This window comes from Mytilus californianus, unplaced genomic scaffold (genome assembly GCF_021869535.1).
Source record: "Mytilus californianus isolate M0D057914Y unplaced genomic scaffold, xbMytCali1.0.p SCAF_3, whole genome shotgun sequence".
Classification (NCBI taxonomy): Eukaryota; Metazoa; Mollusca; class Bivalvia; order Mytilida; family Mytilidae; genus Mytilus; species Mytilus californianus.
The window spans coordinates 62,387,634-62,531,812 of NW_026262679.1; the positions used below are offsets into that span (position 1 = coordinate 62,387,634).

The 144,179-nt window shown below is 31.3% G+C and overlaps 2 protein-coding genes and 1 long non-coding RNA gene across 10 annotated transcripts in view; 1 reads left to right on the plus strand and 2 right to left on the minus strand.

Annotated features, from left to right (window-relative positions):
* LOC127734973 (sperm-associated antigen 8-like) overlaps window positions 1-1,532 on the plus strand; it is a 6,501-nt gene extending 4,969 nt beyond the window's left edge. The window contains exons 5-6 of the mRNA XM_052245027.1: window positions 224-286; window positions 773-1,532. Coding sequence (XP_052100987.1) covers window positions 224-286; window positions 773-895 — 186 coding nt within the window. The 3' untranslated portion in view covers window positions 896-1,532. The remainder of the gene's footprint in view (window positions 1-223; window positions 287-772) is intronic.
* Window positions 1,533-8,179: 6,647 nt separating this feature from the next.
* On the minus strand, window positions 8,180-105,951 carry LOC127733148 (GRAM domain-containing protein 2B-like). 8 transcript variants are annotated; one of them, XM_052242482.1, is made up of 16 exons: window positions 105,885-105,951; window positions 104,107-104,215; window positions 91,435-91,578; window positions 89,273-89,312; window positions 46,434-46,477; window positions 41,659-41,746; window positions 39,689-39,792; window positions 30,490-30,585; window positions 28,617-28,694; window positions 26,499-26,543; window positions 25,506-25,857; window positions 24,707-24,764; window positions 21,914-21,955; window positions 21,495-21,605; window positions 19,174-19,279; window positions 8,180-15,791 (listed from the first exon to the last, which is right to left on the minus strand). In XM_052242482.1, exons 5-16 carry the CDS (start codon window positions 46,455-46,457, stop codon window positions 15,711-15,713), a joined length of 1,185 nt encoding a protein of 394 aa, XP_052098442.1. In that variant the 5' UTR covers window positions 46,458-46,477; window positions 89,273-89,312; window positions 91,435-91,578; window positions 104,107-104,215; window positions 105,885-105,951; the 3' UTR covers window positions 8,180-15,710. The 8 variants fall into 8 exon arrangements, with proteins under 8 accessions (XP_052098442.1, XP_052098440.1, XP_052098441.1 ...); XM_052242480.1 differs by having other exon boundaries at window positions 105,864-105,949; XM_052242481.1 differs by lacking the exon at window positions 104,107-104,215 and having other exon boundaries at window positions 105,864-105,949.
* Window positions 53,118-55,256, minus strand: LOC127733228 (uncharacterized). The gene is made up of 2 exons (XR_007996929.1): window positions 54,704-55,256; window positions 53,118-54,556 (listed from the first exon to the last, which is right to left on the minus strand). It is a non-coding gene; the product is annotated as an uncharacterized LOC127733228 (long non-coding RNA).
* Window positions 105,952-144,179: the final 38,228 nt, after the last annotated feature.

Consider the following 144,179-nt stretch of genomic DNA (forward strand, 5'->3'; position numbering starts at 1 on the left):
TGGGATCGGAAAAAAATCTCCGTCTTGCTCAAAAATATTTTTAGAAACTCTGGACTGGCATAATTCTGACACAATAAGAAGAACTCTTTTTAAGGAAAAGCTTGTCAGCAATGTCTTAAGTAACTACTTCCACTTAGTTATAAACATGTATCATTACATTAAATTTGCAATAGATATGCCATTAGTTCATCTTGTTTTATGTTTTTTTATAAATTTCTTTCAGAATCACAATTACAAAAAAGATCAGCCTGTCACATTTTGGTCAGAACACAAAAAAAATGTACATGTAAGTATAATTATTTTAGATTTATTCTAATGTGACATTACGTAACGTAAAATTTTCAAATCATTTTCAATAAGTTGATAGATTTTAAATTGTACAGGTCAAATCCTAGTATTGTCATTTGATAACAATCAACAGTAACAATTTTCCTGCACCAGATGCACATTTGGACAATTTATGTGTTGTGTGAGGCCAAAATATTTATGTAAATGTTAAAGAGCTGATATAATACAAAACAACTGATAAAAAAATAAGGAGATGTGGTATGATTGCCAATGAGAAAACCAATACCACATAGTCGGCTATAAAAGGCCCCTTCATGAAAAATATGACTCAATTATCCTGACAACATAAGTTAATTACATTCATTAGAAAAAGTTATCACCATTTTTATTAAATGTAGGTTATAATAAGGTTTCAATAACAAAAGTATGTTCCAGTCTTAGCTGTCACAAACTATAATGCATGCATCTTCATTTACTTTTTCAGGGGGTTAGTTCAGAAAAAACAGGTGACACACCATTCAGGAAAAATGATGCCTTCAGCAAACCTATAGGAGAATACTGGGATGAAACACAGCCTTATGAACTTGAAAATTATCCTAAAATGTGAACATATATACATTGGATATTGGATATTGAATATTAAAATGACAGTTATGAAACTATTAAGGAAGCAATTGAATTTTAAGACTGAGGTGCAAGCATTGTCAACTGCCATGTCAAAGATTTGTTTTTAACAATCAAATAAATTTTATAAAATAAGACAGAAGAAAGAGTTTACCTTAATAACCCTCTGCAGTTCATGACAGATAATGAAAAAAATGTAAATTAATTACTTAGTTTTGGGGAATGGGATACAAATAACTAAAATACTATTTGTATTATTTTGCAGAATATATATATAATATATAATAATGTTTTCTCATTACTTCTAATTTTTTAAACCTAGGTACAATTTGACATTTTTCGTATATATAATAAAACAAAAAGCTATGATAGTATTAGATCAAAGTTAACATTAACAGTGCTTACTTTGATCTAATACTATCATAGTTTTTTGTTTTATTATATATACAAAAAAACAATGTCAAATTGTACCTAGGTTTAAAAAATTAGACGTAATGAGAAAAAATGCTATTTATCGTTTTAACTTATTTATATATCATGTTTTAAATCATGTGACAGAATTTATATTTAAAAAATGACTGAAATAGATAATACAAGAAAAATAAAATATATATGCCACATGTGACGTTTTATTTTTGCAACAAGATCTTCATAATCTTTTGGGCCAGGTGAGCTTTTCTCATCACTGGCGTTTATCTTTGTCGTCTGTTAACTTTTACAAAAATCTTCTATGAAACTACTGGACCAAATTTAACCAAACCTTGGCCACAATCATTATTGGGGTATATAGCTTAAAACATGTGTCAGATGACCCTGTCTGCCAACCAAGATGGCCAACATGGCTAAAAATAGAACCTAGGGGTAAAATGCAAGTTTTTATCTATTATTTTGAAAACCGTTATAGAGAAAATCTGACATGAGCAGAAATGTTCAGAATGTTGAGCTCTACCAATTGTTCATATTCGTCAAAACTGTCAGTCGACGTCTTACAGGAGTTATTGCACTTAAATGACAAATTTTACCATTTTTTTTTCATTTTTGTCTCGCCTTGAAGTAGTCAAAAAGCGAGATATAGGTATGCTGTTTCCGGCGGCGGCATTAACAATGTATTAGTTTGTGATTAGGTCTAGATTATGGTGAACCACAAGTGCTAGGTCAATGATATTTGGTATGCAGTTGTATTAGCATTGGCACATCTCATTTTCATGGAGATTATTTGGCCCTGCCCCCTCAGTCATGGTCTATTGACTTTGATACTTTTGCTTAGTTTACATGTATTAGTTTGTGATTAGGTCAGTTTATGGAGAACCACTAGTGGTAGGTCAATTATATTTGGTATGCAGTTGTATAAGCATTGGCATATCTCATTTCCATGGAGATTATTTTCGGCTCTGCCCCCTTAGTCATGGTCTATTGACTTTGAAAATTTTGCTTAGTTTACATGTATTAGTTTGTGATTAGGTCAGTTCAAGCGGAACCAGTAGTGGTAGGCCAATGTTAATTGGTACTCAGTTGTATAAGCATTAGCACATCTCATTTCCATGGAGAATATTTGGCCCCGCCCCCTCAGTCATGGTCTATTGACTTTGAAACTTTTGCTTAGTTTACATATTAGTTTGTGATTAGATCAGTTTAAGATGAACTGCTTATGTTAAGTCAATGATATTTGGTATGCAAATTTATTGGCATTTGCAAGTATGGTTTCCATGGAGATTATATAGCCCCACCCCCTCATCATGGTTTACATAGTTTACAAGTTAATGTTTGTGTTTAGGTTTGTTTACAGGGAAGGACTTATGATAAGTTAATGGTATTTGGTATGCAGTTGTATTAATTAGCATTGGCACATCTCATTTCCATGGAGATTGTTTAGCCATGTACCTTCAGTCATGGTTCATCGACTTTGAATATTTGCATAACTTCATGTTAAAGTATTGCTATTTCAATTTCAACATTTGCATTATCAAAATTACAAAAAGGTGAGAAATATCTCTGTGATAATAGTTTATTTGCTTATTATCTTGAAAACTATAATAGATAAATAGAAACTTAAATAAACAAAAATGATCAGCAAGACAAGATCTTCAATTAAGACAATGTGGCGGAAATTGTCCCATGACTCCTTATTGGTGTTATTGCCCTTTAATGACGATTTTTACCATTTTTTTTGCGTTTTGCCTTATATGATAAAATTTATAATAGATATATAGATTGCGCTTGATTTTCATATGATGAAGACATAATCTTTCAATCAGTTTAATTAAGGTCTGGAGCTGGCATGTCAGTAATATCTAGTTGTCCATTGTTAAATTATGTTGATGATGTTAATGATCAGCAATACAAGATCAACAAAACAGAGATTTTTGTTGGAGAGTGTCCTTTGTTGAATATGCACATAGACCAAGGCGAGCAACACATGCTCATAAGAGATTCTAGTTTAGTTTCCCAGCGATTATCTGTTCTAAATTTGACAGTAAATATGATGTAACTGTATGGGTTATAGAAAAGAAAATTTTACAACAATCCATTGGCTGGCTAGCCAGCTAGCCTGGATATTCTCAATGATCCATTGTATGGCTAGCTGCAAGCCTGCATATTTTTTAAAGTGATTATTTTGAAAGATTTTATATGTATATATATTTTAAAAGTTCTAACTCTTCACACTTGGAATGTAGGTTTTGTACGTAAAATTTCCCTCACTTCCAAATATTTGGGATGAAATTGTAGAGTTACTTCCCATTTTCCATATTTTGAAATAAATACTAGTATAAAACAAATTTAACACTTATGATGGGTAGATGTATATAAGATAATAACCTTGTATAGTACAAGGAAATCTCTATGCATATCAACAAAGCACCATTTTCATTGCTTTTGAATGAAAGGAAATGTTACGTATATTCCAATTATACCGAAATGTATCTAGAGGTCAATATACAGTCTTCAACAATTGACCTTAGTCTAAGAATAGTTGTGATTCAATTTACAAGAGAACTGTGAACTTGAATTAAATCATTGCACAATCATACAAAAAATAGCAAAACTGTACACTTGAATTTAAAAAAAAATCATTAAAATTTGGTATGGGAGACTCTACACAAAATACATGCTAATTGAAAGTCTCAGAATCTGTGTGAGATTTCTTATGCCACCAGAAATTCTTAATTCTTTGAACAAAAACTAGTCATTTTCCTGAAATGTTCATTTAGATGCTCAGCAAGTTTTTAACTTTATTTTTGAAGAGTATAACCGTACATTAAAAAGCATATATCTGGTGTCGCTAATAGTGCAAAATGGGAAACAGTTAAGAAGAATTACGATACTCTTGAAAAATTGACACAAAACATTAATGGTTTACTTGTGTCACAGGTTTTTATTCTGTGTGTTTTGTAACTAGTCATTTTTCGGATCTATGTATCCGGGATCGAATAATCCATGTTTTGCCCGTTAGCATAGGGAACCAGCTATAATGTTAAGTTTCTCCATAAGCTCACTAATGTCTTTAACTAAGTCTATTTAATGTTCCTAGGGTTGGAACCCTCTTTTTTGAATAATCAATGCTTTTGAATGGGGACATATGGTTGGAACCCCCCTTTTAGAAATGGCTAGATCCTCCCCTGCACTTGTATGACAGTTATTTATAGTTCCGTTTTATTGACAAAATTGGGTAAACAACCTAAACAGACATAATAGGTTAATGTAACAATAATTGGGATCCAGCAGTCAAAACTGTGTAAACATACATCACAGACATACAGCACAACTGACTTAAAAATCCAAACAAACATAAAAGTAATCTAACAAAAACGCCAATAGAAAAGGTATAGTAAATAGTAATAAATCATCCTAGATGCCACACCAGACATCCAATGTCCAAAATATAATTCCACAGATAAACTTATAGACTCTTATTTACCACAAGAGTGCACACGCTGAAATGTCTCGCCTTCTTTACTAACCATTGATTTTATGTTGATAGTCCTAAATATAAAGCTTTACTACAAGTAACACATAATCTTACCAAGAAAATGAGGTCAAGGTCAGATAAACCAAACGAGAAATACATGTACACCTTACAATGTAATCATTCAATAAACCAAACATAGTTGACCTATTGCTTATAGTCTCTAGACATGTACACCTTACAATCAATGTATGCATTAAATATAGTTGACCTATTGCTTATAGTATCTAAGAAACAAACTTAACATTGACCAATGAACAATGAAAATGAGGTAAAGGTCAGATGATACCTGCCAGACAGACATACACACCTTACAATCCTTCCATACAACAATTAAAGAACCTTAGTGAGCGCGCTCACATACCCCACGTCCCCACATTGTCATTGGAGAAATAAAATATGTGTAAGAAAAAAAAATTGTATAAGAAAAAAAATTGAATCATAATTTCCTGTCAATATGCACATCTACATAGTATGTCCTTATTATCTACAAAGTTTCATGAAATTATGTTTTGTGGTTTCAGAGGAGTTGCGATGACAAACTGTTGCAGAAGTACATTGAAGCAAATAAGTTCAAAGGGGCGTAACTCCTAGAAAAAAAATTGAATCATAATTTCCTGTCGATATGCACATCTACATAGTATGTCCTTATTATCTACTAAGTTTCATGAAATTCTGTTGTGTGATTTCAGAGGAGTTGTGATGACAAACTGTTGCAGTAGTACATTGAAGCAAATAAGTTCAAAGGGGCATAACTCCTAGAAAAAAATTGAACCGTAATTTCCTGTCGATATGCACATCTACATAGTATGTCCTTATTATCTAAAAAGGTTTCATGAAATTCTGTTGTGTGGTATCAGAGGAGTTGCGATGACAAACTGTTGCAGTAGTACATTGAAGCAAATAAGTTCAAAGGGGCGTAACTCCTAGAAAAAAAATTGAATCGCAATTTCCTGTCGATATGCACAAATAAATAGTATGTCCTTATTATCTAAAAAGGCTTTGTGAAATTCTGTTGTGTGGTTTGAGAGGAGTTGCGATGACAAGAAACAGGACTGACGGACTGATGGACTGACGGACGGACAGACGGACAGACAGACGGACGGGTCAAAAACATTATACCCTCCGCAACCCATTGCATGGGGTATAAATATAGTTGATGTATTGCTTATAGTTGAAGAAAAACAGACCAAAACACAATAAAATGCTGGGCGCAGCTTGATACGACCGCAGAGGTCGAACCCTGAACAGTTGGGGCAAGTATGGACACAACATTCAAGCTTGATACAGCACTGAATTTCGATTGTGATTAAATATTTGACACAGCATAGGTTTTTGACACAGAATGAATGTGGTCTAAGAACTTAAAAAATTTTAATTTACCTATTCAAACCATATCATTATTATTTGCTTTTATATATAAATCAGAAAAAAACAATTTAAAATGGAAAATTTTAAAGAAAAAAAATGAAAAAAAAATCCCCCCTCAAATTTTTTGAACCCCCTTATGATTCATCACCCCAAACTCAATCCCAGCCTTCCCTTTGTGGTATGGTACCTTGCAGTACAATTTCAGAGAGATCCGTACACTTGAACACAAGTTATTGTCTGGAAACTAGAAAAAAACTTGTTTTTTGGCCCCAAATTCCTAAACGTTTAGGGCAATTACCCCCAAACTCAAACCCAGCTTTCCCTTTGTGATATGGAACCTTGTAGTACAATTTCATAAAGATCCATACACTTACACACAAGTTATTGTCCTGAAACTAGAAAAATGCTTGTTTTTTTGCCCCTTTTTGGCCACCCAATTCCTAAAATTTTCAGGCAATTACCCCCGAAATCAATCCCAGCCTTCCCTTTGTGGTATGTTACCTTGCAGTACAATTTCAGAGAGATCCATACACTTGAACACAAGTTATTGTCTGGAAACTAGAAAAATGCTTATTTTTGGCCCCTTTTTGGCCCCTTATTCCTAAACGTTTTGGGCAATTACCCCCAAACTCAATTCAAGCTTTCCCTTTGTGATATGGAACCTTGTAGTACAATTTCAGAAAGATCCATACACTTACACACAAGTTATTGTCATGAAACTAGAAAAATGCTTGTTTTTTGCCCCTGTTTTGGCCCCCAATTCCTAAAATTTTGAGGCAATTACCCCCAAAATCAATCCTAGCATTCCCTTTGTGATATGGAACCTTGTGGTACAATGTCAGAGAGATCCGTACACTAACACACAAGTTATGTCTGGAAGTTACAAAAATGCTTATTTTTGGCCCCTAATTCCTTAACTGTTGGTACCATAACCTGCCAGACAGACATATACACCTTACAATCATTCCATACATCAAATATAGTTGATCTATTGCTTATAGTTGAAGTAAAAACAGACCAAAACACAAAAACTTAACACTGAGAAATGAACTGTGAAAATGAGGTCAAGGTCAAATAAAACCTGCGAGACTGACATGTACATCATAAAATATTTCCATACACCAAATATAGTTGACCTTTTGCCTATAGTATTAGAAAAAAAGACCAAAACTCAAAAACTTAACTTTGACCACTGAACCATGAAAATGAGGTCACGGTCAGATGACACCTACCAGTTGGACATGTACATCTTACAATCATTCCATATACCAAATATAGTAGACCTACTGCTTATAGTATCTGATATATGGACTTGACCACGAAAACTTAACCTTGTTCACTGATCCATGAAATGAGGTCGAGGTCAAATGAAAATTGTCTGACAGGCATGAGGACCTTGCAAGGTATGCACATACTAAATATAGTTATCCTATTACTCATAACAAGAAAGAAATAAACATTACAAAAAATGTTGACTTTTTTTTCAAGTAGTCACTGAACCATGAAAATGAGGTCAAGGACAATGGACATATGACAGACGGAAACTTCATAACATAAGGCATCTATATAGAAAGTATGAAGCATCCAGGTCTTCTAGCTTCTAAAATATAAAGCTTTTAAGAAGTTAGCTAACGCCGCCGCCGCCGTCGGATCACTTTCCCTATGTCAAGCTTTCTGCGACAAAAGTCACAGGCTCGACAATATCACAACATATAATCATTCTATTGTAAACCGATCAAGTCCTCTCTTACTATATATATAGGATGTCTTCTTTAAATCAATTAATCTATCTCGGAAGAAAGTTGGCATGATCATTACTATAATTGGCAAAGCAAAATATTTATATTGTATGAAGGTGCTTTCATTTCTAAGCACATGGGGTATCTTCTAATTTATTTGTAGGAAGAAAAAAAAAAACATAAATGTGTCAAATATTTTAAAAACTTTTATTTACTGTGAAGCTTCCACCCATTGCTTCGTGAAAAATAAATAATTTTCAATAATATAATTCAAATACATCATAACAACAAACAATAAAAAATGTAGATTGTGATCAAATAAAAATATCTGATTAGTTAATATACCCACATCAAATGAGTTTTTGTTTCTCACACCAAAGTATTTTTTTAAACTATGAATATATGAAATTTGCAAATTGAATAACTCTTGAATTCTAGGTAACACTCCAAATTACATCGTTATTGATTGATATTACTCTGTTCATAAAAAAATGGTTATACTTGATATTCATTTTAGTACATAAATAAACTAATTACCAATTAAGATTCTGAAACAGATATTACATTTTTACTCTATCTTTAATATGGAAATAAAAAAAGTTCCTAATCAGTGAAATCAAGGATTTGTATAGTGAGAGTCTCACTATACAAATCCTTGGTGAAATATTATTTGTAGAGTTTTGAAAACTTACCATTTTATTACTTTTTATATTAAAAAAAATACCTGGTTTATAGATATGAACAGAAATTTAATTGGATTTGTTCAAAGAAATTATATTACATCATTAATATACTTTTTGCTAGTGTTTTTACTTTTACAATAATCAATAAAACACTTCAATGACTAAATAATTAATTGCATCATTCATTTAAAAAATTGTTTCTATGATTTGAATATTTTGATCAAAAGATTGCATGCATGTCCAAAGTTGGTCATAATAATGGGACATATGATTAGTGGTCAAATACAATGTAACAAATACTAAAAATATTCTGTTTTTCACAGATACATGGTTAGTCACCTGGAAAAATTCAGGCATGATAATAAAAAGATGATATTCAAAAAGAATCATAAATAAATAAAAGGCCTTTTTAGAACCATCTTATGTTTAATTTTTTTTTACAAAAAACATGTTTGTCAACTGTTTCGCATAAAGGGTGCAATAAATATACCTGTACTTTTCCAAAGATTTTCACACTGCCATTTTTTTTTCTACTTCTAAAGTGTAAAATTTATTACACTGTCAAAAAAGTTATGTTTGTCCACCACCCAATCCTTTTCTAAAATAAAAGCGTAAAATAATGATCTTTCTGAAATTATTCATGAAACTAAAATTGCTCTAAATCTAATGAATGAAAATCATATTAGAAATAAACATATCTACGTCATTTATTAATCTTAAATGATGTCCTCATTATTTCTTATAGTACATATATAACTAATATCCATATTTGCATATAAAAAAAATAAAACAACGTGTGAACAAACAACACATGGATTAAACAAATTAGCAGCACAAGTTTAATCTATAGTGGCATTTGGTTACAAATGGTCTTATTTTTTATATTCAATACGGTGATAAGTTATACTTTTTATTATACAGAAATATATAACAAAACTCTTTTCTGTGTTACTAGTGTATGTTGGACAAATGTGTATTGCACACTGTTGTCAAAATGGCAAATCGTCACTTCAAAAAGATTAATGCAGGTTTTGCAATTATTGTGAAGCAAGAAGTTGTTTTAAATGCATCCTGCCTATTACTTTTTGATATGTGACACACTTAATCAATTAGTTTAAAGTATCAAGGCTCAACTACTTAGTTAGAAGTATCAAGTGAGAGTCTGGTAAAAGGTGGGGACAGGCTAGAGACTGAAAATAAACCAGCTATTTCACATGCGAGATTATTGAAATTTATCACAATGGGGATACCTATAAATCACCATCATCTATATGATAAAAAAAAATAAAAAATAGCACACATTAAATTGCCAGTTGAAATACTAAAATAATGTGTGCTTAGAATATTTCTTAATTTAAAACAGTAAACAATTTAATATTTTCATGGAATATTTTATTAACACTTTAGGATGATAATTAAGTGTTCATCTTACAGTTAAATGTACATTTACTTTTTATAATTGCTGGAATGTGCAACAGTAAATTTGACATAGTGTCATTTTTTTTTCTTTTTTTCTTTTTTCAGAAACAACAAAATTAAGAACATACATGTATCTACTTGCATAGATATAATATACAAATTGAAATGTGTTTCCTGGTTAAAATGAGGCAAGTTACAAACAAATAATAAATAAGATTTAAGAAATGTACATACAATACGATCAGTTTAGGCCAGTCAAAATAAATATTTACGTTTCTGAGACTATTCTATATTAAAACTGGGATGACACAAGTTTTCAATTCATAACTATCAACTTTGAAGACGACCATGTGGTGTCTTCTAGATATTTTTTGTAATGTTGGATTGCTGTCTCAGTTGATCTCACTTAAAATTTCTATTTAAAAAAAGTACCTTTAAGCATGGATCCCTTCATTTTGGCAAGGTTTTATAATAAATTGTTTTAGAACATTTCAATTTAAGAACAATATTTTTAGATTTAAAACTTTAATTTTGTATTTACAAATGAAAACAAAATTAAAATGTTTGATACAAACATAAAAAAATCATTGGGATGACCAGCAAACAAGAATATTCTTTATGACAGCCTTGATGATCTATTGATATTTTATAGAAAATCAATATGTAGCAAAATACCAAGACTATCCCATAAAGGTTTCATTAAGTACTTTTTGGTTACAATGTTATAATAACAAAATCATAAAACTGCATAACCATACACCAGTAGCTTACACATACTCAACATAGAACTGAAATGTAAAGCAAGCTTAATATCACAGATGAAAAGATAGCACTGTTACATAGTCATAAATTCCCTTTATAAAACACATCAAATTATCCAGTTCATACATCTTTTTCATGTTCGGTTTTTATCAATGGTATTTTCACATGCAATGTAATTTATGGGGTACCAATTTTTGTGAACATTTTGGTACACTAAAACCAGGAAATTAACTATTTATCAAAAGAAAGATTTAAAATGGTAATTTCTAAAATCCAAGAATGAATTTGTTTTTCTTAAATCATTTCCCACTCACATTTTTTGTCAAATTCCGTAGGATAATTTAATACATGCTTTCTTTTCAAAGATCTTACAGTTTAAACTTTGCACAAATTTATCAATTATCTGTATGCATAAATCATCTTATTTTGTAATACTTTTTTTAGGCCAAAGGGGTTCTTAGTGCACCTACTCTTTTCTGACACGAATAAATGCTGAACTGATGCATTGGATTAACTGGTGTATGTAGATATGTGAAATTTAAGTACAAGTCATTAGCTTACAAACACAACTTAGGGCTGTTCCAGATTTAAATGCAGGTGAGGGGGATTGGGAGGCACTATTTTTTTTAAGACCCAACCACACATAATATAAATTTTTCATTTTAATTCTAATTCTTTCAAAATTCTAAAGAAAATGCAATCACCCCCAATTTATTACATTGTAATTTGAGTACCTCCCATGTCCAAACCCACCCACCCACCCATGCGTTTAATTCTGGATCGGATCAGCCCTAATTATAAACAGTAAATCAACAGAAACACATACCATTTGAACCGTATTTAACTTCCACAAAAATTTTAATCATGTACAAACAATGAACAGATTTTACAAAATCTATGCATGTACATATAAACAAAAATTTTACTTTTCAAACTTAACAACAGACTTGTTAACAATTTTAAATACTTAACATTATCTTTAGAAAGTACAATACTTTTACAGAAAACTTAGTTTTTTAAAAAGGAAAAGAGCTTCTTTAAGCTTATTTAATATACATTAAATAAATTTCACTTTCAATGCTTTAACACCATTTTACGAAAAAAGGTCTATATACTGTAAATTCAGAAATTATTGTGTGGTTCTTATCAATGCGAATAATGCAACAGGGTGAGTATTGCAATGATAAGAACTCACATTCTGATTTTTGTTACATATATCTACACGAAGCTAGTTCTGAAATCGCAAAAATAAATCTCACATTTTTTATCAGAAAAATCACAATAATAAATGCACGCAATAATTTCTGAATTTACTGTAGTGCTTTTGACGCAATTCACAATCTTTTTAAGTTGATGACAGGGTTATAGCATTATCACGCTATTCTTCTTAAAAGATATTTATGATATAGCAACATGCTCTTAATTTGATAAAACCTGAACAACAGTTTATATCTGTAGCATTCCTTATTATATCTTGCCTATTATTTTCTTTCTGACAAACTATGTATGTAAAATAATGATTTAAAATGGAATGAATAAAACAATAAATAAAGATTAACAAGTGTACAATAAAAACGAATTGTCCTGATTTTATGTTGGTCCTTTACTCTACATATTGAAAAGATGGTTTTTCAAATGCCTCACTGAACAATACTCCCGATTTCTAGATCAAACATCGTAAATCAATCAAATAATCAGATAAAGGTTTCAAAGGATTATCAAAAAGTTGTTTGAGATCATCATTATTGTCTACACTATGAAATAAAAACAAATTGTCACAAGTAAGTCTTTGATTGTCATGATGTCCTGAGAGTTAAAATTTTATTTATTTTAACTATCTTTCATTCAGCAGATCAAGCTATATCACATTTTCATTCATAACCACAGGTTCAAGATGAAATGTAACATACTTGAGTATTTTTGTGGAAATACATCAGATGCAATGGAAAAAAAATCAATTTCCCATAAAAACTATATTAATAATTCAAGATACTTTGACAACAGAAAGAAAATTCATTAAAAACTTTGACAAACTATCTCCCTTTTTAACACCTGCAGAAAAATGTTTCTTTCAAAATAGAAAAAAAAGGTTTTTTTTTTAAATTTCTATCCTTATCAAAATTAATTCACAAAATTTTAATTCTTGTTACACATCTCTTGTATTTGATCTGCAATTAAAAAGAAAATATATATAATCAAATTTCAGTCAACCTCTTCGAGTCACTAAAAGAAAAAGGCAAAAATTAGGCAGTTGACATTATAAGCCTAACTAACTCCACTACAAGTGAACCAAAATGAAAAGTTTTAATTCAACAGAGAATATAAATGCAAATTTTTTTTTTACACGATTCACAAAATTTATCTCAAATACAAAATACATTAAATAATTTTAATAATACACTAAGCCCCATCCTCGGTAAATGTAAAGTGAGAAAAAGTTCTCTTAATTGAACATGCATTTAAAAAAGCAAAAAACTTTATAACAGCTGTTTAAAATAAATATTTCATTTGGTCAGCTTTAAGATATAAGCTTACTGATCTTATTACAAGTCAAACAACGAGGAATACACTTGGTTTTGTTTTAAAGTGATGTAACAAAATTGATATAACTTAAAAAACATTTAAAAATCAAGAAAATTTACAGAAATTAGGAAAATCTATACAGATTTATAAAATGCATAGTAATTGTGAACTGGCTAACTTAAAATGGAATTGCTTTTCTTTTTTTTTTTAACACAATGTAAGAATGATTCACTGATTTAGGTGGTTTGGGAATACAGCAATTGGGTTTTATAAATGATTGTCATGTTAGTACATGTAATAAAATGAAGCAACAACAGTTTTTCTATTTCATTTCTTATCAACGTTCGTAGGTAATGAATTATGAAAGCTGTACTACATGTATAAATAAAAGACCTAATTAATAACAAATCATTTTTACATGCTAATGTTTGGTACATTGTCAAAAAATTATAAATATCTTACAAAGTTCACTTTTTTCCATAAAAACTGAACCAAGTTTTCTGGTTTTCAATAATAATAAAATTTCATACATTATCATTTTATATCATTATCATCAATTGAAATAGAATGAAATCTTACAGTTAAACAATCTAAGTAGATAATATCACTACTATATGTTATCAACATCTGATATCACTTAATACCAATATCAATAAGAAATTCAAAAAAACAAGATTATGTAATTTGAATTACAATTGTTATAATGGTTTTTCCAAGACTTTGGCATAAATCTTGTGGTGTATAGTAAGGTCAGAATTGTTTCATCATGTAGATTTCCAGTGAACTGTTGAACAGAAAGCTTACATGCTACTACTTCCTAAACATATTCAAATTGGGGCATTTATGTGATACCTGTAAATGTCTTGTAAACTATGGCTGTTATTTGAATTAAATTACTTGGTTTTGGCTAGCAAAAATGAAAATGTTATCACAATTATAACCTTTAAAATTAAAACTAACGTGATTAATGTTAGTAATGCTTGAACATATAAGGAAAACATTAATCTTGGTACAAGATAAAATTTACATTTCTGTAAAAATCTTGAATTTTATGTATATTATATATACTATATTTGATTGGCATTAAAAGTAAAAATTCAAATATTTTGATAAACCTATACAATGGCTATGTCAGACAGACATATCTATATATAAAATGAGAAGTATATCTACTTCTCCTCTGCTTAATTGGTAAATTTTGCAGACATTTGGAAACTTTAAGTTGAGAAAATAAAAATAATTCTGAAAATTCAAGCTTTCCAACTTTGCTAACAATTATAAAACTGGATCATAGCAAAGTATCTTCAGTGATTTTCTAGACCTTTTCACAAAAATCTTACAACTAGTACTGACCACAAGTTGTATTGATATCTTCATTACTTATTACAAACAAATGTAGAAGTTTTAATCATATTTTATTTTCATGAAAATGCCTACTGAACTTCTGCACACAAAAACTATTTATATTTAACATCAATCAATTTCTTAAGGTTTCAATTTTAATAGAAAATTGCTTGCTAGACTATTTTATTCAGTCAAAACTAATCTTATGCTTTCAAATAATACTTAATTAACATGCACCAAAGTAGCTTACAAAAATATATAATAGATAACAAATTTAATGAAAGGGAAAACTTTATCACATTGGACGGCAGTAAAGTCACTCTTCAAAATGACAATTTAAAAGTCATTAAACATAATGTCCTCATTCTTAGGCCTCTTCATTATATATCCAATAAAAGTAAAAAACTTGCATTTTTAAGGGGTTAAATCTTTACAATTCTAAACACATTCAAAGCAGCCTTCTAGAAAGAGACTAGCTAATATTATTCATATCTCTTTTATTTTTGTCTGTGTTTAAATTCATCTTTTTAATTTTTGTATATTGAAGATTTCCAAAATGTAGGAAATTTGAATAGAAATGTTTGCTGTTTTTTCTTCCAACAGAAAAAAAGGTCTTGACCTAAGAAACAGAACAATATCTTTTAATGGCCTAAACTAACTATTTTCTACCTGCCTACAGATATGCATAAACTACCAAACACTTAACTGATTGCATAAAGCAAGATCATAGTTCATTGATTGTTTTCAACCAGTGCAATAAGAAAAGCAACATAAAATATTGACATGTATTCTTTCATAAAATATTGCACAAAAATTGATCATAACAAAACATTTCACAATTTGTAAAAATGTTGCATCACAGATATAAAATACAGATAATGTGCCCTACTTCAACAGTCCTGATACAGTTTATATCCACACTATAAATAAACAATGGAATGTTCTGTCTTTTGATTTGGACTAGTCTATACACTTGAACAGGAATGTTATGTATCAGCTGCACTCAGTCTCTTCCTTTTCACAATGAGTTCTTTCAGGTTCCCAAGATTTTATTCTTTTCAAATCTTCACTTAACTATAAAAGAAAAAACTTCATTTTACTTAAAATATTGACATTGACTACATCTAATTATTTCTGAAAACAGGAACAAAATCAAAACAAAATAAAATGCGCCGCTGGACGCTGCTTGATACGAACGCAGAGGTCGAACCAAGAACAGTTGGGGCAAGTATGGACACTACATTCAAGTTTGATACAGCTCTGGTTTTGGATTGTGATTAAATATTTGACATAGCATAGGGTTCTGACAAGGAATAAATGTAGTCAAAGAACTGGAAAATTTGAAATTGGACTTTTACCTATCATGGCCCAATTTCAAAAATCTAAATACATGGTTAGATTCAGGTTATCATAGAACCCTAAGAGAAATCAAACAAATTTTAATTTTGGACATCACTGTGGTCCAATTTGATAACAGGGCAGTGAAAATCCAAAATCTAAATACAAGGTTAGATTTAGCACATTAAAGAACGTCATATAGTTAAATTTTGGACTTATATTTGGACAGATTCAGCATATTCAAGTACCGTATTTACCTCAATTAGGTATAATGGTAAAAAATAGTGTGATATATTTTTAAGATATGTTATATTTAACATGATTTTCTTTTGTTTATTTTATAAAAATAAAATATGCATAGAAGATAAAGACCGATATTTGAGCATATTTTTCACTTTATTTTTTTTTCATTCGTTTTAATAATCCACATTGTATAGAGAAAAAATATAATATACAGTAATAGAAGATCCAAACAAGAGTGCACACGCTGAAATGTCTCGCCTTCTTTACTAACCATTGATTTTATGTTGATAGTCCTAAATACAAAGCTTTACTACAAGTAACACATAAACTTAACATGATCCAAGAAAATGAGGTCAAGGTCAGATAAACCAAACGAGAAATACATGTACACCTTACAATCATTCAATAAACCAAACATAGTTGACCTATTGCTTATTGTTTCTAAGAAACAGTCTTAAACAAGAAAACTTAACATTGACCAATGAACCATGAAAATGAGGTCAAGGTCAGATGAACCATGCCAGACAGACATGTACACCTTACAATCAATTTAGGCATTAAATATAGTTGACCTATTGCTTATAGTACCTAAGAAACAAACTTAACCATGAAAACTTAACATTGACCAATGAACCATGAAAATGAGGTCAAGGTCAGATGATACCTGCCAGACAGACATATACACCTTACAATCATTCCATACATCAAATATAGTTGATCTATTGCTTATAGTTGAAGTAAAAACAGACCAAAACACAAAAACTAAACACTGAGAAATGAACTGTGAAAATGAGGTCAAGGTCAAATAAAACCTGTGAGACTGACATGTACATCATAAAATATTTCCATACACCATTTATAGTTGACCTATTGCATATAGTATTAGAAAAAAAGACCAAAACTCAAAAACTTAACTTTGACTACTGAACCATGAAAATGAGGTCAAGGTCAGATGACACCTACCAGTTGGACGTACACCTTCCAATCATTCCATATACCAAATATAGTAGACCTACTGCTTATAGTATCTGATATATGGACTTGACCACGAAAACTTAACCTTGTTCACTGATCCATGAAATGAGGTCGAGGTCAAATGAAAATTGACTGACAGGCATGAGGACCTTGCAAAGTACGCACATACTAAATATAGTTATCATATTACTCATAATAAGAAAGAAATTAACATTACAAAAAATGTTGACTTTTTTTTCAAGTAGTCACTGAACCATGAAAATGAGGTCAAGGACAATGGACATATGACAGACGGAAACTTCGTGATATAAGGCATCTATATACAAAGTATGAAGCATCCAGGTTTAGCTTCTAAAATATAAAGCTTGTAAGAAGTTAGCTAATGCCTCTGCTGCCGGATCACTATCCCTATGTCGAGCTTTCTGCGACAAAAGTCATTGTTAAAAAAACATTGTTTTCTCAAATGTTGTAGAAAACAATAATTTAAAGGCTATTCTAAAATGATGCCCAATATTTAGAATTTTTAAGAGAAAACAATTGGACGATCTCACTTGTTCCAATGAAAATTATTTTATATCATGCGTTAGTTTTCAACCCAAGCCAAGATTTGTAATAAAATTGCCTGCAAACCAGAAAAATAGTTGTTTTCTGCCCCTTTTTGACCCCTTTTTATGGGCCATAACCCTCCAAAAATCAATCAAAACTTTCCTTTTGAAGTAAAGAACCTTGTGGTAAAATTTAATAGAAATCTATGCTCTAATACACCAATTATTGTCCTGAAACATGAAAAATGCTTGTTTTTGGCCCCTTTTTACTAAACAGCTACGACAATAACCCCCAAAATAAATCCCAACCTTCCTATTGTGGAATGGAACTTTGTGCTAAAATTTAATAGAGATCCATACACTTATACTCAAGTTATTGTCTGTGAACCTGACAAAAAATTGTTTTTGTTAGACCCTTTTTGGCACCTAATTCCTAAACAGCTATGACAATAACCTCCAAAATTAATCCCAACCTTCCTATTGTGGTATGGAACCTTGTGCTAAAATTTTGACCAGAGAACTATCTCTTACTCAAGTCATTGTCTTAAAACCAGACACATAATTGTTTTGGCCCCTTTCTGGCCACTTATTACAAAACAGCTAAGACAATAACCCCCAAAATCAATCCCAAACCCTCCTATTGTGATATGGAACCTTGTGCTTAAATTTCTTACACATCCATTATTGTCTGTGAACCAATTAATTTTCCATGAACCAGTAAAACTGACCTTTTTTGGCCCCTAATTACAAAACTGCTAGGACAATAGCCCCCAAAAACAATCCCAACCATCCTTTAGTGGTATGGAACCTTGTGCTAAAATTTCATAGAGATCCATGAACTTATATTCAAGTTATTGTCTGTGAACAAAATGTCTTCAGACGCAGATGCAGACAACACCTTAACATAATACAAACGCAAATAAATTTGCGGTTGTATAAAAACATAATAAGAAAATATGTGTTCAATCTTTAACTATTCTTTATTTTCAAAGCATGCAGACCCTATTTTTTTTTAAAGTATTTCATCTAAGGCTAAAGTTGAAACTACTTTTGTGTTTGAGTTTTTTTCGGGTACTTGGCCACAAAGTGGGATGAGGTTTACAACTTGTTTTATTTATTAAAATGTCAATGCAGCAGTTAACATAAAAATATAAAAGTAAATTTAAGGCAGTTACATTTAAAACAGACATGCAAGGATATACCTTAAATTTGTACCTTCACTATTAATGTGAAATTGTTAGAGAAATAGATAACTGGTTTTACTGGATTGTACTATACAGTAATTATTTCTAGTGTTGCATGTTTTTCAGCATTGATCAGGACCAACCATTAAAGTTTTGAGTTTTCAGTCTTACCTCTTCTAACACCTGCAGGTTTGATTTCAGTATCTCATTCATTTGTTTCACAACACTGAAATGGTTCTGATTTTGTAGACCATATATTGATGAGTACATTTTCTCTCTGAAAAATAAGTGAATAAAAGAAGAAAGTATTATACAAATTGTTTTTTTTTTTACCTTAAAATTGCAAACATTCCTGAATTATACAATCTCTTCAAAATGAAGCTTATTCTATTACAAAGGTATCAACTTTTCAAATCTCAAAAATGGATATCTCCTTTAATGGAAAATTTTAGTTGAAGATTTGCTTGAAACTTTGTCCTGTTTTTTCTTATATATTTTATCTTACTTTCTGCAGTTCAATGACTAACGTTGGGTTTAAAAATTCAAAAATTATCATTCATATGAAGTCATTAATGAATTTATTACCTAAAACAACATGCAAGTTCTATAAGTCAATACTAATGTTTTGACAAAGAGGAAAACAATTTACCTCCCTATTAAGAGGTGGTCCTCAGTGGCAGATTTCCATTTTGTTCAAGAGTTAAATGCTTTTCCTGTACTAATCACTTAACAAGATTAAAAAAAGGGGTAGGATTGAGATCTGAAAAACTAGTTTAACTATGCCATATGTGCTGCATCAGTAGTTGACATGTCATATTGAAATTTTTTTGTCATCAGTTGATCGTCTGTTAAGTTTATTGACTTTTTTTTTATTCACAGTGATTTAGAGATTGACATATTATATAGACACCTGTCTATTGTTGGGGACTATATGTTTTGGCTTTTTTGTTGGGTTCATGGTTGATGTCTGATTAAAATATACCCTTCATCTATTATTCATAAATAACAATATATGACCAGGTGAGTATAGAAATGTCAATTATGAAGAGTGATTGTTGTCTGCTTTCAGTCCAGAGGCAAATAGTTAATTAATATTTAGGATTGGCCAACTATCATGTCACAGTGATATCAGTAAATTCATTTAAAAAGTCAAGTGTTTCTTGTATTTTATATAAATTAGACCGTTGGTTTTCCTGTTTGAATTGTTTTACACCAGTCTTTTTGGGGCCCTTTATACCTTGCTGTTTGGTGTGAGCCAAGGCTCTGTGTTGAAGGCTGTACTTTGACCTATAATTGTTTACTTTTTACACATTGTGACTTGGATGGATAGTTGTCTCATTGGTACTCATACCACATCTTCTTTTTCTAGATAAGTTGCGACTAAATTCAACAGGCACTTTTAATCATCTGTGCACATTAATTATATATACTGAAGAAATTTTGTTGAAAAAAAAAAATTCCAACCAGTAACTTTTCAACTCAAGTCCTATATATGGTACCCGTTTATAAACATTACCCCCAACCCCCATTTTTAGACAACTGAATTCAACTCACAATATAATAAACTTTTTTTTTTCAGTTATGATCATTTAAAGGACCTATTACTTTTTGTTTTATTCATGAGATAACATTTTAATTATAATAAATTGAGATTGGTAAAAATCAATATTTCACTGGTAAACACAACTGTCTCATGAGTCATCTGACATTTTAAATATTAAACATGCCAAGGGAGATAATTTAGATTAGAAATGATAACCCAATCAGATCAATTTAGAAATTTCTAAATCCAACTATCCATGAAAAAAACTGAAATAGCATTTGCTATCCCTAGAGATATGATATTGACAGTATTGAGTAAGCACATGTTAACTGTCTAGTATTTCTCGACAACACATTACAGTCTTGTAAGAAATGTGAAAAAGTGGTCTCAACGATTGATGATAAAATAAACTTGAATTAATATCATGCATATATACAAAAGTAAATAATTTAGATGGGTTTTGTTGGAAGTAAAATTTTGGAAGGTATTGTAACCAACTTATAAATATATTTTTTCTTGGGTTAAAGATACATTTTTTCTTGGTGCAAGTAGGTGACACATTAACATAGTCTACATATAAATGTTTTATATTTTCATTGTATACCATTTTCTTGCTAGGAGATAAAGTTCTGTTATCTTTGTTGAGAGATTGCAACATTTACCAGAAGTTTCTGAGAAAAGTGTGACAAATATTTATTAGTTTATTCCACTTATTGAAAAATTCATAATATCAGCAAACAGGAAGTACCGGTAGTTATCTGATTAATCCCAAAAGTTCTCATAACTAATATCTCAACACTATCAAGCTGCTAACCAAATTTCAGTAGTTTTGGAGAAAAGTATGATGAAAATATTTGTTGGACACACAGACAAACAAGGGGATTTCTATATAGCCCCTACTTCTAGAAAGGTGGTACAATGAATATAAGACACGCATATGCGAACCTACCTCCACTGAGCTTTAGAAGATGGTGACCAGATATCTTTGGAATCAATCCTGACTTGCAACAAAAGGATTTTGTAGGTTAATGCCATAGCTGATACAATTAAAAATAATGTCCTGAAATTAATAATCTCACCATTAAAGTTGGGATATACTGTATGTACTTTTCTTCATTGAACTAATTTTAATAATCTATTTTTTAATTTTTTAAGTGTATCAAGTTCAGGATCACAAAATAAGTTTTGATACTTTATGAGAATATTGTTAATTATCATTTGACCATCGAAGCAGCAAATATCACTTTGATGAATTTGAAGTATGAGTTTTTTCGTTAATAAATTTTACTATTCATAAAACTAAACACTTTTGAACAATATAAATTAAACCCTCCCACATTAGTCATTGATGAGACAATGTATACTTACATGATAATGCATATTGCGAGGATTATATTGGTCCTTGGAATTCTGTATAATAAAATAAATACATTTTAAATTAAAAACCAATTGTTCAGAGAACAATTGAAGTTCTTTCCACATTACATTTCTAAAAAATTGATAAGATGCTACTTCTGATTTACTCAAAGTTACTATTGGCATCCAATCATAGGTTTCTTCATACTGCTTCAAAAAATATATGGATTCTATATACTTTTGACTTAAATATGGGAGATATTTTGCTACTTCCGTTTAAGAAAATGTCATTTCCTGTTTAATAAGATAGCTTACTTTCCACTGATTCCGAAAATACATGGTTTCTATATACTTTTCTTTCAAATAAGGGAGATAATTAGCTACTTCCAGTTTACAGAAGACTAAATCTGAATGTTAACTATAAGAATTAGAGGCTCTAAAGAGCCTGTGTCACTCATCTTGGTCTATGTGCATATTCAACAAAGGACACTCTCCAACATAGACGAGAATAGAATTCGTGACAAAAATCTCAGTTTAGTTGATCTTGTATTACTGATCATTTAGTCTCTTAGTTTCTCTCTATCTTCTTTAGTTTTTGCACAGAACACAAAAGAGGTAAAAAAAATTCCTCATTTAAGTGCAATCACTCCTATAAAGAGTGACAGTCTACTAACTATATCTGCAAAATTTGACTTGTTAGTAGATCTTGCCTAGCTGATCATTGTTGTGATTTAAAGTGTATTTATCTATTATAATTTTTATCATATAAGCTATAAAGAGTGACAGTCTACTAACTATATCTGCAAAATTTGACTTGTTAGTAGATCTTGCCTAGCTGATAATTTTTGTGATTTAAAGTGTCTATTTATCTATTATAGGAGATGTTGGACAATTTCCGGTTAAAAATGGTAAAATTTGCCATTTAATTGCAATGTTGTCTGACAGTTTTGACGTGTTAAACAATTAGTAGAGCTCAACATTCTGAACATTTTTGATCTGTCAGATTTTCTCTTTTCATAGCGGTTTTCAAAATAATAGGCAAAACTTGCATTTTACCCCTATGTTCTAATTTTAGCCTTGTCTTGGTTGACTGGCGGGGTCATCAGACACATCTTGTAAATTAGATACTCCAATGATGATTGTGGCCCAGTTTGGTTAAATTGGGGCCAGCAGTTTCAGAGGAGAAGATTTTTGTAAAAGTTAACAGACCAAGAAGGACCACAATGATGGACGAGGGAATCCGGACGCCAAGTGATGAGAAAAGCTCACTTGGCCTTTCATGCCAGGTGAGCTAAATAACGAAAAAGACATCAAAAAGATAACATATGGTCTTCAATTATATACCGCCTCAGTGCACTCTTTGTAGCGTGCTAATCTGAATTAACCTAGGTCACAGGTCTGGGTCAAATCAAAGACTTCAAGAAATCAAGCAGGCAGCATTTAGCAGTAAGATCAAAGACTGGTTAGCATAGAGTCAGAATAATGTGTCTGGGTATGGTGACTATCTACTTTCTGACTGTTACCTTGTGAATAAGTCTAGTGTCTAGCTTGTACAAAGCAGGATTCATATTCATATCTCATTAACATATTCTTGTTCATGAAATATTTGTCACTGGAAGATAAACCCAAAGTCATCATCATCATCTTCAAATATCAACCAAAATCAATGTCTCATGTCATGTCAATTGCCCAAAGTCTATGAAAGTTCTGAATGAAATCAACAGAGACTACAAAAGATCTGCCATCAGTATCAAAGGAGAAAAGCATTCAAAAAGATTGTCCAATTACACAATCTACAATGTCATGACTTTGGACAGGTCCATTAACTTGTGGGCATTGCTAGCTAGTTTGTGAGTACTCAACCATCCCTTATAATATCTCTAAATGGCATGGCTAAAAGCATAGAGAAAAATCATAAAAAAAATCAATCCAGAAAAATTATTTAACTCCATAATATCCTTATTACATTATCATACCCCGAAATTTTCAATTTTCAAATGAACTCTTAAGAAATCCTATTAGTGGTTTTTATTTGCATGCAACTCTATAACACTGTATGTCGGAACTTAATCATGAGTTTGATGAAAATATAATCAAATGTTCATTATGACTCTTTTCATAGGCTTCAATTTCTGACATAAAAATGATCCTATTACTTTAATCATCTAAAAACAACATTATTTCTCAGCAAAAGATATCTTGGTATTACATTTACTTTAAAATATAATCTAACACATGTTAAGGGGTCAAGATAATAATGGTTTTCTCTTGGTATCAGTATGATTAATAAGAGATGTGACATCAAAATTAAAAAAAAAAACTTTTACTTCTGTCCTGATTTTTTTACTGCATCACTTGATTTTGAAAAAGATTTTAAAAAAAAGATTTTTTTTTTTGTACTTTCCAAAAAAACCACTACATGTAGTAAAATTGCAAGCATTTCATTGTCTTTTTTGAAATCACAACTCCACATGCAGCCAGTATTTCTTCCTGTATTGTACAGTCGATACTTGAAGGCTTTTTTAAAAGCATTATAGAACTGAAGGAGGATATGGTTATGGTTTTTGGGTGTCTTGAGACATTTTTTGCATGCAATTTTAACTGATTGTTCTGTATTCAAACCAAAATTTTCTAACCACCTATAACATTCCTTTCTAAAATACCTCCAGACAAATAGTTTTGAAATTAATGCTGGAGCATTCATGTCTTTCTGTATTGTTTTCTGCTTTCATTCCTTTAAATTTGATTTTTTTTTAAACAAGACAGCACTTGAGAGTAAATATTAATGCCAATTAATATAATTACCTTTGGAATTTGAGAGACAGCTGTGAAAAGGCTTCATACATTTTCTCACAGTCAAAACCTGTCAAAATTATACGATTCATATAAAAGCAGAAATTGCAGTTCAAAACATTTAACTTATTTTATCTATACATCTGGGTAAATAATCAAATCTATTGGCTTTTACAACTGTACATCCCAAATTTACCCTAAAATATAATTTCAGAAACTGGATTTGAAAACTTAAAGCATAACAGAACAATACCCACTTGAAATCTAATAAATATTGATCATTTCTAATCACCTGTAGAAGTAATAGACACACACTATGCTAGTTTTCAATGATCTTTCAGCCAACATTTTACTGTAATCATATTTTTAGTCAAAGTGTGGCAAATCTCTTTTGTGTTGTACCTTAATTGACAAATTACCCATTGCAACATTAAGCTACAACTAAAAGTAACAAATTCTTAAGATATATTTTTTCAAATGTTTAAAATAAAAAGTGACAAAAAAGGTACAAATGTATAACATATATTTTTTTTAATATCTGTGAATTTATGGAATCAACCAAGCTTTAAAATATTTGTGCTCCTTTGTTTATTTTGTTGCACACTAAAAAGAACAATTCTATATAAATGCATAACTCACTTAGAATTCTATACATTAAATGCAAAATACAACCTATATTTGTATTTTCTACATCATTTGGTCTCGAGTGGTAGCTGTCTCATTGGGATTCATACCACATCTTCTTATTTTTATATTTAACATAGGATCATCCTGGACTGTTTGCACAGTACAATACAATTTATGTACTTACTTTGAAAGAAATAAGGAACAAACTTTCCACCGCCAATAAAAAATCGAGGTTTCACAGGTTTTGGTTTTTCATGTACAACAGTTGAGGTTTGAGAAATAAGAACATGGTTCTGATGTGACTTATTAACATTGTTTGATATGTCATTTTTCACATTTTCATCACTTGCATCCCTTGACCCACACGCAAGGCACACACCAGCATCTGATTCCTCCGTGTCTGGCCGGGATATTAGATGTCCATTTATCACATTGTTATTGTCCACATCATTGTTTTGTGACTCATCGAACATTTTTGTTATGTCTGAATTGTCCATTGGTGTGTCTGGACTTTGGTCCCTTAATGAATATGGCACCTGCAATAAAAAAAATGTAAAGCCATCTGATATGGAAGAATCAAAACAATCCTACATACTAAATGGAAAAAAAATCTCTATTAATAAGACAAGACATTAATATACTTTAAAATCAGAAATTAATGTTTGCATTTATTATTGCGAATCCTTGACCACTGACAAAAATACGAAATCTAAAAAAAGCGATTGCAAAAATTTTATGAAGGAAACCAGTTAATGAAAATAGAAATGCAATTTTTTATTATTGTGAATGTAATACTGCCGTATTAACAAAAACATTGCAATAATTTCTGAATTAATAATAAGCATGCTATCAAATTTCTATCAGGTGGTTTTGACACATTAATCCTCTTTCTAATTATCTGTATTTTCCCCTTACCTTACTATATAAACTTTAAAAAAAAAAGCCAAATTCTCAAAACTTGGCGGCAACAAACTTGTATGGAGGTACACAAAATATACAAATATGGAGCCTTACTAATGTTATACACAAAATTTATAACACACAATGCTAATGCAAAATTATTGACATGAAATTTGTGTTAACATAGAACTAATGGTTAAAAAGTTAAAAACCAAGGCATTATACATATATGTAACCAGCATATGATCTATATTGAATTCTCAAATATAGAACTTACATCTGATTCTGTTCCACTTGATTGATTTTGTAACAAGTTCTTGCTCTAAAAACAAAACCAAAATGAGAATCAAGTTTTAATTTGAGGAGAGACATCATTAAATACCGGTAATCTTAAAGTGAAAAAAGCCTTAAAATTAACTATAGTTTACTTGACATGTTATGGGTTTTCCCCATGTTATTTATACAACTACTGGTAAGATGTTCACTTATGTGGACCAATATATGGCTGTAGATGGTAGGTATGGAGCTAAAAAAGTAGAATTGATCTACCACAGTGTTTTAAAGTGCATGTGTACTGACAGAAATATTTTGGCTGCTTTTCTATTCACTATTTCAGTATGTAGGGCATTTTGGGTAATTTTATCTGAATCAAAATTATTTCTAATCTGTTCTCAAAATGTTTCTTCTATGATTTATATTAAAAAGTGCAGTTAAAAGACTAGCCATACTTACTGATAAAAGACAATTAAGAAATTAGTGATTAAATAACTCTGATAAATGTTTTTCATAGTATGAACCCCAAAATGAATAGTTGTATGCCACAGGTAAAATATCCTTTGTGTAGAACATTATGTTGCACACTATTGTAAATATTACCCAAAATAACCTATTTTTCCAAAATCTGATATAAGAATTTTTATTGATGAATCAATTCAAATCATGTGATCAGGATTTATTTACCTTTTCTCATCATGGTCACAATTGTTATGCCTTAAAACATACTAGACCTCAAAAATACAGGATATTTACTTTATCAAGTTGATACATTATACCAGAATATTTTTTACAGAACTGTTTTGATATGGAATGAATAGTTTTTCTAAAGTATATAATAATACCAGAATGCAAATTTAAAATCCCAGAACATAAAAATTTGACCTTTCTAAATCAAATATCATTTCAATTCAGTCCAAATCAATCTGACATGTATATACTCTTTAATAATTCTATCAACTGTTATTATTACATGTATATGGTATAAATTTCCAAATACATCAATCAATTAAACTCCTACATATTTCTCCAGTGAACGATTTTCTACAGTAGACTAATTTGACAGTAATGTAATACCCTGTCAGCACTTATGGGGTTTTTCTTGGCATACTTTTCTCATTTGAAATAAAACAATACAAAATGCAATATTTATATACTTGTTAAATGATTATTTTCAATATGTTAATTTTTTTAAAGAGACTTACTTATAAGCCCAAAAGGCCAGGTGTTGGTATATGTAATTTCAATAACTTTTTGCTATTGTTTCATATTGTAAAACCCATGCCAATATAATAAACAATTTGGTAATGGTATTGTATCATATTGTATTGTATTGTCGCATTATTTGTTTTGCTAAAATAGCAATGAACAAAACTTGAGAACAATGTAATTGTGAAAAGGACTGCAAAAAATTCTTGTGTTGAATATCGATCTACATTTAACTTATGACAAAACAAAAATGTAGGTACAAGGAATTTGCCTTTATATTTTTCGCAAGAAACTTCTTTTCATGGAATGTTGGATACATAGCAAGGCATATAAGGTCACTGAAATCCTATCCTGAGGTCATAGCTTGAATTTTTTATTTAAACATAGTGAATATTCTGCCTAAATTTAAACTGTGTGAACATCACACCTGTCTAATATGACAAATTGGTTAGTCCTGAATTGATTCAATTAGAAATTTAACTGATACTATGAATTCATTTTTTTTTTCAAAGGTGCAAATTTTCGTGGATTGAAGAAAAATTATATTTTCGTTGATACTTGATTTTATGGTTTTTCCAGAGTTTGCATACAATCTTATGAGAAAACTCCCTCAAGCAAAGTTGGCCTTAGAAGGATTTGGCTTTTATATTAGGTCATTTTTTATTATGTAGCTCTTCAACTGTTTCGGTTTTATACATCCTTGGCTTTCAAATATTTGGCTTTGAGCGTCCCTGATGGAAGGTAAATCCAGAAAAGCACTTTGGACGCAATAAATTTATATGTGTTGTTTTCATTTTTTATACTTCATTGAACATTTAAATTTGTGGTTCGTCTATAACCAACGAATAATAATGAATCCACAGTATTTCAAAATGTGGCAATATAAGATCGTATGTAGATAAGCAATACTAACCATTTCTTGGCATTTTTTCCAATGACCAATAACAAACTTGTATGTACTGTCTCTTGTGAGGAATGAACCAAATGTGTACTGAAATAATACAAATACATACACCTAGTTTACTATATCTAAAGACGTGGAAGAACTGTTTTAAATAAAAATTCAACCTCAAAAGAAATAACTAGTGTTGTTGATTTCACTGAAGCATGGAAATAAGTACTTTTAAAATGCTAGAAACATAATAAAATATATAAAACTCTACAAAACTACAAAAATTAATACTTTAAACACTTGATTTGACAAAAAAAAAACTTAAACATCAATATGTTTACAGGATATAGACTTAGTAATCAATTTAAAAGTTCAGAAGTTGATGTGTTTTGTTGTATTCACTATCATCCTTTTTCAATTGATAAACTATTCTAAAGACGTGGAAGAACTGTTTTAAATAAAAATTCAACCTCAAAAGAAATAACTAGTGTTGTTGATTTCACTGAAGCATGGAAATAAGTACTTTTAAAATGCTAGAAACATAATAAAATATATAAAACTCTACAAAACTACAAAAATTAATACTTTAAACACTTGATTTGACAAAAAAAAAACTTAAACATCAATATGTTTACAGGATATAGACTTAGTAATCAATTTAAAAGTTCAGAAGTTGATGTGTTTTGTTGTATTCACTATCATCCTTTTTCAATTGATAAACTATTCTAAAGACGTGGAAGAACTGTTTTAAATAAAAATTCAACCTCAAAAGAAATAACTAGTGTTGTTGATTTCACTGAAGCATGGAAATAAGTACTTTTAAAATGCTAGAAACATAATAAAATATATAAAACTCTACAAAACTACAAAAATTAATACTTTAAACACTTGATTTAACAAAAAAAAAACTTAAACATCAATATGTTTACAGGATATAGACTTAGTAATCAATTTAAAAGTTCAGAAGTTGATGTGTTTTGTTGTATTCACTATCATCCTTTTTCAATTGATAAACTATTCTAAAGACGTGGAAGAACTGTTTTAAATAAAAATTCAACCTCAAAAGAAATAACTAGTGTTGTTGATTTCACTGAAGCATGGAAATAAGTACTTTTAAAATGCTAGAAACATAATAAAATATATAAAACTCTACAAAACTACAAAAATTAATACTTTAAACACTTGATTTGACAAAAAAAAAACTTAAACATCAATATGTTTACAGGATATAGACTTAGTAATCAATTTAAAAGTTCAGAAGTTGATGTGTTTTGTTGTATTCACTATCATCCTTTTTCAATTGATAAACTATTCTATGACCTTATAAAAAGAGATGGTTTCATCATCCTTTTTCAATTGATAAATTATTCTTTGACCTTATAAAATGAGATGGTTTCATCCTTCCTTTTTATGTCCTTCCTCCCAAAGTCCTATATGCATTTGCCCTTTCAAATGTTTTGTTCCCAACATACCTAGTTATAACAGAATCGTGCTGAATTCATAAGCAAATTATCTTGAGAGATGTTAATTTTGAGCTTGATACAATATGACACTTGTCCATCAGTGATAAGTGTATTTTGATCTTTTCAAGTTTTTTAGGGGGTTTTTGCTTGTCTCAATGACCTTGCATTCATAACTTAAACCTCTTAATGGATAACAGAACTCTACAACCTATATGCAATTCTTAAACATGGATTGATTGCTGAATTGTGACACATTCTTCCTGAATATGGTAAAAACAAGCATTTGCTTAATGTCTCTTTTTAAATTTCTTGTCTTTGAATTATTTTTGGGTTATCCAAGAAGAAATATGTACATGTATATATATATAAATGTACATTTTTTAGATACCTAAGCCTTATGGGGGATATCACATACTGGATCTCTGTCTTACCTTTTTACCAGCTGTCTGGAAACCAATGGCATTTGGAATTATAAGTGCTGTCTTCTCCCTGGTAATGCTGATCACTCGGCTCATTGGAATTTCCAACTGAAAGAGAAAAGAAAAAAACTTTTAACTTTTTGTTCACTTTCTTTTATCATTGCTGAAGATTCAAATATGACATTCAAAAGGGGACTTGAAGGTTAGCAGAAAGGAATGAATATGTAAGGAATGTACATGAGAAAATAATCCACATTCAATGAAAGAAAGAAAGTATCTCATATATCAAAGCTACAGCGCCTTTGTTGTTGTCTTTTATCTTCCAGTCACTTCAGATCCTATATATTAATGTGATATCGAGACATTCCATAGGGTGGATTTAAGATTTCCCCTTAATATTCATCCCTCGAGTGGCTTCTTTTCCATACAAAATAACAGCTACTATGTATGTCTATGAAAGAACATATGCAACAGTCTATGAAAGAACATATGCAACAGTCTATGAAAGAACATATGCAACAGTCTATGAAAGAACATATGCAACAGTCTATGAATTGCATATCAAATGACGAAGGCTATTCACAAATGCTTTCATCAATTGCCTAACAAATAGACATATAATCAAAACAACTAAGAACTAGCAGTCAATCATTGTAGAATGAAAAATAAAAGTACTGATGAAAAGGAAATAGTTTTTAGACTTAAATTTAAAATTTAATATTTGAATGAAACTTGGTAGACACAATACACATAAACATAAGAAAATTGTTTGATCTTGTGTTTCTTGGGGTGTTTTTTTTTAGAATTTTTTATGGGTCCCAGAGTGTTGATATTTGCTTCATAAATGTACATTAACTGTTTGATTTTAAAGTAACAACCACAATATTTTGTGAGTTTCATAGTGATGAAACTACCTAACGGGTAACCTTCAACTATTTGTACCTACATTTTTAGAAAAACGCAATTCTTATAATTGTTTATGGCCTTATTGGATTATAATGTCTATATTATCATGAATAATTATCGAGTCCTATATAAAATTACAGAACATATCAATTACATATAAACATTTAATTTCTCAATACTGTATGAATGCTAAATCGACAAAATTCGTTTAAGGAAAGTGTTTACGATGATAGAATAAATATTTAAGGTGGCTCACCCCATTAATGACCCCCGGTAGAATTTTTTTATTTTCACATATTTTGAAGATTTTTTTATGCTGAATCCAAAAATGCAAAGAAAAAAGGGGGTCACCAGGCTCGTTTTCTCCTCAAATGGAAGCGAAATGTGCGATTTTGACCCTATTTCCAAACCTTTACACCCTTTCAACAATAACGACTACATCAAATTCAAAGACTTTTAGAACCATGTCAGTATGATTATAATGTGAAAAAACAATTAAATTTGAAATGTAAACGTTCCCCTTGGTTGTTTTAGACTTAAAAATCCTTTTATTTTCAGATTTATGTCTAAATTTGGCATTTTTTAATTTCAGTTTAAGGCTAAAAATATTGGTTAAATCGATTTTTCATAAAATTTCCCCGGTAGATTTTTTTTAAAAACGGATATGTCAAAGCTATGAACTTTTCAAGCATTTTAAGGTAAAATAAAATGGGGGTCACCAGGCTTTTAAAAAAGTTACGAGCTTTTGTTTAACCCCTCTACCCCATGAGGTCTGATTTCAATGCACTCCATTAATTACTTTATTGTGACTTTTTTATTGGTGTCTTTAAATAAATAATGTTTGTAATTATATCAATGGACGAAAGCTGAATATAAATGTGATGAACATTTTACTGTTTGTTATAAAAAAGCGAAATTTTTATTATTTTGGTGAAATAAGGTAATTTTGTCTGGCGCGTGTTGCTTCCCTCTAATCTGGCGCCATAATCGGACAACAGAAATTTCAGGGTCGCCATTGCTGAGCAGCACACTGCACTGATAAATACGGCCATGTGCATGAATAACAGACATAGTGGCGAATAGACAACGTTGAAGGTAGAGTCATTACATAAGAAAACATAGATTTTAATTTATTAGACAGCCAAATGTTATCAGTATCACGAAAAATACAAAGTGGGGGGTTATCTCAAAATACTCGCTACTGTAGAAAATCACTGCGACTGAAACCTTGCATGGGCTAAATTTCTGTTCTATGTATAATCATTATGGCTGGTATCTTATTTATGTGTTTACTTGACCCTTAACCTGTTAACTGGCAAGTTGTGAACATGTATAGCCTGTTTTGAAAAAATATCCGTGTCAAACAGTCAAAGAGGAGGGGATGGTCATTTTCAGCATCTCATGATCTGCGCTACCGTTAGCGTCAAATGAGTCTTGATTTTATATCGTCATTCGTAAAATCTAATTTCGTAGCCACGTTAGGGTCAAATGAAGTTAAATATTTATCGTTAGCGTCTATAATGACTAGTAAAACAGGTTGGGAACAAACCCTCTATATGGTGTTTATACCTGTATAGAGGGATAATCCTTCTATAGAGGGATAAAATGTTTAGACTGGATTTAAAGCAAAATAGGGCAGAATGGCATTTTCTAGTTATATTTGCTATAATCTATAGCACTATATATGCATCAATTATTGCACTTTACTGTATTCTGTATTTCTTTTACTAAAAAATGGCCTGTGATGCCCAGTTTTCTGCTGAAGTGACAGAACTTGCAATCTACTGTATACCTATCTGAACACCTGATCAACAACAAAAGGGACATGCAGTTGACCTTTAAATTTTATGTTAAATCTAACAATAGAAATTCTGTTCAGTGAGGCATAACTGAGTGGAATTTACCTGATCATCACAGCTTTCAATTATGGTGTACAATAGATTGTATATTCAGTCAGTTTAGCAGTAAACTGGGCATGTGAAATGAAATTAAGTACATCAATTGGTGCATCAAATGTAGCAGGTTACTGCCATAATAAGTAGAAAATGTCATTCTGCCCTATTTTGCTTTAAATCCAGTCTAAACAAAAATACCCCTCTATAGCTGATTGTTTTGTTTGTTTTCTTGAGAATATTAATGGCCTGATATGTAAATTATAACTACTACAGTACGAGGCAATACATTTTATTGATGGATTCGTCTTGATCACAAATTGTTTACAATTAAACACCCCCCCCCCCCCCCCATTCTGTCTCTCTTTTGTATAAAAAATTTCATAATGTCAAGTATCAGGTTTAAACATACACGAAGGGCTTATCTTGTTTACCAAATAACACATACATTTGAGTTGAAAAATTCATTATTGTTTTGTGCTTAGTATTTTTAAACACAAAATTTGTATATCCCATATATTCCAAACAGGTTACAAGACACCTCAGCATAATTTGGTTGACGAGGAGTACAAATGTAGCTCAGCTGCATTTTGGAATTTTTAGGCATAGAAATAACTTGTCCCTGGCATCGAAACAGCATGCCCCGAGAAGTCTGTATTCAACATATATATAAAAACAAAATCACTATTTACACTTGCTGTGCATGTAATTTTATTTTGTTTGCTCATTATTGTTGCCACAAATTCTTCATTTTAATTTACCTATTCAAACCATATCATTATTATTTGCTTTTATATATAAATCAGAAATCAGAAATAACCAATTTAAAATGGAAAATTTTAAAGAAAAAAAGGAAAAAAAAATCCCCCCCCCCCAAATTTTTTTAACCCCCTTATGATTCATCACCTCCAAACTCAATCCCAGCCTTCCCTTTGTGGTATGGTACCTTGCAGTACAATTTCAGAGAGATCTATACACTTGAACACAAGTTATTGTCTGGAAACTAGAAAAATGCAAGTTTTTTGGCCCCTTTTTGGCCCCAAATTCCTAAACGTTTAAATTCCCCTACCCCCCTGCTCATTAGAGCTTATGTTGACTCTGTTTGTATACTTTGCCGACTCTAAATAAAGCTTATTTATTATTTTTTATTTATTTATTATTTATAGCGTGCAGATGAACCCCGATGCCTTTATACTATAGCATACTATATGGGTTTTACTTGTTTTTGAAAGCCGAAAGGTGACATGCAGTTGTTTACATCGCTATCCTTTGTTTACGGTTAAACATTGCGTCATTGGCAAAATATTTTCATATATATACTAATACATCTAAAAGACATTTTTTGATATATTCAACCAGTATTTAAATGAAAATAGGGTGCGAACGCATCCAAGGGGCGAACGTGTAGGGTGAGAATGTGTTTTTGGAGCGAAAGCACCAGATACCGTCGTACAAGTCAATATTTATATTTTCTTTTTTTTAATGTTATGCTTTAATATATCATGTATAATTCTTTCCTTTTTATGTGAAAAATGAACAAACCACTCTGTAGTCCTGACCGTACGTATTTCCTGTTTTGTGGCTTTTGTAGAACGTTTTGCATGGTTTGTTGACATCGGGAAAGGGTGCTTTCATACACGCCCGCGTTCCAATGTCGTCAAAACTATTTTTGAGAAAACCCCTCAAAGCGACCGTTTCCAAGGCGCTCATCGTTAGTAACATGCGTTAAAATATGCGCACTGTTAAAGGGCCGAGCCACCTTAAAGAACTGAAAATGATATCATATAAAATTTACATAGTCATTCAAATATGCATGCTACCAAGTACTGAACAAAAGATAAACTATATTTAAAGACATTTTCTACCCTGGATGTAAATTTACTCAACCATAGGAAAATCAGCTGTTTCCGATAGTAAAATGATATTTATTTTCATAGTATTTGTTTGGTAAACAAAGCAGAATCTGATATACCTTATAATTAATGATACTGAACATGTACTTTTACTTTTCTTGGTTAATGATGTTGAAACTCAGGTTCCTGTTGTTATAAATGTATAGGTTCATTTGCACTATGTACAAAAAAATTGATTTGTTTGTAGCAATTAAGGTAAAAACATCAACTGAATCTGCTGTTATTATAGAGTGGCAAATAAATACATATTTGTTTTGTTAAATTATTTATTGATTTATGAAAAAAAAAGTCATCGTTGAATTGGAACATTTATATAACTAACTTGCTATTCATCAGTCCGGAAATAAATATTTTCATTCTAATTTTCTATTATGTTCATGTTTATGTAAGATTGATACTTGTAAGGAATCCAAAAGAATCAAACTGGATTTGTAAAAATTCAGAAAATTACCTGAATTTTGACTCAAAACTTATTCAACCTTGTCAAAAACTTATATTTTATAAATTTCAATATTTCTTGGTTAACCAAAAATCCTACAATTTTATTTCTTTTAATTTCTATTGATAAAACTCAAACTTATGGTATCTTGAAGTATACTGCCAAAGAATAAACCAAATCAACCTACATGACCTAAGCACATATTAACAAATATTCGAAAAAAATTTAAAGACCAGATGAAAATTAACAAATAAAATCTTGTCAATGATGCCACAGACCAAAATATATGGGAATCTTATACATAAAAAGAAACATTCAAGAGCTGAAACAACTGAAACGAACAAAAGTAAAGCCAAACCCAGGTAAGGATTAGATGAGGGATATGGTTCTTATCTAATATTAACAAATCTCTTTCCTTATTTTCATGCAAACACCACAGTACTTCAAAATTTTAGATAACAATATAAACACCCAGACTGATATGAGAGAAACTGGATATTAAAATACTAATCAATCCTCAATCAAGCCTTGTTCTTCTTTGCCAAGGATCAAGAATAAAGTGACTTCAGACACTGCAGTCATCAATGCCAAGAAATTGGATACAGAATAAAGTGCCCACAGACACTGCAGTCATCAATGCCAAGAAATGCACTACTGAATAAAGTGCCCACAGACACTGCAGTCATCAATGCCAAGAAATGGAATACAGAATAAAGTGCCCATAGACACTGCAGTCATCAATGCCAAGAAATGGAACACAGAATAAAGTGCCCACAGACACTGCAGTCATCAATGCCAAGAAATGGAATACAGAATAAAGTGCCCACAGACACTGCAGTCATCAATGCCAAGAAATGGAACACAGAATAAAGTTCCTACAGATACTGCTGTTATTGAACATGTTGAAGGTAACTGACAGCTTAACCTACTCATTCTTTAACAAGCAGCTATTTTTCATTATATCAGGTGCTCAAGAAATTCTGTTTTGTCACCCATTATGCACTCACATTAATAAATGCAAGCAAACAATCAAATCCAGAAGTAATGGTTATTTATGATAACATTTTATCCCCAACAGTTATATTATATATTTTTTTTTACTACATGTATTCATTTACATTTTACAACAGTTATATAATATATTTTTTTACTATTCATTTACATTTTATGCAATGTAAATGATATTGAATGGATCTAGATGACTGATCATAAATACAACCACTGAACTATCAATAAAACTTGAGGTTAAAAACTAACTGCACTACATGATATGAATTTTTTAAAGTGACATTTAAAATATGAAAATATTTGCACCAATTATGAAATACACTGTCCTTATTCAACTAATTCAAAATAGCAGACTTTTACTGAACCAAATGCGTAGAAAATTCATTCATTGAAGTAATGTAACTGAAACATTATTTTCCTTTGTCTTAGGTGATGTTTAAAGATTCTGCGACTCATTTCACAAAATATATTGTACGATTAAAATTGATCGTAAGTTATACTGAAATGTGTTTAACTTACGAGTATTTTTACTCATAAGATTTTTTGTGAAAAGAGCTGCTGAAGCTTTTAGTTGTAGAGGTATTTTAAAATCAAAGCAGTCACTTATACATGAGATAATTTTCAAAATGACCTAATTTTTGGTATATAATTCCCCTATGACTTTGACTTACATATATTTTACAGTTCTCAAGATAACTTAATAAATTACTCCATCATGCTTAAAATGCAGGCCACTGTGACCCAAGTTTTGAATAAATATTCCTTATTATCAATAAACTGTTGACACAGATATACCGTATAGCGGGTTATTTTCGCGGGTTGTTTATTTTCGCTTATTTTGGCGGATAAACGAAAATCACGAAAATAAATTCCGCGAAAATTTATCCATACGTTTGGTAGTTTCGAAGTTAACATGGTTAAAGGATTTTGTAAACGATCTATCTTTCTTTCCCTGTTGGCTGGTCAATAACGGTATATGTTAGTTTTAACCAGATAAATGCCATAATAATTAATTAACCATAACAATAGACACTTGTTTGTCAAGTTTTACAACTTTTTAACTGCAACAATTTCAGTACCCACCAAAATATTTAATTGGGATTTAAGAATCCACCAAAATAAAAACCGCTAAAATTTTTCGTATACTTTGTTGCCCCTAAATCGCGAAATTTTACACCCGCGAAAATAACCCTCTATACGGTATGTCTCGCCTATCAGCATAAAATTAAAAAAAGACAATCTGATGGACAACAACATTGCTAATCAATTCAAAGTCACCGGAACCAACAAGTGGGTAGGGCCTCGAAATAGGTTGACAAACTGAGATGTACAAACAGCAATGTAACTTTATAGAAAATATTGTCTATTGTTAGTAGTTCCTATCAAACTAACTTAATCATAAAACTTAACATTGAAAATTGTTAATTGATTGAAAGTAACTGGACCATGACCTAGAGGGCAGGGCCTTAAAATAGTCATCAAACTGATATGTACTGATAGTAATGCATCTTCATACAAAGTATCAATGATCTGTCACAAGTAATTTCTATCAAACTAACTTAAGCAGAAAACTTAACAATTGTTGACGCCGTCATCGCAGCAGTCGCTGGAAAAGCAATCCCTATGTCTTGCTTTCAACGACGAAAGCGAGACAAATATTAGATATTGAAGCATCACTTCGCTTTGGCTAAGAATAATTCAGAACTAACTACATGGACATTAATGCAAAAGGTAAACAAGATGAATTAGATTTATTCAGCAACTATAGGTCACAGTACCACCTTCAAAAATGAGCAAAAACTCATACCATATAGTCAGTTATGAAAGTCACCAACATGACTAAATGTGAAACAATTTAAACAAGAAATACAAACAGGCCCTTTAATGTCAAAACTATTTACGAAAAGCAAATATGACAGACAGCAACCAATGACAACCTTGAATGACAGGCTCCTGACTAGGGACAGGCAAATAAAGAACATGGCTTGGTTAAACATGTTATAGGACCATTTTGGTCTGGCAATAGGATTGAAATCTTTTGTTTACCCTTGAAGACATTTTACTAATTCTCATTACTAAGAATAGCACTAAAAAACTTTTCCTTTACATTTGATGCAGTTTTTAATATTATTTCTTAATTTTTCAAACCTCATTCTATCTCCAAGAGGTCAACACAGCTGATAAATCACATTTTGAGGACTTCTTCAAAGTTAATTTTTGAAGACTTTCAAATAATAGGTCACATCTGGTGAGTTGTCTGACCAATTTCAGTTTTGCAATGGTAAATTATCATTATATACAGATTTGACTGTTTTTTTTCTTTCTACAAAATGTTATCTTAGCTTAACACAGCATTCCAGGCCAAGATTTGCAATAAATAAATTAAAAACTTCATTTAGTTAAACTGTATTATGTAATGTTTATAAAGATTATTGTAAATAAATACAGAGGGTAACATTTAAACCGCTTGTATATAATAATAGATGCTTAATTATAATATCTTTTAAGTAATTAAATTTGCATTGTTATAAAATCTCCTCATTTCATAATCTGTAGTATAAATATTGGTGATAAACAATGTCAAGATCATATAATGTTTTCATGATTTAACTGAAATAAAATCATATACATGTATCATGAAATCAAAATAAACAAGACCACAAAATATCTACAAATAAACTATTGAATCTCTCCAAAGTTTTGATTTCCTATTTTTATTTTTTTTGCCTACTGCACCTTTGCAAAATTTAATGTTAGTATCCACATTTTCAGACAGCTCTGACACAAGTTAAGATTATCTGTGTACTTTTAATACACAGTGTCATTAAAGGGAAACCTCACAAAGCTCAAAATGGTACTAGACAAAACTGGTTTGCTATAATGTGGTCTTCAATTGAGTCCTTATATATAGAATAAACATAGTTTACAACTTCATTTCAAGCAGTGCTTTTGTGACCTTGGCGTCCATGTCTTTGTGACCTTGGTGTTTACAGTTATATCAAAATGCAGAAGATTTACAAATGTATAAACAATATGATTGTGTTGTAACTTACCAATCTTCCCCGCCCCCTGATCTTGGAGTGAAAGCAGAAGAAATTCTGGGAGATATATAGATGTCCCTGGAGTAGTATGTCTCCAATAAAGGCACAGGAAAAATCTGCCAAAATATAAATGTTAGTAATTGTTAACAATGAACAATTTTATATCTTCTTAGACAATTGTATTAAAGGCTTTGATGTTAAGGTTAAAACTCTTTAAAATGTTTTTGTTTACTTTACATGTCACTTGGATCTACATGTATTTTCTTTAATGTTTGATAAGAATGTGGAACGGTATATTGCCATGTCTTCCTAAAGACAGTTGAAAGCCTTTTAAATATATAATTCTAGTAAAACATTGCATATTCATACTACAGTTAGATATGCTTGTATCTCCACTGAAATAAATGCCTATCAAAAATATATCAATAATTATTCCATGAGTTCATTGAAATTTTTTAAGGCACCATATGTCAGCATTTGATAGTTCCAAAGTCTGAACTATTTTTGTTGAAAATTAAGAACTTTGGCATATATTTGGATATTTTTAAAAGAGTTCAAATCAATATATCCCCTCTGACTGTTTGGTATGTATATATTTTCACTAGAAATACAAATCAATTGAAAATTTCAATAAATATTGAACATTTTTATGTCTATGATTGATCAACAACAATTTGAACTTGTAATTATATTTTAAACTAAACCAAACCCTCTATAAACTATATAGATGCTTTCTTACAATATTGACATTTCATGTCTCTTTATATCTTTTGAACTTGGTTTTTGATTGTGTCAAATTTCAGAACCTAATTCATTTTGCCATTTAAATCATTTTTAAAAACCCATTAATCTATAAAATAAAAAGTGTGAGATGATTTAATGGCCATTTCATTTCAAACAATTCAAGAAAAATCTTTTATGGTCTTTAATTATAGAAAAGTACAATGATATCACAAGAAATAATGCCACCAAATTCAATCACTTATTTACTAAGTTGAAAAATCAATGAAATATATCTTAACAATGAATTTACACATTACAAGGCCATGAATCAATTAAACCTAAAAACAACATGTAGAAATTGACTTGATTAACTGATAGGGCTTAATGGCTCTTAAAACATTTTAATTGGGGTAATTTTCAATAATTGTCACAGATCATGTCAGGAACTTGCAGCTGGTTGCATGCAAGGATGTTTATTATTAAAGAAAGATGAGCATTAAATGCAAATTAACCTTTGCTATTTTCTTACACTGTCACTTGAATGAATAATTTTTATGTCCATGAATTCAAAAATATCTAGACCCAGTGTGGTTCAAATTGGAGTAATGATTTCAGAGAATTACAAAAACTTGAACAGATAAACAGAAATCTAACTTCCAGTCTTGGAAATGGCTCAAACTGGCTTTTCAGGCCAAGTCAGCTCAACTTTTAGCAGAAATGAGTGGGAAATGCAGAATTTTTGCATAAAATTAAAAGGATAGCAATAAAAAACAAAAATGTGTCCATAGTACACGGATGCCCCACTTGCACTATCATTTTCTATGTTCAGTGGACCGTGAAATTTGGGTTAAAACTCTAATTTGGCTTTAAAATTAAAAAGGTCATATCATAGTGAACATGTATACTAAGTTTCAATTTGATTCGACTTCAACTTCATCAAAAACTACCTTGACCAAAAACTTTAACCTGAAGCGGGACAGACAGATGGACGGACAGACGAACGGACGCACAAACCAAAAAACATAATGACCCTAGGTGGGGCATAAAAATGATTTCATAAAGTTGTAAGTTACCACAATGACACATGAGACAAACAGTTTGACTACCCTTCTTTCTTTCTAAAATGGGTACAAGTCTAAAATTATTCTTGGGTTATGATATTTCTGTGACATTTATTCCACAAGTCCTTTTTTTCACATTTATTTTTTCCTACGAAGTACATTAATCAAGATTCAAAAATAACACACCAATCTACTTACAATCAATGGGGGATTCCTCTGGTGGGACAGACTTGAACAACTTGTGAAACTTTTCATATCTTGAGTTCCTGCGAGTTGGTGAAGTTTCCTGGAATATAAACAAAGATCAATAAATTGAAAACTATCTAAAGTTTTAAAACGAGTACTTGTAATGGTCAACTGTAATGAAATAAGTTAATAATATCCATATCCCTATCAACCCCCCCATACATAGAAAAAAATGAAAAAATAAAGATAAAAAAAACATTCAACAAGCACAAAGATACCAAAAACAAAAAGGGAATTAGGTGCCACAGGGAAATAATTACAGCTTGTTACTACAAGACTATTCAATTTTCAGTTGCTATCTAAAATTGGCCATTTAGAATTAATTTTAGGTAAGTACTACAGGGTAAGTTAATAACAATGTTAGTATTTATTTTTATCACAAATGGGAGTGTAATGTAACAATCAAACAAAAATCAAAAGGAGTCAAACCAGATGGCCAAAAGTGTAAGCATTTAGGAAAAATATTCAGTAAAATTATAGTAAATAATCACTCTCTGAAACTCAAAAATACCATGAGAGGCCTAAGGCTGAAAATTGTACTTTTAAAATTTGTCAAAAGAAAGGTCAGTCATGGTAAGTGTTAGTCTTCAATTCTTGTGGCTGATTTATTTTCTCTTCTAGTCCTTAAATTTAATATTATCAATGGTCTTAAGTTTTCTTTTTTTCTTGGTTTAAAGTTCCAAATTGACTTGTTAAGGATTTTAAGTTTGCTTTAACTTTGTTAATCTGAACATAGATGTATAATGGGTTTATACATCTATGATCTTAACTTTTAAATTCATATAGATACTTATGGATCTAATATTATCTACCGGTATCCTTCTTGATTTTAGGTTTTCTAGTCTTGTGCCTCTTATGTCACTTAAGCTGGTTCTTATGTTTTTTTTCCCTTGACCTAACATGTTTTTAGTTTCATTATAGTACAAATTAGATCAGCAGAACTCAATTATAAAATTTTACTTGTAAACTAACCGATCCTATTACAACTTGAAAAACTACAATCAATCAAACATGACAAAAGTTTCTAAAATTAACTTTAATATAAAAAAAACTTCAATTAAAATTCCAATACAAGACTTCTTAATGCTAAAAAAAATCTGATAAAGCTGGACTGCACAATTATTATGTACATATAACACTCCAAAAGCATTTAGTGTTGTCAAATAAAAACCTTGGGCCAAATAATGTCAGTTTTTGAAAAGTCAATCTGTCTACAAAAAAAACATGACAAAGACCGAATAAACAGACTGATATAGTTAGCTCAATTTAGCTGACTTTTAAATGAAAGAGAATAGTGTATATCTAATCTATGGGATTCCTAAAATAAGATAAATACAATCTTTTTCTGAAGGTCTCGATTTTTTTACAATGATCTCATTCAATACAACTGTTGAAAGAAAGAAAGACCAACTATTTTTTCACCCCATCCCAAAAGTGTCAATGCTGTTTGATTGATACATTGATTGCTTTCTGTCAGCAGCCTGTCAGTCATATTTAGGACTACTGCATATTATTGGGAACACTACTTTGAACTTGACCCACATTGCTATCTTAATCATCAACCAAAAAACTAAATCAGCAGACACATCATCTCACAGTGACACATAACAGTTGGAAATCTAGTAAAAAAGAACAAAAGAAAATTACCTCTTCTTATGATAGAGTCGAGAAAATCAATAATAAAACAATGCCGGTGACAACACTGATCAAAAGTTATTTCTAAATAACAATTGAACATTTTAAGGAAATTATTTGTTAAACTGAGTAATTAGAAATAAACATGCAAATACACTATGTTTTATGTTCAGTATTTATCGAGATAATTGCATTAGAAGCTTGTGAAACTGAAATCTAAAAAATGCCAATCTTTAATGCTGCATATTGATAAAAAAAAAATGGAAAAAAATCATGTACATACAAAATCTAAAGATCTTTCGGGTCACCAATTTTTGGAGTGTTCCACAAAGTCCTTAACATGTTACAATTTCCCAAATTTTCCTTATTTTCACATTCTAAGTTTTTCGAGTACACCGGTCTGCTCTTGTCACATAGAAATTCAATATAAAAATATTGTCTTTTCATGAATATAACAATATAAAAGTCTGTCTATGCAGGCTAAAAAATTAAAGATAAATATTCTTACAAAGTAGGCATCTTTCTACTATTTTTTTACAATTTTAAGAAAAGGTCATCTCGATTTTTGTACATGTATTTGCGGTCTTCTCTATCTATTCACATTCAATGTTTACATTGGGAGAAGGTCGGTTTGAATTTGTTTAGTAACTTAATTTCAAAAGTGCCAATCTTTGCTGCATATCAATCGATTCCCTTGGAATTTTTTCCCTGATCTAGCTGCATATATATATGGATAATTAGCATGTTCCAGAGAGGTATACAGCAGGTAAAAAAATAAATTGAAGTTGGTACTCCAGGAATTCATTTGCATAGCAACATTTTAAACCAATTTTACACCAAGCTCCTTTAGTCTGCTGTACTCGTCGTTTTCTATCTAAGGAGGGAAATGATAACATTAAATGGAAGTTTTGTTATTATTTCAACTTATTTCTATTTTTATTATTTACCAGAATGTTTTCCTGTGAATTTATAATTGATAGCGTCCTTGCTAAAGTGGGACAAACATTGAAAAGATCTAGTTTTCAGTGTTTACAGGAGAGGTAATTTTTGGCACTAGATTTCCCACTGATAATTCTGACTCTGAGCTTACCAGACTTTGCTCTTTCTACAAACTTTTAAGTGCTTAATGACTTTAATTTGACTCGCCAGGCAAGATCTTATCTGCACATGAAATTGACTCACTATCATAAGACACACTTCAATGCCGATTGAAGAATCTCTCACAGGTGAGGTTCCATCAGTTTTATTTAATAATAACAGTCCTTTAATATCTTTGTATATATTTAATTGAACAATAAAAGTGAAATTCAAATAATAACAAAGAACTTTTCTCCTGATGAGGTAGGCAGTCCTTTGCACAAATAATACATAATAGCTGCTTTGCTTTTAGAGAAAGTGCGCCTCCTCTGGTGCATACTAAAAATCATAAAACAAATCTTTATTCACTATTTTTTTCATTTAATGCCATGACATTGTCAGTTTGTTTTCGACTTATAAGTTTGAAAGTCCTTTTAGTATCTTTCGCCTCTCTTATACAAATGACATTCTAAAATGATCATTTTAACCAACACTTGATATTAAAACCGTTCATGCTCTATTCACAAAACGACTATATAAAATTGATATTCTAAAAGCTGTTAACTTTTAATGTCAAATTTTCTAGATTTCATTAACACAACTATGTTCAACGATAGAAAAGTCGGCCACAAATATATTGTTATAATATCAGCAGATTATTGGAAGATTAAGGACCCATGATGAAATAGGAAGTGAAATATAATACAAATGGTTTAATATCAAAACAATGAAAGCTGGTCCTCTGAGCAACATAAACAACTGCCCCCACAGTAACATTTATATAACATGACTTTTATTTCGTTTTTTGCCATGGCATTGTCAGTTTGTTTTCGTCTTATGAGTTTGAATGTCCCTTTGGTATCTTTTGTCTCTCTTTTTATTTTTCTCAATGTCTGATATCACAAATTATGTAAAAAGATCTATCTACCACGCCAATTTTACAAGTGACATACTTTTATACTAGTGAGTGCCATAAAGATGGAAAAAATGTATGTCCTCAGCTTTTCAGACAGTATTAAATTATAAATTTTAAGAAATTATCAATATGTTTCCAGCTCCTCATCAGTTTGTGCGACTTTTAAAATAATAATATCATCTCTGCAGACTTCTCTTTAAATGTCAATAATATTGTTATCTCCTTTGAGACTTCTGCTCACCATTAGACTCTCAGTTTTCCCCATCTACATGTTAATATTGACAACTCAACAAGGAATAAAATTCATCGTTTGAAATTGCAGATAAGTATCTGTCACGTTTTTCAAACAATGAATAATTCTCACTTACATTTCATGACACACAAACAAAAAGCTTGATATCTAACAGCATCATCAACAATGAACACTATTTAAAAGAAATATCATATGACTAACAGAATGACTAGTTCTTATAAAAAACAATCGATTGTTAATCTAATAGAATGTGGATAGTTTATTTACCTACAATGTGCCAATTATTGCAATATTCTATCATAAGCAGACTGCTTCCTTTTATGAAAAGTAGAACACATTAAAAATTTGAATTGATTGATTGTTGTCTGCTCAATATCCAGGGTTAAATATTTCATGCAAAATCAGGGTAAGAACAAATTAAAGATGAATGCAATAAGTAAGTTTGCAAAGTAGGTAAACCAAGGGATTCAAACAAGTCTTCTAAAACACCAGCCATTAATCACATTTAAAAATGATTGCAATAGATCAATATTTTTTTCTCTCAATCTCATTTGACTCAATCTAATTTGATTCTGATCAACTTGGTAGATCTCATTACAGACTGAATAAATTGCTCCCAATTAGTTTGGTTTATCTTATTGAGGCATCCCTGCTATAATGAGTGGTTTTTAAAGTCCAGTGGCAAATATTACATGTATATCAGGGAGAGAACATGTTAATGTGATATGACGTTGAACCCTGTTTTTGTCTACTAAAATGCTGAGCCTGATTTTTTAACATGCTAGCTCACAAAATAGCGAGTAACAGTCTGCAGAAAATCTATCTTAACTATATAAAAAAAAATACCTTGTGTGTATCTTTCTTGCTCATCACTGTCCACCAAGATCTACCTGTAAAAATAATAAAAATCATGAGGTCAATATTGTCTCCTATACATCCTTTCTTTTGTCTTCGGCATAAAAGTTCACATCCATGTCATTATGAAATAAGTTTTTTTTAATTATTTTTGTTTATAATAATTCCTTCAGACTCTCTCTTGTTATTAAAAAGATTCTAAAATTAACCATCTTTCCTTTCTGTAGAAAAAGTTTGTGCTAATTCTAATCAACAAGATTTCTAAAAATGGTCAGATATGACATATAGCTGGGGAAAAAATCCCAACTCCATTCATTTACCATTCTTCTATCAAATAACAGAGGTCATTCTTATCACTTTCTTTACAGTGTTATAAATAACAATTTCAAAAAGTATTTTCTACAATAGAGGTTTAGTTGTCAAAAGTGGTATTTTGTACAAAAGAAGTACCTTTATAAAAAGTTAACAAGTGGTATTTTAACCACTTGACAAAATATACAGTAAGATTTTGTTTGGGCTTGTTATTTCCGTATCAATATTTCTTTTTTTATCAGGAGTGGGGCTTACTTGATAAGTAAGTTGAAGCTAATCTATTCAACAAATTACAAAAAATAAACTATTTTGTCTCAAAAACAACAAGCAAATTAAATAAGATTCCAGAATTAAAAAATAATTTGTTTGAAAAGCAGACTCGAACAAAACAACATTTTCTGATATATTTTTTTTAAAAGGAGGCAGATAAAAAAATAAATAAATGGAGAATGTGTCTATGGGCCACAGATGCCCCCGCTTGTAAAAATGCATGAGTCAACTTCCACATACAGATACAGGATTCATGTAGTTAAGACTGTTTTGTGATTATAAGCATTGTGAATAAGTTTCATAACATTTGGTTGAGGCAAACTAAAGTTAGAGAACGGAAACCAATTTTGGGACGTACAGACGGACAGGACGAACAAGGGTAACACTTAATGCCCCCTCTGCTATGGTGGAGGCAAAAAAAAAAAGTAGTACATCTAGTAGATTTCTTATGTTCAAATGAAACTAGCTGTTATTAGGACTGCGTGAAGTAGTGCATAAATTTAACTTTATACTGCAACTATTTTCAGTCAAAATGCATACTGTATATATTTTTGCTTCATTATCTGTCACTGACTGTATAAAAACCTAATTGTTTTTGATGTTGAAAATTTAAATTTGATGACTTTACCTAAAATATTTTATTTTGAAAAGTTTAAAGAGTTGTAGTATAAAGAGAACAATCACTTTTTCTCAAAACATATATTTTATTTGTACTCGGCTCAGACAAAACAATATAGAAATGCATAGCCTCATATTTTACTTGTTTCTAAACCTTGTACAAATAAATGTTATATTTTTGAGATAATGAAAAGTTATTCTATATTCATTTTAATTTTTATATCTTTTGGACTTCAACTTTTCAATTCCTAAATTTTGAGCCCCAAAATGCATGTTTTTCCTTTTAAGGACAAAAATCAACTTGTACATGAATGTTAAGCAAATTTTGATGCAACATGAGTTTTAATTTTGATCTCATGCTGTAAATGTGATTTCTGATTTTGAAAGCACACAAATTGATATTAAATGTTTTTTCCTAGACTTGCTGAAAAGTTCAACAAATCTTTTAACACCATGATTTTTAAATTGATGGACAGTTTACAAAATATGGTACATTGCTTTTCTAATGATGTTCAGTGAGTATTAACATGTACAAAATATAAGATTTAAAATGAAAAACATGTAATGAAAAGTTGAATTATAGAGATTCTCCTTCAATTATACTAAATTCTTCAACCTTTACATTTCAGTAATATAAAAGACTTTATATGGCTTGTCAATTTTGTAGTGCTTCTTCTTCCGACTTTCTCATGCATACTGCCTGCCATCTTTTGTATTTGCATTCAATTTCCAAACCTAATTATACTCCATTCGATAGGATTTCAAACAAATATTAAAGTAAATTCATGATAGTTTGTAACCTTTAAAAACTTGCTAAATAAGTCAAACAAACCATTAATATAAAGAACTTCAAATAGCTTTCAGTTCAGTTATTATTTTTCGAGGTTTTACAATAGTATTTTCCAACTAAAGTTCCTTGACAGTAAATGCTGATGTTTGTTTTTTTTCTATTTTTGCTAAGATGAACATGTTAGTCCAACCATGAGTAAAAAAATTGTCAAGTACAAAAAATTTGAAAGCATATATATAATATTACTTACATAAATAAGTTAAAATCCAATACAGAAAAATGAATGGAATTTAAACATTAATGGTATGCCATTTTAAACAAACCATTTGAAAACTTGGTCAATTGCTTTGTTTTTTTTATTGCTAACCAATACAAAAGACCAATATGAAGTTGAAAATCTAGTACTATCAATAGGTTTTCACAAATCAATTCAAAAACTTGCAATTTTAACTGAGATATAATGACATTGTTATCAAATAGGAAATGAAATAACATATTATAGTATTTATACAACAATGACCAGTAATTATAATATCAATAGTTTGTAACATGTTACCACTTGAGTTACCTGTCCATTTACACTCACCTGGTCAATGGACACATTTGTACTATATTTCAATCAGATTACCTTTTTAATTATATCATATAAAGTATGATATTATGGTTATAAGGGTATCCATCAATGAGACAGCCAACCAAACACAACAATAAAACCAGTAAAGACAAAAGACCTCAACATATGATCTTCAACACTAATAGACAAGTGTCTAATACATAATTTGAGAAGCTCTTAACTACAGAATGGAATATAGATAAATCGCAAATAAATTTTAACAGATGTTACCAAAAAATCTGCCATCAACATTAAAAGTCTGAAAGGATTATTAAAAACACTGATTAAGAATTTAAGATATCCACAAAGATGGGTAAATTGACAAGTGTTCAAATAAAGGTACTAATTACTATATATATATAAAAATATTAATTTTCGCGAACCATTTAGGTCACGGAAATTCCATTTTTTGCCATCAGTAAGGAGAGTTGTACAAATAATGTGAATACACAAAACCCCGATCCAATTCATCTTTTGCTAAAAATATTTATCATTTTCTGTTTTATATCTCCTAACATCATTCCATTTTTCTCTAATTTCGATTAAAATATGCCAAAACCTGCAGTAAAAATAGATGTATGCCCCAAATAAACATTCCCCGATTGGTTGAACTACTATGGCGTCAATGTAAAGCAACGCAAGCCTCGATGTAAAGCACACGCTTCCCAAGAGTAAGGAGAGTTGTACAAATAATGTGAATTCACAGACCCCCGATCCAATTTATCTTTTGCTAAAAGTGTTCATCATTTTCTGTTTTGTATCAACCAACAACATTCCATTTTTCTATAATCCCGATTTAAACATGTCAAAACCTGCAGTAAAAATAGATGTATGTCCCAAGTAAACATTCCCCGATTGGTTGAAAAGCTGTGGCCTTGATCTAAAGCAACGCAATCACACGCAAAAATTTCCGTTGATATGTTGAACTTCGACCCCGGGATTTAGCCGATTCACATAGAGATTTTCTTGCGCTCAAATGTAATTCTAAGTGAAGTATACTGGTAAAGTAAAATTATATTCTTTTACAGAAATATTTACACATTTTATCATTAATGTATTGTCATGCTTCTGCATATTTACGCTGAGCTTTAGTAAAATATAATTCTATACAAATTTTGTTACGTCAAGCATTAAGAGTAAGAATATATTTCGCGCCATAACAAGAAAATAATCTGTCACCAAATAAGTTTATCAGCATCTTTCTCAAATTTTCCAACAGAAAATAGCGTTAATTATAGAGAAATTTTGGTGAGTATTACTAATTAATGTTAAGGTTCTCCAGAGGTGGTTCTCTACACCTTCTTGGCGGTCAATTTAATCCCATTTATCAATTATCCCCGATGGTGATGACACCCAGTCAATTTGTGTCATGAGTGAAAATCTTATCTATTTGATAAAATAACTTCTTCATTAACTGTACATGCAAAGTTTTGAAGTTTTTGATTACCGTGTACATTCCCATTACATGTCCGCAAGATAAATGGGTTATGCATTTGTGAATTGTGCAAGTACAGTAATATTGTGTAATAATAATGGTGGAGGATAAAAATTGTGACGGTCAGTGCGTGATCACGTGACATTATTATTTGTAAACAAACGGGCTCCCCATGTAACACGTGTCGGAACTATCCATACAAGGTGCAATCAATCTTATATTTCACTATTTGATGATATTTCTGTGTCTGTTTGTAGGGTTTGCAGATCAGATGTCATAGTGTAGTTTCATAGACAAAAATGTACCATGATTGTTCCTGTTCAGTAGTTGTGAATTTTTTTATAGAATTAGAAGGTAAGTCTACATAAGTCGTTATTTAAATTAAGTCTGAAAAAAATGACAACTCTCTGTGTAATTTTTCCCCAATTTTTGAAACATGCATAATTTAAAGAGCATTTGCTTCCCTTGAACCCTCTCCCCTACAAATTGCCTAAAACTCATACTCATAGTCCGAGATTACTCTGATGTCCAACATCTGTTTTTGCGATTCCGGCATTTTAACTCTTTATTTTCAAATTGAACACACTCAGCCATTCAGCTTATTTGCATCATAAATGAACGAGGTGTTAGATTATGTTTTTTTTTGCTATTGAATAAGGGTCATTTTCATAAATCAGCTCTCATAATGCATTGTAAATTACTTTTTCTGTTGGTCATGTCACAATCTTTTAAAGTTAAAGTAAAAATGCCAGTATTGATGTGTCAATGTGAAAACTGTCCAAATATGAGAAAATAGCAGGTGGCAGGTCGATTAAAGATGAAGAGAAAAATAACTAATTGAGGCTTGATTTATAAAGATTATGTTTTCCTATTGAATAAGGGTCATTTGCATAAATCAGTTCCCATAATGTTGGTCATGTGACATTCTTATAAAGTGAAAGTTAAAATGAGGGTGGTAATGGGAGTACCTTCATGACAAATAACGGTAAAAAATCTTGCCAAATGATGTTAACGGTAATTTTTGGTGCATGACGATAAAATGAAGACTTTCTTCAAGACGATAAAAACGGTAATTTTTGGTGCATGACGATAAAATGAAGACTTTCTTCAAGACGATAAAAAAACACGACAGATTTTGACGAATCACGTTAATTTTTTGCCAAAAATAACGGTAACGATAATTATTTGAGACCTCTGACGAATTAAGATAAGGATATGTTGACGAATCACGGTAAAATGTTAACATATTTGACGCTAACGGTAGCCAAAAATGACCGTTAGACGCCTGACGGTAAAGGGCATTCATACCCTCTAAAATGTCCGTATTGATGGCAGAGGCGGATTTAGGGGGGGGGCCAGGGGGCCAGGCCCCCACTTTTGTGGGAAAAATTTGGTTGATTATATAGGGAATCACTGAAGCATGACTGGAGCAGGCCCCCTCTTAGGCAGTCAGTGGGCCCCCTCTTATGAAAATTTCTGGATCCGCCACTGGATGGGTCAATGTGAAAACTGTCCAAATATGAGAAGATAACGGGTGGCAGGTTGATCAAACTTACTTAAATGAAGAAAAAAATTGAATAAATTGAGGCTTAATTTATATGGATCCAGTCGCCTACAGAAGCAATGAAGCAGCACATCCACTTTGGACGGGCAAATATCATCTATCTGATATGGGACCTGCTGAAGTCCCACTGCCCTAGCTGATGTCGCAAAACAGTCGTTGGAGGTTAGAGTAATCTCCCGACTACAAAACTCAATTCCAATGACAAAAATGCCCTAATCTTAAATTGAAAGCATTGGAAAAGTAAACTGTAAATTATAATTTTGACAATGACCACAATTTGTTTTAGTTCAATGTACATGTAATAATATGCGGGATAATGAAACTTTGGTTAATTGTTTATATATATCTATTGATGCAAGCTCCCTTTCAATTTAATAAATTGTGGAATTTTATTCATATAAAAGGATGGCTTTCCCAGTTTGCAGATCAAATTCAAAAGTTTGTACTTGCACTTCTCTGGCATGTTTCAGTAAATGTGTAAATTATAACTGACATAACTAACTTTGACAATGACCACATATTTTTAAGTTCAATGTACATGAAATATACAAGGTAATGCATGTAGACTCGATACTGCTGCAAGGTTATACAGGGTTGTCAATGATAAAAAAAAAAAATTTGTTTGCCAACTTAGTGTTTCCTTCAGAAGGTTTTGGTGTGGTATGACACCCTGTCATTTTTATACGCCCGTTTACGGGACGTACTATTGTATACTGTTGTCCGTCTGTCTGTCCATCGTCAACATGTCGGACATTAACTCAAAACCGCTTTAACTAATTTGCTATACTTAAACTATGTTAATAAAGTTCATGTCCTTTTCAGGACTTCTGATCCAACCATGTAGTATGGCATGTTTGTGAGATATGGTTTTGACCAGTAGGATGTTCATGAAGGACCTGTAGTACAAAGTATATAACTGGATTGAGCTCATTGTCTAAGTGTATTATTAAAGTGCTTTGCTTTGAGCTCAGTTCATTGTTATGCAATTCATTCTTTGTGAAATAAAGATTTGACAGACAACTCTCATGTACAAGGAATTGTCAAAGTAGTATCTATTCTATGTACAATGTAAGTAATAGGGAGATAAAAGCATTTTATTTAGATTTGAACCAAACATTTTTTGTCCATTAGCCAAACTGAAAAAAAAAAAGCACAAATTCACCAAACAATGCTACTGGCGCTATTAGCAATATGATGCTAGGTTCTTTTGTTACACTTTATTTTTATGCCCCCGCCGTAGCGGAGGGGGCATAACGTACGTATGTCCCAAAATTGGTTTCCGTTCTCTGACTTTAGTTTGCCTCAACCAAATGTTATGAAACTTATACACAATGCTTATTACCACAAAACACAGATCAATTTTGAATTTTGGTAGCGTCACTTTTACCGTTCTAGAGTTATGCCCCTTTACAAATGGAAAAATTGTTGAATTTTTCGTTTCTGTTCTCTAATTTGAGTATGCCTCAACCAAATGTTATGAAACTTATACACAATGCTTATTACCACAAAACACAGATCAAGTTTGAATTTTGGTGGCGTCACTTAAACCGTTCTTGAGTTATGCCCCTTTATAAATGGAAAAATTGCTAAATTTTTATTTTCTTCTAAATATCAAGTAATTTTAAAATTGGAGTTATCTTCCTTTGTCCATGATTATAGTTGAATCAACTACAATCAATGCTTTATACAATGCAATGTTTAATTTTGACTTCCACTGATAAAATACAGATCAAGTTGAATTTGGGTAGGGTCACTTTAACCATTATTGAGTTACGCCCCTTTATAAATCGAAAGATTGCTAAATTTTTAGTTTCCATTCTGTAACTTAAGTTTGCCCCAACCAAACATTATGAAACCTATACACAATATTCATTACCACAAAACTAAGATCAAGTACAAATTTTTTGTTTCCATTTTCTAACTTTAGTTTGCCACAACCAAATGTTATGAAACTTATACACAATGCTTATTACTACATAATACAGATTAAGTACGAAATTTGGTGGCGACACTTTTACCATTCTTGAGTTATGTCCCTTTATAAACATAACAAGAGTGCACACGCTGAAATGTCTCGCCTTCTTTACTAATCATTGATATTATGTTGATAGTCCTAAATATAAAGCTTTATTACAACTGTCACATAAACTTAACATTAACCAAGTTAACTAAACATTGACCAATGAACCATGAAAATGAGGTCAAGGTCAGATGAACCATGCTAGGCAGGCATGTACAGCTAACAATTCTTCCATACAACAAATATAGTTGACCTATTGCTTATAGTTTAAGAAAAACAGACGAAAACACAAAAACTTAACACTGAGCAATGAACCTTGAAAATGAGGTCAAGGTCAAATAAAACCTGCGTGACTGACATATAGATCATAAAATATTTCCATACACCAAATATAGTTGAACTATTGCATATAGTATTAGAAAAAAAGACCCAAACTCAAAAACTTAACTTTGACCACTGAACCATGAAAATGAGGTCAAGGTAAGATGACACCTGCCAGCTAGACATGTACACCTTACAATCATTCCATACACCAAATATAGCTGACCTATTGCATGCAGTATTAGAAAAAAAGACCAAAACTCAAAAACTTAACTTTGACCACTGAACCATGAAAATGAGGTCAAGGTCAGATGACACCTGCCAGCTAGACATGTACACCTTACAATCATTCCATACACCAAATATAGTAGACCTATTGCATACAGTATAAGAAAAACAGACCAAAACACAAAAACTTAACTATAACCACTGAACCATGAAAATGAGGTCAAGGTCAGATGACACCTGCCAGTTGGACATGTACACCTTACAGTCCTTCCATACACCGAATATACTAGACCTATTGCTTATAGTATCTGAGATATGGACTTGACCACGAAAACTTAACCTAGTTCACTGATCCATGAAATGAGGTTGAGGTCAAGTGAAAACTGTCTGACGGGCATGAGGACCTTGCAAGGTACGCACATACCAAATATTGTTATCCTATTACTTATAATAAGAGAGAATTTAACATTACAAAAAATCTGAACTTTTTTTTCAAGTAGTCACTGAACCATGAAAATGAGGTCAAGGACATTGGACATGTGACTGACGGAAACTTCGTAACATGAGGCATCCATATACAAAGTATGAAGCATCCAGGTCTTCCATCTTCTAAAATATAAAGCTTTTAAGAAGTTAGCTAACGCTGCCGCCGCCAGATCGCTATCCCTATGTCGAGCTTTCTGTGACAAAAGTCGCAGGCTCGACAAAAATTGCTGAATTTTTTCGTTTCCGTTCTCCATCTTTAGTTTGTTTCAACCAAATGTTATAAAACTTATACACAACCGTTCTAGAGTTATGCGTGTTTACAAATAGAAAAATTGCTGAATTTTGAGTTTCTGTTCTCTACTTAAGTTAGCCTCAACCAAATGTTATGAGACTTACACACAATGCTTATTACCACAAAACTCAGATCAAGTTCAAATTTGGGTAGCGTCACTTTTACCGTTCTTCAGTTATGTCCCTTTATAACTATATGATATGCAAGCGGGGGCATCATCTGTGTCCACATGTGGACACTATCCACATTGTTTTACATCTGTACTGCCTACTGGCGACTCAGTCCTGAGAGTAAATGGTCATTCAGTATGTTAAAAAAAAGACCAAAATTTATAAGGCCTATCTGGCCTAATTGATTTCTAAAATATATTTCATTGTACATGTTCAACATTTATCATTCATTTGTTTATTTCTTAATTTGTGTGAATTAACAGTAAATGCTAATTACTACACTTTCATACCATAACAAAACTGCCTTACTGTATTGGTATCACTTATATTTGTATCCATATAACAAAAAAAACTGAAAAGAGAATACTTTTGCAATAGCTTTTTCATATTGAATACTAAAACTTTTTAGATATTTAGACATATTAAGTAGATGTTTATAATATCCACCTGACATTTTATCATATGACTTCTGTAGTTAGTTATGAGTCTTTGAAGCATGCTCACAAAGGTTCTTTTGTTGATATCATTTTCATACTGGTCAAAACTTCTTTTTGCTTTGACCAGCTTTGGAGGATATATTTTCAAAGAATTATTAAAAAATAACACAGAAATTCACTTTCTAGCTCATCTAGCCCCAATCATCATGTCAGGCATTGTCATTACTAAAAAACATTAAATGTCTTCTAAACTGAGAAACAATTTCCACATTTAACCGAAATCTTTTACTAATGATACTGTCAAACATCCAATCATACTATCCACACTGATCTGTGTCCACACTTGTTAATCTTATAAAATTATAAAAACAAATATCTAATATGATTCCTAGGCCTTCCAAACTTGCAGCTGTAGAAATGGTCTTACACATGTTGCTTGCATCCAAATAAGAGACCTTCTACATTTTTTTATGGTTTCTTCCAGCAACATAGTGAAATTGTTGCTGTTGCTTTATACAAAATAAATTACTTTTCCACCCTTTGATTTTCTGATTATATATGAATAATCTAATCTTTAAGGCTACATATTTCTATTAAATTTTCAAGGAATAAAATGCTGGTAATAGAAATATCTTACACAAGATCTAACAGTGCTGTACCGTGGACATGATATACTACTCCTTTAACTTAAATAACTTGAACTAAATAAACTGTTAACACAGAGACATGTCTCGCCTATTTGTTATTTTGATAATGCAAATGTTGAAATTAAAATAGCAATACTTTAACATGAAAGTTATGCAATATTCAAAGTCAACGAACCATGACTGAAGGTACAGGGCTAAACAATTTCCATGGAAATGAAATGTGCCAATGCTAATACAACTGCATACCAAACACCATTGACTTATCATAAGTCGTTGTAAACTATATAAAAGTTTCAAAGTCAATGAACCATGATGAGGGGGTGGGGCTATATAATCTCCATGGAAACAAGACTTGCAAATGCCAATAAATTTGCATACCAAATATCATTGACTTAACATTAGTGGTTCATCTTAAAACTGATCTAATCACAAACTAATACATGTACACTAAGCAAAAGTTTCAAAGTTAATAGAACATGACTAAGGGGGCAGGACCAAATAATCTCCATGGAAATGAGATGTGCTAATGCTTATACAACTGCATACCAATTAACATTGGCCTACCACTAATGCTTCCCCTTGAACTGACCTAATCACAAACTAATACATGTAAACTAAGCAAAAGTTTTAAAGTCAATAGACCATGACTGAGGGGGCGGAGCCAAATAATCTCCATGGAAATGAGATGTGCCAATGTTTATACAACTGCATACCAAATATCATACTAGACCTAATCACAAACTAAAACATTATTGACATCGCCGCCTCCGGAAAAAGCATACCTATGTCATGCTTTTTACAACGGATTACCGTGAGGGCATTCCGGTGTATTGCTGTCGCCTAGAATTCCATTACGTAACTTTCATGTTGGGATTGTAACCGATCTATAAACATGATAAATACGCGGACATTATCGAGTGCAAAATAACATTCCTTATCGCTTGTTATAAATTCATATTTTCAATGGATACTCCTAAAAATATTTTTTTTAGAACATAAATTAATAATATGAAAATGATTTGTCGTTAGAAATATATATGTAAGTAAAAAATCTTTAATATCTATGCACACATACAGAAAATGTGTGTTAACGCATGCGGAAGAATATCTCAAGAACGTTTGCAATCTCCCATGCAGAGTTATCGGTCCTCGCTCTCTCTCAAGGACCAATAACTCTGCATGGGAGGTTGGAAGTTTGGCGGGAAAATATGAATGCCTACTCAAATCCAATCTATTAGAAATATCGAATTATTACAGAAGAGTGTCCACCATGCACTTGCACTGCACTATTATTAATATAGTAGAATAGAATGATATACAAATGGATGAAAATTATATATACATGTAACTGTAATATACAAATATTAATATAATATAGAACAACAAACCAGAGTATACTGATTTGTATCACTTCAATATCATATTTATTACGGTGAGGTTTAATTCCCTGTCATTTATTTATCATCCACGCACGAACTTGTCTAAGAAAAAAAAATTATATCTGTACATTAACCTCACTTTTAGGTATAGAGATGTGATTTTTTTTTCTGAGACAAGTGCTTGTGACCATCCACAAGAACTTGCAGTCATCCAATGTTCAGTAATTCAGTACTTTGATTAACTCTGTCAAGGCGAGACAAAAATCATTCCATAAACTAACCTACTGCAACTAATCAAGCATATGACTATCGGTAATACAATCATTCTTATTATTTTAACAAAGGTTTTTTAAAATAACTCATAATCTTAAAATCTGCTTATATATATATTATGAAATTGCATGTCAGTCTGAAATAACAAGGGATAATTTCTTTGCAGATTTCATAACCCAGTACATGTACTTATTACCAGTGCATTGCCTAATACAAACTAACCTGGAACAATTTCCCATTTCCACCCATATAAGTCATATCCTACTGTAAATTCAGAAATTATTGCGTGCATTTATTATTGCGATTTTGTCATTTTAGACTAAAATGCGATTTTAGTTTTTGCCATATTGAGAAAAATCCTGTTTAACTCATATAGAAAATTTCAAAATGCGAGTTTTAATTATTGCAATTATAACCTGGTTGCATTTTTCGCAATAATAAAAACATCGCAATAATTTCTGAATATACAGTATGTATATTCTTAAACATTTTTCAGTGTATACAGAGTATCTTGTTTCACACTCTACAATTTCTTCATATAAACAGGATATATTTACAAACAAAACATGTCAACGAGAAAGCAAACAAACAAACAAAAAAAAACAAAGACAACAAAAGGTCAAGTTCTTCAACAATAGAAAACTGTCTATAGATGCAATACATGTATGTCAAACTCTAATTAATTCAAAATTTTCTCATTATTTCACATTATCTTTTGTGATGAAAATCACATCTTCACATCCCTAATGTTTTAGTATTTAAGCTAATGATATTTCACTGTTAGGTTTAATATACACTATGTTTTATATTTGGATACAAATGTTTTATGTTATACAAGTGGTGAGACTTTAATAAATATTGAATCTGAATTTGAATCCCCCTTTTTTCCATCTGTTTAAAGGCATGTGTTTTTAAATATTCCAAATTCTATCAGTATGCATTGACAATTATGTCATATTGTAAACTCAATAAGCAAGAATAGTATGCACTTTAGTCAAAACACCTACCCTCAAGGCTGGTAAGATCGCTCATCCATTAAATCTGTTAATTTTTGGTACAGTAACATAACATTAAATTAACTGACTTACAAGACAAGTAAATTTCTGGCCAGCGTTATTTGTGCACAACATATAAATTCACTAGTTTCCATTTCAAACAGCTTACATATGTAATAAGCCCTAAGATGACCCCTTCATAGGTACCATGTGATTGGCACTGTTTTGATATTTGACATCCAAAAAAACTTTTCATTAAATATGTATCATTTAAATCAGATATGTTATATTTTTGCAACTAGTGTTTATCTGATTTAACAAATTCAGTGAAATTGGATTTATGTAGTTCCATGCACATTACAAATATAAATGCAAAAGATCAATATCGAAATCTGTCAGATTGAAGTAAAGCTTGTCTTGTTATGTTGTTCACAACTATAAAGAGTCTGCTTAGTATGTTGACATGATATAAAGTTTATCATATAATGTGTGGTTATCATGCAATGGCAGAAGTGTCATCTGCCTAACCTTAAAAGTATCCATCTATTTTATTAATATTGCAACAATTTTCATTTCTGTAGATTATCAATTACATCAGTTGTAATTGTATTTCTATTTTTGGACAATTGCAGATAATTTCCTTCTGTTATACTTAATTTATTTTTATTTACTTCTCATTTAAATAATCACTTCCTATAATCGAGTTATGTCCATGAATGAATGAGGAAACAGGATAGGATTTCTATATTTTTTCCTAAGATACTAAGAGGAAACAGTTTCTCACCAATTAACTTGCCTAATTTTTCTTGTAACAAATTATTATGATTTAAATATTTAAGTTCAGTTATTTTTGTGGATACAAATTTAGGTAGATCAAAAAATCATTGTATTTTTTGTGGAATCTTGATTTCATTGTTTTCATCAATTTTATATACATGCAGTCTTAAGATAATTGGTATTTTGAAAACCTCAATCTATTGGTTCAAAAAACATATAGCCTCTTTCTTTTAATTGTTACATGTGTAACATGGCTAACAATACTAGACTAAAGTGTTTCCGAAAAAAATGTCAATTAGATGGCATCAATTGTAAAAAAAATTAAAAAAAACCACCATGAAATATTTGCCACTGGATGTTAAGCAACCAACAATCAATCAATCAATTGTAAAAAGAAAAAAGCCTTAAAAAAATACACCTACCAAAGCCTTTTAAAATTGACTATCGAAATATACTATCATTCATGATCATTCCATTGAAATTTCTTTGCTTTTTATATATTTTCTTAAAATGATTGTTAAAGCAGTTCTCTTACAGCCAAACCTTGTTCCATGAATATGCCTTGTCATCTAACTTTGGTCATTGCAGGAAACATTGTTAACTTCTTTCAATATTTCAAGGTAGCTAGACTTTATATATTAAATCAACATTCATTCAAAATCTGATAGCCACTTGAAATAAATTTATGTTTTTAAAGGAACAGGTCCTTTTTTACATTCAAAAACAAAATTATAAATAAATACTTTATACAATACTTTTATGTCTTTTTAACCTGACTGTGAGAGGATTGTAAACAATACCATAAACATGGTAAATTGATTTATTAACACTTAACAGTCTATCTGATGTAATTCTTTTTACTCCATATACATTTTTTTGTAGTCAAACACGGAAGCCATAATTATTTGTGATTATAATTTTACAACACACAGGATTACTTAAGTTAAGCCGATCAGGAACAAAACAGTTTTCAATATGGAAGATTAAGTTAAGAAAAGCATGTTTCTGACATGCCAATTTCATCTGTTTACATTGTAATGGATTCATTTTTTTTTTTTTTTTTTTGGTACACATTTTTCATGTTTGGACAAAAAATGCTATTTTCAGGGTACCTAATAATTCATAGTCCTATCAGAGTAATTTAAATTTTATATTCCGTAGAGTATTTAAGTTCATTAATTATCTTAACCGCAAAAATTAGTACCCAACTAATATTAATGAATCAGCAGTAAGTGAAAAAAATGTCTGATAATTTTTTTTCTGTATATTTTCTTGATTTATGCAGCATTTGTCAACTTCATGTTATTAAAAGATACTGATGAGTCAAATTTCTAACCTTAACCACATTTTAAAAGGAACTCAATTCCAGTAAAAGCTTGTGTCACATATATCAATATCATAAGCAGAAAAGCAATAAAAATATGATGGAGAAAGACTTGTTGGATTCACAAGGCATACTAAACATAACATAAACATGAACTAATAAGAGAGGTATCTGCTATAATTCACTTCATTAAATAAAATTAAGAATGGAAATAGGGAATGTGTCAAAGAAACAACAACCCGACCAAAGAGCAGAAAACAGCTGAAGGCCACCAATGGGTTGACAACACATTGAGAAAAATGTTTTTAGGAGATCTCAACCCTCCCCCTATACCTCTAGCCAATGTAGAATAAACAAACACACAGCAATACACACAGTAAAACTCAGTTTAAAAGAAGTCCGAGTCGGATGTCAGAATAGGTAACAAAAGAGACTAAGCAAAATGACAATGATACATAAATTAAGGACTACTAGCAGTTACTGACATACCAGCTCCACACCTCAATTAAACTGATTGAAAGATTATGTCTTCATCATATGAAAATCAAGCACAATCCTTCCCGTTAGGTGTTTAGTATCATACCATCATAAAACATATGAGAAGAACATAACCCGTAACAAAGTTTGTTTATAAAAAATGGATGTGCACTTGAAAACAGACAACAAATGTGAGCTTACATATGGATGCAGCTACTGCTACAGTACAAAATACCTTAAGTAAAACATTTAGATTCCTACCTGCAAAACATTTGACATTCAATAACATACAGTCATATGACAACAATTTCTGATTAGATTCAATCATTGACTATCTGGAAATAATTCAGAATTCAATTTTTTGTAAGAAATTAGGTCAACAAATATACATAATGTTTAAAAGTATGCAAGCTGTCTATTAATATTTTAAAACAGGATCTTTACTGGTTAGATTTAGAAAAAAATCCAATAAAACTGCTGCTATAGAAATGGATTAAAAGTTTTATATTTTCTTTAATTTACATAATTAAATGTAAATATGTGTATTTTTTTTTTATATGAAAATCTAATACTGCAATTCTATCTAATTCCAATCTAACTAATTGTTATAAAGATTCTAATCAGATTCCTTGCTTTGCTTACCAATGTCACTCCTTTTCAAATCTGTAACGTTCTTGTGGTTTATATATGTAACATTAACAACAAGTAATTTCAAAAACTTGACTTTGTTGAGGCAAAACAAAAATTGCCATTTAAGGCTATAACTCCTTAATGGGTCATCCAACATTCTTATTTCAGCCATTCCTTCTTATTTCCAAATCAATTTGCTTCGCTTTATAATAATTCCACATTTTTCCACAACCTCAATATGTATGAAATATTTACAACAAGGCCCTAATGCAAACGGAAACATTAATCAATCAAAAGATCTCCAGCATGTTTCCACCTACAGCAACTCTATACAGAACCAGTTTCTCAGGACATCAATAATTCAATCTATACATGTCATACATACAAAATTACAATGTCCTCAACTTCAATAAAAATTAGTAATTTATCTCCTCTGATTGATCACCACATAAAACCAACAGATTTCCAGGGAAATAACAAAACTTTTATCCCTAAGTGCTGACCATTGAAAACTTTGTCCTATATACCACTTAAATAGGAAACAATACTGAAATATGTATTTCCATTGTTATTTATGAAGTATGAGCCATTTCCTTTTTGTACTACAGGAATTCATGTTGTGATTTCAACATAAATTGTCATTAACATAGAATTATAGAATTATCAGCTTCAATCTACATTACAAAAATATCTAGAAAGGCAGTGATTAAAAAGACAATGGGTCATTGTAGAAATTATTATAGAAGTTCTCAATTTCAATGGGTCATTAATTCTCAAAGATTTATGTATCTATGATGAGTTTATTCTAAGCCAATTTTTTTGTTTTCTTGCCAATGGGACAGTTTCCCCATGAATAAGACTTTCGATATATTCCCCATTTCCATTCTCAATTTTATTTCAATACCTTGTTCCTCTCATCAAAGTCACTACAAAAAGTATATACCAACAGTATCATTGCACTGTCAATGCACTATCATGCATCTGTAAAAAAGTTGCCTAAAAGATATGTAAAAGGCTTAAATCCTAATTGTCAGACCTTTTCAATTTTGTTACGTTTTTGTGGTTTATATATGTGACCTTGGCATCTTAACAAGGAAATACAAAAAAACTGTGTTCCAATTGACAAAATATGAATACAAGACGCTATGAGATATTACAAATATCGTCAATGTTACAGTATCCTAACAATAGATAAGTGTCAGTTTACAATAAGATAAAATTCATCAGAAGGAATTGACAAATATGGTATTGTTTACAACATAAAATTTACTCTGATTACAACAAACTTGTGCACCTTGAAAAGTTTTAAGATATGGCAGGACCTAGATATATAAAGGTTATATGCATCTTGTGTTTGAAGAAAATGAACAATTTTTTTAATTTTTGAGATTCCATTATTTTTCATGGCTACAGAATTTGGTAAAATAATATAGGTGAATAAATTTTTCAGCGTCCTCTAAAAATTGCTTAAACAAATGCCCCCCTTTTAGTATATCATTTTATTCTGGTATCACCTAAGTTGAACAAAGGTATACAGAAAAACATATTAATTTACATTACATTGCATTGTACATTTGTTGAGGAAGCATTAAATATGAGTTATTTTACAACGGTATGATCAGTATAGCCGACAGGTTATCATCAGAGAGAATCCAGTTTGTCATTTATAATTCTAATGAATTGGCACAATTTTTGAAGTTTAGATTTCTGTTTTTGGTTCATAATAGCATTAAATTTTAAAACATTACAGTTCGTTAGGTATTTCTTGTCAATAAGTAGTGTTCTATCTGTCAGGAGACTGCTGCATTCCATTACATAGTGGTATTCGTCACCTATAGCAACTCTGCACAAAGGACACTTTCTCTGTTCTCGGGGAATGTTTTGCCATCTACCGTTTTCAATCGGCAGTTTATGGTTCATTGTCCTAAACCGCGACATTGTTATTACATCTTTATCATCAAGTACGTTAAGGTAGTGTTCGAAATTATGTGATGTCTTGAATAGGCGATAATTCAGGGTTTTAGGGGAATCGTTTACCTTTCCTGACCATGACTGTGTAAACTGATCTTCTAGTCTTTGTTTAATTATCGATTTAATGTTAGGTGATGTGTTTTGGAATGACCATCAGTCAGAGAATCCACAATTGTCTAGAATACTTTTAATCTTGTCTAACGATCGCGATCGAAATGTTGTTTCTTGTGCCAACTTGAAAAGGTATCTAAACATTACAGCAGCGAGCTTACTTTCTTTACCGGTAATTAATTTTGTCCAATAAGATACAATTCTAGTTTTTATATCTATTTCTAGGGGATACCGACCCAGTTCTCCATAAATGAAGTCGTTTTGAGTAGATGGCTTAAGATGTAAAAGTAGCTTAAAAAATTTAGTTTGAACTCTTTCTAGTATATCTATGTTTTCGTAACCCCATATTTCGCATCCATATAGCAGGATAGGTTTTACCAGTAAGTCAAATAAATCTACGTGGCATTTAATTGATAAATTGTGAATTCTTCCCTTCCTTAAAACTTCGTACATTGCACTTATTGCTTTGTCCTTTAGATGTTGTTTGCATTGTTTAAAGCTGCCTGTTTTGCTGAAAATAATTCCTAAGTAGTTAAAGTTTTTACAGTTTCAATATGATGATTGTTGAATCGGAAAAGTGGAGGGTTTGTCGTTCTTCCTTTTGAAAAAATTAAGATCTTAGTTTTAGCAACATTTACTCGCATCTTCCAGGTTTCGCAATACTTTTTAAATTTGTTAAGTGCATGTTGCAGTTGGTCAGGTGATTCTGCCATGATTACAGTGTCATCTGCGTAGAGAATTATGAATAGTTTCATTAAAGTTCCAAGTTTTTCTTCTATATCTTTACTTATTGTGTTCAAACCTAAAACATTTTCCGAGATGAGATAGTCTTCTAGGTCATTCAAGTATAAAGAAAACAAAAACGGTGACAGATTTTCTCCTTGTCTGACACCGATTTCACAAGCGAACGGTTCACAAATTTGTCCATTATAGCTCAAGCTGGATTTAATATTCTGGTACATGCTAAAAATAGTATTAAACATTTTCCCCTTTATATTGTTGTTCGACATTTTAAACCATAAGAAATTACGATTAACCGTATCGAAGGCCTTTTCAAAATCTACAAATGCGCAAAACAGTTTCTTTTTTGAGTGTTGTAAAACTTCAATTAGAGAGTTCAGGAGAAACGCGCAATCAATTGTTGAGTATTTTTCTCGGAAACCATTTTGATTTTCTTTAAGAAGAGAAGTTTGTTCTGAGAATTTTTTAAGGCGGTCATTTAAAACCGCTGTAAAGACTTTTCCGAAACAGCTCACAATAGTTATTGGTCTATAATTTTTGGGGTTGCGTTTGTCACCTTTGTTTTTGTAGACAGGTTTTATCATTCCTTTGACCCATTGTTTTGGGATTTTTCCGGAGTCGAAAACTAGGTTGAAAATTTTCACATATATGTCTTTAAGAACATGAGCGGATGTTTTTAAATATTCATTAATCAGTTTGTCTTCGGCGCATGCTTTGTTATTTTTCAGATTTTTCAGCGCTTTAAGAATTTCATGTTTTGTAATTCTGCTATTTAACTCATCGTTTATTTCTTCGTGGGCAATATTACTTTCAATTTGTTGTTCTTCTGTATCATCTCGCTGATCACTGTTTAACTCTTTGAAATATGAGACCAATTTGTCGAAATCAATCTTAGGCTGAGCTGTACTTTTGTTTTCATTAAGAAGTCGCCAAAATTCCATAGCATCCTTTTGCTTTAGATCATCCATTTTCTTTCGGAAATCGCTTCTGTACTTTTTATGAGCTTTGTTCATTGTATTTTTATATCTCTTCTCGGCATCTGAAACAAGTGCTCTGTGGAACGGCGACTTATTTTTATTTCGTTTCATCTTACGGAATTCTGACCTAGCGGCTTTACAGTCATGGTCAAACCATGGTTTATTTTTTCTATTTTCTGACTTCTTTTCTGCACTGACTTTAAACCCAAAAGTTTTTCCCGCTGAATTAATTAGCACTTTGCCTATTTTACTGATTATCATATCTACTGTTTCTTGCGTCACTACTGTTGTGCCATCAATTTCAGAATTAATATTTTCTATTTCTGTAAGGTTCAAGCATTCTACGAATTTGTGTGATTTTTCATTAGTCCAATTATTAATTTTTTGTTCACTTGTTCTAGTATCATCGCTACATTTGATGCTAACTTCTTGATCTGTTTGTTTCAGCGATATCTCGATTGGGGAATGAACATCTGAATAGAGACTTGAAAAATCAAGTACTTTAAAATCGGTAAAATTTTGAATAAGTTCTGCGCTGCATAGGCAATAATCAACAACGCTTGAATTACGGCATGTGAACCTCCCATCTATGTCACCTAGAGTTCTCCCATTCATGATGAAGAAGTTATTTCCCTTGCAAAATTCTAGAAGTTGATTTCCAAACCTATTCTTGTTTTTATCTCTACTGTTCCTCTTGCGAGAGAAGTCATACTGGTCTAAATTGCAAACAGCATTTATTTGTATATTTTCGATATCTACGACATGAGATTCACTATCGGGAACAAATATAAAATCATCCTCGGACCCGGTTCTTGCGTTAAAATCACCAACAAGTAAACATTTTGAAAACCTATGTGATAGTTCAAAGAATTCCATCTCAATTTCGTTTATTGCATCAATGGATGAATATGAAGTATATTCAGGGGGGATGTAAATAATTCCCAAAAGAATGTCATCTGATCTATTTATTACTTTCGATATTTTACACCACAAAACAAATTTACTTTCAGTTTTGATATATTCAATATTATCTTTGAGATGATTTTTGTACGCTACAGCTAAACCCCCCGACCTTCTTTTGCCAATTTTATTTCTGTTTTTATAAATCAATTCATATCCCTGTAATTGTATATCATCAATATCGTCTAGTTTTGTTTCTACAATGCCAGCAATATCCGTTTTATACAGCAGTTCCGTAAATTCAGGATATTTGAGTTTTGATTTAATTCCACAACAATTAATACAAGTAAGATTTAAATAATTTAACTGATCATTCTGATTTTTCGAGGACTCTCTCGACCCGTCCTACATCCGTGTGGTTATGGTTTCCTCATTAATGGCGTCATTGTTTCCAGATTCCTGTCGGGACCTTTTAAAAGGGCGTTCATTTACAGTTTTGCTTCTATACGAATTTTGTTGGGCTTGACGTAGTAGAACATCTCTAAATTCAGTGCCGTTTGGTTTTGTGTCGACTGATACGTGCGGTTTCCCATTGATATATAATTTATCTCTTACCAGTTTTACTTTTTTACCCTCATTCTTGGCCTTCTTCATTACAGGGTAGAGTTCTTTCCGTTTTCTTTCAATTTCAATCGGGAATTGTTCGCTTATCCCAAATTGTTTCCCTTTCAACTTGAGAATAAAATTGAGAATGGAAATGGGGAATGTGTCAAAGAGACAACAACCCGACCATAGAACAGACAACAGCAGAAGGTCACCAACAGGTCTTCAATGCAGCGAGAAATTCCCGCACCCGGAGGCGTCCTTCAGCTGGCCCCTAAACAAATATATATACTAGTTCAGTGATAATGAACGCCATATTTTTAAGTACATCTTCAAGCTCGTCTCTGCGGATAAATTTGGCTACAATAGGACAGGCTCCGTTTAGTCCGGGTTTTCCAAATCGATGAACGCTACCGAGATTTACTTTATACGGTATTTCAAGTTCGTTTATTAAAAAGTTCTGAATTTTCAATTGGCACGACTCTTCCAGCTGAAACGCTAACCCAGGGAATACTAGATTATCGCTCATGCTTCTGCATTTTAGATCTAACACTTCGGCTTTTAATTCCTTAATGGCCATGTTTGAGAATGTTCCATTATCCTCCCCTATCGTCTCCATCCTGTCTTTTATCTGAGATATCTCTTCAACATTTGCTGAATATATGTCAACCATAGTATGAACGATCTGACCCATATTTTCTACACTTTCTTCGACTTTTCTATTGCGTTCTTGAATTTCGACAATTGTTTCCTCATTTGTCTGTACTCTTGTAGACAAATTTGACAGGCCTTCCTTTATACCATCGATTTTCTGTACTTCTTTCTCTATTTTCTCGATCCTATCCGTTAGAACTCGTAGCGACTTCAGGATTTCCATAAGGATAACTCTAGCATCTTTGTCTTATAAGAGGTTTCCCGATAGTTCATCGTCGGTTTGTTGAGTATTTGCGGCCATTTTGACGTTGCTTTGGTAATCCGATTGTTCTCAATTGTTCCGGTGTATAGTGATGTTATGACTATAGATACAAATTCCTTCTTGTTTTGTCTAAGTTTTTGGTAGAAAACTGTTTTAAGAGAATATGGCCAAATGAATCACATTAAGATCAGAGTTAATATCAAACGAAATCTTCTTACCGTTTTAAATTGTATATTTTAGTTGTTCGGCTGATTATAGTCAATCTTGTAGCGATTTTGTTCAAGAGCAAATTTTGCGTGCTGCTTCCTCAGCAACGTACCGGAAGTTGTATCAAGTGAGCAGTTTTAACCTTAAAAATATATTGCAATTTTCATAATAAACAGCTTTTAATTACACTGAGATGATTTTACTGATTAATTGAGAGCCCCAAATCTGACATGTTAAAATTCATGTTTATCTATCGTTTCCTAATTTTCCATTTTAGTTCAATCCATAAACAAAATGTTAGTATATTTTTCCAAAAAATCATTCTTTAAAATCTAACTAGAAGTAAATCCTAAAACTGATAATTTTTAACATTACAAAAAAAGAAATGATTAAAATCCATATACTATGGATTCATTATTATTTGTGAGGTACCAATTTTCATTGATTTCATGGGTACTAGTTTTCGTGGTTAAAGGAATGCATTGATAATTGATGAATGCATTTGTAGAGGTGCTTCCCTTTTCTTAGTAAATACTTAACCACCCCTCAATTAGCTGCACTAGTAAAATACTCCTGTAGCTCAGTTGGTAGAGCCCTGATTTTTTATCTGAAATGTTTACTTATTTTTACACATCCCCTGGACCAAGGAAACCACAACCTTTTTGAAAATGAGTTGTCTTTGGGTCTATCAACTCTTTTAAAGCTAAACAAAGGAAGCCAGCTTCATACATTGGCCTTTCTGATATCAATTAAAACAATTTACTACGGTGTTAAATTGATAACCTTTAAGAATAAGTTAATTCAAAGGATCAATGAGTTCACATGGATTGTATCTAAATTTACAGGCTCTATAAACAACATCACCCTAAAACTTAGGATGTGATATCTCCTTTATGATAAGAATTTACCAGTAAATCATAAATAACATTCTTTGAAATCTATATTGCAACAACAGACATGGTCACCTTATTTCTCATCATACCTCATCTACTTATTTTTATATGGGCATAGTGAACAAGTTTCATTTTTTAAAGTACAGTACCTTTTTTATGTTGTTCTTTTTCTGTTATCATCCATGACTTTATTTTTCTGAGTCTACACAATTTTTTACAACCATGCCTCATCTTAGGTCAAACAAGATCCATCAAGATTATCAATGTCATCAAAATGAAACCCCAATGAAATGTTGGATAAATGTACTATTTCACATCAATTATCCATCAAGAAATATTGTATTTCATCAGATCAATGAACAATTGATAAATAAGTAATAAGAAATAACTAATTAATAGCAAAACATATAATTAAATAGATACTTTAAATCCCAACAGAACACTTTGTCACCTAATGTAACATTAATTAGTAATGACAGACCTTAGAGGTGTAATATGGTCATTTCAATTAATATAGTCTAATCATTTACATTGAATGATTAATGATTTGATATTGTTAACTAGATATGGGCAATGCCACCCCCTTTCTGCTCTGCCATATGTATGAGTATAGTTCCACATATTTTAGATTTGACAGACAGTGATGTTGGCATACAACTTGAAATTGTTATGCTGTCTGTAAGACACTAATGATGCCCCCGCCTGACCAAAAAAAAAGTCCAACTACCTGTCATTTTCAGAATATTTAAAAGAAATCAAAATTCTGTGGCCATGCACACATCCATTATGTGTATGAACATCCTACAAAATATTAAAGCTGTATCTGCAAAACTGTAGTAGGAGATAGCCAGACAAACTATGATCTCTTTATGCAGCTTGTACCAAAAAAATGACTATGTCCAACTACCTGTCATTTTCAGAATACTTAAAAGAAATCAAAATCCTGTAACTATGCACACCTCCATTGTGTGTATGAACATCCTACAAAATATCAAAGCTGTATCTCCAAAACTGTAGGAGGAGATAGCCGGACAAACCATGATCTCTTTATGCAGCTAGTACCAAAAAAATGACTAAGTCCAACTGCCTGTCATTTTCAGAATATTTAAAATAAATCAAAATCCTTTTGCCATGCACACCTTCATTGTGTGTATCAACATCCTACAAAATATTAAAGTTGTACTTCCAAAACTGTAGGAGGAGATAGCCTAACAAACAATGTATCCTAATCCCGAAGACGGACAAACGAACGGACAGACAGATGGACAGGGGTAAATTAATATGCCCCTTGACATTTTGTCGCGTGGGCATAAAAATGTGTAAAAAAATCATTTTCTGTTATTGTAAGATCTGAACAATAATTACATGCCCAATGATTATAATTCACTTGAGTTCTTCGTCTTACCTGCAATATGCGGCGTAAAGCAATCACCAATCAATCAATCAATCAATCTTACCTTCAAATTCCACAAAAATTTGTTAACCTAGCTAACTCTGATAATTTTTGTCAAAAACTAAAAAAAGTTGACTCTTTTGTTATATTATTGTAATAATTAAACCATTTTTTAACAATGTGTTCCCTATGGTAATTTTGAAACAAGTATTTTGTTATAGTAAATGTGTATTTCATAATCCAACTTATACAGAGAGAGGTACAGTTTATGACCACATCAGCCATTCAATTGTCCTTAGCAGTACCATTTGATCAAATGTTAATGAAAGATCATTGACAAGATGATTTCCATTCATATTTAAATTAGTTTGTGAATATAATTTTGGCAGTCAATACATTCACTCCATCACCATTTATTTACCATGTTAAAGGTTTCAAACATTATACCTAAAGCAAAAACTTCTATCCTATATAGAATAAATGGGGAATGTGTCCATGGGACACAGATGATGCCCATGCTTGCATATAACGTTATAAAGGGACATAACTCAAGAACAGTAAAAGTGACAATACCCAAATTTGTATTTGATCTGAGTTTTGTGGTAATAATCATTGTGTATAAGTTTCATAGCATTTGGTTGACTGAGGCAAACTTAAGTTAGAGAACAAAAACGAAAAATTCAGCAATTTTTCCATTTGTAAAGGGGCATAACTCTAGAAGAGTAAAAGTGAAGCCACCAGAATTCAAATTTGATCTGTGTTTTGTGGTAAAAAGCATTGTGTATAAGTTTCATAACATTTGGTTTAGGCAAACTAAAGTTAGAGAACGAAAACGAAAAAAATCTGCAATTTTTCCATTTGTAAAGGGCATAACTCTAGAAGGGAAAAGTGACGCCACCAAAATTCTAACCTGATCTGTGTTTTGTGGTAATAAGCAATGTGTATAAGTTTCATAACATTTGGTAGAGGCAAACTAAAGTTAGAGAACAGAAACCAATTTTGAGACCTACAGACGGACATAAAGACTGTAATAAAAATATACATATCTTCTTATATCTTTATAAAGCACAAAATCAATAGGCAACTTATCAAAAAAAATAATAATCTGATTTTCAATAATTCATTTTTGAAGAATTAAAGCACTCAAACAAAATATACAAAAATATCATATAAATCTGTGATACTGTTAGTTTGAGTTAAGATTAAAAGACTTTCAAAAATGACCCAGGTGCAAAATAAATTCAAATACAAATTGGCCTTACCACTTTGTTTAAAATATTTAAAACTAACACATTTAGCTACAACAACAATTTTCTTGCAAAAATAAATCACTTGCTACACTTAAACATGTCAAATTTGTTTCAATATAAAAATAAGGAGATGTGGTATGATTGCCAATGAGACAGCTATCCACCAAAGATCAAATGAAGTAAACATAAGCAGTGTTGTCAAGACATAATTCTTATAATTTTATCAACAGAATCAAATCTATACAATGTTCTCCTAATTATTGTACATATAACACAGCTTACCATAAGCGAAAGAAACTAATCATGTGTTTGTCTACACAGAATCAATTCACTCTTCCATTTACTCTTAAATCACATTTCATTTAATCCTTGATTTTCTGGAAGTCTTCTGATTTAGTTCTGACCCGTCAGAATGAAGTACTAGTTTTTAAACCTATAGAACTTATTGGTAACGGCTGTGTCTATTTAATAATAATCTGATCCTATGGCTTTTTGTTTGACCAAAAGAATCAATTGACATATAAAAAATAAACGAAGGCCATTTAAATATTAATAAGTTTAGAAATGAAACCACTGAGGTGAAACAAAATCATCTTTAAATCAGTAATGTTAATTAGAGTTCAGCTTGAGACCATTTTTAGATTTTAAAGATCTCTTTTTGGGATCTCAAAAATATTGACAAATCAAGATTGAATCCTCTTAGTAATCAAGGTTGTTATGAAACATCAATCAATTGACCTTAGAGACACCAAAACAGTCTCTAACAGGAAGCTCTAAATACTGACCTTTTAAATGTCTGTGCAGGTCAATTACATGAAATTCTCCTAAATAATGAAATAGTGTGGGAGGTTTTGACCTTAACAACCATCAAGGTAAACAAACAATCTGAAAAGCCTTAATTAGGTTACAATGCAAACAAAGAAACAAAAGCTAAGATTTCAAAAATTACCTCAAATAACCAAGGGTTAACAATATTGCTGTTAAGGAAGATCAAAAATGAATACTGTTACCATCTCTATACTGTCAAGTTGTTGTTTTTCGCTGAGTTTCAATTTTCTGATTTCTAGGGCCAAACCAACACATGAGGCTCTATTTTCTTGTATTTCTTCTTCGTGTTTGTGATCTTTGTGTATATTTGTCCTGATTTTTCCTCAATCAAGAAATCATTAGAAATAAACTCCTCAAGAAAATTTCCCACAACAGTAGTTAGACATTAACTTCTAGAACCTACCTTTTGTATAAATGTTTGTTTTCCACCCTAATATGCATGAAATATTAGCCAATCGACAGTAATATGCATGAAATATTAGCCAATCGACAGTAATATGCATGAAATATTAGCCAATCGACAGTAATATGCATGAAATATTAGCCAATCGACAGTAAGAAAGCAACAATTCATCAATCAATCTATTAAGTACCTTTGTACTAACAGAATCGTTATTTCATTGTAAAGTATATCATATATATTCTAATAAATAAAATGATCCTGAATGATCAGTCTTATGTCAAATTCTGGAGTTTGACAAATTTTGTCAACACAAACATCTTCAATAATTTTTCTAATGTAAACACCACACATTATGGATTTAGAAAAAAGCAAGAAATAACCTCAATGTTAGTTTTCAATAAAATGCATGTCACCTGCATAATTTAAATTTCTGGTAAGTTACTTAAATATTTGTTTCTAATACTGAAAAGCCACGTAATCTTAGAAATCTATATATCGAAAACAACAGGATGTACACGAGGTAAACTCCGTGTATTAAAAGCTGTGAATTTCAAATTTGATTTGATTCTGTTGCACATTTTAATGGGGGGATGCAAATAAGAAATGTGTGCCACTCTGAACCAAATTGAACAAGTTGAACTGTGAGCAATTACTCATTGATGATACCACACTTGAAATGTTTGGTAAACAGGAATTTGCAAGAGCAATGGATGTAAAAACACATCAAAAGGTATAGCATGCTCATGCACATAAATGTTGATACCAATCAAATCAGATTGAGCCATATATAGTTCATTAATTTATTCTCTCTCACCCCAAAATAGCCAATCTCTGCACAAAGAATGAGAAAATTGAAAACAATCCTTTAAACCTTGTAAGGTCTTTCACTCATTTCCTAGACATCTTCAAATAGTTAATAGTAACCTTCATAACCTTTTGACTTTAGTTTTATTAAAATAAATCAAACAATCTAACAGAAATTACACAGACAAATTTTTTTTTAGGTTTTAATGAATTTCAAACCAATCACTATCAAACTGACATAATTTCTGAATTTCTAGAAAATAAAATTTATCCTTGAAAAGGTTAATCATAGGATGAAAACCAACTTCACATTGATTCTGGTTTTAAAATAGTTGCAAAAGTCAGAAAAGGTTCAGTTTTATGGGTTTATGGGTTGAATTTCATCCAAATGAAAACAAAATGCCAATTTCCTTCATAATGATATCCTCGTATTATGGGTTTTTGTGCTATCAAGAATGCATTGTGACGTCACAATTTCCATTGAAAAAGCATACATAGTACGAATTCATATGACGTATGAAAACATATGATCTGACCATACTTCTGGACATTTACAATTGGACATAATACCATACTAATCAAACATGATTTATAATGGAAACCTAACAATAATTATTGATAACAACACTGCTGCTCATAGGAGAATGAATTTGATAATACAATTTTCAAGTTCATTTCTTCAATGGATCTAGCATTATATTTACTTTAAAAGTTATCATTTAAACAACCTGTAGTTCATATATATTAAAAAAAACTTACAGTAAAAAGTTCTTTAAATGACTGACGAAAATTCAGAAAAAATATTTCATTAGAAATATATACAACTTTTAAATACATTTTAAAGATGAAAAGCAAAACCTGTTTTCCCGAATTTTTATAAGGCCAGACTGTATTTTTATTTGAAGGGTTCATGTTTTTTCATTTTTTCCTTTCCACCATAGGTAAAATGTTCTTTTCTAATAGTACCAATTTTCAGCTTTTATGACTCAATCTCGCATTACTAGCTATCAATTAAATTCCCTATCTAAATTACTTTTACTGCTTTCTGTGACCAACCTTTATAGACATAGTTTTTTTAACTTTCTACATTCTAATTCTTAGAATAACTTATAGGTTTTGAGTTAACTTTTCTAAATTAAGATACACATAAATTTAAATGTCTTCATATGCCAAAAACTAAAGAGTCTAGTTGCTGCCTTTCATATTAAAATAATGTGACAAAAATTTGATTTTATATATAATTCCTCAGGATACTGAAAGGGTCTGGTTGCTAGCTGTAACATTTCAAGTCAAATGTCCAATACGATAAACATATCAAATTAATTTGGCCAACAGGGTTGAAAATAAAAATGGAAAGATGAAAACTTTGAATCTGCCACTGCTTAGGGGAAACGTTTATACATTGTTGAAAACCGTAATTATATCAGTCAAAATATGTTATGTAATCCTTATACCGGTACTATCTTCCTGCAATCATTGACTTGCTTGCAGATGCATGCAGAAAATTACATTATCATCTACTAGCTTGGCGTAAGCATCTTGCAATAAAAAATTAAGTTTTGTTTGCAGAATTTTTGCCGCAAGCTTGTGACGAGCATAATGTTAGTCTTGCATGCAAGCAGTTGGCTTGAAGAAAGTGTCACAATCATCTGCTATCGTGCAGGGAGCATCTTGCAATCATAAAAATATGATGTTTGCTTGCAGCTTGCATGCAACAAGCTAGTGATGAGCATTCTGCAAGTATGCAGTTTGGTGTGGGTAGATACATGTCTTGCTATCTCATGTTCATGTTCCATCCATATTCCTATTTTTCATAGCATTGTGATTGTATTTATAAAACAAGATTATAGAATTCCAGTGAAAAACACAAACTTTAAATTAAATTTTATCAATGTTTTCATTGCAGTTTAATTCTAAACCCATTTTCACAGAGTCAATAAATCTATTATTTACAATAATTTTAACAATAGCAAGCAAATAGCTGATAATCCAGATATCTTGTAGAAGAGTAAATTGATTTTTTGAAATAAATCGAAAATAAATTCACATACCCCTTCAATTTGAATAGAATTTTGAATCAAAACAATTTAATACCTAAATTTTATTAGTTTTCCGAAAGTGTAATACTATAATTTAAAATTCAATTTAAAAAAGTTTGCTTCTAATATTATTTTTTTGTACACAGATGACCATGGATATTTTTCAATTGTCATAGCAACTATCTTGTCCACTTTTCCTAATTTAAGATAATTTAAGGCATCACTGGATGCCATTTACCACTAGATTTTTACTTGAAATAAGCAACACAGCAGGTGCTATAATGGGGAGCAGGAACTAAAGCTAAAGAACCTGTCTTTACCCCTGGTTTGTGTTGAAGTTTATTTTGTTCAACATTTTCTGTGTAGTGTTTTCAAATTGTGAACTGTTGTCTTTCGTCTGTTTACTTTTGGTCATGATGCAGTCTGTTTTACATTGATATTTGGTTTTTGTTTGCCCCGTTTGTATCTTCTCAGGAGTACTTCAGGGCAATTACCTACATCAACGTCGTGAAAAGAAAAAAATATGTAATTTTTATAAAACACCTTAACTTTATTTTTTTTGCCAAGTATGATTAAAATTGCAGTCTGCAGTTTAGAGATGACAATTTTATGTTTAAAGTTAAAAGATGACAGCAGAAGCATAACAAATGCAAATAATGGCCATATCTAAGGTAACACGAGACTGATTGTTTGTGCCAGGTTAGCTAAAAAGATCAGTCTGCATAAATTTTAAAGCATGAAGGAGTATTATCAAATAGTACATAAAGCAATAAATAAATGGTAAAGCATTTTAATATCAGACTATATAACAAACACAGCTTTTATGTCAACTAGCAGTTAAAACCAAAGTATCCTTTTCCTCATTTGATGTATTTTTAGATAAACCCCGGCAAATCAATCTCACATGAATGGAACATGTCCTAAATAGAAAATATAACATGCATAACAATGCATATTACCATAAACAATTCAAATTTTCATCTGACATTATTAAATTATTATTTACAAATATCAAAATAAATAGTTACCCTTATTGAGCATAGGTTGTCCACTAACCTTCTCAACCTCATCAGGTTTTATCTTTTACCTGACTTAACACTCAATTGAATTTTCTTCCTGCTTCAATGGAAAATGGAAAGGGAAGTTACTCTGAAACTTTATATATTCATTTCTATTAAAAGTTGCACTGGAAATTGTGTGAGATAACATTTTTAATAGCATAGGCCTAAAATAATTTTTGGGGGAAATTCTATAAAATTTTTACACCTTCTGAAAAAAAAATAACATAAAGATATTCAATTACAAAAATAATTGTGCTAATTTTTTTTTCCATATTGAGGGGAACTGGTAATTCTAGATAATTTACCTCGATCAAAGTACATCCACTTGCCAAGAAGCAAGCAATTCCCAAAGACAATTACGATATTAAAAAAATAATAGAAAGATCTATTTTGATATACAGAAATGTCTATAGATTTACAAGTCGGTTCATTCTAAATGTTCTATGTCTATAAATGTTTTATCATGACATTTATTCCAACATCGATTTTATTTACAAATCAAAATTCCTAAGGGAACAAATATTTCCAAAGCTTTATGGCCATATTATAGACACATTATATATTCACTCAGTATATATGTCATAAAATAATCCTAACATATAAAGATTACTAAATAAAATTGAAAGAAGTATATTTGTTTTTGAATTGATCTTTCCAGACATAAAAATTGCTGATGTCAATATACAATATAAGTTTTAAAAACCATCAGGAATAATGTCAGTTGTAGTCTTATGTCGTATCTTAACATTTGTTGTTATTAGGAGAGTTTGGTGTTGTTTCATTCACAAGTTTTGGGAATGATTAAGGGTGTGGTGATTTATTGTATAGATATTTTGTTTATTGTTGAAGAATGTATGTTGATCTCTAACTAGACATTTTTGGTTGTTTGTGATGTTGGATTTCTTACTTATTGACATATTTCCCATATCTCCTTTTTTATACCAGTCAGTCAATATATACATTGAAAGTAACAACGGCAGCTAAATTATATACATGTACATGAAAACCTTATAAAACAAGAATCAATATGAGTAGAGAAATTCATAAAAACCTCCAGCATTGGTATCCATGATTTGTTCCACATTAAACTAAATAAACAGCTGCACCATGAGTGCATGATATGCTTTTTTCAAAGAATAAATATTTCTGTGAAAGTTTCGTTTAAATTGAGTAAGTGGTTAAGAAGATATTGTGGATACTAGAATTAACTACCCCCTTTTTATATACTAGTAGTTATATATCGTTAAGTCCATGTTTTGCTATAAGTAACTAGACAAATCATTGGAAAAAAAATATAAGATAGGAAATGTACTATGAACAAGGAATTATTTGAATCTGGAATAATTTTGAATTCTGGAAGAAATGTATGATGAAAACTAACTCAATTTAGGAGGGTTAGCCATGCTTAGCCATGCAAGCATGTCTAACCCTCCTAAATTGAGTTAGTTGTATGCAAGGCTAACCCTTTTTAGTTTGGTTAGTTTTCATCATACATTTCTTATCAATTTTCCAGAATTCAAAATTATTCCAGATTCAAATAATTCTATGTTTATGCCATAAATTAGTTAGATAAGACTAACAATGCATACATTGAAAAGACTTCCTTTATAAAATGTCCATGAAATATTCTATTCAAGCTACTAACCTTTTTGAGTCTGATTAACCTTAAATTTTTTCACATTCATATTTTATTTAATCCAAATCATAGAGTGTAACTAACAAGCATGCCAAATTTGTCTTTTAACTATATCTCTGCGACCATGACCAGTTGCAATTCAATATTCAAATTTCTATAAGAGCTACGATTGCTTGCAGACAATCAAAATAAATATTTCAGATTATAAATTGCATGACTGTTGTACCAGACATGATAGATCTTAAATTATGAATGAAAAACAAAAAAATCTGAGCTTTCTTCTCAAATAATCTTCTATCAATGATCTATTGATGAATCATTGATGATGCAAATATCATGAAGTAAACAGACTCAGATTGACAGAAAGATCTTTTTTATTATCATTTACTAGAACCAATTTGTAAATTGACTTCATACATGTATGCATTATCAAGAAAAACAAATTTTTTAAAAATTTTATATTCATGGAAAATGCCACCAAAATTTTTCCCTAAGACAATCCCAATAGTATTTGACTTTAAAGCTATATATGCTCAAATTATAAACATTAAATTAATATACACAGCACAATAGCATCATAATACGTAATTCTTGAACAAATATCAATTATTTTAAATTGCAGTAGCAGGGAATATACAAAACAATAAACATTTACTAGTTTTTAGGCAAGATATAAATATTTTTCTTTATCATTTACTTCTTTTTAATTACAAAAAGGCAACTGCTGTTCACGGTGCATATATAACAGGTTTTTTCAATATTGCCATGCCTTCAAATTGATCAACTTGTGGTGGAAAGTTTCAGCCCATTTAGCCCACTGCACTTGCACCATACTAACAACCTCTCACAATATGGGCTAAAACTGTTTGAAGAAATAATTTCAAACTGTAACTTGGAAAAACATTTTAGGTAACTGATAATATGCAAGGCTATTACAAAATAAAATAAGCTTTATCATAAACCTGAAGATCAACTCCTTGTATGATCTGATTTACTGTAAATTCAGAAATTATTGCATGCATTTATTATTGCGATTTTGTCATTTTAGATTAAAATGTGATTTTAATTTTTGCGATATTGAGAAAAATCCTGTTTAATTTATATAAAAAATTTCAAAATGCGAATTTAAATTATTCCGATTATAACCCTGTCGCATTTTTCGCAATAATAAAAACATCGCAATAATTTCTGAATTTACAGTACTTCTTATCAAAGAATATACATGTATAAATATAAAAAAATAAGGAGATGTGGTATGATTGGCAACGAGACAACTATCTACCAATGTGGTATGGCCTTCAACAATGAGAAAAACCATACTATATTGTTGGCTATAAATGGTCCAGACATGAAAAATATGAAACAATTCAATTGAGAAAACTAACTGCCTAATTTATAACAAAACAATGTACAAAAAACAAATATGACAGACATGAACCAATGACCAGCACTGAACTACAGGCTCCTGACTTGGGACAGCCACATAAAGAATGTGGCTGTGTTTAACATGTCTGTGAGCGCTAAACCCTCCTCTTTACCTGGGGCAGTGGTATAATACATATTTATGATTTCACACGTATATATCCATGCAGGTAATCAAAATCATAAATTGCAATACCTTTTCAATGCATACACACCTGAAATCAATGAATTGAAGTTTCTTCACAGTTTTATGGAGGTCTTAAATTAATCTGAGATAATATACAATATAAGTACATTGCAAAAAGTATGTAATTTATAGATATTTAATAATTAAAATTGACAACAACACTTCAAAAGATCTGCAATTTTATTATCTATGTCTACATGTAGATATTTGTTTAAGAAACAGGAAGAAAAGTTAGGTGCAATAAGCTTTTCTCTTGGTTTGTATCAAGTACAAATATATTTATATTAAGCAACATTGTACATATATTACGCTATAATATATTCCGTTCAGTTTTAAATTCCCAGCCATTATCTTTTATTTTTCATAGAAACTGACATTGGACACGAACCCGGAAAAGGGCATCAAAGTGAACTGTGACATAAACAGTAATTTGAATATGATCACATTTCTTGTGAAAGGAAATCATATCATATATTTTCACCAATTACAAGTGACAGAAACAGGATGACAGAAGACCAGATTTGTCTACTTTTACCAATATTGTTTGAGTTTATTTATATAGATATAAGAAGATGTGGTATGAGTGCCAATGAGACAACTCTCCATCCAAGTCGCAATTTGTAAAAGTACACCATTATAGGTCAAAGTACTTCCTTCAACACGGAGCCTTGGCTCACATCAAACAGCAAGCTATAAAGGGCTCCAAAAATGACTAGTGTAAAACCATTCAAACAGGAAAACCAACGATCTAAACCAGAAAAACTTATGAACCACATCAACAAACAACAACCACTGAACATCAGGTTATACCTTTTAAAAATTGGACAATTTACCGTTACAAAAATCTCAAGTTTCATTGCATGTATTGAGTATTCATAATTTTATAATCTGGATTTTCAAATGACAATAAGAATACTCTTTTCAAAAGAACATAATGATCAAGGAAGTCAATTGGCTTACTGACAAATTAAATTTCTTTATTATGGAGGAAACAATCTAATTCAGTTTGAATTCTCTTCATACAAAAGATCATATAATACACTATTCCAGGGCTGGTTTTTCCTATCATTATTTCCTAGTTTAGAAGGTCATTGCTAACATGGAGACTATTTAACCAGTGGTTCTTAACCAATTGTAATGTTTAAGTCTTTATAGATACAATAATAATTCGATTGTCCGTTATGGAATTTCCATGTCACATGAGACCATAAATATGTTCCTTTTCTTTTGCCATAATCCTGTTCACCTTTCCTTTTGTTCATGACATCACAGAATGAAATTAGACACCAGATTGTTACTTTTCATGAGCATCACAACAGGTGCCACTAGTGGAGCAGGAACAGCAGTAACCCTTCCTGAGCACCTGAGTTCATACCTGGTTTTTGGTTAGGTTTGCGTTCCTCACCTTCAGTTTTTTGTGCATCAGGACTGTTGTTTGTCTTTTTATCTTTTGGTCTTGTGTGTCTTACATAAAATTACGGCTTTTGATTACACCCTTGGTGTCTTCTTTCTTTTTTTATAATTTTTTTCTTGATTACAGTCAGTACGACAGTAGTTTTCAAGTCAAATTCAGGATATGCCCAACAGAATAATAAAACTTAATATCTGTTACTTACAACTTACAAAAAAACTTTTTACTTGCAGATGGATGGTTCCAAGACCTTTGGTGTACCAAACAGAAACTAGTGCATTAATAAAAAGAATGCATGTGATGTCGTGCTTTTTTCAAGCACTTGTAATTTAAAGGATGGGAAAATAGAAAGTAGTGTCTGACAGATTTCCACTTATATATCAAGAAAATTTAGCCAATATAATACATGTATGAACAGGTGCTGCATATATATATTAACATTCATTAGAGTACGGCAGCTCATAAAAATTATGAGGTATGCTGTTGCAATTTAAAGAAGCACTGGGTATACTTTGTTTAAAAATAAGACAACATTCAAACAACACAAAAATCCAATTCTGTACCTTAATTCAAATCAATTATGTTGCTTAATGACTAATAGTGGATTTTTTTGTATAAAATCAATTGTTATATACATGTACTTTGTGTATTGATTTCACACTGCAACAAAATACTTGAACCTAAATTATAGAGATGATGCATTTCTATTTGTGCTCAGTGTAAATCTTTCATGTAACTTTTGTATAGAATAATAATTACACCTAAAGACTCTATCAATGGCGAAAAGTTACAACCAATTATCTGACAATCAGCTTATTCCTTCTGTGTCACCAAGATCATGCAGTGAATTAATAACATTTCCTTAAAGAGATAAAAATCCAATTAGTGCAACACCAAGATCCAGATTTTCACTATAAAGGAGGGAATTAAGCATCCAACAACTATTTAAAAGTGTGGAAAGAATCTACACTGTGAAAAAAGATCTTTTTTAAAATTTTACTTATGAAAGATTATACATATATTCAAGATTTTTTGTATTCTTTTTTCTGATTGATATTTAGGTCGATCAATTGGTGGTTATACCTTACACAAGAATTCATTGAAAGGAAAGTATTCACCTTATGGTAGATCAAGGGTCTATCAATTAAAATAGATTTTGAATAATTTGCCAAAATGTTGTTTACATCATTATAAAAATAAGTAGAGGTGGTATCATGCTCATTTTCAAAAATATAATAAAAAGTGTGGGCACATAGCTTTTTTTCAAGCTACAGGTTGTCAGATTTTGCAAAGATATACATGGAAAAACCATTTTTTAATTTAAACGATAGAATTTTAAGATAAAATATGACAAAAAAATTCTTACAGTGTGTTTTTAGAAAATAAACAGAAAATAATGGGTCAAGGGACTTGTTTTGATGCTACAAAACCAAATATTTAAAATTCTCTACACATTCCTTTATAAAAGTAAGGTTATCTGAGTTATCTTCCTTTATATGACAAAGTTGAAAAACTGAATCAAACACTAAATGCTTTGTATTTTTTAAAAACAGTCCTTACAATAAGATAAAACACATTTTTCTTCATTTAGATATTAATGACATCATTACAAATGAATTACAATTTCCTCTGTCAAAATTTGTATATTGTACTAAAAATCTAAACCAATGGTATTCTGCTATTTTACAATTCAAGATGCAAAAGACACCCTTTCTACCGTACACCTCAAACATACAATTCTTTTATCCAATGGAGATTGCTAAGAAACAAAGTAATATAATGTAGAGGAGCATAAATTTGCATGTTAGCTTGATTTATACATTGCTTTGTGTAGTCTGTAACTTTAGCCTTTGTCATAGCATATGAACATTTATAGCTCGGTTAACAGAATTGGACACTGCATGATATTAAGGATTTTATTTCTACAGATATCATGTTGTTGAAAGCAATGGTTCTTTTGTATGATTATATAATTCAATATTAGTGAAAAATGGACATTTAAAAGCGAGGCCTTTGCAAAACATAGGCATCTTATTACAGGAGACTGTTTAAGATTGCATGACATTGATGGATGGTTGTTTTTAGTGCAGTAGCAAATTAAATGCATATCAGGATGTTAACATGTTTATGTGATATAATTTTGTACCGACGTTTTTAACATGCTAGTTCACAGTCCACAGGACGGCATCTCACCATACTCAGACACATAACTCCTACATACCATGTGCTTACAGTACTAATTTTCAACTCTTTTGGTTTGACAGAACAGGTATTAAACCATAGGCCTCCCTCACTTGATGATTGTAAACATGCTTACACAAGGCCACTGAGGTGGTGAAATGTTGATAAACTGGTCAGTAAATTTACAAGACAAAAATCACCAGCAACTTTATGCTAGTCATTCATTTTTTATTTGTAGCAAGTACAAATCTCAAACCACAAAAAAATCAAAAGTTTACTGAGATTTTCAAGTTTTTAATCTCAAAGGAGTAGTATTAGGATTTGAACATGTTGAAACTAAAAACTGAACTATGACATATCTGAACAGCACTAAAAACTGAACTATGTCATATCTGAACAGCACTTAAAAATGAACTATTTCATATCCGAACAGCACTAAAAACTGAATTATGTCATATCATAACAGCACTAAAAACTGAACTATGTCATATCCTAACAGCACTAAAAACTGAACTATGTCATATCTGAACAACACTAATAACTGAACTATGTCATATCTGAACAGCACTAAAAACTGAACTATGTCATATCCTAACAGCACTAAAAACTGAACTATGTCATATCCTAACAGCACTAAAAACTGAACTATGTCATACCTTAACAACACTAATAACTGAACTATGTCATATCTGAACAGCACTGAAAACTGAACTATGTCATATCCAAACAGCACTAAAAACTAAACTATGTCATATCCTAACAGCACTAAAAACTAAACTGTGTCATTTCCGAATATGTTATATCCCAACAGCACTAAAAACTAAACTATGTCATATCCAAAAAGCATCAAAAACTGAACTATGTCATATCAGAACAAAACTAAAAATTGAGCTACGTCACATCCATATAACAAGATAAATTTACATATTCTTGAACAAATCCAACACATTATATACATATTCAGTTCACAATGACGAGTCAGTTTAGGCCCCAAAAAAAATATATATGTCTGTTTAAGGGGTTTTTTATGGGACATAATTTTGAGTCGTGCAGTCAGTCTTGCCGTGGTCTGAGTTGTTCATCGGCCGAGCTTACCCGTATTTTTAATGATTGGATTATCTCCCTTGGTTATTGGTTGGAAAAAATGGCGGCAAAATGTTTATTTCATCACACGAGGTGAGTTTCCTTAAAACAGCTGCCATATTCATGATTGTGAACATTAAGATGTATCAGGCAATTGATTTATTTTATTGGCAACTATAACTTCGATTTTGACACAAGTTCAATTAATTTTTCACTTAACGACAGAAATAAAATAAATTAGGGTCGGTGCTCAAAAGTAGGGTCGGTCCGTAAATTAAACAGACATATATTTTTTTGGGGGCCTTAGACAGTGCTAATAACTTCCATATATGAAATTCCAGCTGTTTTAATGACTTTTCAAAAACTGGTATTTGTGGAATAGTTTACCTGAAGTGTTCTCAAGTTATTGCATGGAAACAACAAAGTTCCAATTTCCAATCAATCAATGACCCTAATTTGTAAATGGCAAAAGTGTAAATGGCCAAAATTCGAAAATAACCTTTATTTTATTATAAGAAACAGCATTCTAAAATTTATAAAGCTTTGGCTAAGCAGTACTTAAGGTCATTTCAAAGAAACCGCTAGAGCAGCCTTCACACCCTCAATACTACCCCCAAATCAATAACTGATTTATGTCATATACATTGTATCTTGGTTAATAAAAAAACATTCATTAATACTTTTCCTGGTCAGTAGACACTCAATATGATTTTCCGATTTTTAATTAACAAGACCTATAATCTTGATCAGTAATTAAACCTTACCTTAACTATTTGGTTCGTTTCTATATTTCAATTAACCAAGAAAAATCAGAACCCAAATCCTTCACTTATTATTCAAAAATTTGTCTATCTTCAATTTCATTGAATAACAGTGTCTTTTTTACGATCAATACAACGAAAGTGCAAAAAATTGATGAATTGTCGAGAATGATTAATAATAATAATCATATAGGCCATGCAAGGATATAAAATATCAAAACTTGACGTCACAAATAGTATTTTTGTATATGTAATATCTGAGCAATGTATTTTGAGACATGAACTTTCATTTTAATGACTCTTCATTAATAACTTAAATCTTAACTATCAGGTTTCATTTCTTCTCTTCCATTTTTTTTTATCCATTTAAGTGACAGAATGTACTTTATCATTAGTGAGTTTACTAGCTTGAATATGGGGGGAAATTAACTATATTTCCAACAGAAGTTTTTCTTTCTTAACTCAAGATTACGATTAACATTTTCTAGAAATCTCCAAATATGAAATCAGAAGTCTGTCAGACTCACAGGTATGATATAAAAAAAAATACATCTTCTTATATCTATTATATATTGTAGAACATTCTATTGAAATGAGAAATCCAAAAATTACCAGAGAAAACTTTGTAATATTTACACAATGTAGTACCCACAACTGCAAAAACCATTTGGTTCTTAAAATTGACCTACATACTTAAAACTTTCCACCTTAGGAATAGATCGATGATTAATCTTCAATCAAAGTCAATTAGAAGTTGGTTTTTTTTGTCGATATAACGACTTAAAAAGGATGTCCTGAATAAAATCAATACTATGGCAATGGGTGGTGAGTTTATATATAATAAAAATAGTACAAGAAACTTAATTTTAATTTTTTTTCCCCATTTGAAAGTGTTTTTTTATGATGTAGTTTTGAATAAATCTACAAATGTTCTAAAATACACAAACTGGATTTACTATGTGATCTTTCATCTTTTAAATATGAAATAGTATTTTTTCTTGACTAGATATTTAAGGGCAATCACTTCTGAACAGCTGAAAACAACCATCTACTACAATTCTCTTTCCCATTCTTAAGGACCATAACTCCTGAAGGTATCAATTATCATGGAGTTAGACAGATCATAATGAAACTTAACTTGGCTTGAACTAGCTTCCTCTCCAGAAACTGAGAAACGCCTTGATAGGCATCTTGTGTGTTTTAGTTTTTGCTGTATAGTTGTTTATTTACAATCATTCCACAACTTATATTATTTTATAGTTGTTTATTTACAATCATTCCACAACTTATATTATTTCTATATTGGTCTATATTTTTATGGTTTATTGTCATATAAAAAAATAACCTGACTTTCTTGTCTATAATTAGTCAGAGAATTGAGTGTTGACGGTAGATCAATGATCGTTTCTTTTTCATTTATTTACTAGATTGGGGTCATTAAAGAACCTAATATATTAAATAGATAAGTTCCGTCTATTGTTGAAGGTTTGTAGTATGTTGACTTCTAGAAATATTTTGGTTATTTGTATGGTTGGGTTTAGGACTCATTGGACTATACCCTAATCTCTTTTTATACAAATTTTCATCAAAACCTATAACACTTATCATCCAGAAACCACCAAATTTGCTGATTACCCTATTCCCAAGGGACATAACTCCTCATAAGTATCAGCCAAACTCCCAATAGATTTAATGGGACTAGTGCTGTATCTTTTAGTCAATATTACTATAGCTAAAATGAATAGAATAGCTGGGGATAATTATAAGCTAAAATCTAGTGTTTGTAGTGATAGCAATCGATCAAAGGTGGCTCAACAGTAGCAATTTACCCAAAGAGGAACGCTTCACATCAATATTTTCTTCCAGAAGTCAATGATGATCACCAGAAGTTGAACATAACTGACTTGTTTGCTCACTTTCTAGAATAGACCTTGAGTTGAAAGAAAACTATGAAGACTTTCTAAAAATTTACATTTTCCCACCATAACTAAACATAGATATGTCTAACAATGGCAAAATAAAAAAGAAAAATTTTTTCTTTGTAATTTTGATCATCAAAAGAGGTAACAGCTACTATATGTACTACACTTACACAAATGTACTGCTAATAAATGCATTTGATTTTACAAGAAAAAACTACCGCTGCCATCATCAAAACCAGATGCGTCAATTTCAGAGCTGTTGCAAGTGAAATCAACAAGCCATTAAGTAATAAATTTACAAGCTTTGTATAAACATTTGTAAAAAATTTGGTACAAAATTGGTTTTAGTTTTGTCTTTTACATATATGTCTTTTCTTTTCAATTATACCTGCTAGGCTAAACTGCTAAAATTAACAATCTGATAACGTCGCCACAACAAAAATGCTCAGGCTACCACACATTTAGTGAAATTATTAACAAATATTATAATTAGGAATAATTGAAACTGACAATGCTTAGTCAACTATCTATTTTATCAAATGATTTGATATAAGTATAAATATAGTACTCTCTAGTCAGTTTTCTTCATCCAATAGGTCATCCTTAGGTCAATCTTTCCAGCCTTCCTTTGTTCAATAATATTTCAAAGACAAAACTACAGCTTTTTACTGCTTAATTCAATGTCTTTTCTTTGTTTTCAATATTCATTTCATAAAGTAAACAGTAAGGTAACTTAACAGTGTTACTGTAATATAACTTTTTTGTATGTGATATTTCCCTGAAAACAGCCAACTTTAAAGCTTGCCACTTAATTTGACAATTGGAACAACCAAGTATGTATAAAGCATTAAAGAATTTGCCATGTGACTTTAGCATACACTGATAAAACATGCAACAACTTACTTATTTTCCTTGCTAAATATGATTCCAACACTTATATTCAAGTCGTAATTTTAAAACAAAATTTTTTAAATTGAGTATATCATTAGAGTATCACGAGTATACAAACAAACAGTTAATTTTTTTGCAAATACCCAAACAAATACTGTAATTTTACCAACTTGGTACTCACCTATGTGAAAATGTTGTACAATGCTGGTCTTGTCATCTTCCTACAAAAAAATCAAAGACATCATACCATTACAAACATACATATTTGAACATCATTCTTTATACCCTTATCAATATTTATAGGTCTGCAAAATGTGAATGCTCTGTACATGTAAATAAGGAACTAGAATATATCAATTTTCCAGACACACCTGTCAGTTAAAGATTAGCCCCATGTAAGCCTTAAAGTTTGTCAACCTCCTGACAATCGCATTCTTGTTTAAGGTTAAGTTTTCTATTGAGAATAACCTAATAAGTAAAACAGCTTAAAAATTCATTTTATTATAGCTGTCTCATCTTACATCCTGCTTTTAAAAATTCAGATAAATAGCACTCATTAAAAATATCAATTCCATCTTTTTTTTGCAAAGCTTTTTGTTTTTGTACCTTCATTTCTATTCACAGTAAGAACATGGCATGATAAATGACCAAGTTGAAATCATGATCACCTGATCAAATCACCTGATCAGACCATTATGGTAATGTAGTTGTTGTAGTTGTTGTAGTGTTAGGAGAAATATCTTGACACCTATTAAAGACCTTTAAACAGATACTTGATGTGATTATAAAGTTTGGTAAAGATTAGATGTCTGACTACAGATTAAAATCAAATTTCCCAAAATCTAATTGGAAATGAAAGAAAATGTTTTAAAAATATGCATTAAAAGCTGGTTTTCGTCATGAGATTCTAGAAGGTCTTGGAGTTTTGTAATAAATAACTCAACCCCTACAGCAAGATCAGGAGGGGCTCCAAAATTTATGTCTGTTTACAGTTGTTATGACTTGGAACTTTGAGCTAGTAATATCTCAAAAATCAAAAGACATCTTCCTATCCATTCATTATCATACCCCACTTATCCTACCCCAGATTTGTTTTGTAATTCTTCATGTAATGAAACAACTATCCATTTAAGACCAATGGACAAAGACAATAACAAGTTACAGTTTTTGCACAGCCTTCAACAATGAGAAAAACCTATACAGTCTAGTAGGCTATAAAAGTCCCAGGGTGCTTTGTATCTTTCATCTTTCTGAAGAGTAAAGCCTTATTTGTCAATATTTTACACCTCCCTAATGCTAAGTATAAAGCTATCAACAAATATAATGCCTACCCATGTTAACATGAGCATAGAGCATGACAGAAAGGAATTATTTCTTAAAAAAATATACATCACTTTTGTTGAGAAATTTACAAAAGATACTGACAATTACAGAGAGGAAAGTTTGAGGTAGACATGTTTATATGGGAGGAAGTCCAGAAGCAACTTTGACATAAAACAAGTACTACTGTCAAATATTTTTTTTCATATTTCTATCTTTTTTTGCTAAAAACACAAAACAGCTTGTCAAAAGGGTTCAATTATACAAGTGTAAAATTCCCAAAACATTTTTCAAAGAAACATTGTGGGGTTGCTTTGAAACTGCTCTACTGTTATTAAATTGCTATATGTATAAAAAGTAGCAATAATCTTCATGATACTTATTTGTTCTAACTTCTTCATTAATTTTATAAATGGAAAAAATATGATGATTGGCAATGGTATTAATGCAATACTGATTAGTTGACAAAACCTTATATATGTCAGTGCAACATGTTTTACAAATTGAATTTGAAACATTTTAGACTGTTTATACATGTAAATGAGCCTGATGTAGGGAAGAGGGACCATAGGTACTTGTTGACAGGATTGCCCTCCCTTTTTTTGGTTTAAGTAAGAACAAAATCATATGCCATTTGATCACTTATTCTTCTGTCTCCAGTAGTATTGTTCAAACTTTTCAGAAGACAACCCTCTCCTCCACTCTTCTGAGATTTAAGGAAGAAAATCAATTCCATGTCATTTAGCATGTATACCTTATCAAAGAATTTGGTGATGACAACAGAACTATTCTGAGCTTGCTAATGTTTGTAAACAGAAAAATTAACTGAAATTATTGTGACATTGGATGATTGATCAAATTAAGGCAGACAATTTCACCACTTGCTACAATGATGTCACTGCAGACCACTCAAAATTGCACTTTGTCACACACATACAACATATATAACATGCATTTAGAAAGCATCAATAAATATTGATGTAAAATAATCTGTTACCTATGTCAACAAGAAGCATCACTTACAGGCAGATGTGAAACAATGCCATTCCTCTATTGTTACTTTCTACACTATAATCACAATTTCCTGAATTTAAAAATCCTTGTTGGCGGTCAATATATAATTACGAGTTGATAAAACATGCTGTTCTCTCCACCTTTCTTCTCCAACTGAAATAAAGACAACATTGTATTGATTCTTTGCACAGAGATTATCGCTTCAGGCCCTTTTATAAATTCACTATTTGTATTTGATTACACTTTTAATTAAAACACGGCAATACATTTGTTTGACTGATTCTAACACCTAATGCATGTTTATTCAACATTGTATAAATGGTAAACATTGAAGTTTGTTTGTTTTTTTTTATTTCAAATATGTTGATTCTGTCAAAACAATGAAGGCCATTTAAATGAATGTGTGATGTGGGTGTATAAAATTATCTTGGGAATAAATATTTATCCCTTTTTACCCTAAGAGTTTAAGTATTATACTTATTAGTATTTTGTTTATAATCACAACGCACTTCTACTCAGCATGATTTTCTGTCTCCATAATATGCCCACAATTCATTTTAGACCACATTTCTTTCCCTTTTTGTCTGTTTGTTAATTTTCTGCTATTCTTCATTTATATATCTAAGACCAAGATAATACTAAGGGCTGTTTTTGGCTAAGAAACAAAGGTAGTTAGTTGGTCAATGTATACAGACACAACAAAGTGGTTTTTAGGATTTTAATACCTCTTTTGTATATATCATGACAATTTAATCATTTCCACTGCTTGCCACTGTGGCAAGCAATAATGATTCCTTGCTGCAGATTGAAAATGTCACTGGGGCGATTAGTGGTACTTTGGTGGATAGTTGTCTCATTGGCAATCATACTAGAGGGTCTGGATGGGGTTTACAGAATAGAGAATACTGGGCCAATTCAATAGAAAAATGGAAAAAAAAAAAATACAGAATTAAAGCCCAAAAAATTAAGAAAAGCGAAAAAATAGGTCCAAATAAATGGAGAATGTGTCCATGAGACACAGATGATGCCCCGCTTGCATATATAACGTTATATAGGGACATAACTCAAAAATGGTAAAAGTGACGCCAACCAAATTCGAACTTGATTTGAGTTTTTTGTGGTAATAAGCATTGTGTATAAATTTCATAACATTTGGTTGAGGCAAACTTGTTAGATAAGAAACTAATTTTGGGACGTACATATGGACAGACGTACATATGTAGGTAAATGTACGTACGGATGGACGTACAGATGGACAAGGGTAACACTTATGCCCCCTCAGCTGCAGCAGGGCATAAAAATAAAGAATAGCGAGTAATGGGCAAAATTAATATAGAATAGAGAAAAAAAGGCTTAAAAAGAATTAAAGAATACGAAACTGAAACCCACCCCCCTTCCCCCTCTAGGCCCTCAAACCACATCTAATTTTCATACTGGTATTGATTTAATTGATGAACATACACATGTACAGAAAATATATACTGTCATATATATATACATGTATATACACAAGTCTAAATTGAAAACAACGTTCAAACCTATGATTGCGTTGGATAAAAACAGCAATTTTTATACGTGTGCATGCAAAACAAATTTCTTGTTAGAGGGGTCTAAATACAGCACAAACTACATTTTCCAAAAGACCAAAAAAGTGAAAAAGTATATTTTAACAAAACGCATTTGACTAACAGGTCGAACAACTGATGTTCTTAAACCATGCTGACTGCCATTGGCCATTGCCAAATAAATGGATCACTGATGTAATAAATGGATCTTAATTGTAAAATTTAATACTAAACAGAAAACAATAAACTTGCGGAAAAGATGGTATACCGCAAACAAAAGGTGCAAAGGTTTTTGTACACCATATCCGGATTTCGACAATTAATGTCTCTTCAGTGTTGTTAAGAATCGAAACGGTATTTGGAAAGCCATCCAATTTACCTCAATTTAGGATAGACTCTTGAATTTTGAGGAGTCAAAATAGGATGAACGGATCATATAAACCCGAAGGCAAATATAATACAAGCCCAAACGAAAAAATATAAACAAGTCTAAATTGAATACAACGTTCAAACCTATGATTTCGTTGGATAAAAATATACATATATAGTGGTAACCAACTATCTGTTGGGGCAAACAGCTATAATATAATGGGATGTTACTAACATCTTAAACAGTCAATAGATCATTACAATAGTTTATAGTTTGAAATCATAATCCACTATGCTAGGTCTATACATCTGGTTATCTCCTCAGCCCACAAATACTTCTGGTAATTTGCACTTTAGTGGACATGTGGAATTATCTTGTCTGCTTAAATGACAATAACTAATGGTGAATATATTGATAGTCTTTGAAATAAAGATCTTACTACATGCATCAATAAAGCTTATAAATGTTGATCAATGAATGAGACCTTAAAAAAGTTCAAGGTCAATAAACACTGTCAGATAGACATGAAGTAAAGATCTATAGACAAAATTGTAATTAACCTAAATGAGAAACAGATCTAATCTTGAAAACTTTATTGTGACTCTTATATCACTCAAATAGGTAAACTAGGGGCTCTAAAGAGCCTGTGTAGCTCACCTAGGTGTAGGTGCATTTTCAACAATTGACACTCTCCAACATTGTAGACTAGAAATTAGTCTAGAATAGAATTGAGGGTGGTAAAGGGTTATTTTCGTGCAACGTGTTTTGCCATTTTTATTTCACGCGCAGCCGTGAAAAAGGATCATTATTCACCCTGTTTCGTGAAATCGGTAAAAAGATCAACGTGCAAGAAATTTTTAATTGTTTTCATCGTGAAATGGCAATTTTATTTTGCGTTCTCCCGTACAGATACCCCCCCCTTTACGCCCATCAGAATTCATGACCAAAATATCCTGTTTATCTTGTATTGATGATCATTTTTTTCTTTTTACAGTTTCTATTTGCTTTAGTTATTTGCCCATAACAAAAAAGGGTTAACAAATTGTCATTAAAAGGCAATCACTCCTACAAAGAGTCTACTAACTCTTTCAGCAAAATTTGCTTATAATAATTAAACATAATATAAAAAGGCTTATGATAATTTTGTACGCCAGATAAGCATTTCTTCTACAAAAGACTCAAAAAAGTTTATGAAGTATGCAAGTAGTTTATACAATTGTAGTGACAGATTGTTCATGTCACTAAGGCAAAAAGTTTGCAAAATAACTGCTGCTACTGGAATAATATACCCATGTCATGCATTCTGCAACTGCTGTTGAAAAACTTAAGGATGTTCGCTACTCTGTTTCAAAATAACAAGCTTTTTAAAAGACTGATATAAATTGATAGTATATAAATAAAGAAAAAAGTGAAGGGTCCGTGTGCTTGTTTTCAAGATATAAGCCATTGAAAATTTGGCGGGAAATAATTCTCTCTAGATTTTTCATACATTTAACATTTGCACCTTTTTTCTTTCAAAAACGATGAAAAAATAACAAGGATTTTATAAGATTTACAAAGATGACATTTTAAACTATATGTAATATAAAAATTATATAATATGTTGACATAATTATGGAAAGAAAAGTAGGGGTTAATGGGCAAATTTTTTTAATTGCACTACATGGGTAAAACCAGAGGATTCCGAACATCTGACAAAAATTCAAAAACCCAGAGGAGCAATCATCCTTAAGACAAGGGGAAGTCAATCTACTGACTATCTAATAAACTAATAAAGTTATCCAACATGATAAGTAGTTTACTGTGAAAATTCACATTCATAAAGACTGATATGAAATGGATAAATGAATACCGGAGTAGTCAAATTTTAATTCCTGTTTCCAATTCTGAAATGTTTGGCAAAGGGAGCAACTCTGAAGTAGGACAGGGTACCCGATCAATGAACACTTGTGGAAGAAGCATGTCTTGATGTTCATCTTTAAGCATCTGCAGCAAAACACCCATGTTACAATGATATACAATGTACATGTACAGGTGGAATTTAAAGACATAAGAATCTGTATGTTAATAAATTAAATTGTTGGTCCGTGACATCGTGTTCACATTTTTAAAGATTTGTTCCATTTGTACATTAATCATCACAGCAAACTAAATTTTTGAGGGAGTTATAAACAGACATGGGCATTACTAAATACACACTTTTAGGTGGGGGTATAAAAAATAAGAAAAGATAACTAACTGACTGGGTTTTCATTAATAATACAGTAAAATACCAATAAAACAGTTTAAAATCTTATGTAAAACTCATCTCCATAGACCTTGAAGGAGGAGGTGGGTCTTTTAAGGTAATTTCTTTTTTCACTTGCATGAAAATCCTACAGAAAAAAAAACAAAATTTAAGAAGCAGATGGACTTATAAAAACTTTTTTCTGCTTGGAAATGTTTTTGATGAATACAAAAGATGTTCTTGCCATAAAAATATACCTTCCCCCTTATTACCAAACCATTTTTCTCCTTCTATACTGTAATTTCAAGTAAAAGTACATTTAAATCCGTGTTAATATGCCCTGCTTAAGTAAGGTTTAGCTTCTGTTCAATAAAACAATCAAAACTATATTTCTTTTGTTTGCTTAAGGTTTTGTGGAAAGTTTTCAACTAAAATCAATACACTTGTGGGTAAAAACCAATATTTACAAACATCTAAAAGTAAAATTACTGTCCAGAACTGATCAGACTTAAAGTAAAGGTCAAATCAGGAATGACAATAAGACATTAAGTACATACACAAAACTCAATAAGGTGTCCTGGATTTCCAAAATCATTTCTTTAAACAAACTAACAAATACAATGCATAGTTATCGACTGCAGCAGCAGTTATTTTTAAAAATAGATTACATAAGCAGAGTTTCTTAAGGATATATTGTTTGAAATATTGGTATTGCAGATTAATGTTTTTTTGTTCTTTTTCAGTCTTTGAAAAATCGTATTGCTTTTGTAATTTGCTAAATTCTTCATCTAAATCAAAGTCTTTCTTGCTGCTAAATTTCATACTTACAAATAAACACACAAACTGGTCATTACATGTAAGTAATTAACAATCAATCAAATCACACTTACATACCTGTCACTCACAAACTTAAAAACTGGAGGCTCTCAAGAGCCTGTGTCGCTCACCTGATTCTACTTTGGTTTTGGAAATCATGTAAAAATAGATTAAAATCATAACAGATACCCTAATAATGAGTGAGGCCAAATTTGGTTTTATATTGGTCCTGTAATTTAATAAAAAATCCTGGTGGCCATCTTGAACAGTAAATCGGCAACAAAGTAGCAACACTTCATCAGCACCTCATAAGAAACATTTATGCCATGTTTTGGTTTCATTCCATTCAGTGCACCTCTAGAAGAAGCATTTGTATGTATTTCCCATAGGGTCTTATGTTAAAGGAAGTCCCCCCATTGGCAGCCATCATGGATGAAGGATCAGCTTCAAAGTAACAAAACTTAGTCAGCACCTCATAAGGAACATTCATGCCATATTTGGTTTCAATCCATTCAGTATGTGGTTCTCTAAAAGAAGACATTTGTATGTATTGTCCATAGGGTCCTTTGTTAAACATTATCCCCAGATGGTGGCCATCATGGATGAAGGATCAGCTTCAAAGTAACAACACTTGGTCAGCACCTCAAAAGGAACATGTATCCCATGTTTGGTTTCATTCCATTCAATGGTTCTCTAAAAGAAAACATTTGTACGTATTTCTCATAGGGTCCTATGTTAAACTAACTCCTCCGCTGGCGGCCATCTTAGATTATGGATCGGCTTCATAGTAACAACACTTGGTCAGCACCTCATAAGGAACATTCATGCCATGTTTGGTTTCATTGCATTCAGTGGTTCTCTAAAAGAAGACATTTGTATGTATTTCGAATAGGCTCCTATGTTAAACTAAGTCCCCAGCTGGCAGCCATCTTGGATGATGGATCAGCTTCAAAGTAACAACACTTGGTCAGCACCTCATAAGGAACATTCTTGCCATGTTTGGTTTCATTCCATTCAGTGGTTCTCTAAAAGAAGACATTTGTATGTATTTCTCATAGGGTCCCATGTAAAACTAAGTCCCCTGCTGGCGGCCATCTTGGATTATGGATCGGCTTCAAAGTAACAACACTCGGTCAGCACCTCATAAGGAACATTCATACCATGTTTGCTTTCATTCCATTCAGTGGTTCTCTAAAAGAAGACATTTGTATGTATTTCCCATAGGGTCCTATGTTAAACTAAGTCCCCCGCTGGCGGCCATCTTGGATTATGGATCGGCTTCAAAGTAACAACACTCGGTCAGCACCTAATAAGAAACATTCATGCCATGTTTCTTTTCATTCCATTCAGTGGTTCTCTAAAAGAAGACATTAATGTATGTATTTCCCATAGGGTCCTATGTTAAACTAAGTCCCCCGCTGGCGGCCATCTTGGATGATGGATCCGCTACAAAGTAACAACACTTGGTCAGCACCTCATAAGGAACATTCATGCCATGTTTGGTTTCATTCCATTCAGAGGTTCTCTAGAAGAAGTTCAAAATGTATAAAGTTAACGACGACGACGGACAACGGACGCCAAGTGATGAGAAAAGCTCACTTGGCCCTTCGGGCCAGGTGAGCTAAAAAGACTTAGGGATTTAGTTTTTACAGGACAAAAAAGCTTACATTACTCTAGTTATTTCTCTATCAATTCATGATGTTCCCAGCTTTAAAAACATGTTGACAGACTAGCCTAATAAAAGGCAAGTTTGCATGCAATGTCTTAAAGTCAATCTATAATATCAATAAACATACGGAAGCACTATGAGTCCATATAAAGCCATAATGTGACCTTTAAGGATTTGTAGAAAAAGAAGCATTTAAGTATCGGGTACACTTTGGGTTTTTTTTTTTGTTGTTGTTTATTTTATATATAATACATTTCTGGAGACTTTTTAAATCTTCTGAAAGTTATTGTCAAGGATTTGTATAGCCTTATTATAAAAATCCTTGTTATTGTCAAATGGAAAAACAAACATTTTCACAATTTCAGTTTAGTAATTGCTGCTGTGTGCCTGCCATTTGACAAAGTGATTTCAAATTAACCAGCATCTTTTTCACCCCTGAAGTGTGTTATCCACCAAAAAATACTGTCCTGAAATGAAATTTTCCTAAATTTCAGTTTATTTAGAAGCAGTGACCTTTAACTTTGGCCTACAGACCAAAATCAATAGGGGTATTTCTTTACAATGTGCAACTTCCAAGCTAAATTCAGTGAAGATTGTACATATGGTGTTAAACTAACTTCTAGAAACCAAAAGTTTTACTAAAATTCAGTTTACATGTACAAATGCTGCTGTCACTATGACCTTTGACCTGTATTGTAGTGACCTGTAGTGTACCAATATTGTAGAGACCTCAAAATCAATAATAGAAGCCTTCTCCATACCATGGGCTGTTATTAAAATAAATATGATAATAGCTGTATATACATTTATGTTCAAAAGATATTGTAGGGAAACCAAATTTCGGCAAAAATTTGGAAAACTTTTCAAAAACTGTGGATGTTCATGCAGTATTAATTCTGCAGAATTTGCAAAATTACATGTTTTCCTTAAGAAAATGTCTGATCAGTCTGACTAAAAGATAGCATCCACTTTCCACTTGTGTTGTCTTCTGATCTTTATCAGTTAAAAAAGGTCAAAAAGGTTTTTCCCACCTGTGCCCTATACATTGTGTACTAAAACATTGACAGCCTTATGTCATATAAGGTACTTAAATATTTATTCTTCTTTAATGTAATTAACCTTTTATTGCAGCAGAGACCTTTACCTAAAAAAAATACAATAAACAAATTTACAAGTATAACAATTCTGCTTTTATTATCACTTATTTATTATTTATTTATCACTGACAGACTATTAAAGAAAAAAAATAGATTGATTGTTGGTTGCTTAATGTCCAGTGGCAAATTTTTCATGCATGTCCAGGACGATAAATAACAAAAACAAAAATTTTCTAAAGCAATTGTTCTGCAGAACACAATTTCCACCCTCAGCAACAAATATCACTAGTTGTTGCTAGTAAATAGGCTTGGAGTGAAGAAATTCAAACTGCATAATGTTGTAGTAATTAAACATGTGTTAAAGATCTGAGATATACATCTGAAATTAAAACAAAATGCTTTGTGTTGGGTACAAAAAATGTTGGTTGGCAAAACACACATATTCAATATTTTAATGAAGATTCTTAATATTGAATGTTATTGGCTTATAATTTTAGATGTATTACTAGTATTAATTCCTTAAACTCTTTCCATGAGTGTTATTATAAACCACTTCAAACACTAGTAATATGAACTATGTTTTATATCAATGGATTATAACCATGATAACACATTCTGACAACTGTTATATATATTCTATGTCAGTGATCAATGTAAATTAAACAAAGGTCTATATTCACTTCACAGTTGTTTAAAGGTTTATCATTAAAAGAAGAAAAAAATCAGCAATTTCATTTACAAACATGAGGCATGGATGACTGAGTCTTTCATAAGATTCATTTCAGTTCCACTCAGATAACAATACTTTGTATTCTGATAACAATACTTTGTATTCTGTCTGATAACAATAACTTTGTATTCTTGTATATACATTTGGGTTATTAATACAAAATCTGATCATGTTCTTTGCAAGTCTTTGTTCAATGACCAAAAAAGTATATTGACAATATTTCTTCAATTTGTCTATCATTGACCTTATTCCTATATTTGGTGGCCTTTAGCTGTTTTCTGCTCTTTGGTCGGGTTGTTGTCTCTTTGACGCATTCCCTGTTTTCATTCTCAATTTTAAATACAGAAAAACAGTTACTAAGACAACTTCCAGTTTGGGTCAAGATTTGCAAAAACACAGTAATTAGCAGAGGGAGGACAAAATTTTTAAAGACAATTAATGCCATGAAAATGCTACGTTTGAAGCTAAACATGTCTCTTTGAAAATTTTGTCCTGCATTTTTTTTTAGTTGTAATCTCTGTCCTGCCTTTTTATTTTTCACTCTATTCGGTCTTGCCTTTTTTTTTTATTAGCTTATCCTGACTTTTTTTTCATAAATTGTCATCCTGCCTTTTTTTTTTTACTCAAAACTCCTGTCCTGCCTTTTTTTTCAAATTTCACCCGAGCCCCCCCTATAAAAATCAAATGGTAGCTCCCATATAAAAAGCAAAGGCAAACCATAATCACAAACAGTAATTTATACATGTAAATAATGTACTACAGATTAAAGGAGCATAGATTACTACGGTACATGTACCATAAAAATGAGCACTGACAAACATGTTTAGCCCCACCACATTCTTTAAATGCTTGTCCCAAGTCAGTAACCTAGTAATCTAGTGGTTGTCATTGGTTGCTGTCTGCTTAATTGTATTTCATTTATTGTTTTTAGAATATACCAACTACAGTTGTATGTTGGTTTTCCGTATTGATTTTTTTTTCCACATTTTGTCATGTTAGGCCTTTTATAACATTCTATAGTATAATAGGTATGAGTTTTACTCATAATTTGACTTCTAGTCACTTGAGCACCTGGTCAAATCAGCATCCGATATAATTAATTCAGCACCTAGTCAAATTGGTATCTGTTTAATTTGGCACCCAATGTTACAGTAATTGTAAACATATCAAAGAAATCGTCATGGATAATTGAAAATAAATAGATACGAAGTATACAAGTAATTCAAAAATGGGATTGAAAACAAGAGTAGTGCTCTTATATGAATCTATCTTCCTAGGTTCAAAAATATATTCTAAAATAGCTTTGGGAAAACTCTTAAGGGGTAGTGGTTTTTACTTTTTTGGTAGATTATTTCAGATGTCTTGATGTCAGGGACTCAAAAGTTTGATCTTATCTTGCTTCATTTTTCTCATGATTTAGCAACAGCTTGAAAAATGACTTTCAACGGCCATAGTGCAACCCTAAAAGAATTGAGATAAAGCGGGTCTATGATTGTGGCCCCAGCGGGACAGAAATTTTTGGTATATTGATCTGTAAACAGGACAGGACAACAGGACACTAAGCGAATGATTGGTGTATCTATAAAAAGAAACAAGCAGAAAATATGTGTTTATTACTAACGATTACAGGGTCCACCACCGAATAAAAAGCAAGGGTGGGGGAGAGATGTCATAAATTCTCAGAGGATGTGTCAAGTTCATTTGTATCCCTCCCTGGACATAAAGTTTATATTTTACTTGGTGACATTTGTGTGGTGACATACATAAATGCATAAAAAACATGTGTACTTCAAGTTCTTTTTCAATATTTCATTCAGAAGTGAATACAATCAATGCCAGCCGTTTATGTTATTTATTATTAAAAATGAGGACAGGCAAAAACAAATTACGTTTCAATTTAACATTTTTAATGGAATTCAAGCCAAACAATGTTTTTTAATTAATTCATTACGCTTTTTTGTCTTACTGTCAATTGTGTTTTCGTCATAAAACTACAGTCAACTTTGCAAATTGAAGCAATTTTGATATAATAAAAAACTCTATGATATAAATCTCTGCCAGCAAGCTCTATTGTTTCCTGGAGAATACATTCATCTTGAAATATTGGTACTGTCTTTTATACCTCAGACTAATCTATTCTACCTGATTTTTACCCACTTTACAAGAAAATAAAGTTCTTAAACATACTACATTTTTTTGTAAATCGGATATATCTTTAAAAAAAATCTCAGTTAACTCTGATAATTCAAACTTTTAAGACATCTTTGAGTGCAAGAATAAGACTTCATCAAAACGGTTGATTCATGAATATGCATTCTAGCCAGATATACAATATTATAAAATGTACATGTACATGATAAAATTCTCAGAGACTGATTGATCATTTGTTGATATAGCATTGAGGCAATGCCTTCCCATATTGGTATCAGCTCCCCAAGGCTTGGTATTATAAATGGTTATTTAGGACTACAGGTATTTGGTTTACAAGAATAAATTAACAAAAGCATTATTAATTAAATTACAGATGATTGTGTTTAATGTTTCTTGGCATAACGTGTGAGCTTTCAAAGGAAGATACATGTGTGTTCCCAGTCATTTCAATGTTTTTTTGCAGAACTGGCACAATTCATGGTTTCGGTTTTGGTATGGTAACCAAATAAAAATTCTACAGTTCAAAAGTAAGAATAGCAAAGTTAAAACTTCATTTCCTATAGAAAATGCTGTTTAAATTAATTGATATCTCATTCATCAGTTTTCAAGTAGTTGCGGTTTAACAAAGTGTAATGTGGACATCTAGGTAACAAAGTTATTTAAAGAAAATAATTTGTCTTATGGAAGAGTCTTCGACTTTTCTTTAAATGAATCCTACTTTACCCAGTTATGTTTTGTTTTCAACAGGAATCTTGATGATTAGTTATTTAAAATACTAAATTTTGCAGCAAAACAGATGTTTTCCCAAGTTTGATCTCTAATGCCTTTGCCTCCACTGCGCTAAAGCCATGTTTTCACGTTTTTTTAATTCAATTTTTTGCCATGGAAAATAAAACATCAAAAACTCTGTTCTACATGTAATTCCCGCTTTAGATACCTATTTTCATTTAATACCAGAAACGTGGAGAAATGTTCTCTTTTAGATTACCCAGTACATCAAATTTATTTTGCTTTCTTAGCTATGCTTTGTAGTGCCCATAAAATGAAGCATATGCACTGGTATGCAACACAAGCTTTATGATTACAGAGTGAAATGAAAACTCAAACTGTGTTGAAAATACTAAATTTGATGCTTTTAAGATTCTTATGCAAGGTGCAAATATAATTACAATGTAAAACATGAACTTAACCAAAAAGAAGAAGCTGTTTAATGACTCTATTGAGGGGCTGGGGACTGTGGGTGTTTGCTGTTTGTCAACAAAAAAAGACAGCCTTGGGGTAAATCTAAGGGCTTGCTATAATACATTGTGTATGATGTCCGACGTATTGTACTCATTCAGTCATAAATCACACAAGTTCGTGCTTGTGTCAATTTCTTTATTCAAATCATGTATTTTGTACCAATGTGTTTCATGATTCTTGCACTTTGAATATCATTCACAGTCCAAATTTCCTGACACAAAGTCATTGTATAAATTGGAAAATCCACAGTTTCTTATCCGTAAATCATAAACTTTAAAAAAAAATTGAAAAAATCTGGGTGGGATAATTTAGAGGGGCAGGCGGGGATGAAAATCTATCAATTAATTTTAATTGGCCTAATTATCAAAAAAGAAAAAAGATCATAACAAAAGATTTACAAAAAAGAAATGTATTTATTAATTTTACTTATTTATTCCAACTGCTTAGTTATTACATGTGATGATTTTAACAATGAACTAAACAAACTAATGGATATAAAAAGATGTGGTATGAGTGCCAATGAGACAACTCTCCATGATGACCATCCAAGTCACAATTTGTAAAAGTAAACCATTATAGGTCAAAGTACCCACTCCATAAAAAAAAAAAAAAAAAAGAGACATGTCAGCAAACCTTCCAACTATCCTGATTTTGGCGGTATCATCCCAATTTTTATGCCTCAACATGAATCCCAATATAGGGATCGTAAAACAAATCAAAATCCAGATTTTCACAAAAATCTACCCGAAAAATTGTTGGTACAAAGCCAATTTTGAAGTTTTTCTGATCAATTTCTATAATTTTATAATTTTACCTGGCGACATATTTATGACAAGTTTACAACCCCAGCTAATCAACAGTCACAACAGGTGTCAAAATTTGTTGTTACAGGTAATCTGCTTATCCAATAGGTCATAATGATCCTAAAAATTAATTAATTTGTAAATAGAATTGGTCAGTCAGCATTTCAATTTTAATCAATTTATCATACAATCACTCAATACGCCAGTTCCCGGGATACGGTAGTTAGTTGAATCTGTCATGTGACTTCCATCACCTCGTGACCAAAATGTTGGCCGGGTTTTTGTCTCTTTGACATATTCCCCATTTCCATTCTCAATTTTATCATGACTTCCAACACATGTTGAGTGAACGGGTGAAATAATTTGATCTTTTACTGCACAAAATTTTTGAAATTAAAATCTAATAAGTTGGTCACCCTCCCTGCAGTCATACGGGAATTAAGATTACATACTTACAGAACATAAATTATTTCTAGACTACCCTGCAGAATGACGATTCTGAAAGTTCTTGCCAACTTTAATAGAGCAGGGATACAGGCGAGCCTTCTATCTGGTAAATGACGTCATAAAAGCATGCGAAATTGACGTTTTTTCCAGTGAAAAAATATGATTCGAGAAATGGCCTTTTTGCAACATTTACCTTAGTTTCATGACAAAAATGTAATTAAACTGTAATGAACTCATTAGGAAACCTCGTTTATCTTGAAATCCGTTCAAATTTTTGAAATCAGACTTGTTTCTGTCCAGTTCTGATTTAAAATCAATGCCATATTGTATTCACTTCTATTGTGTATAAGCCTTAGCCAGTAGGAGCACCTCTGAATACCAAGAAAGATAACTCAAATTTTATCCATTTTCTCATTACTGACATGACTGATAGACTAACTCAAGAACTGTCTCCATCCTTCTAACTTTAGGACATTTAGGTTTAGGTCTTTTGAGTCATGGTGCAATGATTAGAAGGTCTTTGGGGGTGGAGGGGTGTCTTTATTTTGAATTCTTTATTTTTTAAGCCATTTTTCTCTATTCTTAAGTTATTTTGCCAATTAATAAGTACAAAAAATAAAAGAAAACAAGGCTTTTTAGCTCATCATCTGTATACCAAAAGAAAAAAAGAAGAGATATGAGTAAAAAAACAGTACACACAGGAATGCCACAATAATTGAAACCCGTAAAAATCTGGTCGTGCACTAAAACACTATGGGGATTTTCTAAAGTTGGCAGGTCTGTCAACATAATGAAAGGTGTTGAACAGACTAACCAAATGACAGAATGATTTTTAGATGATGCCAAAATTGACTAGAAGCTGATTTGAAGTTATCTATACAATTTATACTATCATCTATAATACAATAGGTGCCGATATGACTTGTAATTTGTAGTGGACCGTAGGGTAACCTGCAGTTATTTAGAACCAGTTATTTACATCCTTGTCCTAAGGTCACTGATGCCGGATAGTTGTGTTATTTTCAAATTGACAAACACGCTTCATCTATTTATTTTTTTATATGTGTACCCCAGTCGATCCTTGATTATCCCGAGGGCGAACGGTATAGATTCAAGATTTAAGTATCCAATCATGGGCCCTCAAGGGGCATATACACAAAATACAACAATATATATGTCTCTGATACCGTATAGTTACCGGTAGTATATAAGTAAACATTCTGTAATGTATGTCAATCATGTTTTAACATTACAGTTAATATCATTTATAACAGAGTTGTCATCGCAAAGCATCTTATGGCTTGATCACTAGGTAGTTTACCTGTTTAATAATAATAGTTACCCGGTCGAGTGGCGTCTCTTCCTCTGACCGGAAGTATCGGCTGATTCCATAGGTTATTGTAGGTAAAGTGTTAATTGTATGTTCATTTAACGCGGACGTCTTTGAAGACACCTACAGTTTATTCATACATGATTTATAGTAAAAAAAACTTGAAAATTTCAACATGGAATATCAATGGTTATATCAGTAAGGGATTTAATAAATTTGTGAAGATGATATTTTCGTTGACAATCTTTTACAGCAAGACATTTTTTGCTTGCAAGAAATCCACTGTGATCTGGATAATTGTTTAGAACTTCCAAATTTTCAAATGGTTCATCTTATAAGATCTAGAACCAATTCCAAACCTAGCGGGAAAAGACACGGTGGCTTATCAGTGTATATACTTAATTTTTATTTTTATTTTATTTAAATTTTTAATTTCTAGTTTTAAAGTTTTTATTTAAATAACACAATAAGACCGGGTATTAAATTTTCAGAACATGCCACAAATGATTTTATTTGGTTAAAGTTAGACAAAACATTCTTTGGTTTTCAGGAAGATTTATATACTTGTTTTGTTTACAATCCACCTGAAAATTCGTCCTACTATAGAAAATTTGATTGTAATATTCTTGAAATGATTGAAAATGATATAGTAAAATATTCCCAATCAGGAAAAATTCTGAGACTAGTGCCTGTGGATTTAAATGCAAGAACTGCTTGTGAAATTGATCATATCCAAATGGATTCAGACAAACATACTCCATTATTTGACAATTACAAATGCGATTCTAGTTTAATTCAAAGAAAGAGTAAAGATAGCTCTATTAACACTAGAGGCAGACAACTATCTCTATGTATATCTTAAATAAATCTTCTAAATTTTTATGGCTCTTGACTCAAGAAAATGTAACTCTTATGGAAAAACTGGGCTGTTATATTTGTGACTGTTTTGAATTAAGGAGATCAGGTATGCATATTGACACTAAGTCAAGTAAATGATTTGAGAATGAATGCATATAATGTAATTTTATTCTTTTATTCACAATATATATGTGGTTTTTGGCTCTGATTCTGACCAATGCTAATATACTAAATATATATTTTCAAGTGACTATTATTGTTGTTGTTACCAATTATGTAAATCAATTGTATCTGATTTTATGCCCTTTATGGGCCCTGTAATTTGGGAAATAAAAATATTCTATTCTATTCTATTCTATATCTTCATCATTGCCTATCCTTAACCTAATGGCAGCACAATGGGTGATTTAATGGGTGCATACACTTGCTTCCAACCTTTAAGCAACAGTGTTGTCGATTATTGTTTAGTATCTGAAGAACTCTTACCAAATTTCACATATTTTCACACTCATAATTTTTTACCTGATTTTTCAGATCATTGTCAGATCTTATGCATAAAAACTGCAACACAAATGTATATGAAAGAAACTCAAATCTTAAGTTTTAATGCCAAATAAATATATATGGGATGATACATATGTAACTCAGTCTCAGCATTTCAAGATGCTATAAATTCAAATGAAATCAAAAATTTTATTAGACAGTATAAAGATAAAATTTACGACCAAGATTCAATTAATAATGCAGCAGAAGATTTAAATAAGATTTTCCTAAAAGCGGCAGATTTATCACTTAAGAAAATTATTAGAAAACCAAACAAAAGCAAGAAGAAGAAAATTAAAAAGAAAAGAATCGCAAGATCAAGATATAATAAATTTAAAACAAAACTTATATCAAAATACAGATTAATGCAAAATCACAACACAGATCCTTATATACGAGGGTCCTTTTTTAAATGCCTGAAAAATAGACAAGCTGTTTGTATGCCCTTAATAATACAAAAACTCTTTAATTTAGTATTTTCAAGTAGTATTACCCAAAATTATGGGGCCAATGCTTTATTACCCCCATACACAAGTCTGGCTCTAAACATGATCCAGCAAACTACAGGGGCATTACCATTGCAGATAACATAGGCAAGATATTTAATCTAATTCTAACTAACAGGTTGACAAAATTTTAAAAAACTAGAGATATAATTAGAAGTGAGAAAATTGGTTTTACTAAAGGATGTCGCACAACAGACCATATGTTTGTGTTAAATACCATCATTCAAAAATTTGTGAAAAATAATTTGGAGCCTCTGTATGCATGCTTTGTAGATTTTAAGCATGCATTTGATTCAGTTTCACATCTCCACCTTTTTTATGAACTTAAATGTATAATATAGGTGTTTGAACAAAGTTTTATGACATTATAAAATGTATGTATGGAAACACAGAAACAGAAACTGTATGAAAATAGACCAACACAGGACAAACCTATTTAAATCAAATATAGGAGTAAGACAAGGGGATAATTTTAGTCCCTGCCTCTTTAACATATATTTAAATGATTTGTCAACCTATTTTGACCAATCCCATTGAACATACACACCAGTGTTCTCTTTACGAATTTGATATAGCATCATGGTCAACAGAAAATTATGAAATACCATCTTGTTTCTAGAAATTTAAGCATCACATCCCTTACACTATCTGTACGGAAATCATTCCAGATAGCATCACATTCAAGCAATATAGCATCATACTATCATGATGCTAAAAGGCCATGGGGAGAACACTGCACACCCCTTAAATATTTTAATGTATGCTGATGATGTAGTTCTTTTATCATCATCAGAGCAAGGACTTCAAAATTGTGTAAATAAATTATTTAAATTTACAGTTGATTGAAAAATGACAGTTAACACCAAAAAAACCAAGGTTCTTGTATTTAACAAATCAGGACGACTTAAAAATATTAAAATATCCTTAGGAAACCAGATTTTAGAATGTGTACAGAACTACACATACTTAGGAATAAATTTTTCAGCATGTGGGAGCTTCCAAATAGCAAAGAAAGAACTTTGTAATAAAGGAATGAAAGCTTATTTCAAATTAAGAAAGACCTTTTCAGTGGAAAGCCCATAACCTAGTACTTTACTACATATTTATAACCATACAATCTGACCCATCTTGTTGTATGGATCTGAAATTTGGGGTTACATGTATATACCTCATAAGAAACAAAAACATTTGGATAACTTTATATCAAAAGAAAGTGATTATCTTGTTCTAGAGAAAATTCATACTAAGCTTTGTAAATTTTCACTTGGAGTTAATATAAAAACATCAAATATGGCATGTAGAGAGGAACTAGGTTCACTCCCAACATATTATTATGTAATTATCAATAAAATAAAATATTGGATTCATCTTATGAAAGAAATTAAACCTTCAAATATCCCATGGGAGGTCATAAATCTATCCCATTCTATGAACAAACCTAACCAGGAATCTTGAATAGGAAACATTAAACGTATATTTAAATTCCTAGATTTAGAACAAAACCATATATTAAAAAAAGTAAAAAATTCTCTTAACAATAAAATTTAAAGAAATTTGGGTAGCTAGTTTAGAAAGCAATTCTGGGAAGTGTACCAATATACAGTCTGGCAATAAATTAAGAACTTACAGAAAATTTTAAAATATTTTTATGTTTGAACCATATTTAACAATAAATTCAAAAAAAAAGTTAGGCAAATAATTACAAGATTTAGAACTAGCTGTCATGACCTTGAAATCGAAAGAGGGAGGTATATTGGTATAAAAGCTGAAGACAGAAAGTGTAAGCTATGTAAGAACGCAGTTGAAGATGAACTACATCTTCTTGTAAAATGTCCTGTTCTAAAAGATACAAGATCTCAACATCTGTCTAATTAAAATTCTAAATTCAAAATTTTTCAAAGTTATCTGATGAAATGAAATTTGTTTGGATTCTTTCATCTGAAGATTTGTTTGTTACTTCAAACTTATCTGAATTATTGCACTCCCTTTTTGAAAACTCTTAAAAAATATCAATGTTTTTTGAAAAAATAGAAAAAAATATAATAAAATAGATCAGGAGTTGTCTCCCATAGGTTTAGGGCTATAAATTGATTAAAAAATGTAATTTCTCCAGGTTACAGTGGCTTCCAAAGTAACTTATAGTTTTGTCAATAACATGGTTTATAATTATGTTACTTTGTTTAAATGTGTATACATGTTTTTGTTTAAATGTACTTTAATCATTCCAATCATTCTAATCATTTACTGTGCTTTATTTTGTAACTCATTTGATTGTATAGCTCACATTTTGGGCACCATGATTGGTTAATAGAAGTATCTTATCTCATTAAGGAACTTCTTAGGAAGAAAGAAAAGAAGTTAGCAGTATCCTTAAACTTAACTTTCCGCTATATAGATGATTTTCTCTCACTTATAAATTCAAAATTTGGTGACTATGTTGAATGCATCTATCCCATCAAACTTGAGATAAAGGATACAACAGATACAGTTAAGTCAGCCTCATATCTTGACTTACATCTAGAAATTGATAATTAGGGTCTGATGAAAACAAAACTGTATGACAAAAGAGATGATTTCATCTTCCCAATTGTGAACTTTCCATTTTTATGTAGCAACATTCCAGCAGTGCCTGCATATGGAGTATATATCTCCCAGTTAATACCATACTACAGGGCTTGTATTTCCTATCATGATTTCATTGATAGAGGGTTGCCGCTCAAGGAAGCTATTAAACCAAGAGTTCCATTTAGTGGTGAAGCTGAAATCATCCCTTTGTAAGTTTTACAGACGCCATCACAAGTTAGTTAACTGTTACGGAATATCTGTTTCACAGATGATAGCGGATATGTTCCTAATGTCGTAACAACAATCCCTTTTTTCTTTTTTTCTCAGTATTTTACTAATAAAAGGACTTATTTTTAGGTGGTCAACATTACACTTTTACTCTGTCAACAGCAGTCCAGACAAGACAAAGGGTTCAGCAGAACCTTTTTCATTTTTTTTTTTATATTTACATGCCCAAAATTCCTTCATTCATAGATTTTTTACTCAATTTTTTATTTATGAAAGTTGAAAATTCCTACAAAATTTGTTGAGTTTTCAGTTCTTCAATACCAGAATTATGGGACTTTTTCTAGTATTGCACAAAAGATAAGTATGCTTTAATAGAATCCTTAGGCAAATCTTAGAGATAATAAACATTGGTTACTTTTCTATTTTGGTGGTTTTTATTTTCATTGAAAACAATATATCCTAATTCAAGACATAAACAATATTTTGATGACGTGTGTAATTGCTCTTGTAAAAATAATTCATGCATTTCTAGGTAAACATATGATAACAAATTATATTTTACTCTTTATACTGAAAGATATTTTTCTCTTTTTAGGAAGCCATTTTGATTACATTATCATCACAGCGACCACAACTTCACAGAACCAGATCTCCAGATTCATGACAAAAATAAATTGTTTGTTTTATTATTCTTTATTTTATTTGATCTTCCTTTTAGATATGATTCCATAGTTGTGCTGGATGATATTCTACTTTTGTTAACTCACTTGACACCTGGTCTTATGGGCCATGTTAGCTGTTGTAATCATTCAGTATCAGTTGTCCTCTCTTTTTTCATTGGAAACTTTTAAAAAAAATGTTTACTGGTATCCTATGAAACTGCTGGACCAATTTCAACCAAATCAACCTGAATTAACTATTAGTGTATCTAGTTTAATCTTTTGGTTTGTTGTTTCTGCCAATTAACCATCATGGCTAAATTGACAAAAGCAAGCAGTTTAATCTTCTTGTCGGTTATCTTGTAAACTGCCTCAGTGGTCTTTTGGTCGAGTGATGGCCTCCAGTGAGGAAGATTTTTGGTTTGATCCATAGCTGCACCAAAACAAAAGACTTAAAAATAGATATTTGCTACTTCTACGTTAAGCACACAGGATTTAGGAGTAAGAGCAAACACTGGTTGGCCTGGAGACAGAATAATCTTCCTGTGGACTTGTGAAATAGCATGTTAAAATCTGGCTCAGCATGCTGGTCTTGTACAAAGTAGGGTTCATCTTCATTTCACATTAACATGTTCTTATCCTGAATATGCAACTAGTTTGCCACTTGACGTTGAACAGCCACCAATCATAACCATAACATGGAAGCCATAATAGATAAAATATATACATGATTGCCAATTTTAATGAAACCATTATTAACTTCTTATTTGAGTTGCTGTCCTTACATGACCATATTTTGTTTTCCAAATTTAACGTTTTTATCAATTATTTTGAAACCGTATAAATAGAGACTATATAAACAGCAAAAAAAATCAGCAATAAAGGATGCAAGCTAATTAACTTTTGAGTTTATTGCCGAAGGTTACCGCATCATTACATTGGTAAACAATCAACACACAGCATGTGGAGCCATAATATTGTTTTTTTTTCTTTTCCATGAGTTCTCATTTGTAAATTAAACTTTTCCTTAAGGTAGATTATATCATAGCCACAAAAATAGTTCTCTAAAATTAGATATGACGCTATAATTATTTTCAACTATGACCTCCCTTTTTTCAAATATATGTTATAATAGCATAGTGTCTGACACAGAATGAATGGTATAAGTTCTTAAATAATTTTAAGATTTGACATTTACCAATTATGGTCCAATATTCAAATTCTAAATACATGGTTGGATTCAGCATATCAAATAATCACATTGTCATTTTTTGTTAAAATCAAACTAAATTTTATTTTGGATAATTTGGACCTTTAGGGAGCTACCATTTGATTTTTGATTGGGGGGGGGGGGGGGGGGGGGGGGGGGGGGGGGCTAGGATGAAATTTGAAAAACAAGAGGCTCTCAAGAGCCTGAATCGCTCACCTCTATTTCAGAGGAGAAGATTTTTAAATGTAAGCAAACTTTATGAACAAATTGTGTAAAATTGTCTTTAAAGGGCAATAACTCCTTAAGGGGTCAATTGACAATTTTGGTCATAATAACTTTTTGTAGATCTTACTTTGCTGAACATTATTGCTGCTTACAGTTTATATATATCTATAATAATATTCAAAATAATAACAAAAAACTGCAAAATTTTGTTAAAACTACCAATTCGGTTGCAGCAACCCAACAATGGGTTGTTCGATTCGTCTGAAAATTTCAGAGCTGATAGATCTTGACCAATTGAACAATTTTACCTCATGTCAGATTTGCTCTAAAAGCTTTGGTTTTTGAGATATAAGCCAAAAACTGCATTTGACCCCTATGTTCTATTTTAAGCCATGGCGGCCATGTTTGTTGATGGATCAAAACTTCGGATACAATTTATAAACTAGATACCCTAAGGAACATTTAGTTAAAGTTTGAAGGTATTTGGCCCAGTAGTTTCAGAGGAGAAGATTTTTTAAATAGTTTACGACGACAACAGACGACGACGACAGACGACGGACGACGGACGACGACGGACGCCAAGTGATGGCATAAGCTCACATGGGGCCCTTCGGGCCCCGGTGAGCTAAAAAGGCAGGACAGGAGTTTTGAGTGAAAATAAATGTGGATAGTGTCCACATGTGGACACAGATAATGCCCCCGCTTGCATATCATATAGTTATAAAGGGACATAACTGAATAACGGTAAAAGTGACGCTACCCAAATTTGAACTTGATCTGAGTTTTGTGGTAATAAGCATTGTGTGCAAGTCTCATAACATTTGGTTGAGGCTAACTTAAGTAGAGAACAGAAACTAAAAATTCAGCAATTTTTCTATTTGTAAACATGCATAACTCTAGAACAGTTGTGTATAAGTTTTATAACATTTGGTTGAGACAAACTAAAGTAAGAGAACGGAAACGAAAAATTCAGCAATTTTTATGTTTATAAAGGGCCGTAACTCAAGAATGGTAAAAGTGTTGCCACCAAATTTCGTACTTAATCTGTATTATGTAGTAATAAGCATTGTGTAAAAGTTTCATAACATTTGGTTGAGGCAAACTAAAGTATGAAAACAGAAACAAAAAAATTCTACTTGATCTTAGTTTTGTGGTAATGAATATTGTGTATAGGTTTTATAATGTTTGGTTGGGGCAAACTTAAGTTACAGAATGGAAACTAAAAATTTTGCAATCTTTCGATTTATAAAGGGGCATAACTCAATAATGGTTAAAGTGACACTACCCAAATTCAACTTGATCTGTGTTTTATCAGTGGAATTCAAAATTAAACATTGCATTGTATAAAGCATTGATTGTAGTTGATTCAACTATAATCATGGACAAAGGAAGATAACTCCAATTTCAAAAATTACTTGATATTTAGAAAAAAATAAAAATTTTGCAATTTTTCCATTTCTAAAGGGGCATAACTCTAGAACGGTAAAAGTGACGCCACCAAAATTCAAACTTGATCTGTGTTTTGTGGTAATAAGCATTGTGTATAAGTTTCATAACATTTTGTTGAGGCAAACTAAAATTAGAGAACGGAAACAAAAAATTCAGCAATTTTTCGATTTGTAAAGGGACATAACTCTAGAACGGTTAAAGTGACGCCACCAAAATTCAAACTTTATCTGTGTTTTGTGGTAATAAGCATTGTGTATAAGTTTCATAACATTTGGTTGAGGCAAACTAAAGTTAGAGAACGGAAACCAATTTTGGGACGTACGTACGTACAGACGGACAAGGGTAAAACTTATGCCCCCTCCGCTACGGCGGGGGCATAAAAAACGGAGGATGAGACACTTTGCAAAAAAAAAAGGCAGGATGACAATTTATGTTAAAAAAAGTCAGGATAAACTAATAAAACTAGAGGCTCCAAGGAACCTGTGTCGCTCACCTGATATTTTTATTTACAATTGATGCATGAAATAATGCAATCGTTATACATTTGCTTTAGTTTCAGAGATACAAGTCAAAAACTGCATTTTCCCCCCAAGTTCTATTTTTAGCCATGTCTGACATGTTGGTTGGCAGGCAGGGTCATTGGACACATTTTTTAAACTAGATACCCTAGTGATGATTGTGGCCAAGTTTGATTAAATTTGTCTCAGTTGTTTCAGGAGAGAAGATTTTTATAAAAGATTACAAAAATTTACGAATAATTGTTAAATTTGACTTTAAAGGGCAATAACTCCTTATAAGGTCAATTGACCATATTGGTCATGTTGACTTATTTGTAGATCTTACTTTGCTGAACATTATTGTTGTTTACAGTTTATCTCTATCTATAATAATATTCAATATAATAACAAAAAACTGCAAAATTTCCTTAAAATTACGAATTCAGGGGCAGCAACCCAACAACGGGTTGTCTGATTCGTCTGAAAATTTCAGGACAGATAGATCTTAACCTAATGAACATTTTTATTCCGGTCAAATTTGCTCTAAATGCTTTAGTTTCAGAGATATAAGCCAAAAACTGCATTTTACCCCTATGTACTATTTTAGCCATGTCGGCCATCTTGATTGGTGGGCGGAGTCATCGGACACATTTTTTAAACTAGATACCCTAGTGATGATTTTGGCCAAGTTTGGTTAAATTTGGCCGAGTAGTTTCAGAAGAGAAGATTTTTGTAAAAGATTACAAAAATTTACGAAAAATTGTTAAAAATTGACTATATTTTGGTCATGTTGACTTATTTGTAGATCTCACTTTGCTGTTTACAGTTTATCTCTATCTATAATAATATTCAAGATAATAACCACAAACAACAAAATTTCCTTAAAATTACCTATTCAGGGGCAGCAACCTAACAACGGGTTATCCGATTCATCTAAAAATTTCAGGGCAGATAGATCTTGACCTGATTAACAATTTAGATTTGCTGCAAATGCTTTGGTTTTAGAGTTATAAGCCAAAATCTACATTTTTTCCCTATGTTCTATTTTTAGCCATGATGGCCATCTTGGTTGGTTGGCGGGATGGCCGGACACATTTTTTAAACTAGATACCCTAATAATAATTGTGGCCAAGTTTGGTCAAATTTGGCCCAGAAGTTTCAGAGGAGAAGATTTTTGTAAAAGTTTACGGACGACGGACGCAGGACGCAGGACGCCGGACGACAGACGCCAAGTGATGAGAAAAGCTCACTTGGCCCTTTGGGCCAGGTGAGCTAAAAAAAAAGGCAGGACCGAATAGTAAGAAAAATAAAAAGGCGGGACAGAGATTACAACTAAAATAAAAGGCAGGACAAAATTTGTCATCCTAGCCCCTCCATAAAAATCAAATGGTAGCTCCCTTATGGGGTCCAGTTTGAAAAACGGACCAAAATCAAATATTTACAACACTGTTAGATTGCTCACATTAAAGAACACCAATGATTTAAATTTTAAAGAAATCAAACAAAGTTTAATTTTGGACCCAAATTTGGACCAACTTTGAAAACCAACCACAAAATCTAAAACACTTCGATTGACCATATCAAATAACACAAAGTTACAAACACTTTAATTTTTGAAACAATGTTCAATTTTGGACCCCAATTAAGTCCATCTTGAATACTGTGCCCAAAATCAAATATCTATATACATGCTTTAGAACCCCAACCATTCTTTTTTTCTTTAAAATCAAACAAAGTTTAATTTTGGACCCTTTAGACCTTAATGTGGGCCGACCATGCCCCAAATCAAAAATCTAAATACACACTTAGATTCACCATATCAAAGAACCCCAAGAATTCATTTTCTTTCCAATCAAAAAAGTTGTATTTTAGACCCTTTGGACCTTAATCAGGACCAATTTGAAGACAGGCCTCAAAATAAAAAAAAATCTAAATACATGTACACAATTAGATTCAGCATATCAAGGAACACCAATAATTTGATTTTTAAAGAATTCAAACAAAGTTTAATTTTGGACCCTTTGGACCTTAATATGAATCATTTCAAAAACAAACCCTAAAATCCAAATTTTAAATACCCAATTAGATTCAGCATATTAAAGACTCCCAAGAATTCCAGACTTTTGAATTAAACCCCACTGAAATTGCTAAAATAATAAGCAATTTACATAAAGTATTGGTTTTGGCCCCTTTTAAACAAAACCAATAGGGATAAAACACCTTGTGGCACAATTAAATAGCAATATATAGACTTATACTCAAGTTATTGTCCAGAAATCAGAAAATCCTAATTTCTTGGCCCCTTTTCAGCCCCTTATCATTGAACGGTTTGGACCATGACCCCTACAATCAACCCCATCTTTCCATTTATAGTATGCAACCTTGTTGTAAAATTTCATAGAATTCCATACTCTAATACTAGTACCCAAATTACAAGGGGGCCTCGGTGGCCGAGTGGTCTAAGTAGTTACTACTGTAATCACTAGCCAGTCAACACTGAGGTTGTGAGTTCGAACCCCGCTTGTGCGGGTGCACTCGACTCCAATCTTAATTGTCAGTTTTCCAATCGAAGGTCGGTGGTTTTCTCCGGGAACTCCGGCTTCCTCCACCAATAAAAACTGGCCGCCACGAAATAGCCCAAAAGCGGTGCTTAAAAGTGGCGTTAAATCACCAAAAATCAAAATCAATCACAAATTACATCCTAAAACATGAAAAATGCTTCTTTGTTACCCCTTTTTGGTCCTTAATTACTAAACAGCTACAACAATAACCCCAAAATAAATCCCAACCTTCCTATTGTGGAATGGAACCTTGTGCTTAAATTTAATACAAATCTATACAGTTATACGCAAGTTATTGTCTGTGAAGAAGACAAATAATTGTTTTTGTTAGGACCTTTTTGGCCCCTTATTCCTAAACAGCTACTATAATAACTCCCCAAAATAAACCCAAACCTTCCTATTGTGGTATGGAACCTTGTGCTAAAATCTAATAGAGATCCATACACTTATACTCAAGTTATTGCCTGCAAACCAGAAAAAGTTGTTTTTTGCCCCTTTTCGTCCCCTAATTATCAAACGATATGGGCCATGACCCTCCATAAATCGTTCAAAACTTTTCTTTTGAAGTATGGACATTTGTGGTAAAATTTCATAGAAATCTATACTCTTATACACCAATTATTGCCCTGAAACATGAAAAATGCTTGTTTTTGGCCCCTAATTCCTAAACAACTATGACAAGAACCCCCAAAATAAATCCCAACCTTCCTATTGTGGTATGGAACCTTGTGCTAAAATTTATTAGAGATCCATACACTTATGCTCAAGTTATTGTCTGACAAAAAAATGTTTTTGTTCGACCCTTTTTGGCCCCTATAATTCCTTGACAGCTATGACAATAACCCCCAAAATTAATCCCAACCTTCCTATTGTGGTGTGGAACCTTGTGCTATAACATTGACCAAATAAATATCTCTTACACTCAAGTTATTGTCTTAAAACCCGACAAATAATTGTTTTTGGTCCTATCTGGCCCCTAATTACCAAACCGCTAAAACAATAACCCCCAAAATCAATCCCAACCCTCCTATTGTGGAATGGAACCTTATACTAAAATTTGTTACACATCCATACACTTACACTAAAGTTATTGTCCCCTAATTACAAAACCGCAAGTACAATAGCCCCCCCCCCCTAAAAAAAAAACCCAATCCTAACCATCCTTTAGTGGTATGGAACCTTGTGGTAAAATTTCAAAGAGATCCATGAACTAATACTCAAGTTATTGTCTTTGAACCAATATGTCTTCAGACGCAGACAACATCATAACATAATACTACCGCTTTGCGGTCATATTAAAATGAAGAAGAAAATGTCTAGTAATGGCCAGCACTGAAGAAACTTCAAGTATGAGGAGTTAAATATTGGTATTACCTCCCCTTGACCATGTAAGACTCATCCTTTACAACTAAGCAGAGTACCTGGGAGTACCTAGGATGAAATTTGAAAAAATAGGCAGGACAGGAGTTTTGAGTAAAAAAAAAAGGCAGGATGAGCAACTTGGCAAAAAAAAAGGCAGGATGACAATGTATGTAAAAAAATCAGGATAAACTAATAAAAAAAAAAGGCAGGACCGAATAGAGTGAAAAATAAAAAGGCAGGACAGAGATTACAACTAAAAGAAAAGGCAGGACAAAATTTTTCATCCTAGCCCCCCCATAAAAATCAAATGGTAGCTCCCTTATATACAATAGATAAATTACATATTACACAAAAATATCACAAGACAATGTTTTAAAGTATAATGACATATATCATCAACACAATAATCAAAAATTAAATGCTATGACACCTTCAGTCTCTTGCACCAGAATATTGTTCTTTAAAAGGTGTTTCTCAAAACATTTCTCATACATCTTACTCCACACAAATATTCATACAGGCAAGTCATATAATGTTTTACAGTGTATTTAAATAGTCTGATAAGATCAACATTACTGTTTAAATTTTTAAGTAAATTCCTTCTTCTGAATATACAATATCTCGCTATAGATAACATGAAATTGACAAAACTTACATTTACGCCTTTTAAAGATCCAATTAAACCAAACATAAATAACTCTTCATACACTACATTATTAATTTTGTCAGAATCAACATTATCAAATAAAACTGACAACTTTTGTTGCAGAAACAGATGAAATTCTACTAGTTCAGAATATAATAAAAATAAATGAGTGATATTTTCTACTTCCTCTTCACATACATCACATACATTGTAATTCATAAGTTTCATAGTCATAAGTTTAGGATTAGTGAAAATACAATAATGTGCTATTTCGAAATCTAGATCCATTAATATAGATGGTTTCCAATAAAAATGGACATTTTTCCACACTTTACAAAGACCATTCTCTTCAATCTCAAAAACTTCCGTCCACTTTTTATAGCAAATAGGATGCTGACATAGTTTACTAGTAAGTAATAAATAAAATTCTTTTGTCGAACACATAGAAAACTCTGACAATTTGTCTTTGAAAATAACATTAATATTTATAGAGCGAGAAACATTTCTTCTCTGAACATTTTTATGAATAATTTCAGTCCATTCTTTAGGCAATATTACTTTTAAAATGTTAAATCTTTTTACAATATTGTTCATATCACAATGATTAGTAACATTTTAAATCATCTCAACTATAGCCATTTCTGGTAAAAACTCCTCTATAACTTCATAACATATATCTTTTACCTGAACAATTCCAGCATTTATAAAATCATACCATATAACAGTTTTTCCATCATACAAATGGTGAATCTTTACACTACAAATTTTAAAAAGTCTCAAATATATTCTCCAGAGAAGCCTGCTCACATCTTGGTAGGCTAAAAGGCTCGATCAACAAAAACCAACATTTCCCATCAAATTCATATTCAAAGTCTATAAATTTCAAACAATAACTGGAAAATATTTACGTATTTACAGTATAAAATACAAGAATCTATGCAAAGAACCAATATAATATATAAGAAACTATGCAAGGAACAGTAACTCTTAGAAAACCCACTGACTACTCAGATATGCTATTGAATCTTTATTCTAACAGTTCTTTCACTGTTACAGAATTAATCACACAATTATTTTATGCAGCCACAGCAATTGTTATCTGAAAAAGAAATTGACACTTTTCAATTTTTCTGTCATTTTATGAAATTGAAATAGGAAAACAATAATTAACTTGGAATTACAATTTAAGATTAACTTCTTTTAATATTTTTATTCAAGTGATTCATTGTCGTACATTTTAAACTGCAAACAAGGATTTATTTGAATCTGGAATAAGTTTGAATTTTGGAAAATTGATAAGAAATGTACAATGAAAACTAACCAAATAAAGAGGGTTAGCCATGAGCCATGCATGATTAGGTTCATTTTACTTTCACCAATATTTCAGTATAATTATATGCACTAACTAAGCCTACTTAGTCATGCATGCATAGCCAACCCATCCTTAATACGGTAGTTTTCATCATATATTTCTTATCAATTTTGCAGAATTCAAAACTATCCTTCCACAACTTTAAATTGTAAAAGAGATCATAAAACCCAGGGCATTTACAAGACCTTAAATTAAAAAGTTTATAAATCTATTGCTTATTGTTGAAGGCCATATGGTGACCTATAGTTTCTAACTCCTACGTCATTTGGTCTCTGGTGGAGAGTTATGTAATATGTAATAGTTCTTTCTTCATTACCTTAACTTGAAGTCAGCTCCAATAGTCGTTTACCAACATTAATCCATATGGACAAGCTATAATGCTAACCTGAAATATAAATTTATTTAAAATATTTTTAAATTAAAAGGAGTGGTTTGAAGTTTAGTGGGGGAGCGGAGTATATATATTCGACCAACATCTGAGATATATTGATTTAAAAAAAAAGTTATTGAAAAATCACTTATTTACTATACCTAGAACTTACATATGGTACTTTAGCCGATATCACCTATATGACCCAGTCCATGCAAAAAGGTACAACAACGAAAAAATTACCAAATTCTAAAGTGTGCATAATTATTGGTAGCAGACTTGTGATCTATAAAACTCAGTTACTTTTCCCAATACCCTTAAGCTGTAAGTTATACACATCTGCATGTGTTGACCCCCCTTATTTTATTCAAATTTTACTGAATTATTTCATATAGTTTAATCATTTTTCATGTTTAGTTTAAATATCTTAAATTGCCAATTCTTGATGATCTCTCCGGTAGCAGTGGGGATAAGGTTCTCGCTCACAATGCAGATAGCAATGCGGTGAAAGGGGGGTAACGGTTCGAATCCCGTGCAAGCGGACGGTTGATATCAAAAACACAAGATGACATAATTTTTGCATTTTTCCTTACGTTTAAATGTTGTCTTCCTATCTTTAAACATAGGTAGAGATGATGAAAATTGTTGACCTTTTGTCTCTATAGTGTCGTAAATGGTTCTGTTCAGTATAGCATTGTTCCGAGAAACGAAATGATTTTACGCTTGCTTAAGTACAAACATTCAGATATTTCTACGTCTTTCTCGGTGTTAATTGACAATTTTATGAATGTTTACATTAATATATTTTTTTTCTGATAAAAATCGTTTTTCAAAAATATTTTAACGAACGTGTCCTGTAAAGTTTATAAAAAGGACTTTTTGTACCTTTTCGCATGGGCTTGCTCGTATCATTTTCAACTCAAGTGGAGTGACAAAATAAAAAAAAAAAAAAATTGCCGAAAAGATAGGAAATAGAAAATACTCATAATACCTCATATCGACCGTTATAATTTTATGCGAATTTTGAAAAAAAAAAAGAAGCAATTATCCATAGCAACTAAAATTCTACCCTTAACAAACACACACTAATCATTAAAAAGTCGTCCCTATTTCCAATGATCTAGCAATAACTTGAAGCCGTTTCCAATGGATTTGGCATCTATCAAAACATATAGTTTGCAAAAAACACATCTAAAATATATTGAGTTCAATAAAAAGTTATGGCAAAATCACTTATTTAACTTACTTAATGGTACTGACTTTCGACGATATCACCTATATGAGCCAGTCCATGCAAAAAGGTACAACAACGAAAAAATTACCAAATTCTAAAGTGTGCATAATTATTGGTAGCAGACTTGTGATCTATAAAACTCAGTTACTTTTCCCAATACCCTTAAGCTGTAAGTTATACACATCTGCATGTGCTGACCCCCCTTATTTTATTCAAATTTTACTGAATTATTTCATATAGTTTAATCATTTTCCATGTTTAGTTTAAATATCTTAAATTGCCAATTCTTGATGATCTCTCCGGTAGCAGTGGGGATAAGTTTCTCGCTCACAATGCAGATAGCAATGCGGTGAAAGGGGGTAACGGTTCGAATCCCGTGCAAGCGGACGGTTGATATCAAAAACACAAGATGACATAATTTTTGCATTTTTCCTTACGTTTAAATGTTGTCTTCCTATCTTTAAACATAGGAAGAGATGATGAAAATTGTTGACCTTTTGTCTCTATAGTGTCGTAAATGGTTCTGTTCAGTATAGCATTGTTCCGAGAAACGAAATGATTTTACGCTTGCTTAAGTACAAACATTCAGATATTTCTACGTCTTTCTCGGTGTTAATTGACAATTTTATGAATGTTTACATTAATATATTTTTTTTCTGATAAAAATCGTTTTTCAAAAATATTTTAACGAACGTGTCCTGTAAAGTTTATAAAAAGGACTTTTTGTACCTTTTCGCATGGGCTTGCTCGTATCATTTTCAACTCAAGTGGAGTGACAAAATAAAAAAAAAAAAAAATTGCCGAAAAGATAGGAAATAGAAAATACTCATAATACCTCATATCGACCGTTATAATTTTATGCGAATTTTGAAAAAAAAAAAGAAGCAATTATCCATAGCAACTAAAATTCTACCCTTAACAACCACACACTAATCAGCAAAAAGTCGTCCCTATTTCCAATGATCTAGCAATAACTTGAAGCCGTTTCCAATGGATTTGGCATCTATCAAAACATATAGTTTGCAAAAAACACATCTAAAATATATTGAGTTCAATAAAAAGTTATGGCAAAATCACTTATTTAACTTACTTAATGGTACTGACTTTCGACGATATCACCTATATGAGCCAGTCCATGCAAAAAGGTACAACAACGAAAAAATTACCAAATTCTAAAGTGTGCATAATTATTGGTAGCAGACTTGTGATCTATAAAACTCAGTTACTTTTCCCAATACCCTTAAGCTGTAAGTTATACACATCTGCATGTGCTGACCCCCCTTATTTTATTCAAATTTTACTGAATTATTTCATATAGTTTAATCATTTTCCATGTTTAGTTTAAATATCTTAAATTGCCAATTCTTGATGATCTCTCCGGTAGCAGTGGGGATAAGGTTCTCGCTCACAATGCAGATAGCAATGCGGTGAAAGGGGGTAACGGTTCGAATCCCGTGCAAGCGGACGGTTGATATCAAAAACACAAGATGACATAATTTTTGCATTTTTCCTTACGTTTAAATGTTGTCTTCCTATCTTTAAACATAGGTAGAGATGATGAAAATTGTTGACCTTTTGTCTCTATAGTGTCGTAAATGGTTCTGTTCAGTATAGCATTGTTCCGAGAAACGAAATGATTTTACGCTTGCTTAAGTACAAACATTCAGATATTTCTACGTCTTTCTCGGTGTTAATTGACAATTTTATGAATGTTTACATTAATATATTTTTTTTCTGATAAAAATCGTTTTTCAAAAATATTTTAACGAACGTGTTCTGTAAAGTTTATAAAAAGGACTTTTTGTACCTTTTCGCATGGGCTTGCTCGTATCATTTTCAACTCGAGTGACAAAATAAAAAAAAAAAAAAAAAAATTGCCGAAAAGATAGGAAATAGAAAATACTCATAATACCTCATATCGACCGTTATAATTTTATGCGAATTTTGAAAAAAAAAAAGAAGCAATTGTCCATAGCAACTAAAATTCTACCCTTAACAACCACACACTAATCAGCAAAAAGTCGTCCCTATTTCCAATGATCTAGCAATAACTTGAAGCCGTTTCCAATGGATTTGGCATCTATCAAAACATATAGTTTGCAAAAAACACATCTAAAATATATTGAGTTCAATAAAAAGTTATGGCAAAATCACTTATTTAACTTACTTAATGGTACTGACTTTCGACGATATCACCTATATGAGCCAGTCCATGCAAAAAGGTACAACAACGAAAAAATTACCAAATTCTAAAGTGTGCATAATTATTGGTAGCAGACTTGTGATCTATAAAACTCAGTTACTTTTCCCAATACCCTTAAGCTGTAAGTTATACACATCTGCATGTGCTGACCCCCCTTATTTTATTCAAATTTTACTGAATTATTTCATATAGTTTAATCATTTTCCATGTTTAGTTTAAATATCTTAAATTGCCATTATTTGATGATCTCTCCGGTAGCAGTGGGGATAAGGTTCTCGCTCACAATGCAGATAGCAATGCGGTGAAAGGGGGTAACGGTTCGAATCCCGTGCAAGCGGACGGTTGATATCAAAAACACAATATGACATAATTTTTGCATTTTTCCTTACGTTTAAATGTTGTCTTCCTATCTTTAAACATAGGTAGAGATGATGAAAATTGTTGACCATTTGTCTCTATAGTGTCGTAAATGGATCTGTTCAGTATAGCATTGTTCCGAGAAACGAAATGATTTTACGCTTGCTTAAGTACAAACATTCAGATATTTCTACGTCTTTCTCGGTGTTAATTGACAATTTTATGAATGTTTACATTAATATATTTTTTTTCTGATAAAAATCGTTTTTCAAAAATATTTTAACGAACGTGTTCTGTAAAGTTTATAAAAAGGACTTTTTGTACCTTTTCGCATGGGCTTGCTCGTATCATTTTCAACTCAAGTTGAGTGACAAAATAAAAAAAAAAAAAAAAAATTGCCGAAAAGATAGGAAATAGAAAATACTCATAATACCTCATATCGACCGTTATAATTTTATGCGAATTTTGAAAAAAAAAAAGAAGCAATTATCCATAGCAACTAAAATTCTACCCTTAACAACCACACACTAATCAGCAAAAAGTCGTCCCTATTTCCAATGATCTAGCAATAACTTGAAGCCGTTTCCAATGGATTTGGCATCTATCAAAACATATAGTTTGCAAAAAACACATCTAAAATATATTGAGTTCAATAAAAAGTTATGGCAAAATCACTTATTTAACTTACTTAATGGTACTGACTTTCGACGATATCACCTATATGAGCCAGTCCATGCAAAAAGGTACAACAACGAAAAAATTACCAAATTCTAAAGTGTGCATAATTATTGGTAGCAGACTTGTGATCTATAAAACTCAGTTACTTTTCCCAATACCCTTAAGCTGTAAGTTATACACATCTGCATGTGCTGACCCCCCTTATTTTATTCAAATTTTACTGAATTATTTCATATAGTTTAATCATTTTCCATGTTTAGTTTAAATATCTTAAATTGCCATCATTTGATGATCTCTCCGGTAGCAGTGGGGATAAGGTTCTCGCTCACAATGCAGATAGCAATGCGGTGAAAGGGGGGTAACGGTTCGAATCCCGTGCAAGCGGACGGTTGATATCAAAAACACAATATGACATAATTTTTGCATTTTTCCTTACGTTTAAATGTTGTCTTCCTATCTTTAAACATAGGTAGAGATGATGAAAATTGTTGACCATTTGTCTCTATAGTGTCGTAAATGGATCTGTTCAGTATAGCATTGTTCCGAGAAACGAAATGATTTTACGCTTGCTTAAGTACAAACATTCAGATATTTATACGTCTTTCTCGGTGTTAATTGACAATTTTATGAATGTTTACATTAATATATTTTTTTTCTGATAAAAATCGTTTTTCAAAAATATTTTAACGAACGTGTTCTGTAAAGTTTATAAAAAGGACTTTTTGTACCTTTTCGCATGGGCTTGCTCGTATCATTTTCAACTCAAGTTGAGTGACAAAATAAAAAAAAAAAAAAAAAATTGCCGAAAAGATAGGAAATAGAAAATACTCATAATACCTCATATCGACCGTTATAATTTTATGCGAATTTTGAAAAAAAAAAGAAGCAATTCTCCATAGCAACTAAAATTCTACCCTTAACAACCACACACTAATCAGCAAAAAGTCGTCCCTATTTCCAATGATCTAGCAATAACTTGAAGCCGTTTCCAATGGATTTGGCATCTATCAAAACATATAGTTTGCAAAAAACACATCTAAAATATATTGAGTTCAATAAAAAGTTATGGCAAAATCACTTATTTAACTTACTTAATGGTACTGACTTTCGACGATATCACCTATATGAGCCAGTCCATGCAAAAAGGTACAACAACGAAAAAATTACCAAATTCTAAAGTGTGCATAATTATTGGTAGCAGACTTGTGATCTATAAAACTCAGTTACTTTTCCCAATACCCTTAAGCTGTAAGTTATACACATCTGCATGTGCTGACCCCCCTTATTTTATTCAAATTTTACTGAATTATTTCATATAGTTTAATCATTTTCCATGTTTAGTTTAAATATCTTAAATTGCCATCATTTGATGATCTCTCCGGTAGCAGTGGGGATAAGGTTCTCGCTCACAATGCAGATAGCAATGCGGTGAAAGGGGGGTAACGGTTCGAATCCCGTGCAAGCGGACGGTTGATATCAAAAACACAATATGACATAATTTTTGCATTTTTCCTTACGTTTAAATGTTGTCTTCCTATCTTTAAACATAGGTAGAGATGATGAAAATTGTTGACCATTTGTCTCTATAGTGTCGTAAATGGATCTGTTCAGTATAGCATTGTTCCGAGAAACGAAATGATTTTACGCTTGCTTAAGTACAAACATTCAGATATTTATACGTCTTTCTCGGTGTTAATTGACAATTTTATGAATGTTTACATTAATATATTTTTTTTCTGATAAAAATCGTTTTTCAAAAATATTTTAACGAACGTGTTCTGTAAAGTTTATAAAAAGGACTTTTTGTACCTTTTCGCATGGGCTTGCTCGTATCATTTTCAACTCAAGTTGAGTGACAAAATAAAAAAAAAAAAAAAAAAATTGCCGAAAAGATAGGAAATAGAAAATACTCATAAAACCTCATATCGACCGTTATAATTTTATGCGAATTTTGAAAAAAAAAAGAAGCAATTATCCATAGCAACTAAAATTCTACCCTTAACAACCACACACTAATCAGCAAAAAGTCGTCCCTATTTCCAATGATCTAGCAATAACTTGAAGCCGTTTCCAATGGATTTGGCATCTATCAAAACATATAGTTTGCAAAAAACACATCTAAAATATATTGAGTTCAATAAAAAGTTATGGCAAAATCACTTATTTAACTTACTTAATGGTACTGACTTTCGACGATATCACCTATATGAGCCAGTCCATGCAAAAAGGTACAACAACGAAAAAATTACCAAATTCTAAAGTGTGCATAATTATTGGTAGCAGACTTGTGATCTATAAAACTCAGTTACTTTTCCCAATACCCTTAAGCTGTAAGTTATACACATCTGCATGTGCTGACCCCCCTTATTTTATTCAAATTTTACTGAATTATTTCATATAGTTTAATCATTTTCCATGTTTAGTTTAAATATCTTAAATTGCCATCATTTGATGATCTCTCCGGTAGCAGTGGGGATAAGGTTCTCGCTCACAATGCAGATAGCAATGCGGTGAAAGGGGGTAACGGTTCGAATCCCGTGCAAGCGGACGGTTGATATCAAAAACACAATATGACATACTTTTTGCATTTTTCCTTACGTTTAAATGTTGTCTTCCTATCTTTAAACATAGGTAGAGATGATGAAAATTGTTGACCATTTGTCTCTATAGTGTCGTAAATGGATCTGTTCAGTATAGCATTGTTCCGAGAAACGAAATGATTTTACGCTTGCTTAAGTACAAACATTCAGATATTTATACGTCTTTCTCGGTGTTAATTGACAATTTTATGAATGTTTACATTAATATATTTTTTTTCTGATAAAAATCGTTTTTCAAAAATATTTTAACGAACGTGTTCTGTAAAGTTTATAAAAAGGACTTTTTGTACCTTTTCGCATGGGCTTGCTCGTATCATTTTCAACTCAAGTTGAGTGACAAAATAAAAAAAAAAAAAAAAAATTGCCGAAAAGATAGGAAATAGAAAATACTCATAATACCTCATATCGACCGTTATAATTTTATGCGAATTTTGAAAAAAAAAAGAAGCAATTCTCCATAGCAACTAAAATTCTACCCTTAACAACCACACACTAATCAGCAAAAAGTCGTCCCTATTTCCAATGATCTAGCAATAACTTGAAGCCGTTTCCAATGGATTTGGCATCTATCAAAACATATAGTTTGCAAAAAACACATCTAAAATATATTGAGTTCAATAAAAAGTTATGGCAAAATCACTTATTTAACTTACTTAATGGTACTGACTTTCGACGATATCACCTATATGAGCCAGTCCATGCAAAAAGGTACAACAACGAAAAAATTACCAAATTCTAAAGTGTGCATAATTATTGGTAGCAGACTTGTGATCTATAAAACTCAGTTACTTTTCCCAATACCCTTAAGCTGTAAGTTATACACATCTGCATGTGCTGACCCCCCTTATTTTATTCAAATTTTACTGAATTATTTCATATAGTTTAATCATTTTCCATGTTTAGTTTAAATATCTTAAATTGCCATCATTTGATGATCTCTCCGGTAGCAGTGGGGATAAGGTTCTCGCTCACAATGCAGATAGCAATGCGGTGAAAGGGGGTAACGGTTCGAATCCCGTGCAAGCGGACGGTTGATATCAAAAACACAATATGACATAATTTTTGCATTTTTCCTTACGTTTAAATGTTGTCTTCCTATCTTTAAACATAGGTAGAGATGATGAAAATTGTTGACCATTTGTCTCTATAGTGTCGTAAATGGATCTGTTCAGTATAGCATTGTTCCGAGAAACGAAATGATTTTACGCTTGCTTAAGTACAAACATTCAGATATTTATACGTCTTTCTCGGTGTTAATTGACAATTTTATGAATGTTTACATTAATATATTTTTTTTCTGATAAAAATCGTTTTTCAAAAATATTTTAACGAACGTGTTCTGTAAAGTTTATAAAAAGGACTTTTTGTACCTTTTCGCATGGGCTTGCTCGTATCATTTTCAACTCAAGTTGAGTGACAAAATAAAAAAAAAAAAAAAAAAATTGCCGAAAAGATAGGAAATAGAAAATACTCATAATACCTCATATCGACCGTTATAATTTTATGCGAATTTTGAAAAAAAAAAGAAGCAATTATCCATAGCAACTAAAATTCTACCCTTAACAACCACACACTAATCAGCAAAAAGTCGTCCCTATTTCCAATGATCTAGCAATAACTTGAAGCCGTTTCCAATGGATTTGGCATCTATCAAAACATATAGTTTGCAAAAAACACATCTAAAATATATTGAGTTCAATAAAAAGTTATGGCAAAATCACTTATTTAACTTACTTAATGGTACTGACTTTCGACGATATCACCTATATGAGCCAGTCCATGCAAAAAGGTACAACAACGAAAAAATTACCAAATTCTAAAGTGTGCATAATTATTGGTAGCAGACTTGTGATCTATAAAACTCAGTTACTTTTCCCAATACCCTTAAGCTGTAAGTTATACACATCTGCATGTGCTGACCCCCCTTATTTTATTCAAATTTTACTGAATTATTTCATATAGTTTAATCATTTTCCATGTTTAGTTTAAATATCTTAAATTGCCATCATTTGATGATCTCTCCGGTAGCAGTGGGGATAAGGTTCTCGCTCACAATGCAGATAGCAATGCGGTGAAAGGGGGTAACGGTTCGAATCCCGTGCAAGCGGACGGTTGATATCAAAAACACAATATGACATAATTTTTGCATTTTTCCTTACGTTTAAATGTTGTCTTCCTATCTTTAAACATAGGTAGAGATGATGAAAATTGTTGACCATTTGTCTCTATAGTGTCGTAAATGGATCTGTTCAGTATAGCATTGTTCCGAGAAACGAAATGATTTTACGCTTGCTTAAGTACAAACATTCAGATATTTATACGTCTTTCTCGGTGTTAATTGACAATTTTATGAATGTTTACATTAATATATTTTTTTTCTGATAAAAATCGTTTTTCAAAAATATTTTAACGAACGTGTTCTGTAAAGTTTATAAAAAGGACTTTTTGTACCTTTTCGCATGGGCTTGCTCGTATCATTTTCAACTCAAGTTGAGTGACAAAATAAAAAAAAAAAAAAAAAATTGCCGAAAAGATAGGAAATAGAAAATACTCATAATATGGATAGATCTCCGAACGCACCTTTCAACAGGATGTTTACTTGATTAGTGCTCCGTTTGAATTGTGAATTTGGTGAGTTATATGAAAGTTATTGTTGTATAAACTGTTTCCGTATTTAATATAGATGTAAAAGACTTAAATAACACAGAAAACCGCATTGATAACTGTTTATTTTCCCCTTATTCCTGCTGTGCAGCGCAGGATAAGGGGGTAGTTTCGGTGTGTCTGACTTTTATTTGAGGTATGTCCAAAAACTCAAAAGACATTTGTAAAATGGATACGAAAGCACCAGAAAGTGTGATTAAGGTAAATGAAAAGGAAAAACAAACACAAAAGAATAAATATAAGGAACCTAGATTTGTAAGAAGTAGAAGGATTTATAGAAAAGAATGTACGGTGCGTATTGACAATATACCCAATTGGAAATATTCTGCGACTAAAGTGATTGAAGTCTTGGAAAATGTATTTGGAGAAAATACAATTTTAGCTGTTGTTCCGTCGGAGAACAAGTTGTCATACGAAGTGACAACAGACGATGAGGATACCGCTATAAAACTGACAAATGGAGTTGAAATTGGAGATGATAAATTTAATTGTATATTTCAATTTAATGATGTGGTAGTTGTGTCAATTATGCATTTACCAGCATACATAGACGATGAAGAAATATTACAACCTTTGATCAATAAAGGATGTGAAATAAAATCTGACCTGTTTAGACATGTTCATCCGAGGACACAAGTGGCAGATGGAACGCGATATGTTCATGTTAAATTTCCTCCGGGGATGGTTTCATTGCCGTGGTCAATGAAATTCGAAACAGGTTTAGGACCAAAATTTTTTCGGGTTGTTCATAATCACCAAAGGACATTGTGTAATAAATGTGGATCCCCGCATCACAAATACAGACAATGTCCACAGCTAATTTGTGAGGGTTGTGATGAGCAGGGCCACAAAATGAGGGAATGTAATGCGAAGAAATGTGATGGATGCCGTAGCTTGCCGAATAGATGTTTTTGTAAAAAGGAAGATGATGGAATTTGCCCATATTGCAAAAGTAAACCTTGTGAATGTTATTGCGAGGTATGCAAACAACATTTTAATGACTGTTCTTGTGGCGTACAAGGCACGACAGACTCTGGAATTGATCGTAGTGAACAGATAGATGAGATAATTCAAATTGATGAAAATGAGAAGGAAATGGAGGGCATTGATGACATGGTGTCGGAAATGGATGGAGCTCTTGTGTCAGGGCAAGATGGTGATGATGATCAGCTTACTAATGGAGATGGTGAAGATGTTGAAGAGGCGAATATAACAGTGGTAGATGGATTGGATGTGAAGAATAAAGGTGACAACATTTCAAGGAAAGTAGACAATGGGGATTCAAATGTGCATGTGCAGACAGATACCAAAAAGAGTGAAGAAAGGACAGAAGAAAAGGTTGTTCAAGAAAAGAAAGAAGATGACTTTGATAATGAACTTAGTCTTAATGTCAAAAATGTAAATGATAAAAATAATATTGTCATTAATGTTGATGTACACAAGTCCAATGATACTCAAGTAGATAATTTTGTTACTAAAGACATGGTAGAGATCAGTGATAATGAAATTGATCATGAAAGTGAAAATTTAGAGAGTATGGAAACTGACTATGAGTCGGTTGATGAGCATACTGATAATGAAGAAAATGTATCTGGTTGCGTTGATGGTGCAACCGGTAGAGACGGAGAAAATAAAAATATTTTGAGTGTCTCTGGTTCAAGATTTAAACAGAGTCAATTAAAAAAGTCAGGCAAAACAAGAAGAAATACAATGAAATTTTTTCCTAAGGTTGATAAAGTTAAGGTAAGATCATCTCCGTATGTAAAAAAAGGTAAAAATGGATAGTAAAATATTGATTTTGTTACTGTACTTAGCCATGGTACTGTTAGTGAGTCACAACTGTAATGGCCTGAGAAACATAGTTAATTGTAAAAAATATTTTTCAATTGCTAATGAAAGAAATATTGATATATTGTTATTACAAGAAACATTCTGGGATGTGGAGTTAGTTGAAAGTATTGAAAAATTGTATAATGGTAAAATATTGATGAGTAATGGCATAAATAGAAGGCAAGGTGTTGCTATTTTAGTTAGTAGAAAATATTGTGAAAATGTAAAACTTGTACACAATGATGAACATGGTAGATTTATTCATATAGAATTTCATTATAATGATATTGTTTGTAATATTGTTAACATATATGCACCAAATAATGTAAATGAAAGGGTAGAATTTTTTAGCTTTTTACAAAATTATATGTTGAATTTTGATAACATTATTATAGGTGGTGACTGGAATACCACATTGTCTGACCTTGATAGATGTACTAAAACGGGTCATAAGGTTGATATTGCATTTAGAAAGTTGGAACATTTGATGAATGATTCAGATTTGTATGATATTTGGAGATTTAGAAATCCCAATAAAAGAGTGTTTTCTAGGAAAATGATATATAATGGAGTTTTAAAGCAGTCTAGGCTGGATTATTTTTTGGTGAATAGACAATTAACTGTATTTATACAACATATGTTTTACTATGATACTTCTTTGAGTGATCATGGTTTTGTAGAAATGAAAATTAATTTTGAAAATGTGGAAAAAGGACCAGGGTTGTGGATATTGAATAATTCTTTACTTACAAATGTTGAGTATTTAGAGAAAATAAGAAATATTATAGAAGAAGCAAAGAAGTGTCCATTGTATGGCACTGAATTTTTAATATGGTGGGATAACTTGAAATATAAAATTAAAAAGTTTAGTCAAGTGTTTGGAAAAAGAATTTTCAAAGAGAAACATTCTGAATTTTATTCTATACAGAGTAGATTACAAAGAATCTCTGAAAGAATAGCAAATGGTGAAATTGTAGATTTAGCTTATTATGAGAATTTAAAGTTGGAATTAAGTGCTTTGGAAGAAGAAAGATGTAAAGGAGCAATTCTTCGCTCAAAGGCATACTGGGCTACTGAAAGTGATAAATGTACAAGATATTTTTTACAACTTGAGAAACATAAACAAGAATCAAATTGTATCAAAGAGTTATTGAGTGATAACAATGAAATTGTTTGTAACACAGAAGATATTCTGGATGTCGAGTATAAATTTTATAAGAAACTATACTCAAGTGTTGAAATTGATGAAACTGTTATGAATGAATTTTTAGAAAATGTTGATGTTAAAATTACAGAAGATGATAATCTTATGTGTGATGAAGATATTTCTTTACAAGAGATTGAATTTTCTCTTAAAAAAATGTCAAAAAACAAAAGTCCAGGATCAGATGGTTTGACAGTAGAATTTTATTGTACATTTTTTGGTTCTTTAAAAGATATTCTTTTAAAGCTTTTTCAAACGGTAGAAGAACATTTGTGTATGTCTAGATCAATGAAATGTGGTATTATAAGTTTGATATATAAGAACAAAGGTGAAAGAAAATGTTTGAAAAATTATAGACCAATATCTTTACTTCAAGTTGATTATAAAATTTTAGCAAAAATAATGGCTAATCGTTTTAAAAAGGTTTTGAGTAGAATTATATCAATATTCCAAACATGTTGTATACCGGGTAGAGACATTGCTGATGCAATATCTGGCATTAGAGATATTATTGATTTAATTGAGTCTGAAGGTTTAGAAGGGTATATTGTGAAAATGGACCAAGAAAAGGCTTTTGATAAAGTGTCTCATACATATCTAATTTCTGTTCTTAAAAGATATGGTTTTGGTGACAGATTTATTAAGTGGATAGAAATATTTTATACAGATATAAAGAGTTCCATAAAATGTAATGGTTTTTTAACAAAATATTTTAAGATAAGCAATGGTATTCGTCAAGGGTGCCCTATTAGCGCTCTTTTGTATGTATTGTCAGCTGAACCTTTGCAATGTGCAATAAGTAAATGTATTGATATAAAGGGAGTAGTAATACCACATATAAATATTATGTCACTTATTTATCAACATGCAGATGACACAACATTGACTTTGAGTGATAAAGATTCTATTTGTAAAACTATGGATGTTTTTGAAAAATATGGCAAAGCATCAGGATCAAAAGTAAACAAATCAAAATCTGAGATATTGTGTATAGGTACTGCTAAAATTAGTCTAGCAGAGCAAGAACATATAGGGCTCAAATACTGTGAGGATTGTGTTCAGGTTTTAGGTGTATATTTGGGTAATAATAAGAACATGTGTGATGAACTTAATTGGAAAGACAAGGTAAAGAAAATAAAAGCGATTACTAAGTTGTGGAAACAGAGACATTTAACGCTTTTTGGAAGAGCAACTGTTGTTTCTACATTACTTATGTCTAGGCTTTGGTATACCATAGCTGTTACCTCAATACCTGAATGGGCTTTAGATGATATCAAAAAGTGTTGTTTAGATTTTTTATGGGGTCATGCGTCACATTTAGTAAAGTATAGAGTTTTAGTGGGGAAAAAAGATGAGGGTGGAATAAATTATCCAGATATATATTTGAAATTATTATCATTCAGGTTGAAATTTATTAGAAGATATTTCAATGAGGAATGTACAGCTATGTGGAAAAATACCATGAAATATTTTTTAAGGAAAATTCGTGGTATGAATATTGATAATTACTGTTTTTTTATGGCACTTAGTAAGGAAGATTGTAAATTACTTCCTAAATTTTATATTGAAATGATAGATGCCTGGCAATATGTTAAATCTTTTGTAGACATAGATATGAAATCTATGGATATTTTGCAACAACCTCTGTTTTTAAATCCAGAAATAAAAGTTCAAGGAAAAATTGCAGTATGGCAACATTTTATTGTAGCGGGTATAACTCAAATCAAAGACTTATGTTTTGAAGTTATTCCCGGTTTTTTGTCTTTTAATGCTGTCAAAGAAATGGTTTCAGATATGTATGATGATGTAAATGTTAAACAGTTGCAATGTCAATATAGAGAACTAATTGAATGTATTCCAGAAAACTGGAAGAAATGTATCAAACATGGTGTTTTTGATGCTAGTAGAGATAGGTTACCATATTTTATTGTTACCTTTGGTGATAAAGTAAAAGATTTGATTAATTGCAAAACAAAAGATTTTTATGATATTTTAATATCAAAAGTTTTTATCAAGCCAGATGTTGAGCAATTTTGGTTAGAAATTTTGAATGAACAAACTTTACCATTCTGTAATATTTGGAAATCGGTACACAATTTCTGGAAGCCACCAGATTGTGTTCAATTAGATTTTAAACTTGTGCAAAATAGAATTTTTACAAATGTCAAACTAAAGAGAATTGGATTGATGGATACAAATATATGTGACAGTTGTCAATCTGATATTGAAGATTTGCTACACCTTTTTCTAGATTGTCAATTGTTAGTGTCTTTTCATGATTATATTTACGACTTGTTGTGTAAATTATTTGAACGATGTGAAACAGATGTGATTGTAACACAAGGTTATAGGAAGCTGATTTTGTTAGGTATGTCAGGGAAATTCAAAAGTGTAAATGTTGTTTTTGTGAATTTTTTCTTATCGATTGTCAGACTGTGTATCATGAAAAAACGGCAGATTGTAAAACGTTCTACCTTAAATTTCAATCTCATAGCTTTTTTCAAATATTCAATAAAGAACTATGTTACATATTTTCATACATATTGTAAAAGAACTAACAAAGAGAATGTTTTTGAGAAATATTTTATTGAACACAATCCAATTTTAACAGAGTCTGATGACATTTTATTGTTTTACTTATAGACTTAAGATATAAAAACTTTTGTATATGGACTAATTGATAATCATGTTTTATTTGTGTAAATACTATGTATATAAATTGTCATAACATGCTGTATATTTCAAATGTTTTATGAATAAAGATAAAAAAAAAAGGTTCTCGCTCACAATGCAGATAGCAATGCGGTGAAAGGGGGTAACGGTTCGAATCCCGTGCAAGCGGACGGTTGATATCAAAAACACAATATGACATAATTTTTGCATTTTTCCTTACGTTTAAATGTTGTCTTCCTATCTTTAAACATAGGTAGAGATGATGAAAATTGTTGACCATTTGTCTCTATAGTGTTGTAAATGGATCTGTTCAGTATAGCATTGTTCCGAGAAACGAAATGATTTTACGCTTGCTTAAGTACAAACATTCAGATATTTATACGTCTTTCTCGGTGTTAATTGACAATTTTATGAATGTTTACATTAATATATTTTTTTTCTGATAAAAATCGTTTTTCAAAAATATTTTAACGAACGTGTTCTGTAAAGTTTATAAAAAGGACTTTTTGTACCTTTTCGCATGGGCTTGCTCGTATCATTTTCAACTCAAGTTGAGTGACAAAATAAAAAAAAAAAAAAAAAATTGCCGAAAAGATAGGAAATAGAAAATACTCATAATACCTCATATCGACCGTTATAATTTTATGCGAATTTTGAAAAAAAAAGAAGCAATTATCCATAGCAACTAAAATTCTACCCTTAACAACCACACACTAATCAGCAAAAAGTCGTCCCTATTTCCAATGATCTAGCAATAACTTGAAGCCGTTTCCAATGGATTTGGCATCTATCAAAACATATAGTTTGCAAAAAACACATCTAAAATATATTGAGTTCAATAAAAAGTTATGGCAAAATCACTTATTTAACTTACTTAATGGTACTGACTTTCGACGATATCACCTATATGAGCCAGTCCATGCAAAAAGGTACAACAACGAAAAAATTACCAAATTCTAAAGTGTGCATAATTATTGGTAGCAGACTTGTGATCTATAAAACTCAGTTACTTTTCCCAATACCCTTAAGCTGTAAGTTATACACATCTGCATGTGCTGACCCCCCTTATTTTATTCAAATTTTACTGAATTATTTCATATAGTTTAATCATTTTCCATGTTTAGTTTAAATATCTTAAATTGCCATCATTTGATGATCTCTCCGGTAGCAGTGGGGATAAGGTTCTCGCTCACAATGCAGATAGCAATGCGGTGAAAGGGGGTAACGGTTCGAATCCCGTGCAAGCGGACGGTTGATATCAAAAACACAATATGACATAATTTTTGCATTTTTCCTTACGTTTAAATGTTGTCTTCCTATCTTTAAACATAGGTAGAGATGATGAAAATTGTTGACCATTTGTCTCTATAGTGTCGTAAATGGATCTGTTCAGTATAGCATTGTTCCGAGAAACGAAATGATTTTACGCTTGCTTAAGTACAAACATTCAGATATTTATACGTCTTTCTCGGTGTTAATTGACAATTTTATGAATGTTTACATTAATATATTTTTTTTCTGATAAAAATCGTTTTTCAAAAATATTTTAACGAACGTGTTCTGTAAAGTTTATAAAAAGGACTTTTTGTACCTTTTCGCATGGGCTTGCTCGTATCATTTTCAACTCAAGTTGAGTGACAAAATAAAAAAAAAAAAAAAAAATTGCCGAAAAGATAGGAAATAGAAAATACTCATAATACCTCATATCGACCGTTATAATTTTATGCGAATTTTGAAAAAAAAAAGAAGCAATTATCCATAACAACTAAAATTCTACCCTTAACAACCACACACTAATCAGCAAAAAGTCGTCCCTATTTCCAATGATCTAGCAATAACTTGAAGCCGTTTCCAATGGATTTGGCATCTATCAAAACATATAGTTTGCAAAAAACACATCTAAAATATATTGAGTTCAATAAAAAGTTATGGCAAAATCACTTATTTAATTTACTTAATGGTACTGACTTTCGACGATATCACCTATATGAGCCAGTCCATGCAAAAAGGTACAACAACGAAAAAATTACCAAATTCTAAAGTGTGCATAATTATTGGTAGCAGACTTGTGATCTATAAAACTCAGTTACTTTTCCCAATACCCTTAAGCTGTAAGTTATACACATCTGCATGTGCTGACCCCCCTTATTTTATTCAAATTTTACTGAATTATTTCATATAGTTTAATCATTTTCCATGTTTAGTTTAAATATCTTAAATTGCCATCATTTGATGATCTCTCCGGTAGCAGTGGGGATAAGGTTCTCGCTCACAATGCAGATAGCAATGCGGTGAAAGGGGGTAACGGTTCGAATCCCGTGCAAGCGGACGGTTGATATCAAAAACACAATATGACATAATTTTTGCATTTTTCCTTACGTTTAAATGTTGTCTTCCTATCTTTAAACATAGGTAGAGATGATGAAAATTGTTGACCATTTGTCTCTATAGTGTCGTAAATGGATCTGTTCAGTATAGCATTGTTCCGAGAAACGAAATGATTTTACGCTTGCTTAAGTACAAACATTCAGATATTTATACGTCTTTCTCGGTGTTAATTGACAATTTTATGAATGTTTACATTAATATATTTTTTTTCTGATAAAAATCGTTTTTCAAAAATATTTTAACGAACGTGTTCTGTAAAGTTTATAAAAAGGACTTTTTGTACCTTTTCGCATGGGCTTGCTCGTATCATTTTCAACTCAAGTTGAGTGACAAAATAAAAAAAAAAAAAAAAAATTGCCGAAAAGATAGGAAATAGAAAATACTCATAATACCTCATATCGACCGTTATAATTTTATGCGAATTTTGAAAAAAAAAAAGAAGCAATTGTCCATAGCAACTAAAATTCTACCCTTAACAACCACACACTAATCAGCAAAAAGTCGTCCCTATTTCCAATGATCTAGCAATAACTTGAAGCCGTTTCCAATGGATTTGGCATCTATCAAAACATATAGTTTGCAAAAAACACATCTAAAATATATTGAGTTCAATAAAAAGTTATGGCAAAATCACTTATTTAACTTACTTAATGGTACTGACTTTCGACGATATCACCTATATGAGCCAGTCCATGCAAAAAGGTACAACAACGAAAAAATTACCAAATTCTAAAGTGTGCATAATTATTGGTAGCAGACTTGTGATCTATAAAACTCAGTTACTTTTCCCAATACCCTTAAGCTGTAAGTTATACACATCTGCATGTGCTGACCCCCCTTATTTTATTCAAATTTTACTGAATTATTTCATATAGTTTAATCATTTTCCATGTTTAGTTTAAATATCTTAAATTGCCATCATTTGATGATCTCTCCGGTAGCAGTGGGGATAAGGTTCTCGCTCACAATGCAGATAGCAATGCGGTGAAAGGGGGTAACGGTTCGAATCCCGTGCAAGCGGACGGTTGATATCAAAAACACAATATGACATAATTTTTGCATTTTTCCTTACGTTTAAATGTTGTCTTCCTATCTTTAAACATAGGTAGAGATGATGAAAATTGTTGACCATTTGTCTCTATAGTGTCGTAAATGGATCTGTTCAGTATAGCATTGTTCCGAGAAACGAAATGATTTTACGCTTGCTTAAGTACAAACATTCAGATATTTATACGTCTTTCTCGGTGTTAATTGACAATTTTATGAATGTTTACATTAATATATTTTTTTTCTGATAAAAATCGTTTTTCAAAAATATTTTAACGAACGTGTTCTGTAAAGTTTATAAAAAGGACTTTTTGTACCTTTTCGCATGGGCTTGCTCGTATCATTTTCAACTCAAGTTGAGTGACAAAATAAAAAAAAAAAAAAAAAATTGCCGAAAAGATAGGAAATAGAAAATACTCATAATACCTCATATCGACCGTTATAATTTTATGCGAATTTTGAAAAAAAAAGAAGCAATTATCCATAGCAACTAAAATTCTACCCTTAACAACCACACACTAATCAGCAAAAAGTCGTCCCTATTTCCAATGATCTAGCAATAACTTGAAGCCGTTTCCAATGGATTTGGCATCTATCAAAACATATAGTTTGCAAAAAACACATCTAAAATATATTGAGTTCAATAAAAAGTTATGGCAAAATCACTTATTTAACTTACTTAATGGTACTGACTTTCGACGATATCACCTATATGAGCCAGTCCATGCAAAAAGGTACAACAACGAAAAAATTACCAAATTCTAAAGTGTGCATAATTATTGGTAGCAGACTTGTGATCTATAAAACTCAGTTACTTTTCCCAATACCCTTAAGCTGTAAGTTATACACATCTGCATGTGCTGACCCCCCTTATTTTATTCAAATTTTACTGAATTATTTCATATAGTTTAATCATTTTCCATGTTTAGTTTAAATATCTTAAATTGCCATCATTTGATGATCTCTCCGGTAGCAGTGGGGATAAGGTTCTCGCTCACAATGCAGATAGCAATGCGGTGAAAGGGGGTAACGGTTCGAATCCCGTGCAAGCGGACGGTTGATATCAAAAACACAATATGACATAATTTTTGCATTTTTCCTTACGTTTAAATGTTGTCTTCCTATCTTTAAACATAGGTAGAGATGATGAAAATTGTTGACCATTTGTCTCTATAGTGTCGTAAATGGATCTGTTCAGTATAGCATTGTTCCGAGAAACGAAATGATTTTACGCTTGCTTAAGTACAAACATTCAGATATTTATACGTCTTTCTCGGTGTTAATTGACAATTTTATGAATGTTTACATTAATATATTTTTTTTCTGATAAAAATCGTTTTTCAAAAATATTTTAACGAACGTGTTCTGTAAAGTTTATAAAAAGGACTTTTTGTACCTTTTCGCATGGGCTTGCTCGTATCATTTTCAACTCAAGTTGAGTGACAAAATAAAAAAAAAAAAAAAAAATTGCCGAAAAGATAGGAAATAGAAAATACTCATAATACCTCATATCGACCGTTATAATTTTATGCGAATTTTGAAAAAAAAAAGAAGCAATTATCCATAGCAACTAAAATTCTACCCTTAACAACCACACACTAATCAGCAAAAAGTCGTCCCTATTTCCAATGATCTAGCAATAACTTGAAGCCGTTTCCAATGGATTTGGCATCTATCAAAACATATAGTTTGCAAAAAACACATCTAAAATATATTGAGTTCAATAAAAAGTTATGGCAAAATCACTTATTTAACTTACTTAATGGTACTGACTTTCGACGATATCACCTATATGAGCCAGTCCATGCAAAAAGGTACAACAACGAAAAAATTACCAAATTCTAAAGTGTGCATAATTATTGGTAGCAGACTTGTGATCTATAAAACTCAGTTACTTTTCCCAATACCCTTAAGCTGTAAGTTATACACATCTGCATGTGCTGACCCCCCTTATTTTATTCAAATTTTACTGAATTATTTCATATAGTTTAATCATTTTCCATGTTTAGTTTAAATATCTTAAATTGCCATCATTTGATGATCTCTCCGGTAGCAGTGGGGATAAGGTTCTCGCTCACAATGCAGATAGCAATGCGGTGAAAGGGGGTAACGGTTCGAATCCCGTGCAAGCGGACGGTTGATATCAAAAACACAATATGACATAATTTTTGCATTTTTCCTTACGTTTAAATGTTGTCTTCCTATCTTTAAACATAGGTAGAGATGATGAAAATTGTTGACCATTTGTCTCTATAGTGTCGTAAATGGATCTGTTCAGTATAGCATTGTTCCGAGAAACGAAATGATTTTACGCTTGCTTAAGTACAAACATTCAGATATTTATACGTCTTTCTCGGTGTTAATTGACAATTTTATGAATGTTTACATTAATATATTTTTTTTCTGATAAAAATCGTTTTTCAAAAATATTTTAACGAACGTGTTCTGTAAAGTTTATAAAAAGGACTTTTTGTACCTTTTCGCATGGGCTTGCTCGTATCATTTTCAACTCAAGTTGAGTGACAAAATAAAAAAAAAAAAAAAAAATTGCCGAAAAGATAGGAAATAGAAAATACTCATAATACCTCATATCGACCGTTATAATTTTATGCGAATTTTGAGAAAAAAAAAGAAGCAATTATCCATAGCAACTAAAATTCTACCCTTAACAACCACACACTAATCAGCAAAAAGTCGTCCCTATTTCCAATGATCTAGCAATAACTTGAAGCCGTTTCCAATGGATTTGGCATCTATCAAAACATATAGTTTGCAAAAAACACATCTAAAATATATTGAGTTCAATAAAAAGTTATGGCAAAATCACTTATTTAACTTACTTAATGGTACTGACTTTCGACGATATCACCTATATGAGCCAGTCCATGCAAAAAGGTACAACAACGAAAAAATTACCAAATTCTAAAGTGTGCATAATTATTGGTAGCAGACTTGTGATCTATAAAACTCAGTTACTTTTCCCAATACCCTTAAGCTGTAAGTTATACACATCTGCATGTGCTGACCCCCCTTATTTTATTCAAATTTTACTGAATTATTTCATATAGTTTAATCATTTTCCATGTTTAGTTTAAATATCTTAAATTGCCATCATTTGATGATCTCTCCGGTAGCAGTGGGGATAAGGTTCTCGCTCACAATGCAGATAGCAATGCGGTGAAAGGGGGTAACGGTTCGAATCCCGTGCAAGCGGACGGTTGATATCAAAAACACAATATGACATAATTTTTGCATTTTTCCTTACGTTTAAATGTTGTCTTCCTATCTTTAAACATAGGTAGAGATGATGAAAATTGTTGACCATTTGTCTCTATAGTGTCGTAAATGGATCTGTTCAGTATAGCATTGTTCCGAGAAACGAAATGATTTTACGCTTGCTTAAGTACAAACATTCAGATATTTATACGTCTTTCTCGGTGTTAATTGACAATTTTATGAATGTTTACATTAATATATTTTTTTTCTGATAAAAATCGTTTTTCAAAAATATTTTAACGAACGTGTTCTGTAAAGTTTATAAAAAGGACTTTTTGTACCTTTTCGCATGGGCTTGCTCGTATCATTTTCAACTCAAGTTGAGTGACAAAATAAAAAAAAAAAAAAAAAATTGCCGAAAAGATAGGAAATAGAAAATACTCATAATACCTCATATCGACCGTTATAATTTTATGCGAATTTTGAAAAAAAAAAGAAGCAATTATCCATAGCAACTAAAATTCTACCCTTAACAACCACACACTAATCAGCAAAAAGTCGTCCCTATTTCCAATGATCTAGCAATAACTTGAAGCCGTTTCCAATGGATTTGGCATCTATCAAAACATATAGTTTGCAAAAAACACATCTAAAATATATTGAGTTCAATAAAAAGTTATGGCAAAATCACTTATTTAACTTACTTAATGGTACTGACTTTCGACGATATCACCTATATGAGCCAGTCCATGCAAAAAGGTACAACAACGAAAAAATTACCAAATTCTAAAGTGTGCATAATTATTGGTAGCAGACTTGTGATCTATAAAACTCAGTTACTTTTCCCAATACCCTTAAGCTGTAAGTTATACACATCTGCATGTGCTGACCCCCCTTATTTTATTCAAATTTTACTGAATTATTTCATATAGTTTAATCATTTTCCATGTTTAGTTTAAATATCTTAAATTGCCATCATTTGATGATCTCTCCGGTAGCAGTGGGGATAAGGTTCTCGCTCACAATGCAGATAGCAATGCGGTGAAAGGGGGTAACGGTTCGAATCCCGTGCAAGCGGACGGTTGATATCAAAAACACAATATGACATAATTTTTGCATTTTTCCTTACGTTTAAATGTTGTCTTCCTATCTTTAAACATAG

Bases quoted from the DNA above. Each gene is read 5' to 3' on its own strand.
- LOC127733148 (XM_052242479.1), bottom strand. The intron at 25,858-26,498 runs GTAAGTTCTATA...TTTTTATTGCAG, and splicing joins CAAGTGGAACAGAATCAGAT to GTGCCATATTCATTAAGGGA. The intron at 19,280-21,494 runs GTAGGTTCGCAT...CTTATTTTTCAG, and splicing joins TCTTCTAAAGCTCAGTGGAG to AGAGAAAATGTACTCATCAA.